Source organism: Lepus europaeus, chromosome 6 (assembly GCF_033115175.1).
Source record: "Lepus europaeus isolate LE1 chromosome 6, mLepTim1.pri, whole genome shotgun sequence".
Taxonomy (NCBI): domain Eukaryota; kingdom Metazoa; phylum Chordata; class Mammalia; order Lagomorpha; family Leporidae; genus Lepus; species Lepus europaeus.
Genome location: NC_084832.1, coordinates 32,812,439 through 32,956,617, shown reverse-complemented (window position 1 = coordinate 32,956,617; position 144,179 = coordinate 32,812,439). Strand labels below are relative to the sequence as shown.

The following is a 144,179-nucleotide window of genomic DNA, read 5'->3' as shown; positions in this document are numbered from 1 at the left end:
CTGAGTGTTAGGTTTTACCCAGTTACTGGACAAAAATCACGAACAATAAAGAAACTGAGGGCAGTCATTCAGTGTGATGCAGTTTGTGAAGCTCAGTTGCTATTCTTCATTTAGATGTCACTCAAAACCAAGGAAACTGGGCAACTATCATGTCTATGAAGAAGCTCGACTGATTTTTGGGCCTACAGACTCTTGTAGCCAAAAAATTAGAAGATAAAATGAAATACAATTGTATCTTCTGGTATTGGTGAGGGCTTAATAATAGGAAAATAATCTTGTTAGAAACCATTCTCCAGTTATTAGTGTCTAATGCCTACTGTAACCTAATCCATTCAAAAATTGTTGTTTCACAGATTTAAACAGGGACAGTCCTGAAGCCCCTTTGAAAAGTAAAATGTCACATCTGATGTTGTTCCTGGTAATGTTCTAAAAGCCTTTTCAAAGCATTAATTTCTCATATTTCTCCAAAGAAGGTTGCCAGCTATCTTTTCCTGACCCAAGTACTGATATCCCGATGAATACAGAGCCTTCTTCAAGATTTGCAACCATAAACAAGAAGGACCAAAACACAATAAAATAAGAAACAAAAAAACACAAAGTAGAGCTCTTAGAAATTAACTCTATGATAGACAAAATAAAAGTTTTGACAGAAGAGATGAAAGATAAAATTAAGAAAATCTCCCAGAAAATCAGAAGAAAAGGACAAAGAAAAGACATTAATAAATACAATAATTCCTGAAGAAAATAATTCCAGAAAAAGACAGAAAATTTTTTGGAACTGAGGCCATGAGTCTTTAGATTGAAAGGAGACCACTCGGTATCAGCAGAATAATTGAAAAAGACCCACACAGAGGCATATCATTGTGAAATTTCAGAATTTCAGGGAAGAAAAACCTGGAAAGTGACTTTAAAATCAGTTCACAGACAAGGAAATAAGAATCCATATGGTGTCAGACTTGTTAGCAGAAAGTTAGCCTCCAAGATGAAAATGAAGCCATGCCTCAAAAGTATGTGAAACAATCATGTCTCCTAGACAAATTAGTGGCCAAATATGAGGGTAATTAAAGACACTTGGAGGTATATAGGATGTAAACATATACTTCTGTAGGAAACTACTGGAGAACGTGCTCCGGCAGATGAGTCAGGGTCCGTGACAGAGCACCTGAGGAACTCAGGAAGGAAGAAAGCAGAGGAAAGTCCCTGGGTAATAGCAAAAGGACATCCTAAATGACAGCTGTATAGCAAACCTAGCAATAAGTCAATCTAGACAAACAGCAGGAGGATGCTGGGGAGCCTCCAGGAAAAAACAGAATCAATAAAATCTCTGATACATTTGAGCACTTCAACTGAAACATATTGGTAAGTATTTGAGAGATGATGTAATATCTAAAAAAAATTTCTCCTGAGAAATGAGGTAGTTATTAATGTTAAGAAATGACAAAATGTAGCATTTTTTAAAACACAAAAATGTTTCATGGGAAAGAACCTGCCTCTGAAGGGTCATCATCTAGGAAAACATTAACACTGAATACTGACCTAACCAAAAATTGTATTATAACTTCTTGGGAGAGTGGGAAATGTAACAAAAGTGGTATTGGTGGTGTGTGAAATGTGAATCCTTACTTACTGGAATAGGATATTGATAAAAAATTTGACATGATAAGCAAATCATACTACTATGAGCAGATTATTCAGAAACATGGGAGTAAATACCAGAAAAAAAGTATATAAAGTGAAAGTGGTTTCATTTGAGGAATGAGATTGAGAGGGGCAAGAGATTAACAGTAAGAATATTATAAATTATTTTATATAATTTAAATTTTTTTTCCTTAAAAGTCAGAGAAATAGAGACACAGACAAACAGAGAGGTCATCCATCTGTGATTTCACTCCCCTAAATACCTGTAACAGCCAGGGCTGGGCTAGGACAAAAGCCAGAAGCCAGGAACTCAATTTGGGTCTCCCAAGAGGGTGGCAGAGATCCAGGTACTTCAGCAATCAGCTGCTTCCTCGCAGGGATTGCATTAGTCAGAAAATAAAGCAAAGCTGAGACCCAACAGAGCTTGTTGGGTTAGGGTTAGGGCAGGCAGGGGTAGGGTTGCTGGGAAGCTTTCAGTTGGAGATCATAAGCCAGGGTGCCTGAAGAATGGAGGAGAAGCAGCTAACCAGCCTTGCCATTTAGTCTACAGAAAACTTTTATTTAATAAATATAAATTTCAAAAGTACAACTTTTGGATTATAGTGGTTTTCCCCCTCCATAACCACCCTCCCTCCCATAACTCTCTCCCCCAACCCATTCTTTATTAAGATTCATTTTTAATTATCTTTATATACAGAAGATCAACTCTATACTAAGTAAAGATTTCAACAGTTTGCACCCACACAGACACACAAAGTATAAAGTACTGTTTGAAAACTAGTTTTTACATTAATTCTCATAGTACAATACTTTAAGGACAGAGATCCTACATGGGGAGCAAGTGCACAATGACTCCTGTTGTTGATTTAACAATTGACACTCTTATTTATGACGTCAGTAATCACCCAAGGCTCTTTGTCATGAGCTGTCAAGGCTTTGGAAGTCTCTTGAGTTCACAAACTCCGACTTTATTTAGACAAGGCCATAATCAAAGTAGAAGTTCTCTCCTTCCTTCAGAGAAAGGTACCTCCTTCTTTAATGGCCCCTTCTTTCCACCAGGATCTCACTCACAGAGATCTTTCATTTAGGTCATTTTTTGCCACAGTGTCTTGGCTTTCTGTGGGGAAATTAGGCACACGTGGCAATTCAAAGATGGCGCCCAAAGGAATTAAGGTGGGCAGTACCCAAAGGCATTTACCACCAAAGCTGATTGGCCATGCAGCATCAGGGGAGGTGACAACAGATGACGAGTGTACAGACATATGGCTGGTCCTGTAAAAAGTCGCCCTGTAAAATGACCTTTTAAGTAATTGGTTGGTCCTTAAGCCTTGCCCCAGTAATCATGTGGTCTTGTGCTTTAAAAGGCTTTGCTATGCACACAATAAACCAAGTTCTTGCTTGCTTGACTTGACTCCCTGCTGTGTCTGACTGTCTCCAGGATCGGGAGGCTGGGGAATGGGTGAGCGGTGCACTTACCTTTCTTCGGACCCAGTCCATCCTTGTTCGGGTGGACTAAGAGCCTGCAGCTTTCCATGTCTGAAATACTCTCATGGGCTTTTTAGCCAGATCTGAATGTCTTAAGGGCTGATTCTGAGGCCAGAGTGCTGTTTGGACATTTGTAATTCTATGGGTCTGCTATGTATCCCTCTTCCCATGTTGGATTGTTTTCTCCTTTTTAATTCTATCAATTATTATTAGCAGACACTGGTCTTATTTATGTGATCCCTTTAACACTTAATCCTATCTTTATTATTAGTTATGAACTTAAACTGATCACTTTAACTAGTAAGATGGCATTGGTAGTTGCCAACTTAATGGGATTTGGAGTCCCATGACAAGTTTTTAGCTTTAGCCTTAGGGGTAAGTCTGAGGGAGCATGTGCCAAACTGTATGTCTCTCTTATTCCCACTCTTATTTTTAAGAGGGATCAATTTTCAGTTGGGTTTAAATACCTAAGAATAATTCTGTGTTCATTAAAGAGTCCAACCAATGGTATTAAGTAGAAAAAGAAAATACTAAAAAGAATAAAATAGTAAGCTGTTCCGCGACAGTCAGGACAAGGGCTGATCAAGTCACTGCTTCTCATAGTGTCAGTTTCACTTCTACAGGTTTCCTTTTAGGTGCTTAGTTAGTTGTCACAGATCAGGGAGAATGTATGATATTTGTCCCTTTGGGACTGGCTTATTTCACTCAGCATGATGTTTTCTAGATTCTTCCATTTTGTTGCAAATGACCGGGTTTCACTTTTTTCTTTTTACCACTGTGTAGTATTCCATAGAGTACATATTCCATAATTTCTTCATCCAGTCTTCTGTTGATGGGCATTTAGGTGGATTCCAGGTCTTAGCTATTATGAATTGAGCTGCAATAAACACTGAGGTGCAGATAGCTCTTTTATTTGCCAATTTAATTTCCTTTGGGTAAATTCCGAGGAGTGGGATCAGCCTTATCATTAATCCAAAGAGTATCTTCATGCTCATTAGAAAAAACAAAATACCCTGTATCATTTTACTACCATCAACCAGAAAATCAGGGTGATGAATACCAAAACTTCCCCCCTAATGAATCCTGCATTGCACAATCTTGGTACAACTGTCCAAAACAGCCCTATAACTAGAGGTACAAAAGGACCAGTGAGAATTGTGAGGGCTATGAAAGAAAACATTCCCTGTATCATAATTTCCTTAGGATTATTAAAGCAGATTCATTGGTAGGTTCATTTGGTAGGCATTATTGATGTAAAAACTATTTCCCAACCATTCTTTTCCCCTAAACCAGGAGTTACATAAATAGGACATGTGTCATACTCATTTCTACCTTATCAGCTTCTATTAACATAAGAAATGCTCAATGACAGTTTCATAACCAATTGATGTTTTAAGCATTTAAAATATCTCCTTTATTCTCTGTCATCGGAAATTTTATTATTTCACTCTGAGTAGTTAAAGGTGCAAAGGTAAACTCTTTGAGTTCAGAAACTAAGACAGGTTGCCAGTCATTTATGTTTTGCCTTTAACTTTGTACACGAATATGTACAGATATCTACATGTATTTTTTCATTCTATATACTCATGAATCACAGGATAATTCCAAATTGGTATTTAAGGGATGAAGTCAGCCTGTATAAAAAGATAAATTCTTTCTTGACCCAATCATTTTAAAACTGCATCACTTATGAGTAACCTAGAAAAAAACCCATGATCTTATAATTCACATACTGTTTCCATGAGAATGTCTTAAGAACAGGTATTTTCTTTGTAAAGTTTTATAATAATAATAATTATTATTTTATATGTGTGGAAGAGAGAGAGAGGGAATTTATGGAGATGATTTTTTGAAGGAAAACAATATAATTTTCCTGTGAGAATTAAAGCTCAATGATGAACATGGACACTGCTGGTTTGAAGGTCTGCACCATAGTCAAGGCAGAGTAGGATAGGAAAGGCTGATTCCTAAGGTCAGATGTGAAGCTGGATGTCTGGGAAATGGGTCAGGAGCCCTTAGGGAAGAAGGAACGCAGCAGTCATGATCTCATCAGTCTTGCTGTGACTGTTGCCATATTATGAGCATGTATCTGTGGCTAAGAATCATGTTTGCTGTAGATTTGGATCTTTGGTCAATCTACAGCCAACTTATATTTGACCAAAGATCCAAATCCAAATCTAATCCCTGGAATAAGGACAGTCTATTCAATAAATGGTGCTGGGAAAATTGGATTTCCATGTGCAGAAGCTTAAAGCAAGACCCATACCTTTCACCTTACACAAAAATTCACTCAACATGGATTAAAGACTTAAATCTACGACCCGAAACCATCAAATTATTAGAGAGCATTGGAGAAACCCTGCAAGATATAGGCACAGGCAAAGACTTCCTGGAAAATACTCCAACAGCACAGGCAGTCAAAACCAAAATTAACATTTGGGATTGCATCAAATTGAGAAGTTTCTGTACTTCAAAAGAAACAGTCAGGAAAGTGAAGAGGCAACCAACAGAATGGGAAAAAATATTCGCAAACTATACTACAGATAAAGGATTGATAACCAGAATCTACAAAGAAATCAAGAAAACCCACAACAACAAAACAAACAACCCACTTAAGAGATGGGCCAAGGACCTCAATAGACATTTTTCGAAAGAGGAAATCCAAATGGCCAACAGACACATGAAAAAATGTTCAAGATCACTAGCCATCAGGGAAATGCAAATCAAAACCACAATGAGGTTCCATCTCACCCCGGTGAGAATGGCTCACATTCAGAAATCTACCAACAACAGATGCTGGAGAGGATGTGGGGAAAAAGGGACACTAACCCACTGTTGGTGGGAATGCAAACTGGTTAAGCCACTATGGAAGTCTGTCTGGAGATTCCTCAGAAACCTGAACATAACCCTACCATACAACCCAGCCATCCCACTCCTTGGAATTTACCCAAAGGAATTTAATTTGGCAAATAAAAAAGCCATCTGCACATTAATGTTTATTGCAGCTCAATTCACAATAGCTAAGACCTGGAACCAACCCAAATGCCCATCAACAGTAGACTGGATAAAGAAATTGTGGGACATGTACTCCATAGAATACTATACAGCAGTAAGAAACAATGAAACCCAGTCATTTGCAACAAGATGGAGCAATCTGGAAAACATCATGCTGAGTGAATTGAGCCAGTCCCAAAGAGAGAAATATCATTTGTTTTCCCTGATCGGTGACAACTGAGCGCCAAAGAGAAAACCTGTTAAGTGAAATGGACACTATAAGCAACAATGAACTGATCAGCTCCTGTCCTGACTTTAGATGTACAATGTAATACTCTATCCTTTTTAGTATTTGTTGTTGTTGTTGTTGTTCTAGTACTATTGGTTGAACTCAGTAATTAACACACAATTATTCTCAGGTGTTTAAATTTTAACTGAAAAGTGATCCCTGTTAAATCTAAGAGTGGAAAAAGAGAGGGAGGAAATGAACAATTAGGAACATGCTCAATCGGACTGGCCGCAAATGGTGGAGTCAGAAATGTGCAGGGGATTCCAACACAATTCCATCAAGATGACATGTACCAATGCCATCGCACTAGTCCAAGTAATCAATTTCAGCTCACAATTGATAGCTCCGATAGGTCTAAGAGTCAAAGAGATCACACAAACAAGACAAGTATCTGCTAATACTAACTGATAGAATCAAAAAGGGAGAGAAAGATCCAACATGGGAAGTGGGATACACAGCAGACTCATAGGATGGCAGATGTCCTAGACAGCACTCCGGCCTCAGAATCAGCCCTCAAGGCATTCAGATCTGGCTGAAGAGCCCATGAGAGTATAGCAGGCATGGAAAGCCAAGATATCATGGAAAAAAAAAAAAAAAAGACCTAAATGAATGATCTCTGTGAGTGAGATCCCAGTGGAAAGAACGGGGCCTTCAAAGAAGGAGGTACCCTTCTCCGAAGGGAGGAGAGAACCTCCACTTTGACTATGACCCTATCGGAACAATATCAAAGTCAGCGAACTCTAAAGGCTTCCATAGCCCTGGCAACTCATGACTAGAGCCCAGGGAGATTACTGACGCCATGAACAGGAGTGTCAAATTGTTAAGTCAGCAACAGGAGTCACTGTGTACTTACACCCCATGCGGGATCTGTCCCTAATGTGTCGTCTAAAGCCAAGTGATGCTAGGACTGGTACTGAAACAGTATTTTTATACTTTGCGTTTCTGTGTGGGCGCAGACTGATGAGGTCTTTGCTAATTATATACTGAAGTGATCTTCTGTATATAAAGAGAATTGGAAATGAAAAAAAAAAAAACAACCTGGTGTTAAAATGGAAATGGCATAGAAAATTAATTATTTTGAAAAAAAAAATTATGTAGGATCTCTGTCTTTAATGTGCTGTACATTGCTATTTAATGCTATAATTAGTAATCCAATGGTAGTTTTTTCACTTGATGTTGCTATATGGGCAAAATGTTGAAATCTTTACCTAGTATATACTAAACTGATCTTCTGTATACAAAGAGAATTGAAAATGAATCTTTACATGAATGGAAGGGGAGAGGGAGCGGGAGGGGGGAGGGTTGCGGGCGGGAGGGAAGTTATGGGAGGGGGGAAGCCATTGTAACCCATAAGCTATACTTTGGAAATTTATATTCATTAAATAAAAGTTTAATAAAAAAAAAAAAGAATCATGTTTGCAAAAAAATAAAATAAAATAACAATTTTCATGGACAACTCTGACCTTAAGTATTAGCTCATAATACTCACATCTGATTTTTCAACTTCTCAAGTAGGTTGGCCAGATGCGGTGGAGGATGGCCCAGGTGCTTGGGCCCCTGCACTCACTCATGTGGGAGACCAGGAAGAAGCACCTGGCTCCTGGCTTCAGAAAGATGTAGCTCTATCCATTGTGGCCATTTGGAAAGTGGACCAGTGGAGGGAGGACCTTTCTTTCTGTCTCTCACTGTCTGTAACTCTACCTGTCAAATAAATAAATAAAATCTTTAAAAAATTAAGTATCAAAAACGTCCCATTGGTAATTATATTGATTTTTATACTTATTATAGAAAAGAAAAATGTGTTTTTCTTGTATTTGATCCTTACCATAGATGACTGATCCTATTGTCAAATGATATTAATCTTAGATCATATTAGAAACAGGTTTTATCTATTTTTTATTTATTGATTTGAAAGTCAGAGTTACAGAGAGAGGGGAAGAGACATAGAGACAGAAAGAGATCTTCCATACACTAGTTCACTCCTCAAATGGCTACAATTGCCAGGGCTAGGCTAGGCCAAAGCCAGGAGTCAGGAGCTTCATCTAGGTCACTCACATGGTTGTAGAGTTGCAAGGACTTGGGTCATCTTCCGCTGCTTTCCCAGGCACATTTGCAGGGAGCTGGATCGGAAGTGGAGCTGCTGGGTGGCAAACTGGTGCCCATATGGGATGCTGGCATCACAGGTAGTATCTTTACCTGCTATGCCACAATGCTGGCCCATAGAAACAGTTTTTAATGACTAAACATTACATAATGAATTGACTAAAATTGGGGCAAAAACACACTACACTTGACACATAATCCAAGCATGCCAGTCTGCCTAGGGACACACTATGTTTCTGTCCAATAGAACATTCTGCAGTGATACAAAATTTCTATATCTGCTCTGCCCATATGGCAGTCACTAGCCACATATGGCTCTTTTGCTAACTGGTGCACCTAAGTGGTTAGTTGAACTATTGAGTGGCTAATGCAACTGGAAAATGGGAATTCAAATTTTATTGACTTTTCCCTTAGATATTTAAGCACTTTTCTTTTTTTTTTAAATTTTTTAATTTTTATTTTTGACAGGCAGAGTGGACAGTGAGAGAGAGACAGAGAGAAAGGTCTTCCTTTTTGCCGTTGGTTCACCCTCCAATGGCCGCCGTGGTAGGCGTGCTGCGGCCGGTGCACCGCGCTGATCCGATGGCAGGAGCTAGGTGCCTATCCTGGTCTCCCATGGGGTGCAGGGCCCAAGCACTTGGGCCATCCTCCACTGCACTCCCTGGCCACAGCAGAGAGCTGGCCTGGAAGAGGGGCAACTGGGACAGGATCGGTGCCCCGACCGGGACTAGAACCCGGTGTGCCGGCCCCGCAAGGCGGAGGATTAGCCTAGTGAGCCACGGCGCCAGCCAGCACTTTTCTTTAGAAGACCTGAAACTAAATTTTTCAATAAAGAGAAACCAATAAGTTTTAAATCTATTGAAAATTGATTTTTGAAAAATTTATTTATTTGAAAAGCAAAATGAAAGCAAGAGAGGGAGAGAGAGATCAATATTCCATCCATGGATCTACATGGATCCATTTCAAATTTCCATTTCCACATTCCCATTTCAAATGGCCACAACAGCCATGGCTGGGCCACGTTGAAGCCAGGAGCCAGGAACTCTAGCTGGGTCTCCCACATAGGTGGTAGGGGCCCAAGTACTTGAACTATCTTCTGCTGATTTCTCAGAGATATTAGCAAAGAGCTTGGGTTGGAAGCAAGCAGGACTTGAACTGTCACTCTGATATGAAATACCAGCCTTGCAGGTATGGTTTACCCTGGTGTGCCACAATGCCAGCCCCATAGTGAGCCCTGATTTTTTAAAAAAATAATTAATTAGCTTAGAAGGCAGAGGGGAGGGGGCAGAAGGAATGAATGAAAGAGCTCCTGTCCCCTGGATCATTTCTCAAATTCCTACAATAGCTGGGATCCAGTCAGGCTAAAGTCAGGAGATAAGAACTCAAATCAGGACTCCCATGAGGGTTGCAGAAACTCAAATTATTTGAGCCATCACTACTCCCACCAAATATTTGCATTGGGAGGAAATCAGAGATAGGAGCCTGAGCTGGGCATCAAACCCAGGTACTTCAGTATGGGACATGGGCATATCAACTGGCCTCTTAAGCACTAGGCTAAACACTCACACTTCAAATGCATTCTTCACTGTTGTGCTATTCCATCTTCTTAAAGTTATTTGCCTAGAGAAGGATTAAGAGAGAATGATTAAGTGCCTGTTAAATTGTGTTCATAAAGTTAAATATAGGGAATTTTTCATTATGTTTAATATTCCTCTTAGAAAACTATGCTTAGAGGGGCTGGTGCTGTGGCATAGCAGGTAAAGCCGCCACCTGCAGTGCCAGCATCCCATATGGGTGAGGGTTTGAGTCCCAGCTGCTCCACTTCTGATACAGCTCTCTGCTATGGCCTGGGAAAGCATGGAAGATGGCCCAAGTCCTTGGGCCCCTGCACCTGCATGGAAGACCTGGAAGAAGCTTCTGGCTCCTGGCTTCAGATTGGTGCAGCTCCAGCCATTGCAGCCAATTCAGGAGTAAACTAGTGGATGGAAGACCTCTCTCTCTCTCTCTGCCTCTCCTCTCTCTATGTAACTGTGACTTTCAAATAAATAAATAAATCTTAAAAAACATTATGCTTAGAAAAAAAGACTAGAAATAAATGTTTTGTCTATCTTTTGTATATTCATAATTTTTTAATCAGAAAAATGTTTATTACAAAATTTCAGCTATTAAAATTTTAAAGTAAATTTAAATGTTCTGTATGGTTTATATTAATATTTTATATTAGAGTATATTTAAATATAGTTTGTTTCAAAATTTCATAAAATTATTCCTGAAGATTTGGAGATTTATTTTACCAATGCCATTCTAAGAATTAGATAAATTTTGGTTGAGTCTTAAGATGCTTTTACTTATAATAAGTTATTGAGTTCATATTCCTTAATGGTATGATTTCAATTACTTGTCAGATAAACAAAGTGAAATATTTTTACTTTAAAGAGACAAATCATTGATACTTCTTAAAACTGTACTTTCTGAATTGCTATTTTTAATCTCTCCAAGCTTGGTAAACAGATTGTGGGTAGAAGAAAAACTACATTTCACAGTGATTCTTGTCTTCCTTCATTGATTTTAGTATTTTAGAAGCCAAAAATATCCTTGGATATGCCACATATACATGACCTAAGATGACTTTTCATAAAGTCAGAGACATATTTGATACACAAGTCTGGATGTCTTTTAAGATGTATGGCATGGATTCCAGAATTGTCTGCCATTAACACGAGTCATTTTTCCCACTGCCAGTTGGTGATACCTACTACATGGCTGAATTCTATGCTAGATTTTTTTTAATCTCATTAAATTTTTATTCCAGTGCAGTGAGGTGGGTATTTTTCACTTCCATATTACACATGAGGAAATTAGAATACAAAGAGAAAATTCATCTCGGCAAGAGTCGGTTGCTATGAAGTGACAGAGCCAGCTTTTTTTTTTTTTTTTTTTTACAGGCAGAGTGGACAGTGAGAGAGAGAGAGAGACAGAGAGAAAGGTCTTCCTTTTGCTGTTGGTTCATCCTCCAATGGCCGCCACGGCCAGCGCGCTGCGGCTGGCGCACTGCGCTGATCCGAAGCCAGGAGCTACGTGCTTCCTCCTGGTCTCCCATGGGGTGCAGGGCCCAAGCACTTGGGCCATCCTCCACTGCACTCCCGGGCCATAGCAGAGAGCTGGCCTGGAAGAGGGGCAACCGGGACAGAATCCGGCGCCCCGACCGGGACTAGAACCCGGTGTGCCGGCGCCGCAAGGCAGAGGATTAGCCTATTGAGCCACGGCGCAGGCCTAGAGCCAGCTTTAAAATTCAGGATTGCCAAGGTGAGTAGTTATGAAGATTAAATAAAATAACCCAGGTGAAAACAACATAATCTCCATTCATGATGAATAGTTTCAGTCTGTGATAATGAAAAAGTTTTGGAAATGAGTATTAACTATATTGTGAATATACTTAATGTCACTAAACTCTACATTTAAAATTATTAAAATGGTAATATTTATGCTATGTAAATTTTTTGTCACCTTAAAAAAAGAAGTCACTCGGCTCTCTGCTCCGCCCGGTTCGACAGGCAGCCGCTTCTTCGTGCAGTGCAAGTGCGTCCCCGAGACACGATGGTGAAGGTCGGAGTGAACGGATTTGGCCGCATTGGGCGCCTGGTCACCAGGGCTGCTTTTAACTCTGGCAAAGTGGATGTTGTCGCCATCAGTGATCCATTCATTGACCTCCACTACATGGTCTACATGTTCCAGTATGATTCCACCCACGGCAAGTTCCACGGCACAGTCAAGGCTGAGAACGGGAAGCTGGTCATCAACGGGAAGGCCATCACCATCTTCCAGGAGCGAGATCCCGCCAACATCAAGTGGGGTGATGCTGGTGCCGAGTACGTTGTGGAGTCCACTGGCGTCTTCACCACCATGGAGAAGGCCGGGGCTCATTTGAAGGGCAGAGCCAAAAGGGTCATTATCTCCGCCCCCTCCGCTGATGCCCCCAAGTTCGTGATGGGCGTGAACCACGAGAAGTATGACAACTCCCTCAAGATTGTCAGCAACGCGTCCTGCACCACCAACTGCTTAGCCCCCCTGGCCAAGGTCATCCACGACCACTTCGGCATCATGGAGGGGCTCACGACCACAGTGCACGCCATCACCGCCACCCAGAAGACCGTGGATGGGCCCTCCGGGAAGCTGTGGCGTGATGGCCGCGGCGCTGCCCAGAACATCATCCCCGCCTCCACTGGCGCTGCCAAGGCCGTGGGCAAGGTCATCCCTGAGCTGAACGGGAAGCTCACTGGCATGGCCTTCCGTGTGCTCACCCCCAACGTGTCGGTCGTGGACCTGACCTGCCGCCTGGAGAAAGCTGCTAAGTATGACGACATCAAGAAGGTGGTGAAGCAGGCATCCGAGGGCCCCCTGAAGGGCATCCTGGGCTACACCGAGGACCAGGTCGTCTCCTGACACCCACTCCTCCACCTTCGATGCTGGGGCTGGCATTGGCCTCAATGACCACTTTGTGAAGCTCATTTCCTGGTACGACAATGAATTTGGCTACAGCAACAGGGTGGTAGACCTCATGGTCCACATGGCCTCCAAGGAGTAAGAGCCCTGAAACCAGTGGCCCCAGCGAGAGCACCGGAGGATGAGAGGCCCTCAGCCGCTGGGGAGTCCCTGCCCCCGCTCAGTCCCCACCACACTGAGAATCTGCCCCTCTTCACGGTTTCCATCCCAGACCCCCTGGAGAAGGGGAGGGGCTTAGGGAGCCCTACCTTGTCATGTCACCATCAATAAAGTCTTCTGCACCCCCCCCCCCAAAAAAAAAAAAGTCACTCATGAAAACTCTTCAGTAGAGTTCTAGCCCATTGAAGAACCAACACATAGTAGAGGATCATGAGACTCTATCTGTAATAATATATGACAATGAAAAGAGGTCATTAAGGAGATGTCATTTAAACAGTGAGACATTTACATTTAGAAAAAATCAGAGGGAAGTTCATGGACAAATATTAGAGGTTTTCTAAACCCTCTATGATACTTTTGATACATATGGTACTTTTGTTAGCTCAAGAAATGCTTCCTTGGGGCCAGGGTGGCATAGTGGGTAAAGCCGCCGCCTGTAGTGCCGGCATCCCATATGGGCACCAATTCAAGTACCGGCTGCTCTATTTCCCATCCAGCTCTCTGCCATGGCCTGGGAAAGCAGTAGAAGATGTCCCAAGTTCTTGGGCCCCTGTACTCATTTGTGAGATCTGGAGGAAGCTCCTGGCTTCTGGCTTCTGATCAGCACAGCTCCAGCCGTTGCAGCTAAATGGGGAGTAAACCAGCAGATGGAAGACCTCTCTCTCTCTCTTTGCCTCTCCTTCTCTCTCTGTGTAACTCTGACTTTAAAGTAAACAAATAATCTTAAAAAAAAAAAGAAATGCTTCCTGTTGACATTAAAAATTCTTAACAAGCAAGACAACATCATATGATTACTTCTACATAGCAACTGAATGGGAACTTAAAATCATTTGTAGTCAACAAATCAATAACAAGTGCCTACTCCACACAGGTCCTGTGTTAAGTATCCAAGAGTGGGTACATCCAAACCTCTGCAAGCAGAGCTGGAAGGCAGGGGAAGTAAGCCCAAATAAAAAGCTGTGAAGTGAACTATTCGTCAAAGTCTTCTAAAGAGAATATCAAAAGGAATAGACAGAGATAGACAATCTAGTGCTCTTGTAGACTAACATCCACGGTTTCATTCCGTTAAATTAAAGGTCAAACAAAACAAAACAACTTCAAATAGACCATTTGTGATGAATAATTCACACCTTTATTCCTCCTGTCTTTATTTATAGTGTAATTTCTTCCCCCTTTTACCCAGGGAATTTTAACCATATGCAAGAAAAATGAGGCAGAAAGTAAGGCAAATCAACCACTTCCGTCCACTTGCCTGCAGTCCGTGTCCTAATGCCAATTGGAATGCAAAATGATATGGATATCTCTATCTCTAGCCCCATTTATACATTTAAGAAAATTCCATTTTCAGGACAATAATAGATTGCTGCAAATCCAAGGGAAGAAGATCAAGTGACTCAACAGAAAAATAGGCAAATTAAAACTCTGCAAAGATTTTCAGGTGGTCGGGGAGCATATGGAAAGGAGTTCCATTTTACTACTTGCCAGTAAATCCAGATTAAAATCATGAGAAATAACTAGAGTTCCATAAGAATGACTAAAATTGAAAAAAAAATAGATAATATACCAAATGTTTTTCAAGCTGTGGCTCACATGGAATTCTCATGCATTGAAGATGGGAGAGAAAATTGGTATCACCGTTTTGGGAAACCATTTTTCAGTATCTACTAAATGTGAATATATCTATATAATACTTTATAAACCCACATAATCATTTATAGGAATATATTCATCATAATTCACCAAAATATGTACAAGAATACTCATAGCAGTATTGTTCATGATTTTAATTGTATTCTCCCAAATCCATATGTTGAATTTATGGCTTGAGAAGGTGACCTTATTTGGAAACAGGGTTGTTGTAGCTGTCACTAGTTAAGATGAAGTCATTCAGGAGTTGTGTGGGCTTCTAATCCACTCTGACTGGTGACCTTATAGAATGGGAAAGTTTGGACACAGACATAAACACAGAGAGAACGTCATGTGAAGATAATGGCAGAGATTGAGATGGTACCTCTATAAGCCAATGAACACTAAAGATTGCCAGCAAGCCACCAAAAGTTATGAGAGAAGAATGCAGCAGATTCTTTCTTCTCACTCTCCAAACAACCAAGTCTGCTGAAACCTTGACCTTGGGCTTTTATCATTCAATACTGTGAGACAATAAATTTCTGTGCTTGTACCACTCAGTTTGTGGTATGTTGTTACAGCAGCCCTAGCAAACTAATGCAAGTATAAACCAGAAACAATGCAGATTCCCATCAACCATATTTATTCATTAAAAGAGGCAAGTAAAGAAAAGGTGTATTTACACAATGGAATACTATGCAATAGTGAGTCAACAAAGTTACTCAATCTTAAAAATGTAAAGCTATGCAAAAGAATGACTCAAGAGTGTACAGCATGATTCCATAAATGTTCATAAAATGGACTTAAAAAGTTTATTTTGGGTAAAAACAATTTTTGGAAATCTACACAGTTTTTTCATAATATACATCTTCTGTGTGCTTCTTGCATATGCCTCATATATGTGGATTTGAAAATTTCTTGCATTAAAGTAAATACCTGGTAATTCTATTTTCCATGAACTATTTTTTTAAAAGATTGATTTATTATTTATTTGAAAGGCAGAGTTTGCAGAGAGAGAAGACACACACACACAAAGAGAAAGAGAGAGAGAGAGAGAGAGAGAGAGAGGGCTTCCATCTGCTGTTTCACTCCCCAAATGGCCACAATGGCCAGAGCTGGGCCAGGCTGAAGCCAGGAGCCAGAAGCTTCTTCTGGGTCTCCCAAATGGGTGCAGGGGCCCAAGGACTTGGGCCATCTTCTACTGCTTTCCCAGGCCATAGCAGAAAGCTGGATTGGAAGAGGAGCAGCCAGGACTCGAACCGGCGCCCATATGGTATGCTGGTGCCGCAGGCGGAGGATTAACCTACTGCACCACAGCACCGGCCCCTGTCCATGAACTTTTACTTAAAGGTTTATTTTTATTTATTTGAAAGGCATCTGTAAGTTCAGTCCCCCAGATGCCCATAACATCCAGGGATGAGCCAGGACAAAGTCAGGAGCCAGGAACTCCATCTGGGTCTCCCACATAGGTGGCAGCAGTCTGAGCACTTGAGCCATCAATCTGTTGCCTTCCAACATGCATTAATTAGCAAAAAAATGAGCAACAGCAGAATTGCTGGGACACAGATTACTGCACCGATATGGAATGTGTGTGTTCTAAGGCCAGTGTCAGCTTAATGAGCTGAGCCACAATGCCTGCCCTCCATGAGAAGCTTTTTCAAGTACTGTCAGACATAAAGTTAAAAAATATTCAAAACTAATCTGTAGTGTTATAAGTCAGGATAACGGTCATCCTTTGTAGAAAAGTAAAAATAGGAAGTAGGTCAAATAGTCTTTTCAGGTTCTAGAAATACTTTATCTCTTAACGTGAACATTGTATCACATAATGGTTGCACAGATTTCTTCAATTCATGAAAACCTCATTGAGGTGCACCCTTATAAATCATATACTTTTCTGTACGCATTGTATATTGCAATAAAAAGTTGTTAAAGTAAAATACTGGGCATGTGTTGTGATGCAGCAGATTAAGCTGCCACTTATAATGCCCGCATCCCACATCTGAGTGCTGGTTTGAGTCTGGGCTACTTTGCTTCCAATCCAACCTCCTGCTAATGTGCATGGGAGGCAGGAGATGACTGCTCAAGTGCTTGGGCCTATATTAATCACGTGAGAGACTTAGATGGAGGTCCTGGCTCCTGGTTTTGGCCTGGCCCTGTCCTTGCTGTTGTGGGCATTCCGGGAGTGAACTATCCATTGGAAGATCACTGTCTTTCTGCCTTTACAGTAGATGAAAATAAATAAAACCTTTTTGTAATAAAAAAAGAGTGAAAACAAAAAAGAACCCAGTATATCTCCCTTTTCTTACTTGCTTTGTGACCTTTGGTAAGTTTCTTTTTTGTTTTTTAAGATGTGTTCATTTGTTTGAAAGAGTTACAAAGAGGCATGGGAGGTGGAGGGGAGAGAGAGAGAGAGAGAGAGAGAGAGAGAGAGATTGACTGATTGATTTTCCATCTGCTGGTTCACTCCCCAAATGGCCATCAGCCAGGTTTAGGCCTGGCTGAAGCCAGGAGTCAGGAGCTTCTTCTGGATCTCCCATGTGGGTGCAGGGGCCCAAGCACTTGGGCCATCTTCTGTTGCTTTCCCAGGCATCAGCAGGGAACTGGATCAGAAATACAGCATCTGGGTCTCAAACTGTTGCCCATATGGGATGCCAGTGTCACAGGCAGTGGCTTTACCTGCTATGCCACAATGTGGCTCCAGTAAAATTCTTCAAACTCTAAGTTGGGGCCACTGTTGTGGCTAGCCAGTAAAGTCCCCAGCTGAGACACCAGCATCCCTTATGGGTGCCAGTTCAATTCCTGCTGGTCCGATCCAGCTCCCCGGTAATGGCCTCTGAAAAACAGCAGAGGATGGCCGAAGTGCTTGGGCTCCTGCCACCCATGTGGGAGACCTGGAAGAAGCTCTTGCCTCCTGGCTTTTGGCCTGGCCCAGCCCTGGCTGGTGTGGCCATCATGGGAGTGAACCAACAGATGGAAGCTCTCTCTTTCTGTGTCTCCCTCTAATTCTGACTTTCAAATAAATAAATTTCTTAATGAAAAAGACACTAAATCACAGTTTATTGATATGTGGAATGGTAATAACAAAGTACTAACTCCATATGTCTGTTGTGAATATATAGTGAGATAGTGCACATGAAGCACTTAGCAAAATTGCTAGCAGCAGTCAATAAATGGCAGCTACTATTATCATAATTATAATGATCATCAAATATACTATGTAAGAGTTTTACTCTAAATAAACAACCAGGAACATATTTTCCCCAGTTACACACACTGGAGTCTATTGCTTATTTTATGACAAGTCAGAACATGCAGTACAAGCCCAGTCATTTAACTTAGAAAATATGAAGTGACCTTGTTGACAGAGTTAATGAGCTTCGGTGTTATTCTAGGTAATTTCTATCCTTTCTAAGTTACAATATTTATTCTACATTTTAAGTGCTAAGGGTTTTACAAAAGATTTTTTTGCTTGCTCATTTAAAAGAATAGAAAAGAGCCTCCAGGAATAATAGTCCTTTATGTTTGTGTGATTACATTTTCACTTGAGCTTTACAACAACCTGTGAGACATATAGGGGAGGGATTATTATTCTGGTATTCTGGTATTAAAGATGAGCAAACCAGTTCAGCAGGTTAAGTGACTTACCCAGGGGCCGTTTTGCTAAGATACACACAGTTGGGACAAGGCTATTACAAAAGTATTTGGATAATTCAGGAAATGAAGGAATGAAGATAATTTAAGAGTCTTTGCTTAGATACTAGAATTTTCTGTGATGATTCAAATGGTCCATAGCTACTGTCACTAGATACTTATGGCATCTAAACACTTGTAATGTGCCTAGTGTGACTGAGAGACTGAATTTTTAGTGTTATTTATTTTTAATATTATTTTATATGACACATGGCAGGGGGCTGCTATATTGGACAGTACAGCTGTACTGTTTCAGGAATCATGGTATAGTTCCTTGGTCAAGGGGTAGAAGCTAAACTAAGAGAGGTAGAGTCCCATTTACTTTGTATTATATCCCAAGTTTATATAAATGAAAATACATATATGGTGTTGGTATTGTTTTGTGTTTAAGCTTGAATGTATGAAACTAATACTAGGTATCTACTGTATTTTTAAAGACTATATTTTTATTTTATTTTTTTGTTTGTTTTGCTTTTTTGTAAGATTTATTTATTTATTTGAAAGAGCTACACAGAGAGAGGAGAGGCAGAGAGAGAGAGAGAGGTCTTCCATCCGCTGGTTCACTCCCCAACTGGCTGCAACGGCCAAAGCTGCGCTGATCCGAAGCCAGGAGCCAGGAGCTTCTTCTGGGTCTCCCATGTGGGTGCAGGAGCCCAAGCACTTGGGCCATCTTCTGCTTTCCCAGGCCACAGCAGAGAGCTGGATCGGAAGTGGAGCAGCTGGTTCTGGAACTGGCACCCATAAGGGATGCCAGCACTTCAGGCCAGGGCATTAACCCACTGCGCCACAGCACCGGCCCCTAGAACATTCTTGACTCAGTTTCTGGCTCCTCCTGGCCATCTTCACCAGGATGTCTTGTAGGCCCTTCAACTTCCACAGATTCAAGGTCAGATTCAGTCCCGGCCATAAGTCCCATCTCAGTTGTTCTGTTTGCCATACAAGGTCTTGGTTAACGGCATCACCTCCCATCTCACAACAAGCCAGGTATCTGGGGGCTGCATTTGACTTCGCACTTTTCTTCATGCCTTTATATCTAACCAGTCGTGAAATCATGTTCATTTAAGTTTCAAAATGATTTTCAGAGGTGGGCATTTGGCCAAGTGGTTAAGATACCCATGTCACATATTGGAGTATCTGGGTTTGATTCTGCTTCTGATTCCAGTTTCCTGATAATGTGCACCTTGGGTTGGGAGGTATCAGGTTAATCATGGCTTAGGTAGTTTAGGTCCCTGACTACATACGCCAAAGATCTGGATTGAGTTCCTGGCTCCTGGCTCTGTCTCTGGGGCATCTCTTTCTGTGTGCATGTCTCTCTATCTCTAAAAAATTTTTTTAAAAGAAAAAAATATTTTCAAATTTCCTTTGTATTTCAGTGAACATGTAATATGCCACAGTTCATATTATGCAAAGATGCATGGCTTCTATGCTTGGGTGGCAGCGCGGGGTGGTGTTGGAGCACATGTTTATTGAAGCTCCGTTCTTCCCAGGTGAACTATTTCAGGTTAACTCTGTCATCTGATTTCTGTCCTCTCCTGACTTCTCTGCACAGCGATATCAGTGGGGAGGAAGTGGATTATCTCCTGCGGTGGAGAAGTGGGGCAAGGTCCGTGCTGTCCTCCGAGTTCCTTCTTGTCTCCAGCGGAGGTGCCAACCTCTGTCTTCATCGGTGATGCCATTAGTCTCCCTTGGGCTCTGTTACGTGTTAGCGTCCACTGCTCTTCACCTTGGACCCCGCCGTGGCTTCAGGTCCACGTGGAATCTGCATTCTGTGGCTTCTGCACTTGACCACGGGCCCCTTCCTTCCACTGGTCCCTTTGGCATGCCCTTGCTTCCCTGGGCAGGTGGCAACTTCTGCACACATGCAGGGTGTGGTCAAGGCCGCCCCTCTGTGTGCTGGATCCCTCTCATGCCAGTGCCATTTCTGTATCTCTGCCATTAGGCCGCATGTTTTTAGATAAAACATTTTATAGTACTTTAAACAGTAGATGTTTTACTTGTTCCAAAGCAGCAACCTAGGTAATGATTCATAACTATCTTAGAATTTTTTGGTGGCGATGCATTTGCCTGTAATATTTCTTTCTTTTTTAAGATTTAATTTATTTATTTGAAAGGCAGAGTTACAGAGAGAGAAGGAAAGACAGAAAGAGGGATCTTCAATCTGTTGGTTCATTCTACAAGTGGCTGCAACAGCCAAGACTGGGACCAGGTTGAAGCCAGCAGCCAGGAGCTTCTTCTGGGTCATGGGTGCAGGGACACAAGCACTTGAGCCATCCACCGCTGCTTTCCCAGGTACATTAGCAGGGGCCTGGATCCTAAGTGCAGCAGCCAGGACTTGAACCAGCGCCCATATGCTATGCTGACGCTACAGGCCACGGCTTTAACCTGCTAAGCCGCAGCACAGGCCGGCCCCTGCCTGTCATATTTCTTCCAAAAGAACTTTTGACATGTTGATATTCATAATGTATTGGGATTATGCTTTTTAACTTTAATTTTTACTGTTTTGGAGGGCTGTCTCTAATTGGATGAGTTGGGAATAATCAGTGGAGTACTTTGAATTGCTTTATGAGTTACCACATTTTAACCAAGGGTAAGTGGATGGCAGTTGCTTCACAGATACAGTCACAGATACAGCTCTAAGGCAGTATTTACCTGTTTAAGCCTCAGTTTTTGTATCTTCAAAATGAAAGTATTGTGATGAATGATCTCAAGTTTTATGGTAAATAACTGTAAAAGTTTTATGATTCTATAAGATACACATTTTTCTCTTTTCTAGACAACTTTTTTTTTTTTTTTTAAACAGGCAGAGTTAGACAGTGAGAGACAGAGAGAAAGGTCTTCCTTCCATTGGTTCACCCCCCAAATGGCCGCCATGGCCAGCGTACCACGCTGATCCGAAGCCAGGAGCCAGGTGCTTCTCCTGGTCTCCCATGCGGGTGCAGGGCCCAAGGACCTGGGCCATCCTCCACTGCCTTCCTGGGCCACATCAGAGAGCTGGACTGGAAGAGGAGCAACCGGGACAGAACCAGAGCCCCAACCGGGACTAGAACCCGGGGTGCTGGCACCACAGGCGGAGGATTAGCCTAGTGAGCCACGGCGCCAGCCATAGCAAGTGGGTTCTAAGAAGCTTCAGGGGCCTGAAGTCAAATCATTTGTCCCATGCAAACAAAAAGAATTAAGCTTCATTTTCTCCATATGTGCTGTATTTGTGTGTGAATATATGCTTTTGTAACATTTATGCTTTTGCTTTTACAAGTCATTATTTAGGAAAGAGGATGATTTGTTTTATGACTAACTTCATTGGGGAAATCATGACAGATTTTTCAGTGATCATTTTTCATGAGCAGAATTTGCAGATATTTTATTGGAAATTTCCATATTATTAACAGGTAAAGTGAGATACATTATAAATTTTTATTTATTCTGGGATAAAGTTGTCAGATGTAAAGGAGTTTCCTTTTTGTCATCACTTTGGCTTATTTTGGCTCTATTGGGCCACTGATTTTTTTTTTCCCCCTGTTTGAATCTTAAGGCTAGTAAATGCGTATAACTTTCTTCTTAATTCTGGAAAGGCAGCATCTGGTATTTCATTTGATCATTTGATGGTACTTCATTTGATGATTATCATCATCATCTTTTTTTAAAAGACTGAGGGATTTGAAAGGAAGAGTGAAAGAGACAGAGGAAGAGAGAGAGAGAAGGAATCTTCTATCTGCTGGATCACTTCCCAGATGGCAGCAACAGCCAGGTGTGGAGAAACTCCACCTGGGTCTTCCATGTGTGTGGCAGGGACTCCAGTATCTGATCCATTATTTGCTTCCTCGCAGGCACATTAGCAAGGAGCTGGATTGAAAGTGGAGTAGTTAGGACTCGAACCTGCTGCGCCCAATGCATGACCCCCATCATCATTTTATCTTTCTATAGTGAACATCCTTTATTCTTGGTACTGAAATCAGGTAATCTTGTTGCTATATGGTGACCTTATTATTGATGTTAAGAGTGAAGCCTAGTTTCTGTTTCAATGAAAGAGATCAAATGCTAATTAACATGTTAAGAAACTTGACATACAGGAGACTGTTTTCTTTTAGTACTTTATACACAGACATACACACACATAGTGTTTGCTTTCTTACATGAAACACATAAGTGAGTCAAGGAAACCTGTCATAAAAGGCCATATACTCAGCGTCAACTCTGTCATCTATGAAAGTGAGTGATTGGCTTGCAGAAAAAAAGGAGACAAATATCAACACGTAAAGTACTACTTTAATATGGTCAAAGAATAGCCTTCCTTACTCAAGGTAAAGCAAAGATCATTTTAATTACTTAGGAATCAGCCTAATTTCAAAGAAGTAATTCCTAAGGCAAAATGGCTGTTGATTTTCTCACACTTGCTGCCCATGAACAAAGGAAAAATGAGAATGCTAATAATAAATATTGTTAGAACTATGGTGCAGCTTTTTAGAATCCAAGTCTTTTCCAATTGTTGCCTAGTGATGCCACCCTATATAATTATATATATATATATATATAAGCTATAGACACACATATTTATATATAAAATAAGGCTGTTAAGAAATACTTAAATTTAGGAGAATTTTTTTTTTTTGACAGGCAGAGTGGATAGTGAGGGAGAGAGACAGAGAGAAAGGTCTTCCTTTTTGCTGTTGGTTCACCCTCCAATGGCCGCTGTGGCCTGTGCATTGTGCTGATCTGAAGCCAGGAGCCAGGTGCTTCTCCTGGTCTCCCATGGGGTACAGGGCCCAAGGACTTGGGCCATCCTCCACTGCCTTCCCGGGCCATAGCAGAGAGCTGGCCTGGAAGAGGGGCAACCGGGATAGAATCTGGTGCCCCGACCGGGACTAGAACCCGGTGTGCTGGCGCCACAAGGTGGAGGATTAGCCCATTAAGCCATGGCGCCGACCAGGAGAATTATTTAATCTCTAAGCTAACTTTCTGGCCCTTCCTCCCTTTCTTCTTCCAATTCCTTCCTCTTTGTACTTAATCCTTTATTTTTATTATATAGAGAACAATTTAGCTTGTGGTATTGAAATAAACATGTGATATTCTCTTTATCAATGTGGCTAGACTATAGCCCTTATTATTCAATCAAAAACTAATCTAGGCATTGTTATAATAGTATTTTAGGGGGCCGGCGTCATGGCGCAGTGGGTTAGTCTTCCACCTGTGGAACCGGTGTCCCATTTAGGCGCTGGTTCTGGTCCCAGCTGCTCCTCTTCCTATCTGGCTCTGTTGTGGCTTGGGAAGGCAGTGGGGGATGGTCCAAGTGCTTGGGCCCTGCACCCAGTGGGAGACCCCTTGCGGCCATTTGGGGAGTGAGCCAGCAGATGGAAGACCTTTCTCTTTGTCTCTCCCTTTCACAGCCTGTAGATCTACCTCTCAAATAAATAAAAAATAAAATATTTTAAAATACAGTATTTTAGAGATGTGATTAAAGTTTAAAATCAGTTGACTTTGGCTGGCGCCGTGGCTTAACAGGCTAATCCTCCGCCTTGCGGCGCCGGCACACAGGGTTCTAGTCCCGGTCGGGGCGCCGGATTCTGTCCCGGTTGCCCCTCTTCCAGGCCAGCTCTCTGCTGTGGCCCGGGAAGGCAGTGGAGGATGGCCCAAGTCCTTGGGCCCTGCACCCCATGGGAGACCAGGAGAAGCACCTGGCTCCTGGCTTCGGATCAGCGAGATGCGCAGGCCACAGCGGCCATTGGAGGGTGAACCAACGGCAAAAGGAAGACCTTTCTCTCTGTCTCTCTCCCTCACTATCCACTCTGCCTGTCAAAAAAAATAAAAATAAAAAATAAAATCAGTTGACTTTAAGAAGATTATTCTCTACATGATGGCAACTTCCTGAATCTATTAAATGTACTGAAAACTAGAATAAGGCTTCCATTAATAAGGAATTCTGCCTGTATCCAGCAGTGGCAACTCCTAAAGGAAGAGTTCCAGTAGTCAGGGCTATGGTTTTCAGACCTGTCCTGTCAGCTTCCACAACTGCATAAACTAATTCCTTACACTAAATCTCTAAAGATACATAATCGACTTACTCCATTTCTCTGGTTGAATTCTGACTGATAAAAAATTAGCTGTATTTTACATTTTTATTTAGATTTCACTTATTTGAAAAGCAGAGAAACACAATCTTTCGTGCATTGATTTACTCCCCAAATGCCTGCAACAGCTGGGGCTGGGCCAGACTGAAGTCAGGAGCTCAGAACTAAATCTGGGTTTCTCACGTAGGTGGCAGGGACCCAAATACTTGAGCCGTCACTTGCTGCCTCTCATGGTGTGTATTGGCAGGAAGCTGGAATCAGCAGCAAAGCTAGGACTTCAATTAGGCGCTCTGATATGGCATAAGGGTGTCCCAAGGGCATTGTAAGCACTTTGCCAAATGCCTACCTCTGTTTTTCAGATTCTACTAGGATACTTGAAGAGAATAAGGAGACCGAAAGGAAGTAGATACTCGATTATCAAAGCATTCACTTTAGGTTTCCTCTCTAAAATTATAGAGATGAACAGATGACAGAAATCTCAGCACCAGTTAAATAAGGAACACTATGTGAAGCTAATTTGAGGTTCAACCTACAAACAGCTTTAAAAATCCATATATATGGTAATAAAGATGAAACTTAGGAGCAATAACTACTTATTTTCATTTACTGAAGTGAAAAGCAACAATTTCTTTAAAACATACAACTTAATGTTCAGAAAATGATAGCTTGTGAATTTTTGAGTGGGGGGGCCAGAGGGGGGTATGGAGAGAGGGAGAAGGAGAAAGGAAGAAGGAGGGAGAAGGAGAAAGGGAGAGGGAGAGGGAGAAGGGGAGAAGGGGAGAAGGGGAGGTGGGAGAGGGAGAGGAAGAGGGAGAGGGAGAGGGAGATCCTGTCAATGCCCAGAGGGCCGGGCAAAAGCCAGGAGGTGGGAACTCAGAGCAGGTCTCTCATGTTGGAAGTGGGAACCCAAACATTTGAACTACCACCAGCTGCCTCCCTAGGTCTATGTTGGGAAGCTGGGGCCACAAACTGAAGTTGGGCATCAAATTCTGATACTCCGATATGGGATGTGAGGGTGGGTATTTACCCACTCTAGCATATAAATTTTTATTAGGCAGATTCAGAAATCTTCAGATAGAGAAAGTAATTTTTACCTCTTTTCAGTCATTCTCTAAATATACAGGAATTATAACACTCCACAATGCAATTAATTATCAAGATCAGTAGTAACATTAAATCCCGTATCTACCCTGAAGAGCAGTTCTATATTATATGTTCTTGGTTATATAGGAAGTTGTAAAAAAGCTAAACATCACTAAAGTAAAGAAAATTTAGAGCATCTGTCTACTTGTGCTTAAGACCTGTGTAGACAGCCCTTGGCAGTCAGTAGCATGTCTACTATTCTTTAAACTGGGGGAATCCCAACAAAGAATCCTGGTGTATGTGTATGAACTTCAACATACCTGGCTATAAGTAAAAAGAGAGAATGGTAGATGCTGAGAAATTAGTTCACCTCTAGAGGGAAGGGCTCTGTTTCTGGGAAGAGAGTGGTTTCTAAGGCTTGGTATGTCCCAGGCAAAGACATATCTGTGACCTGAGGGCATCACTCTACAGACAACATTGAAATCATTCTTAGTGGCAAAGCTATAGAAACATCGCCTCCACATGAAAAAACTGCTATCAATGGATAACACTGAAGGTTGTTCTGGAGATGGAACATCAACCATGTAAAATGACAAGTTGGCCATTTAACACACTCTTGATAAAACTAACATTGTTCTACACTTGACATTCTGGGTACTTCTATAGGATTCTAGGTTGCAGTCTACAGGAAACAGATGCTGGTATAAAGTTATGAGTGCAAAAGATTCATTGGGGATTGACATCTGTGAAAGGAAAAAAGTACTGAGTAGGGGGAACTGTCACAACATGGTATAGAGATGACCATGTCTCTACCAGTTCAAAGGGAGCTATGAATCAGTCAGCCCCAAAGAGAGTTTAGTATTGAATACAATCAGCTTGAGTCTTGCACCATTGCCTTATTCAATGAATGGCCAGGTGCTACTCTAGAAATAACACCATCTCAGGTTGAAAGTTGAAGGCAACCCTGACAAAGCTAACAGCTGGAAGTGTTGGCTAACCCCATTTGTTGAGGCAGAGCGTAAAATGCACTTTCTTGAAAGGGAATCTGGATGCAGATATTTGGTGCAGTGGTTAAGACACCTTTTGGAATGTCTGCATCCCCCAGTGGAGTGCCTGGGTTTGAGTTCCAACTTTGTTTCTCATTTAGTTTCCTGCTAACGCATGCTCTGGGAGGCAGTAGGTGATGGCTGAAGAGACTGGGTCCCTGCCCCTGACATGGGATTGAGTTCTTGGCTCTCCTTTTGGTCTGGCACATCCCTAGCTGTTATAGCCATTTGGGAAATGAACCAGCAGATGGGAGATCTCTCTTTGCCTCTCAAATAAACAAAAATTTTTATTAAAAAACACAAAAAAAGATAAAGGGAGTATGGCAGCTTATTTTCATGTTTACTGCAGTGCAGTGAAACAGAATTTTGAGTGATTGTGTCTTTGGAGATGAAAATTGATTAGATCAGAACAGGAGGCATTAGTGAAGTTCTCTAACATTCTAAAATTCTACTTGAGGTAGCTAATTCACTAGGGAACTAGACTTACCATCAGAACATCAGGATGGAAAATATTATTAGGTGTTGCATAAGGCTTCCAAAATGGTTTAAAAAAACTATTGTTTTTCCATTTCATTACAAGTTAGTTGCTCCTATTGGGATAAATCAACAAATCAGTTCCTCTGCTTGTGATGCCCCACTACAGGTCAGATAGGCTTAGTTGTGAAACAGGCAAAAGGCACTCAGAACAGCCTTTTCAGGGATGAGGAGGAAGAATCATTCTTTCTTTATTTTTTTTTAAAGATATATTTATTTTATTTGAAAAGCAGAGAGAGAGGGATAGGCAGAGAGAGATCTTCCATCTACTGGTTCACTCCCAAAATGGCCACAACACCTGGGACTGGGGTAGCTCAAAGCCAGGAGCCAGAAACTCCATCCTGCTCTCCAGTGCAGGTGGCAGAGGACCAAAGCAGTGGGGCTATCTTCTGCTGCTCTCCCAGGCTCATTAGCAGGGAGCTGGATCAGATGTGGAGCAGCCACTGTCTATATCACACAGTAGAGCTGAGGATGAAATAACATATGTGTAGTCCCTAAGTTAAGGAGTCAATATTTGTAAGCTGCTTCTCTTTCCCCTTTCTGATGCTTCTTCTAACAGGAAATATGCTTCTTGCAGAATTATTTAACCTGCTATGCTAGGTTAGCAAAACATTCACAGAACTTGGGAGGAGGGTATAATTGAAAGAATCTGTTACTCTAACAGGATTCAGAGTGTCTGCGTTTGGTCAGGTCTCTGGTTTTTACCATTATGTTCTCAGTGCTGTGCTGGGTATTAAAAATGGTCTCTTTTCTAAGGAGCAGTCTATTTCAGAAATAAATGAATATATACATGGTCAATGAAAAAACAAGCAAATATAAAATTTGATTTTAGTGGAACCTTACAGAGCATAAGTGATATAGGAATTTAATTTTATTTTGCTAATACTGGCTGTTGTTTTGATATTGAGAGGCAATACTATTTGGCATGAAATTGTGAGGGTAAGTGCTTGCACTAATAAAATTGATAAAATGGCATATGTTTGTTGTCATGGAATTTAAAAGAGGTTAGGTCACAAGAAAACAAGTTTAAAGACATTTAAGTATGATTATATCATTGCCTCTTATTGTTAGCTTAGTAATACATCTACTAGATGTAGTAATGCCTCTTATTGTTAGCTTAGTAATACATCTACTAGATGTATCAAGATGACAAAAATAGGAAGAGCTGAAACATGCTTTGAAAAGATCTATCAGAAAGGCTTATATTTTTAAATTGATGATCTCTCAACAAATTTCTATCTTTATTAAATCCTGCTATTTTAATCAGCTAACCCAGTGTCCTTACTCACCCTGGGAATCTCCTCTGGACACTCATGAGGGAAGTACAGTGGGTAGGACTCCAGATCCTCCCCCTTCCTCCCTTCAGGGGGCTCCTTTGTAAGATCATTTAGGGAAAAAAGAGCTCAACCATCTTAAAAAAGATATCTGGGCCAGATCATGTGGGATCATACTTTGCAGATTTTAGAAAGCAGGTCTTTGGGTTAAAAGGGACTCTTCCCTGCTCTGTCATACTCTTGTACTTGCTAAAGAAACTCATTTTGTGCTCTACCTGAGACACACACAGTAGGTCATGTGTGGCTAGCTAGACACTCAGAGTATTACAGTGCTTCAAAGTGATTCCTTACTAGTAAACCTTTGGAATTATTGGTTTGACTATTATCAAAATATAGTCCTATCTCATTTCATAATGTTCTTCTATCCTTCCAGTTACCCAGAGAGGCCTCTTTCCTCGTAAACAAACACTGTCTGAGGAGCCTGCTGGATTCTTACATGTCTTACTGACAAGAAGGAGAAAAAAAAGATTTAAACTCTTTAAATTATCTCACAGAGGATTTTTTTAAAAATATGTATTTACGAGGCAGAGACACAGGGATGGAGAGCTCTGATATACTGTGCCCTCAATGGCTGGGGCTGGCTCAGAATGAACCCAGGAACCAGGTTTCCCATGTGGGTGGCAGGAATCCCAATTACTTGAGTCATCACTGCTGCCTCCCACAGCTGCATTAGTGAGAAGGTGCAGTCAGGAGCTGGAGCAGGTAACTGAACCCAGGTACTTCCATGTGGGATGTAGGCATCTTAACTGCTAGGCTAAACAACTCCTCACACAGGATTAAAAAAAAGTTTATCATTTTCAACTATTTTAAAGGGAGAGAGAGGATCTTTCACCTTCTAGTTCATTTCTCAAATGGCTCCTCAGCCAGGGCTGGGCCTGGCTGAAGCCAGGAGCCAAGAACTCCATTCCAGTCTCCCACGTGAGTGGCAGGGGCCCAACAGAAGTGCCAAAACTCCAGTAGGCACTGTGAAGTGGAAGGTGGACATCCCAAGCCAGGCTTAACCCATTCTGCCACAACCCCCACCCTCTCACAGAGGATTTTTTTTTGGGTAGTGAATAGAATGTATAATCCTAACATCAACTAGGGCCTTTGGGTGATAAGGATGTGTCCACGTGGGTTCATCATACTGTGCATAATAATGATGTGCATGCGGGGGGGAGTGGGGTGGAGGGGCATAAGGGATCTCGCTGTACCTTCCTTTCAGTTTTGCTGTGAAATCTAAAACTGCTCTAACAGTCTTTGAGAAAAACAATCTCTTACCTCACTAATGATTTTGAATGAGCATTTTAGTAATGCCCTAGAAACGGATCTCCTGGCGATGTCCCAGGCCGCGTAATAATGGAAAGCGTTAGGTAAGAGGGCGACCTGCCCTCTCAGGTGTTCTAAGACCGCGTCCCCTCTCCCTCCGACATCTGTCTCTCCGTGGCGTGACTGCGCACTGGCTCACCCCTGCGCGAAACCTGTGCACACAGAAAAGACCAATCACGAAGGGTGATTTTTTTTTTTCTTCTTCTTCTTCTTCTTCTTCTGCTCCTTTTGCCACCGCCCACTCCCGGCAAGCTGACAACCGAGACAGCTCCCCCGGACTAGCCTGACTTTTCCATCTCCTCCCACCCGGCGACACCCTCCCACTCGCCGCGCGGATGGGACGCCGGAGGACGCAGCGAGCATGCGCGAGCGTTCCGAGCATGCTCAGTAGCGCGCGCCGCTCCCCGGAGCTCCTCCGGCGATCCGCGAGCGACGCGGAGGTCTGTGCGGCTGCTGCGGGAGCGACAGGAAGTGAAGCGGCCCTGCCGGGCTACCGCAGCGGCCGAAGCAGAGGCGGAAGGGGCGCTGCGGCGGCGACGACGTCGTCGACGGGGGCGGCCGAGGGAGCTGAGCGCGGAGGGGACCTTCCGGCTCCGAAGCCGGATCCCGAGCCGGGCGGGATGGATCATCACCAGCTGGCTACTGGCCGCTACCAGGTGGTGAGTTCCCGGCCTCCCGGGGCCCTGGGGCTGCCTCGCGGCTCAGGTTATTCCCGGAGGGGACGTGCTGGCCAATGTTGATGACTGGTGTTTGGCTCCGCTGGCCCGAGCTGCGTACCTCAACGCTCTGAGGTTGCTCCCCCCACCTTTCCTGTCTCCCCCCGAGACCCATTTCTTTGGTCCCAACTCTCCTCCTAGCCCCTCAGCCGGCACCGCGTACCCGCCTGTAAGACACCTTCCCGCACACGCACGTCTTCGAGCTCGCGTGTCTTATTTCTCTCGTATCCCTTTCTGTATTTTCTGGCTCCTTGACTCCGGACACGTTCCGGCCGATCGTGTCCCGGACGCGGGGCTCAGTTCGCGTACCTGCCAGGGAGGTGTCGTCGTCCCCGGTGGGGTGGTGGGAAGAGGTGTGAGCACTGTGTAGGGTGGGATGTGGGGCTGGCGAAAACGTGGGCGAGGAGTTGTGGCATTGTTGAGGGTAGCTGTAGTGCTGATCTTGTGCCTGCTCTCGTTAACCTTGTCGTTTTGTCCTTTTTCCATTATGTTAGTATGAAAAGTGTACATTTTTTTTTTTCCCGTGCCCACCGCCTTTGAGCGGGAGAGGAAACAGAGGAAGTTTTATTAGAAAAAATTCTTGTTTGAAAAATTCCTTTTTAATTAACACAAGATTTTCCATCTTGACTGTGTGCATGAAATGTGTTGTATATTTTCAGTGTCAATTAAAAAACATTTTTCTCTGTACGTTTTAATGCTGGTGGCGTTTGGAGATATCTGTTGTAAACCTTACTTAAACGTGGACTCGAAAATAATTTATTCTTTTGAAGCTGTGTAGCCTAGTATTCTACAAACTTTCAGATGGTAATTTGGTTAAACCTGTTTACTGAGGGAGAGGGGAAAAACAGTATGAACTGCTGATGGTGTAGTTTTTAGTTTATCACCTTTTACAAATGTAGATGTGCTGTCTCAGATTTCACCTTTAAAGTCTTTCTTGCCTGTGACGACTTATTGTGTACTAAGGGTTTCCATTTAATAAGTACGTTTTGACAAATAAGAAGGATATTGAAATCTCAGTGTATGTAATTTTGCACTTTTCTAAGATAAAAGCATGTGATGCCTCCCTTGACATGTGGATTACATGTTGAAGAACCGCCAAATCATCCATGTTGTGAATGCTTTGAAAATTTATAAGTATTTTCTGAACAACCTAGAAAATATTTTTGCTGCCAGTGTGGAAGGCATTTTTAAAGTTGTCAATATATTTACTTTTGGTCGTTTGTTTTTTTTTTTTTTTTTAAAGGTATTCTTATTTTTGTAAATGTTAGCAAAAATAAAATGCTGAAGATAAATCTTGAATAACACTATCAGTGAGACTTGTTTTATTTTTCTTATCTTTCTTTTTCCTGTTTGTTTTCCTTCATGGTGTAATCTGACTTGAATTCTTTCTCTTTGGTTGCTTTTACTTATTGAAGTCAACCATGTTCTCATAAACACAAGTTACTCCTTAAAATATTTTTAACTGATGTAGGTGTGCCTTAAAAATAATTTATTATACAAGTGTCATCACATTTGCTTTTGAAAGTTATGACTAGTTAGACTATTTTTCAAAGTTCCTGTTACCAAAATATTGAAATTTACTCTCTCAGTTTTAGGATACTTTTGTTTTCCTCTAAATCCTTTAAAAATAAATGGATAATGTCATATTTTATTGCTCCTTTTTTTCAAATGGAAGCAGTGTCCTTTGTAGACTTTGGATGGGTGGATGCGTTCCTTGAGAGCAGAGGGCAAAAATCAGTTCTAAAGTACTACTCACCTTAGGTAGGATAGCACTTTGTTTTTTTGTAAGGCAGAATGGTATAGAATCTGAGCACAGTTTAAATTAGGACTTCAATTTCTGTTCCTGTGCATTTCAGTGATTTTTGGCTATATAACATCCTTACTAGTTTTGTTGAGAATGATTTATATCCATATTTACATATATGCCAAAGAAGCAGGTGAATTGAAGTTTCCAGTAGACTTTTTAGCTGGAGCTTAATCCCATCTGTGCCCCATATGATGAACACAAATATTTTGTGGCTCTCTTAACTCTTTTTTTTTTTTTTTTTAAGACTCGAATGATTAATAACTGGAGCAATAAACAACTTTATTTGGTGACTCTGTAGGAGATAGGCAAGTATATTTAGGGGTGAAATGATGTAGCATGTTAATTGATTGCTTATGTAAACAGTTAAAATTAAACTCTCCATTTTGGAAAGTTAGCAGGGATACCCAAAACCATCAGAATGACTTACTGCCATTAACCAGTGGACAAGCTGGAAACTTGTATGTGGAAACTGCTTTCCTGTCCTCCTTTCTTCCTTTTCATTGTTAAAAGGGTCTGGATCTTGTTAAGTGAAGCAGTGGATAACAATGGAGAGCTACAGAAAGTCTTGATTGTTACTCTTCTAATTTAAGAAAAAGCCAGGTATGATGTGGAGTTTCATTGTGTTATGGGAATTTTATGCTTGGTAGGAACAGAGCAATGTTGCCAAACTGTAAAGTAGTCAGATGTGGCCTGCAGCTGTTAACACCACATTCTAACTTTGATGTTCTTTTTTTAAAAGGATTACTTATGTACCTGCACCAAGCTGACTACTAGGATTTAAAAGGTATTCAGTATTAAGTTAAATTGGCAGTGTTGCTTATAGCAGTAGTTTACCAAACTGTATTCCAGAATGCTGATAATAGGTGTTCTGGGAGGATTTATAACATATTAACATATTAAAACAAAGAGAAACTGCCCAGTAAAGACATCGACTTGGATTTGTTTACCCCAGTTCTCCCTGATCTTTGGCCAAAGGTTTTGTTTTTTTTTAATTTTAAGATTATATTAACATTTCTGAAATGCTCGTTTTCTGTGGAACATAATTTGAAGTCCACAATTTTTGCATTATTTTTCATACTCCAAAGATGTGAGTACTTGGCTCTTATCTGGAGAGTTTTTTGGGAATGGAGGCTTGACTATTAATGATTAAAAATAGGCTTGAAAAGTATTTGGGCTTATGTTTAGGTTGTCGTGTTTGCACATTTGTGACATTGGCTTGGTTTGTTAAAGTCTGATTTTTCATATTGGTACCTATCTCACTGGGATTATTGTGAGAGTTAATGTAAAATGTAAAACATAAAGAAACTGATACATAAGAACTTAGTTTGTAAACTAGTAAGTTTGTTAATGTTTCATGTTTGCTGGCAGAAAACAGGGGACTCGCAGGTCACAGACAGTTGACATTACTCACGGCACAGCAAGCAGCCTGAACATCAGCATATCTGTGTAGCTTTTTCTTGCTACTAAGTCCCACCAGTGTGGTGAATGTGCAGATGGACATTTGTAATGGGTTTATGTCACATCTGAGGAACTCAGGAGTCAAAGATGCAGTGCTACTTCTTTTTTTTTTTTTTTTTTTTCAAACAGGCAGCAAATAATGTAGCAAGCAACAAACAAGTGAGTTCACTTCTCCTTGGGAGGGAGGTTACATGTGGTGGTTGCCTTAATCTTTGTTGCATATGTTACTTACTGCAAGAAACAGCTTAGTATCAGGAAATGGCAAGCTTTGTATTCGGCACACTCAGCAAGAATTTTCAAGCACATTCAGCTGCAAAGCAAACTGCCTCACCTAAGAGAATGTGTTTTAGATTAGGGGGTCATCCAAAATTTCACCAAAAATGCAATATATTATTTTTGCACAAAAAGAAGCTTACCTTTTGATTATATTTTCCACAAACAAGTATCCTCATGTATGGTGGTTTTTCAGGGTAGTCATTTCCTTTCATTTTTTCATTGAGTACTGCGGTCTTTTACCCTATACTGGTTATCATCTTTTCTTCGCCGGCTTGATTCCATTGATCTCACTTGTTTATTTCCTTTGAATTTACTTATATACTTTATTTGGTTTGTTTTCCTACCACACCTCTTTTATATAGTTCAGATTACTTAATTACATAATCTAATAGGTACCTTTCAGTTCCTGCTTGATTTCTTTATTATATTGACACTGTGGACATTTCTCCTTGAAACTCCTTCTTTATTCCTGATACCAAGAAACTTTTTTTTTTTTAATCTCCCTTTTAACTTTAAAGATTTATTTATTTATTTGAAAGGCAAAGTGATGGAAGTGAGGGAGGGGGATGAGAGAGAGCGAGAGAGAGATCTTTCGTCTGCTGGTTCACTCCCTAAGATATCTACAACAGCTAAGTCTAGACCAGCCTGAATCTAGGATCCAGGAATTCCATCTTGGTCTCTCACATGGTGTTATGGGCCCAAGTACTTAGGTCAGCTTCTGCTGCCTTCCCAAGTGCATTAGCAGGAAGCTGGATGGGGAGCTGAGCAACTGGGAATCAAACCAACCCTCCAATATGGGATGTTAGCTTCGAAAACATGAGCTTCATCTGCTGCATCAGAATGCTGGCCCCTACTTCTCTTATCCCAGATTTCTCTGTGAACTCTTTATATACTTACTTGACACTTAAAATATTGATTCTTTCCATGGCATGACATATTGTGATAGTCTGCGTAGTTCTTCCTTCATTTTACTGTTATTGACTGTACTGTTTGCATTACATGAGTCACATTTATAGAATATAAATTTGACTTTCATTTCTTTGTTCAAAATCCTTCTACTGAAGAAATCTCTTACTGAATTCCCTTCAACATTTGATATTGTGACTTTCAAAGGAAGAACTGTATAGTTTACCTCCCACCCCCCCACCCCCCATATATCATGTATAAATCGTAGGGGCTACAGTTGTTAGCAGTTTGCTATGTTTATGTTTTTGTATCGGCAATTCATCTTATTTATTGATGTTTACAAAGTAGTTTGTAAATATCAGTATATTTTCCTGCAAATCACATACTAGTCTAATAAGACTAGAGTTTAATATTTGTTGATAATGTTTTTTCTTTGAGTTAAAATTGAAGTCTAGTGAGATGTACAAATTGGTTTTAAAGGTTTTTTTTTTTTTTTTTTTTTTTTTTTTTTTTTTTTTTTTTTAATTTGAAAGAGTTACAGAGAGAGAGGGAGAAACAAAAAGCTCTTCTATCACTGGTTCACTCCCCAGATAGCTACAACAGCTAGAGATGAGTTAGGCCAAAGCCAGGAGCCAGGAGCTTCATCTGGATCTCCCATGTGGGTGGCAGGGATCTAGACACTTGGACCATCTTCCACTGCTTTTCCCATGCCATTAATAGGGAGCTGGATCAGAAGCAGAGAAGCCAGAACACTAACTAGCCCATATGGGATGCCGGTCTTGCAGGCAGTGGCTTTATCTGCTGTGCCACAATGCTGGCCCCAAAATGTACAAATCTTATGTGGCCAATGGGATGAATTTTTTTTTAAAAGATTTAAGGTTTATTTATTTGAAAGAGTTACAGAGAGAGAGAGAGCCAGGGGAAGAGAGAGGTCTTCCATCTGCTGGTTTACTCCCTGATTGACCACAACGGCTCTAGCTGAGCTGATCTGAAGCCTGGAGCCAGCAACTTCTTCTGGGTCTCCCACGTGGGTGCCAGGGCTCAGAGACTCGGGCCGTCTTCTGCTGCTTTAGGGAGCTGGATTGGAACAGGGACTCAAACCAGTGCCTAAATGGGATGCCAGTGCTTCATGCCCAGGGCTTTAACCCACTGTGCCACAATGCTGGCACCTAAAATAGGATTTTAAACTTAAAAACACTGCATTTGTAGAAATTGAAACTCAAATCTGTTGTATACTAAGTTGTATATAGTTTGAATACTTGTATTATGTTAATGTATTTTGCTGGGCTAATTGCTTTTAGAGGGATCCTAGATTAAAGTTTCTCTGGTTATTTTTGTGTACATGTATTAACTGTAAATCTGTCACTGATTTGGTTGAGTGGAATTCATTAAAAATTATGAAAATAAGTAAATACTTTAGCGCACTTGAACAGTGTTAAATCTTGCCCTTCACTTAAGCATGATCCATCATTACTTGATCTATAGATGGTGTAATATATGTGCTGTAACAAGTAAATGCATTAGAATTATAAAAATAGTGTACTATAGATAGTTTATAAATTTATGTTTTTTAAAGATTTATTTATTTATTTGAGAGTCAGAGTTACAGAGAGAGGTCTTCTATCCACTGGTTCACTCCCCAATTGGCCGCAAGGGCTGGAGCTGAGCCAGCCAATCCAAAGCCAGGAGCCAGGAGATTCTTCTGGGTCTCCCCCATGGGTGGAGGGGCCCAAGGGTTTGAGCCATCCTCTGCTGCTTTCCCAGGCACATTAATAGGGAGCTGTATTGGAAGTGGAGCAGCTGGGACACGAACCAGCTATGCCACAATGCCGGCCCCAACAGAGCAGTATTTAGATATCATTCTAGAGTAACTATGATACAAAGGTTCTATAACTCATCTCAATATATAATAATTTATTAAGTACCTCTACCTGCCAAATACAATTTTAGGTGATGGTGAGGAGGACAGTCAGTTTGTTCTCACAGTTCATAGTTTGGTGGAGGGGGAGGCACATAAGTATTCATAATTTTAGGTAATAATAGGTGCTTTGAAGAAAATAAAGTAGGTATATGGAATAAATAATACATTTTATCAATAATTAAATAGTAGTAGAACAATATTGCCTATATTGTATCAGGAATGTGCTGAAGGCTGCTGAATACTTTACATGTGTTAGCACATTTAATCCTTAGAACACTGTGAAATAGATAATGTTATCATTCTGTTGCAAATGAGAAAAATGAATGATGAAGTTAAATAATAGGCCCAACTGTGATGAAGCTGGTATTTAGACTTCGGTGTTTTAGTTTTATATTGTATAAAAAACTACTCCGAACACAATAATTTTATTCTCTTTCAAGACTCTGTGAGTTGACTATGATAATCAGGATAGTTCTCTGTGTGGTTAGGTAGGACTGCTGGCGTTTTGGAGGTTGGTTGGTTGGAATTTCCAATGTGGCTCAGTCTAGGAGCTTAGGTGATACTGTTGATTGGAGTTTTTCTGTTATCCTCTATGTGTCATCTTCATGTTTTCTCTCTCTCTCTCTCTTTTTTTTTTTCAAGATTCATTTATTTATTTGAAAGTCAGAGATACACAGAGAGAGGAGAGGCAGAGAGAGAGAGAGAGAGAGGTCTTCCATCCGATGGTTCACTCCCCAATCGACCGCAATGGCCAGAACTGTTCCGATCCAAAGCCAGGAGCCAGGAGCTTCTTCTGGGTCTCCGACACGGGTGCAGGGGCCCAAGGACTTGGGCCATCTTCCACTGCTTTCCCAGGCCATAGAGGAGAGCTGGATTGGAAGTGGAACAGCCAGGTCTCCAACCTTTGCTCATATGGGATGCCGGTTCTTCAGGCCAGGGCGTTAACCTGCTGCGGCACAGTGCCAGCCCCCATGTTTTGTCTTAATGGCCCCTACCTTGACCTTGATTTTTATATCATAGAGAAGAACCAGCTGTCATTTTTTTTAAAGGACTAGGCTTGCATGTTCAGAATGTTGTTTCCACTGCATCCTATTGGTTAAAGCAGGTTTTTTTTAACAACAAATTTTCTAATTTTTTAAAAAGATTTTATTTATTTATTTAAGAGGTAGAGTTACAGAGAGAGGGAGAGACAGAGAAAGGTCTTCCATCTGCTGGTTCACTCCCAAATGGCTGCAACAGCTGGAGCTGGGCCAATCCAAAGCCAGGAGCTTCTTCCAGGCCTCTCCTGTGGATGCTAGGGCCAGGGGACTTGGGTTACCTTCCACTGCTTTCCTAGGCCATAAGCAGAGAGCTGGATAGGAAGAGGAGCAGCCAGGACATGAACCAGCACCCATCTGGGATGCCAGCACTGCAGGTGGGGTCTTAACCTACTATGCCACAATACCGGCTCTGGTCAAAGCAAGGAAAAGGGAATAAACTCCATCTCTTATTGGGAGAAGTGGCTTGCACATAAATGGAGGGAAGCAATTGATGGTGGCCATCTTTGGAGATGATACTCCATACCAGTCAATTTGATCCTTCAGTAGGAAACTCTACCCACTCTGAAGGTGTGGTATTTAGATTGAGACTTGACTAAAATGTGAAGTTGTAGTTTTAGATGACAAATATTGCAGGTATGATAATGATCTGTGATAGAAATGAATTTTTTATCTTCAGGAATGGAAAGGAAGAGGCTGGCTCTGTAGTGTAGCAGGTTAAGCCACCACCTGCAACGCAGGCATCCCATATATCTCATATGGATGCTGGTTCAGGTCCCAGCTGCTCCACTTCCAATCCAGCTCTCTGTTAATGCTGGAAAATAATGGGGAAAGCAGTGGAAGATGACCCAAGTGCCAGGGCCCTTGGACCCACATGGGAGACCCAGAAGTAGCTGCTGACTCCTGGCATCGGCCTTGCCCCATCCCAAGTCATTGTGGCCATTTGGAGAGTGAACCAGTGGATGGAAGATCTCTGCCTCTCCCTGTCTGTAATTCTGCATTTCAAATAAATAAATAAATCTTAAAAAAAAAAAAAAGGAAAGCCATGTAGCTGTAGCAAAATAAAGGAGATGGCTTAAGAATTGAAATGGATTAAGTAGAAATACATTATATGCTAAATTTGATAGAAGACTGAAAGTCTCATAACTCCAGGTTATAGTTTTTGTTTCATGAAAGCCCAAGTCCCAATGCCCCCCCCCCCCCAAAGGGATACTGTAGCCTGTGGTGAAGTCAGACTCCCTTCCTATAGGCCTACTGTTCCAATTCACTGAAGAAAGATATCCCCCAAGGGATTCAGTCTCCACAGCAAGACATACTCAATACCTGAATTAACCAGGTAATGAGCTAGAGGCTCCTGGTTTGCCATTGTGATGCTAGTCTGGAATGGGGATGGCCACTTAACTTGCCTTGCTCATATGCATGGTATGAGGATGGGGATGTTGAGCCTACTGACAACCCTTCCTGGGGAGTCAGGCTGCTTGTGAGCTGAGGTTCTAAGCCACTGGCACATGTTCTGTCACTCTTATTGGAGTTCACTTACATAGTTCAGATTAAAAAATAAAATTAAGAATTTCATCTCTTGGCTCCTGTCGTCTGCTCTCCTCTCCTCCTCTCATCTCGTCTGCTTTCCTCTCCTCCTCTCGTCTCTCTTCTCTCTGCTCTCTCTTCTCTCCTTGCTAGCTCCTCTTCTCTCTGTCTCTCTCTCTCTTATACCTTCCTTCTCTCTCTTTTTCCTTCTTTGCCCCTTCCCTCCAGCCTGCTGGTTTTCCCCAATAAACCCTTTCCCTTGAAAAAAAAAAAAAAGAATTTCAAGACAGTGACCCCGGAACCCAAGGTTGGGGCCCCCTCCTGAGGCAGGAGGGAAGTTACACGCCTGTGAATATGGCCCTGAAAGCGGGCTCATTGTGGCAGTGGTGATTATGGTGGTGGTGATGATGTAGATCAGGGGTTAATGTTTCCTGTAAAGATGGTAAATATTTTAGGCTTTTGAAGCCATGTGGTCTCCATTACAGCTATTTGGAACTTACCAAGGTGCCAAGTACAGCTGTGAGAATGGTAAAGACAAGCTTCTCAAGTCTAACAGAACCTTCATTCTGTTTGAACTGTCACCTCATTGAGGCCATTCTTGACCACCCTGCTTAAAATCACTGTGCTGTCTTCACGGTACTCCCTATCTGCATTCTCTGTTTCAGTTTCTATTTGTAATACTTATCACTGTCTAATATTTAAACATTTTGCTTATTTGTTTCCTACCTCCTTTCTTCCCTCTAAATGTAAACTTTATGAGGGAGTTTCTTTTGTTTGTTTTTGTTTTTGTTTCCTGTTGTATACTTCCTTATCTGGCATATGGTAGGCCCTCAATAAGTATTTGATAAGAATGGATAAATGAATGTTAGGGGCTGGCATTGTGGCATATTGGGTAAAGCCACTGTGTGTGATGCTGGCATCCCACGTGGGCACGGGTTCATGTCTTGGTTGTTCCTCTTCTGATCTAGCTCCTTGCTAATGGTCTGGGAAAAGCAGTGGAAGATGGCCCAAGTGTTGGTCCCCTGCGCCCATGTGGGAGACTTGGATGAAATTCCTGGCTCCTGGCTATGGCCTGCAACTGCCCTGGCTGTGATGGTCATCTGGGGAGTAAATGAGTGGGTGGAAGATCTGTTTGTCTCTTCTCTGTCTCTGTAACTCTTTCAAAATAAATAAATAAATAAGTGGTAGCAGTGCAAGACCAATATTGGCCCGTTATTCTTATTTTTAATATGTGTTTATTATTATGTTTTTAATTAATTTTAATTATGTGTTTATTAATATGTTTATTATTGCTGCTGAGATTTGTGCTCTCTAAGGTGATAGTGATGTTTGTTCTTTTTTCTTTTTCTTCTTCTTCTTTTTTTTTTTTTTTTTGCATTTTCTTCCAGCATAACATACATGTCTAGTTTCCCTCTCCCTGTTCCTCTGTGAATGGTGTGTCCTAGGGTTGTTGAGTAAGGAAACCTATGAAGCCATAAAGGCAGTGGCCCTGATTAGTATACCTTCATTGACTATGAGTTAGGGACATGGCTTTGATTTTCTTCATCTGTTTTTTTATTGATTATTTAGTAACTCTTTTCATTCTTAATATCTGACCTGCATTCTAAAACATTGTCTAATTGCGTGTGTATCAATAATATCTTAGTTTAGAATTTTATATATACTCTATAGAAGTATTTATAGTTCTGATTTGAGTTTAATAACTGTGGAATACATTCTGCTTTCATTAAATGTAAGTTTACTGACAGGATTGTTTTAAGTAAGTCTAGCCTACTTACCATGTAATTGTAAGTCGTCTAATATCTGTTTTCAGGCTATGTGGTTATGGTTTCTTTCAGAAGAAATTGGAATTAAGGTGTGAGTAAAGTCTTGTTAAAGACATGCCAAATGCAAGTTGGGAAATGCTGTAGTAGTTTAAGGTTTACCTATCAGATTATTTCAAGGTTTCAACTTGCTTACTTTTAAGATGTGTTTTAACATGAACAATTTAATATTTTAAAGGTTCAGGAATGTGCTGTGGTTTAGTTTGTCTGTGAAGTCTTTCCAGAATTACCTAAACGATTATATAAAGATGTTGAGCTGTTTGGTCAGAAGCTTTTGGAGTAAGGAAAATAAACTGGATTCATTATGTCAAAAAACCTTTTAATGTGATGGTGTTGCCCTCTTTACTAATTTTTGGGGTGTTAAGACAGGTAGTCTGTTACATGTTGCACTGAAAAAATCTGATAGTGAAGCCACTTTAGAATATTTGTTCTTGTCTCAGGAAAACTTTATCTGAGATGACAATGTGTTTGATTTTTCCAAAAAGGGAAGGATCTTGAAGTAATGCTTAAGACCTTTTAGGTTTTTGTTTGTAACTTGTAGAGAACAACCTGAGCCCCTACTTACCGCTTCCCTGCTTATATTACTGCATTGCAGACTTGTTTTGAAAGGAAATACTATTGCTCTTACACACGCCACTTTCTAGCCACCACCCCAAACCCTGCTCTCTCTTGCTTTCTGGTATTTTGAACATATTACTCCCTTTTTATCTTCTCCTTTTTCCCTCTGGGACTAATTTATGCTCTTTTATTCATATCCATGTTTATATCTTACTTTCTTTAGAAAAGCTCCCATCTTCACTTGCCTCCTCATTCCCATTTGCCACATTTTTTTTTTTAAAGATTGATTATTTGAAAGCTAGAGTTACAGAAAGAGAGGAGAGAGGGAGAGAGGCAAAAAGGGAGGGAGAGAGAGAAAGAAGAGAGAGATAACAGCTAGGTCTGGGACAGACTGAAGCCAGTAGCTTCTTCTGTGGAAGTCTCCCATGTGGTGGCAGGGGTCTAAACACCCGGGTCATCTTCCACTGCTTTTCTCAGGCCATTAGCAGGGAGGTGGAATGGAAGTTGTAGCAGCCGGGTCTCACAAACCATTGCCCATATGGGATGCCAGAACTGCAGGCGACGGCTCTACCTGCTACACCACAGCGCTGGCCTCACACTCTTCACTTTCAAGTTCTGTGTGTTCTTTTAACACTGTACTTAATTGTCCTTGTCATAACCCTTATTTCATGGCGTATATTTTCCTACAAGATTGTAAACTCAGTGGGAAATAATTGAAGTACTAAATGAGGACCTTTTGGAATGTTTCCAGTTGTATGCATAGGGATAATGATATATTTATAAAATATCTGTGCTATAAAAGTGGTAATATGTTATATTGCTGATACATTGTTGATATATATATACATATATATATATATTTTTTTTGACAGGCAGAGTGGACAGTGAGAGAGAGAGACAGAGAGAAAGGTCTTCCTTTGGCGTGCTGCGGCCGGTGCACCGCGCTGATCCGAAGCCAGGAGCCAGGTGCTTCTCCTGGTCTCCCATGGGGTGCAGGGCCCAAGCACTTAGGCCATCCTCCACTGTACTCCCTGGCCACAGCAGAGAGCTGGCCTGGAAGAGGGGCAACCGGGACAGAATCCAGCGGCCCGACCGGGACTAGAACCCGGTGTGCCGGTGCCGCAAGGCGGAGGATTAGCCTGTTGAGCCATGGCACCGGCCGATATATATTTTTTAAAGATTTATTTATTTATTTGAAAGGCAGAGTTACAGAGAGGTAGAGGCAGAGAGAGAGTGAGGGAGAGAGAGAGGTCTTTCAACCACTGGTTTACTCCCTAGATGGCTGCAGCAGTTAGAACTGTGCCAATCCGAGTCAGGAGCCAGGAGCTTCTTCTGGGTCTCCCACTCGGGTGCAGGGGCCCAGTGACTTGGGCCATCTTCTGCTTTCCCAGGCCATAGCAGAGAACTGGTTTGCAAGAGGAGTAGCTGGGACTGGAACCGGCATCCACATGGGATGCTGGCATTGCAGCCAGTGGCTTTACCCACTACACCACAGTGCTGGCCTCATGTTGATATTCTTGATGTCCATGATTAGTGTATTCACTTTGCTTTTAGAATAGTATTGATGAATCTGTTTAGATGAATGAAATATAGCTGTTCAGATTTATTTTTGTGTAAATTGTCTTCAGACCAGTAGATTGCGTTTGCAGATTAGTAATGTAGTTAAGTTATTTGGTTTGTTCATGGGAAGGATTAAAATAAAGTGTTTCTAGATGTTAAGGAAATAGAGGATTTTTTTTTTTTAATATTATGTTGGTGTGATTTTTATGAATGCTTTTTTTTTAAAATTAATTTATTTACTTGAAAGGCAGAATTACAGAGAGAGGTAGAGACAGAGAGAGACGTCTTCCATCCACTGGTTCACTCCCCAGATGGCCGCAATGGCTAGAGCTCCACTGACCTGAAGCCAGGAACTTCTTCCAGGTCTCCCACATGGGTGCAGGGGCCCAAGGACTTGGGCCATCTTCTACTGCTTTCCCAGGCCATAGCAGAGAGCTGGATCGGAAGAGGAGCAGCCAGGACTAGATCTGGCGCCCATATGGGATGCTGATGCTTCAGGACAGGGCGTTAGCCTACTGCGCCATAGTGCTGGCCCCGGAAGTAGAGGATTCTTAGATCATTTTCTTCAGCCTCTTTTTTTTTTTTAAGATTATTTATTTATTTATTAGAGGCTGAGTTATAGACAAACAAGGAGAGACAGAGAAAGGTCTTCCATTTGCTAGTTCACTCCCCAAATGGCCACAACAGCTGGAGCTGGGCTGATCCAAAGCCAGAAGGCAGGAGCTTCTTCCAGGTCTCCCACGTTGGTGGGAAGAGCGCAAGCACTTGGGCCATCTTCCTCTGCTTTCCCAGGCACATTAGCAGGGAGCTGGATTGGAAGTGGAGCAGCTGGAACTTGAACTGGCACCCATATGGATGCCGATGCTCAAGGTTACCTGCTATGTAACAGTGCCAGCCCCATAAGTTATCTTTTAATTCCATTTTCCATGGGCTTTAAAAAAGTTTACTTATTTGCTTATATTTACTTATTTGAAAGGTAGAATGACAGAAATGGGGAGGTCTGTCTTCTGCTGATTGATTCCCCCAAATGGTTGCAACAGCTAAGAGTGGGCCAGACCAAAGCCAGGTGCTTAGATCTTAGTTTAGGTCTCCCATATGGGTATCAAGAAACCATGTACTTGAGCCATTGTATCTGCTACCTCCCAGGATGCACATTTAGCAGGAAGCTACATCCTAAGTGGAGGCAGGGCTTGATCCTGGGCACTCCAGTATGGGATGCAAGTGTCCATAACTTGCATTATAGATTAACCCACTGCACCACAATGCTGGCCCCTCTTCAGTCTTTTTGTAGAACTGAGGGAGATTCTGTTCAAGGTTAGGCAGCAAAGCTTATTATTTATAAACATATCAACTGAGTTAAAATCCATCAAAGATTCTAGGAAACAGAACTTTCATTTTAATGTTATTTTATTCATAGTGATGCTAGATATAAGGAGTGTATATATATATATATATATATATATATAAATATAAGCATAAGAGTCTGGTTGTTGGGTGGATGTGTGGCACAGTGGTTAAGATTCTAGTTGGGACTCCTTCATCCCATATCTGAGTGCCTGGTTTGACTCCCAGGTACTCCAGTTCTGATCTAGCTTCCATCTAATGCTCATCCTGGTAGGCAGCAGATGACGGCTCAAGTATCTAGGCTCCTGGCTTTGGTCTGGCCTAGCCTTGGCTGTTGTGGGTATTTGGGGAGTGAACCAGTGACAGAAGATCTCTCTTTGTCTCTCTTTTTCTCTGTGCTTTCAAATGAAATATAAATTAATTTTTAAAAGTTTAAAAAAATTTGGTCATTGACTAACTGACCCAACTGGCTTTATAGTACTCACAACTCAGTAATCTGTTATTGAGCTAAATTCAGCTTGTAGGCAAGTTTTCTTTTGTGCTCATATTTTTAAAAAATTAAATAGTGTATATACACAGTTTAAAAAGTTTGAATATTGAAAGACAAATAATGAAACTAGTTGTCTCTTTTATCATCCTTTGTCCTCCAGATTTTTCTCCTCAGAAGAAAACAGACCTGTGATTGATTTAGCTAGTTTGATTAGTTCCACATTTTTTTGAAAGATTTATTTATTTTACTTGAAAGAGTTACACAGAGAGAAGGAGAGGTAGAGAGAGGTTTTCCATCTGATGGTTCACTCCCCTGTTGGCTGCAATGGCCGGAGCTGAGCTGATCTGAAGCCAGTAGTGAGGAGCTTCTTCCAGGTCTCCCATATGGGTGCAGGGGCCCAAGGATTTGGGCCATCTTCTACTGCTTTCCCAAGCCATAGCAGAAAGCTGGATCGGAAGTGGTGCAGGCAGGACTCGAACTGGTGCCTATATAGGATGCGGGCACTGCAGGCCGTGGCTTTATCCCCTATGCCACAGCGCCGGCCCCTAATTCCACATTTTTAAGACATGCATTTTCAACTTCTTTTCTTGCTTTTCTTTTCTTTTGTTTCTCTCCTCTCTCTCTCTCTCTCTCTCTCTCTCTCTCTCTCTTTCCCTCCCTCCCTCCCTTATTTATTTATTAATTTATTTACTTGAAAGAGTCATGCAGAGAGAGGAGAGGCAAAGAGAGAGGTCCTCCATCCTCTGGTTCACTCCCCAATTAGCCGCAACGGCTGGAGCCAGGGGCCAGGAGCTTCTTCCAAGTCTCCCACATGGGTGCACGGACCCAAGGACTTGGGCCATCTTCTGTTGCCTTCCTACGGCATAGCAGAGAGCTGGATGGGAAGTGGAGCAGCCAGGACTCAAAGTGGTGCCCACATGGGATGCTGGCACTGCAAGTGGTGGCTTTACCTGCTTTGCCACAGCACCGACCCCATGCTTTGCTTTCTTATCTGTTCTGTTTCCCCTACCCATACTGTGATCTCTGTGCTTTGGCTTACTGAGTTTAAATCTTGACTCTTCACTTACAAACATTGTAGCTGGCTCCCATGGCTTTATTAATTTTTATTTTTGTGTTATTCTGTTAATTGCTAAACAGGAGGTATTAAAATCTGCTAAAATTGTGGAATTATCTCCCTTTATCTTAATTTCTTGCTTTGTATATTTTGAGGATATCTTATGAAATGTGCCACTCTTATCTCTGATAGTACTGCTTGTATTCAAGACTATCATTTGATATTAATATAGCTATTCTAGCCATCTTATTTTTTTTTTTGCCTGACATCTTTTTCTGTTTGCTTTCATTGTATCTACAAGTATCATTTATCGCTATCTTATCAGTGAGTCCTGCTCTTAACAGCCTGCCTCTGTGTGTTCATTGGAGTATTTGTAGTCAGTGTAATAGGATTGGTTTATGTCTGCCATCATATTGTTCTTTCTCTCCTTTTTTTAAAGGTAGAAAACTTGAATAACAGAACAAATGTGATTTTTGAAGGCAACCAATGAACAATGAATGCTTAAAGCCTGTTTTTCTTAAAACCTGTTTTCTACTTGGGAAAGATGAACCCAAAATGAATCTTCTTATACTAATATAATGAACTTAGTGCTGCTATACCCCATTATATGTTAAACAAAGACCCTCTTGTCCCCAGCCCTGGGCCCCTGGCAAACATAGATAAATTATTGTATTCTGTGTGATGATACCATTAGGTGAGTACTTTGGTTCATGTAGTTGAGTGCTGTAGAGGTTACACCCAAACCTGTGGCTATAGCACTCAAAGACGGTCAGTGATGGTGACTCATGGCATCAGCCATATTCTTTCCACAACATGGGGTCATCCTGTGGTCAGGCATCCTGGTGGCAAAGCCACTCCCCATGTTCCTGTAACCATTCAGTCCATTCAACCAGGATGCTTTACCTGCCAGGAAGCTTGAGCATCTCTTATTTCCTGTACAGGAATCAGTGGCAGAGATCAGTGGCTAATCAGGCTCCTCACCAGTCCAGTTGTCAAACAGGAGGGCAAAGTGATCTCCAAAACCAAGCAAGACCTGCTATTTCAGGGTTCTTGATGACCCTGAGAATATAACTGGCAGAGACGCAAGACCTAGTGCTGCTCTGGCCTCAGAATCAACCCTTAAGGCATTCGGATCTGGCTAAAAGGCCCATGAAAGTTTCGCAGGCGTGGAAAGCCAAGACACTGTGGCAAAAACAACCTGAATGAAAGATCTCTGTGAATGAGATCCCAGTGGAAAGAACAGGCCATCGGAGATGGAGGTACCTTTCTCTGAAGGAAGGAAGGAACTTCCACTTTGATATGACCTCGTCTAAATAAGATCAGAGTTGGTGAACTCAGTAGGCTTCCATAGCCTTGGCAGCTCATGACAAGAGCCTTGGGTGATTACTGACGTCATAAATAAGAGTGTCAATTGTTAAATCAACAACGGGGGTCACTGTGCACCTGCTCCCCATGTAGGATCTCTGTCCTTAATGTGTTGTACTATGATAATTAATGGTAAAACTACTACTTGAACAGTACTCTATATCTTGTGTGGCTGTGTGGTGCGGTCTGTTGAAATCTTTACTTAGTATATACTAAGTTGATCTTCTGTATATAAAGATAATTGAAAATGAATCTTGAGGTGAATGGGATGGGAGAGGGAATGGGAGATAGGATGGTTGCGGGTGGAGGGAGGTTATGGGGGGAAAAAGCCACTATAATCCAGAAGTTGTACATTGTAAATTTATATTTAATAAATAAATTCAAAAAAAAAGACCTAGTCCTGGACTACAGACAATGTATTTGCTGTAAAAATGAAATCTTGACTGAAGACAAATACAGAAGACAATCTCTTGAAGCACTTGCAGTTGATTTCTCAAATTTTGTGAATTCTTGATCATATATATCCTTGCTTCAGAGAATAGTGCTATGCAAGAAAGACTTGACTTGGTATTTTTGCAAAACTACTTTGGTGACCAATTGCATTTGCTTGGTGTTGGTGTTCAGACGTGTCCCAGCAGATAAAGCCCATACTTTCACAGTGAAGTCTGCAGAGCCACTCAGTAAGATATCTGGTTCATCTGTGTAGTTCATGCTAAACACTATCCTCAGGTGTCCCTAGAGGTGCTGGGTTGTGGTTCTGGAACTCTGTTCATAGCAAGTCATCAAAAGAGCCTATCACCACTGTGGCGCAGCGGGTTAACGCCCTGGTCTGAAGCACTGGCATCCCGTATGGGCTCTGGTTCTAGTCCCAGCTGCTCCACTTCCCATCCAGCTCTCTGCTATGGCCTGGGAAAGCAGAAGATGGTCCAAGTCCTTGGGCCCCTGCACCCATGTGGGAGACCAGGAAGAAGCTCCAAGTTCCTGGCTCCTGGCTTCGGATCGGCGCAGTTCCAGCCCTTTGGGCCAACTGGGGCGTGAACCAGTGATGAAAGACCTCTCTTTCTCTCTGCCTCTCCTCTCTCTGTGTAACTCTGACTTGCAAATAAATAAATAATTTTTTTTTTTTAAAAAAAGAGCCTATCACAAACTTCTCATTGAGCTTTGTTGTTGCACAAGTAGATTCCATAAATACATGGACTTGTGCTCACATCTCACAGCTTTAAAGACAACTCATCCTGTACAAAGAAGTCCATCTTTGAGTAAAGTGCGTATCCTGGCACTATGTCCGTCCTGTTAATGATGAGGTCTCAGACATTTCATGGTCAGTTTATTTTCTTTTTCTTTCTTTTTTTTTTTTTTTTTTTTTGACAGGCAGAGTAGACAGAGAGAGACAGAGAGAGAAAGGTCTTCCTTTTCCGTTGGTTCACCCCACAATGACCACTGTGGCCAGCGCGCTGCGGCCAGCGCACCACGCTGATCCAAAGCTAGGAGCTAGGTGCTTCTCCTAGTCTCCTATTTGGGTGCAGGGCCCAGGGACTTGGGCGATCCTTCACTGCCTTCCCAGGCACAGCAGAGAGCTGGACTGGAAGAGGAGCAACTGGGACAGAATCCGGCGTCCCAACTGGGACTAGAACCCGGGGTGCCAGCGCTGCAGGTGGAGGATTAGCCTATTGAGCCGTGGTACCGGCCATGAATTTAAATTTTCTATGTTGCTCTGTCTGGGCCCATGACTCGACATCAGGCTCATACCAACTGGGCATGTTGAGGAAACCAGAACCTTGCAGTAGCTGGATCTGATCTGAATCTGTGGCTGCCATTTTAGGTCTAAAGCCTCACAAAGGAGAAGTTTCCATTGTATTGTTTTCTATTTGTCTTCTCCGTTTGTTGTTGTTCTCTTTTCATCTTTTTTTTTGACAGGCAGAGTTAGACAGTGAGAGAGAGACAGAGAGAAAGGTCTTCCTTCCCTTGGTTCACCTGCCAAATGGCTGCTATGGCCGGCGCACTGAGGTGATTTGAAGCCAGGAGCCAGGTGCTTCCCTCTGGTCTCCCATGCAGGTGCAGGGCCCAAGCACCTGGGCCATCCTCTGTTGACTTCCCAGGCCACAACAGAGAGCTGGACTGGAAGAGGAGCAACCTGGACAGAACCGGCGCCCCGACTGGGACTACAACCCGGGGTGCCGGTGCTGCAGGCGGAGGATTAGCCTAGTGAGCCGCGGTGCCGGCCTCTTTTTATCTTTTTGAATGTTCTTTTGAGTATTAAAAAAAACCAGTTTTTAAATGTCCCTTTCAGTATTTCTCTTGCCTTTTCAACTTTCTGTGGTTTCTCTAAGGTTACAATCAACAGTGAAAGGTTAGATGTATATATTTATTAACAGTGAAAGGTTAGGTATTTATATTTAACATTAATATCATTCACTTCATATAAAATAAAGAATTTTGTAGCCATATAAGTCTCTTAATTCACTACTCCTTTGTTAACCTTGCTATTTATTATTTTGAAGACTCCAACAGTGTTATAATTAAAAAAGAAACTTTTTAGGGTGCTGTGTCACGGCAAGTTACACAGCAGCTAAGGACACTGGAATCCCGTATCAGAATGCTGATTGAAGTCCCTGTTGTTCTACTTCTGATCCAGCTTCCTGCTAATGCCCCTGGGAAGGCAGCAGAAAATGGCCCAAATGCTTGCGCCCCTCCCACCTTGCCTTTTGCTGTCATTTGGGGAGTAAACCAGCAGAAGGAAGATCTTTCTTGCTTTGCCTCTCCAATAAATATATCTTAAATTTTTAAAAAATTCTAAGAGTTTTAGAAGTTTTAAGTGGAAAGCTTATTAAAAGTATACTTATTTAGATGTTTACCCTTCTCTGTTCTCTCTGGTTCAACACCCAAATGCCCACCACTTCCAGGGCTAGAGCAGGTTGAATGTAGGTGCCCAGAATTCCATCCATTTTTCCCACATGAATGGCAGGGACCCAAGTACTTGAGTCATCACCTACCACCTCCTAGGATGCAAATTAGGAGGCAGTTGGATCAGAAGCAAAGGAGCTGGGACTCAAACCAGGCACTGTGATGTGGGATACCAGTGTCTTAACTGCTATACCAAAAAATCACTGCTATGAGCTGTTTTAAAGTTTTTCTATAGCAGTGGTTCAAATCTTAATTTCTTAGATCTTTACTAACCTGTTTTGGATCAGTATTACACAAGCATGTTTTGAGGGTTAATGATTTGCCCCTCACTTTCTGGCCTTCTGGGCTGCATTCTGTGATTCCTCTGGCCAGAAGTAGTAGAGTTTCTATTGGTTTTTTAGCAGCCCACCGATCTGTTCTTTACCACAACTGTGACTCCATCTCAGAGCAAAGCTTCAAAAAAAGAGAAAAAGAAAAAGAAAAAAAAGAAAAAAGGAAAAGAGAACTTCGCTGGTTCTTCTTTAAAGAATTTAAAGAATTTTAAATTTTAACCTCCTTCCTTTTACATCCTGCTTTTTTTCTAATATTTTAATCTGACTTTATAGTTATTCTTAGTGGCAATATTGGTCTATAGTCAGCTACTACCTATAGGAACTAAAACCAGTTACAGTTTTTTGAGATTTTTTTTTCCCTCTTATACCCTACCTTAATTTTTCCTCCTAGTATTTTTATTTTGTTTTCTTTTCATGTTGGAGATTTTCTTCAAATATGGATGTTCCTTCTGTACTTATATCTTACAATCTTTGTTTTTATGTTCTTGACTTGCCAGTATGCAAGTTTCTGTATTGTTTCATTTCTTGTGAGCCAACCTTTCCACTGGGAACTTCCCAAATGTCAGTGAGTGTATTTTAGATAGGAAGCTATGGCAGTAGTTAATGGCTTAGAGGGGGTGGGAACAGATTGGGTAATGTGTTCGAAGTTACAGTCAGGTAGGAGGAATAAATTCTGGTGTTCTGTTGAACAGTAGTTTAACCCAAAAAATTGCCAAAATGATGCTGGGAAAAAAATAGTGGCTTGGATTACAGTGGTGGCATTGAAGAGAAGTGGATGGATAGATTCAAAGATGTGTGTGTATGTGTGTGTTGAAATCATCAGTACAAATATTCATAAAGGTAAGTTTGTGGAGAGAGGAGAGGAACATAGTAGATTACTACCCAGGAATTTTTCTTGGAGTTATCTTGAAATAGAAAGAATCTGAATATTTTATTTCCCCTTTTAAAGATTTATTTCTTTTTGAAAGGTGGAGTGACAGAGAGGGACAGACACACAGAGAGAAATAAATAAGAGTCTGAATATACAGACAGTAAAACCTGAATCTGATTCTTGATGCTGCCCCTCCTGTGTTAGTTAATTCAATTCTTTAAGATTTGTTCCATCACCTATAAAAGGGAAGACAATATCCGCCTTAGAGGATTGTTGTAGGGATTAAAATAAATGATATATGTAAGGTACCTTTTTTAAACCAAAATTTTTATGCCTTTAGTATATCACATTAGTCTGTTTTTACAGTTATTACACTTTGTAATCTTCACAAAACCATATAAAATATTTTCCATTATATGGAAATATTTCCCATTATATAGACCTATCAGGACACAGAGTTAGTAAGTACTGGGACCTGGATTTGAATATAGAAAACTTGATTCCAGAGTTTACATATTTAACAAGTATGCTTCTTATTCTTAACCCAATGTTTGTGATTTGAAGATAAGTTCAGAACTTTCAAATAGTATTTTGTTGTTTTTTAGCCTGTACATTTTTATCTATAGGTAATATATTTTTATAGTGCTTTTCATTGATCTAGTTAAAAAAATTACCATACAATAAAATACTTTCAGATCTTTCTTCATGAGTATTGTAGTTATGAGTAAAGATTTCTCTTTAAAGCAGCATTCAGTCTTTCAAGAAATAAACTTCAAAATTTAAATTACCCGATTTTTTTTCTCTTTCAAAACTGTTGTTAAATACATTTTAGTATGTGTGCTGAGATAGGTTTGTCAGTACTTGGAATGTGAATATCATAAATTCTTACCTACTCAGCTTCTCTCTAGATAGTATTTTTGCTCTGTTTTATTGAAAGGCACAAATTATTCTTTTGTGTATCTTTGTATTGCAAATGTATAAATTTTTACTAGAAAAATGCCAGTCATATCGATCTAAAAACTCTATTAAAATATTTTTATATTGATGAGTGCCTTTAGAAAAGTGGCATTGTAATGGTCATTGTAACTTGAAAATATTATTTATATAAGTATAAAGAAATACGAACTTCTGAAACAGTAGGCATCAAGCCCAGATGGGCTCACTGGTAAATTGTTATCAATATAAGAAAAAAGTTATTCCTAATCTTTATAATCTGTTCCAGAATATTGAACGGAATACTTTTTTTTTTTCAAAGATATATTTATTTATTTGAAAGAGTTACAGAGAGGCAGAGGGAGAGAGAGAAAGAGAGAGAAAGAGAGATCTTCTATTTGCTGGTTCCCTTCTTAAATAGCTGCAATGGCCAAAGATGGGCCAATCCAGAGCCAGGAGCCAGGATCGTCTACTGCATCTCCCATGTGGTTGCAGGGGCCCAAGGACTTGGGCCATCTTCTATTGCTTTCCCAGGCCACAGCAGAGAGCTGGATCAGAAGTGGAGCAACTGGGACTTGAACCGGCCCCCATATGGGATGCTGGCACTGCAGGCTGTGGCTTTACCCACTGTGCCACAGCGCTGGCCCTGGGTACACGTCTTAACTCATTCTTTGAGGCTACTGTTACCCTAATATATAACAAAAATTACATTGGAAGAAATCTACAGACTAATTGTTTATGAATGTAGACTTAACAATCTTCAACAAAATATCAAAAAATAGAATCTAACAGTGTATAAAATGAATTACGTACAACAGTCAAGTTGAATTTTGCATTCCTGGTATGCAAGATTAGTTTAACTTTCAAAAATTAATCAGTACAGTCTATCAGATTAACACGTTTAAAGAAGAAAAATCACATGGTCATATAATAGATGCAGAAAAAAAATTTGACAAAATGTAAAACCCATTCATGATAAAACCCAACAGTCTAAGAATAGAAACTTTACTAAAAACTTCATCAAACATCATACTTAATGTTGAGAAACTCAAAGCTTTCTCATAAGAACAAGAATGAAGCGTGGATATCCCCTTTCATCACTGGTTTTAAACATTATACTGGAAATCCTAGCTGTTACAGTAAGACAAGGCAAAAAATAAAACTTTTTGTTTTTGGAGGATGTGGTTGAATCTGAAAATGGATTCAAGGGCTCTGCACTGTGGCATAGAGGTTAAGTTGCTGCCTGTAGCACCAGCATCCTATTTGTGTACCAGTTTGATTCCTGGCTGTTTGGTTTCTGATCCAGCTACCTGCTAATGCACTGGGGAGAACAGCAGAGGATGGCCCAGGTGCTTGGGCCCCTATACCCACGTGGGAAATCAGGAAGAGGCTCTTGGCTCCTGCTTGAATCTGGCCCAGCTCTAGCCATTGTGGCCATTTGGGGAGTGAACCAGCTGATGGAAAATCTCTCTCTGTCTCTCCCTGTCTTTAAAATAAAATAAATACATCTTTAAAAAAGGACTAAAAAAATAAAAAATCCCAAAACTCATGAAACCTAGTTGCTTTCCTACATACTGTGAATGAACAAGTAGAATTTGAAAATAAAAACACAGCACCATTTATAAGTACTTCTTAAAATAAATACTACTTATATATCTGACAAAATATATACAAGATCTTTATGAAGACAGAAAAAAATGGAAAAATATTTCATCTTCATAGATGGGTAGACTCAATATTGTCAGGATGTCATATTTCTTTGCAACATGTAGGTTCCATGAAATTCCAGTTAAAATCCCAGCATGTTCCTCTGTGAATATTGGCAAAGTGAGTCTAAAGTTTATATAGAGAAGCAAGTGACTCATAATATTCAACACAGAATTGAAGAACAAAGAGAAGACTGACTCACCTCACTTCAAGACTTACTATAAAGCTATGATAATCAAAACAGTGTGGTATTAGTGAAAAAATAAAGAAGTCTACTAGTGGAACAGCACAGAGAAACCAGATACTGACCCACAAAATTATAGTCATTTGGTCTTGACAAGGGAGCAGAGACAATATAACTGAGCAAAGATGGACTTTATAACAAATAGTGCTGAAACAAGTGGACATCCACATGCAGAAGAAGGAAGAAAAAGAGAGAGGAAGGTGGGGGGAGGAGGAGGAGAACCTAGACACAGACTTGTACATTCTAAACAAAAATTAACTCAAGATGGTTCATAGACCTAAATGTAAAAGGAAAAACTATAAAGCTTCTAACAGATGACCTAGGAGAAAATCTGAATGTCTTTGCTTTGGTGATAACTTTTAGACACAGTACCAAAGGTACAGTTCACAAAAGACCTCATTAAAGTTAAAAATGTATGCTCTGCAAAAGACATTGCCAAGAAAATAAAGACAAGCCACATACTGGGAGAAAATATTTGTGATAGACATTCCTGATAAAGACTCTTAGCCAAAATATACAAAGAACTCTTAAAACTCAAGCATAAGAAAGCAGTCTTATTTTTAAAAATAGGGAAAGACTATAACAAACACCTCAGCCAAGAAGGTTATTTCCTCAGAGCTCCTAATTATTAAATGCTGTAAGTTCTACGGATTGATGAGGTAGATTTTTTACCTATCTCCTTCACCCATATTGGGCATTTTGTTAAAGTTAGTTGAACAACTTGATTGAGTAGCTGAACAAAAATGCCTGACTCACAAAGAAAAGAAAGCTCAAAGACTTTAATAATACAGTTAAGGTGATTCAACTCATAGAAGATAGATCAAAATCTTAAATTTAGATATCCTGGCAATAAATAATTTATTTTTAGCTAATTATTATTTTTAAATTTTTATTTATTTATTTTTTTTGACAGGCAGAGTGGACAGTGAGAGAGAGACCGAGAGAAAGGTTTTCCTTTTGCCTTTGATTCACCCTCCAATGGCCGCTGTGGTAGGCGCGCTGCGGCCGGTGCACCACACTGATCCAAAGCCAGGAGCCAGGTGCTTATCCTGGTCTCCCATGGGGTGCAGGGCCCAAGGACTTGGGCCATCCTCCACTGCACTCCCTGGCCACAGCAGAGAGCTGGCCTGGAAGAGGGGCAACCGGGACAGGATCGGTGCCCCGACCGGGACTAGAACCCGGTGTGCCGGCGCTGCAAGGCGGAGGATTAGCCTAGTGAGCCGCAGCGCCGGCTGATATTTTTAGCTAATTATTTAACAACTAACTGAAAGATGTGAAAACAAATGAGACAGTATATCTTGCTTATTTTTAACATGAAAAGTGAATGTTTATAATAATGACTTTTAGCAATATTACTTGGGTTAGTTGCTTCAATATTCTTGCAAATGAAACAACATAAAACTAATTGCATACAAACTAGCTACAATTAAGTCAGCAGATTAGAGACAGTATCCACAGCTACGGATTTTGTTTTAGTTAAGACTCTTTATTAGTAGAAGAAAGTAAGGACATCCTACAAAAGAAAACAAAATGAATACTCAAAAGTAGGAGGAAAACCAGAAGGGAATAGTTCTCAGGAAGCTAACAAAAAAATAATTAGAAGTGTAGTGAAGGAGCTGGCGCCGTGGCTCATTTGGATAATCCTCCACCCGTTCTGTATGGGCGCCGGTTCTAGTCCTGGCTGCTCCTCTTCCAGTCCAGCTCTCTGCTGTGGCCCGGGAAGGCAGTGGAGGATGGCCCAAGTGCTTGGGCGTCTGCACCTGGGTGGGAGACCAGGAAGAAGCTCCTGGCTTCGGATCGGCATAGCTCCGGCCGTAGTGGCCATTTGGGGGGTGAACCAACAGAAGGAAGACCTTTCTCTCTGTCTCTCTCTCTCACTGTCTATCTCTTATCTGTCAAATAAATTAAAAAAAAAAAAGTGTAGTGAAGTCTGCTGAATGCATGAAAGACTTTAGGTAGAATTAGGACTGAAAATATACTTTTGGATTTAACACTTAGAGTTGTTTGAGAGCCAGATGGTAATGGATTGAGGAGGAAGAGAGAATTAGAAGTGCAGAGAATGAGAATAGATATCTTTTTTTTTTTTTTTTAAATCTTTTAGGATGTTTGTCACTCAAGGAAAGGGGAGAGATGGAAACAGTTCAGAAAGCAGGAGAAAAAGTCACTATTTTTATTTTGGGCCAGGTTTTTTTCTTTTTAAAGTATGGTGTGAATAGAACACACATGTGGGTAGAGAGAAAGAAGTTAGTGTTGAAAAGAAGAGAGAGATGATTTAAAAACAAAAGCAATCCTTTGGGAGGCAGGATCTCTGTACAGTTGTTTGGCATTTGGAAGTGAAGAATATAAGTTAGAATCGATGCCATAATTCTAAGTTTAGAGCTGCAGGGGCAAGAAGTTGGAGATTGCTTGAAAGATTGTTTTCCTTTGTGAAGCAGGAAGCAAAAATTTTGACTGTGAATTTTATAGTTGGAAGTAGAGAAAGGAGAATAGCAGAATTGAAACACCTGCCATGGTATTGAATAATTCTGATAGCCGTGCTGGGATTGGATTCTGTTAATGGTGGTACTAGTCTATAAAATCATGTAATTTGTTTCCCTTCCTCCATCAGAAAGCAGATTCAGTCCAAATTGGGTCTCAGGGTAGATGTGGCTGATGCTTAGAGAACTAGGAAGTTGAGACTGCCTGGTGAGTGTCAAGAAAGTTTTTCGTTTTATAGTCCTGTGTACGAAGGCTATAAAGGAAAATGTGGTGACAGCAAATGGAGGGTCCTAAGATTAACTCAGTGGTGGAAGTAAGAGAGTGAGAAGGGTATTGGTCAGGAAGAGGTTATCAGAAGGCAAGATAGGTAAATTTAATGTTTCTAAGAAAAAGCAATTCTAGGTGATGACCAGGTCAGAAAGTCACCAGGGGAGTAGAGAATTGTGATAGTTACTGAACCACTCAATTCCAGATGCCATTACTTGTTTTGTGGCTGAGGTATTAAGAGTGCTTCACTGAGTTGTGTATTAGTAGAACTTAAGGTCAAAAGGATGATATTGGGGGAGATGGGGAAAAGCTTGTTAGTGACTTCCTTATTCTCTGGGAATGATTTGGACCCTTGTAAATATTACTGATAAAAATAGGGTATGTAGGGGGGTCTGGTAGATAGTATGGGCAGCGTGAACTTCAAGAAAGGTCTTTATCTAGAATTGACAGTATCCAAGAAAAATTTCCTTTTCTTCTTGGCTCCAGGTAAGGGTAAGGGATGGGGGATCAACATTCTTCCTTGAGAAGGTTGGAGTGTGCTATGGTACCCAAGTATTGTTGGGTTTCTATTAAATGTGGAGAGATCATTTTGTAAAGTGACTACAGGTATAGATAAGAGATAGAGTGGAAATTGTTGGACACTGAATTGTAGAGTTTTATATTGATGGATTTTTATATAATATATTGTTGGGCATTTCTTACCATATAATAGTTTGGTTGATTTTAACTTTATTTTCAAATGCTTTTAGTTTTACAGGGATGTTTGGTAAAATACTACAAAGAATTCCTAGGCATCATTCATTTAGTTTCCCAAGTATTAGCATGTTACCATATTTGCTTTGTGATTTCCTCTTTATATGTATGCTTATACTCACATACACACATTTTTTTCCTGAAATGTTTGAAAGTAAATGGCAGATATTTACTTGCCCTTTACTTCTAGATATTTCAATGTGTATCCTAAAGCAAAGACATTCTCTTATATAAACATGGTGTGATTGTTAAATTCTGTTGTATTCATACAATATTATAATCTATAAATATTTCACCAGGTTTCTCCTGGGCAAAAGAAAAAATATTTCTTTGAATTGGGATCTGATCTGTGATGCTTAGTTATTGGGTCTCTAAGTCTGTCTTTATCTGGAACAACTCTCCAGTCTTTATCTTTGATGACATTGTTTTGAAAGGTTCAGATCAGTGGTTTTGTAGTATGCCAAACAAATGTCTTCATTTTTAAAAAGTTGTACTTTTCATCAGTTGGTATTAAAGTTTATTGGCTATTCTTACCTGAAATAGTTGTAATTATGCTTACTTCCTAATTCTTCATTTTTCCTAAATTTATTAGAATTCTGTAAGGAAGAGGTTTCCTTTGTTCTTAAACTATTTACGCATTTATATCAGTATGAATTGGTGGATTCATACTTTATTTTATGGGTTATAATATGATGCTATCATTATTTTCAGCCTCAGATCATCCCAGATTTGGCCAGCAGGAGCCTCTTCCATCTGCTCATGTATCCTTGTAATGTGCCATATCATTTTTGCACTTTATTCTCATAAAAATGTAGATAATATCTGATTCCTAGAGTTTACTTTTGATTGAAGAAGCATATGTTTATGCATAAGGAAACCGTCTATTAAAAATGACCAACATAACAGCTTTTGCTCCATAGCTTACTGTTACTGTGCTTGGGTGCCTAATGACATTTTCTCACAGAGTTGTTTGTGGAAAGTTTGTTAGAGTCCTTTGCTTAGCTAAGTTTTATTTATTTATTTATTTATTTATTTGACAGATGGAGTTAGACAGTGAGAGAGAGAGAGAGAGAAAGGTCTTCCTTCCATTGGTTCACCCCCTAAATGGCCACTATGGCCGGAGCTATGCCGATCCGAAGCCAGGAGCTTCTTCCTGGTCTCCCACCCGGGTGCAGACGCCCAAGCACTTGGGCCATCCCCCACTGCCTTCCCGGGCCACAACAGAGAGCTGGACTGGAAGAGGAGCAGCTGGGACTAGAACCGGCACCCATATGGGATGCCGGTGCTGCAGGCGGAGGATTATCCAAGTGAGCCATGGTGCCAGCCCCCCTCCCCCCTTTTGCTAAGATCAGGTGTAGTACCAGTAGTATGTTTGCACATAATGATAATTTTCCATCCTTACATTGGGGTTTAAAAGAATGGATAGTATTACTGAATGCTTTTTAAGATTGTACAAATATTTAATGTAGTTAATAAGTAAATAGTTAAAGCAAAAGAACATCACAAAGTCGTGCTACAGCTAATGAGAAGACAAAAAACCCTCATGAATCATTTTGATTTCAAGGCTGTTTCGTTAGAAAATCATCAGACTAAAACTGATACATGCTGGTGTTAATTTATGTATTAGAGCTGTAAAATGATTGATGGAAAAAGAAACTTGATCATATGTGGAGTTATGTACCTGACTTTCTTTTCTTGTGAAGATGAGTGATTATTAAAGGTTGAGTGGATGTAGAGTTTGTGATGATGTTGCATATCATTAAAAAATTTTACGAAAGTGAATTTTCTAACTTACAGGAACTTCATTCTTTAAGCGTAGGCAGCTATCTTATACCACATTGTGTCCTATATTTACTCTCAAACTGCCTGCAACAGCTAGGGCTGGGCCAGGCTGAAGCCACCAGGGCCAGCTATTTGATCCTGGTTTCCCAGGTGGCAGGGAAACCAGTTTTTGAGCCATCATCCACAGTCTTACCAGACATGTTAGCAGGAAGCTGAATCAGAAGTGGAGCAGCCAGTACTCTTCCAGGCAGCACTATGACATGGAATGCAGCATCACAAGTGGAAGCTGAACTGTTGTGCCACAGTACAGGCCCCTAGGTTTTTTTTTTTTTTTTTTTTTTTTGAGGACCCATAAATGCTATATATTTTTTGTTTTCTTTCATATTTGAACATACATTCTTTGAATTTACCTCAAAGACAACTTGGCTGGCTCAACTATTATTTTTTTCCTTTTAAAGATTGATTTATTTATTTGAAAGGCGGAGTGACAGAGAGAGGGAGAGAGAAGAGAGAGAAATCTTCCCCTGATTTACTGCCCCCAAATAGCCTAATAACTGGGGCTGGTCCAGACTGAAGCCAGGAGCTCAGAATTGTATCTGGGTCTCCACATGGGTGGGCAGGGGCCCAAGCACTTGCGCCATCTTCTGCTGCTTTCCTGGGTGCATTACAAGCTGGGACTCCAACCAGCAATCTGATATGGGATGCAGGCGTCCAACCTCAACCTACCATGCCACAATGATGGCCCCTGTTTTTTTTTTTGACAGGCAGAGTGGACAGTGAGAGAGAGAGACAGAGAGAAAGGTCTTCCTTTTGCCGTTGGTTCACCCTCCAATGGCCGCCGCGGTAGCGCGCTGCGGCCGGCGCACCGCGCTGTTCCGATGGCAGGAGCCAGGTGCTTCTCCTGGTCTCCCATGGGGTGCAGGACCCAAGCACTTGGGCCATCCTCCACTGCACTCCCTAGCCACAGCAGAGAGCTGGCCTGGAAGAGGGGCAACCGGGACAGGATCGGTGCCCCAACCGGGACTAGAACCCGGTGTGCCGGCGCCGCAAGGCGGAGGATTAGCCTGTTGAGCCACGGCGCCGGCCGGCCCCTGTTTTTTACAATTTTAACATTAAAACTATGAAACATTTTAAAGGAAAAATCAGAAAATAATGTTAAAGATAATTGTGTATCCAACATGGATATAATGGATGTGAGCATTTGCTATATTTGTTTCAGATATTAAACATTTTAAGATTTATTTATTTATTTGAAAGGCAGAGTTACAAAAAGGCAGAGTCAGAGAAGATTTCCATCTGCTGGTTTATTCCCCAAATGGCCACAATGGCCAGAACTGAGCTATTCTGAAGCCAGGAGCCAGGAACTTCCTCCAGGTCTCCCACGCAGTTGCAGGAGCCCAACAACTTAGGACATCTTCTCCTGCTTTCCCAGAACATAGCAGAGAGGTGGACTGGAAGTGGACAGCTGGAACTTGAACTGGCACCCATATGAGATGACAGCACTACAGGCGGTGGCTTTACCCACTATGCCACAATGCCAGCCCCTTCTTTCTCTTTTAAGGAAAGATAAGCCAAATACACTCCATGCTTTCCCCTTTCTGCCCTGCCTGTAAAATTATTCTGAAGTTAGTATTTGTCATTTCTGTGAATGTTTTTCTGTTTTACTTTTACTACTTACATGTATGTTTCTATATAGTATATACTTTTCTATGTAGTATGTACTTTTTTGTTTCAGGTTATTTGAAAATGTATTTGTTGTAATATTTTGTTTTGCTCTTTTTGAACTTGATTTACTCAGCTTGTTTTCACTTAGCTTTAGCATCACCTGTGATAATATAGATCAATTTTCATTGTTTAAAAATGTTGAATTGTATTATATAAATCATGAAATAATAATTTTATTCTTTGCCAACGGGCTGGTTTTCAGTTTGTAACTATTAAAACTAGTACTGCCTTGAGCATTTTTATTTGTATCTCTTTATGTTCAAGTTGTGAGCATTTTTTAAAAAAAATATTTTATTTATTTGAGAGGTAGAGTTACAGTGAGAGAGAGACAGAGAGAAAGGTTCCACTGGTTCACTCCCCAAATGGCCTCAATGGCCGGAGCTGTGCTGATTTGAAGCCAGGAGCCAAGAGCTTCTTTCTGGTCTCCCACGTGGGTCCAGGGGCCCAAGGACTTAGGCCATCCTCTACTGCTTTCCCAGGCAAAAGTAGAGAGTTGGATTGGAAGAGGAGCAGCTGGGACTAGAACCTGCGCCCATATGGGATGCCGGCGCCGCAGGCGGATGATTAACCTACTGCGCCACATCTCTGGCATCAAGTTGTGAGCATTTTCTAGTGTTGACACCTGAAAGTAGAATTATTGGATCCTGCACACCTTCAACTGTTACTAGTCACTCTTCAAGGTCTTCAAGGTGGTAATTTATACCACCTTTTACTCTAGCAAAAAGTCACTTCAGCTCCCTCTTTTCCAGCACATAATTTTATTTCTTTAGTTACTAGGAAGATTTTCTTATTTTTACTAATAAATTATATTTCTTCTATGTGCTATTATTTTATGTGTTCAGGCCAATAGAGTTTTTCTCTGTCATTTTTAGTAGCTTGCATAAAAAATTCCCCTTTTGTGTTGTGCTATGCTCTGAGACAAATGATGTTTCTCCCATCAGTATACAGAATGTGTTAGGCAATTTATCTCTAATCTGGTGATCTTACCCTACTCTTTGATTTGGTGGTAAGAGAGAGTGAGCTTCTTAGGAATTTTTTTAAAATTCTCTTTACTATTAGCTGCCTTGTCCAGGTGTGATAAGCATTGCCATCAAAAGTAGTTATTCTAAAGACTTAAGTAGAATTTGTAAATTTGTATTCTTGGAATTTGTATTAGGATATGTGTTCAGTGACCTGTGGTTTTTGGAAAACATTTCACTTTAGTAAACATTTGGGGGTATTTGCTTATTTAAATTACAGTGACTTTCTCCATAACAATGATTAAATATTTCACGTTTTTGCTATGGAAATCATAGAAGTCTGCAAGGATTGCACATAGGCATTCATTGACTGAGTTCCCTTTCAGTTAGAGAAAAACTCTGGAAGGCTTAGAGGACTGTGTATTTAATATGAAGCTTTGTCCATGTAATGTGTACTTTTGTTTCCCATTCTGTGCATTTAACTCTGCTATTCATTTTAGAGGGTAGCAAGGTAAACAAACTATGCTTTCTAAATTTCAGAAGCTTGTGTGCGATCCATTTGGGAAGCCAGAAACATTCCCAAATCTAACAGAGGTTGCCTTGGTCCCTGAAATACTCCTGCATGCCCTCCCTTTCCCCCCATGAAGCAGCACAAACTTGGAAGTAGGTATTTCATGGAAGGAAATGGTTGCAATTAGAATTTACTAGCTCTTATCTTTTGTTCTTGTGCCTAAATGGTTTTGCTTTTAAAACCTTCTGACTATTCTTATTCTAATTGCTGAAAGAAAGTTTATTCCAAGACCCATAATATGTATTTTGATTTTTTAATCATGCTTTAATGTCTGAAATTTCAGTCATTTATTATTCAGTACACTCTTTATGCAGTTTTACTTTTAAATTTTACCTCAACAACCACATTTGCTGATTTATGTTTGGTGCATGAAAATCAGAAACTTTCTAGAGAAGCTATCTAAATATTGTTATTTAATTTGATTAAGGAAGCAGGAGGAATAAAACCTTTTATTACAAATTGCCACTGTTTTTTATTTTATTTATTTTTTGACATGCAGAGTGGACAGTGAGAGAGAGAGAGACAGAGCGAAAGGTCTTCCTTTGGTTCACTCTTCAATGGCCGCCGGGGCTGGCGCGCTGCAGCCGGCGCACCGCGCTGATCCGAAGCCAGGAACCAGGTGCTTCTCCTGGTCTCCCATGGGGTGCAGGGCCCAAGCACTTGGGCCATCCTCCACTGCACTCCCGGGCCATAGCAGAGAGCTGGCCTGGAAGAGGGGCAACTGGGACAGAATCCGGCGCCCCAACCAGGACTAGAACCTGGTGTGCTGGCACCACAAGGTGGAGGATTAGCCAATTGAGCCACGGCGCCGACTGCCACTGTTCTAACAGCACCTTGTTGTATGGAATACCTGTATGTTAGCCTGTAAAAATCAGAGCCTGGAAAAGGTGTGATTGAAGTAGTTTTATAAACAAATATTATCATTTAAAATTTATTCTGCTTTTAAAGAAATGCATTGAAACAGCTTCTCTATCTAGTTTTCTGAATTATGATCACCAGTCCACTTGAGGGAAATCATAAAAGGTACAATAGCTCTATATTGTCATTTCTAGTAAAACATAATTTGAAATATAGTCATCTCTGGGGCTGGCACTGTGGAGCAGTAGGTTAATCCTCCGCCTGCAGTGCTGGCATCCCTTATGGGTGCCGGTTTTAGTCCTGGCTGCTCTTCTTCCAATCCAGCTCTCTCCTGTGGCCTGTAAAGGCAGTAGAGGGCCAGGGTGCCTGGGCTCCTGCACCCACATGGGAGACCGGGAGGAAGCACCTGGCTTCTGGCTTCGGATCAGTGTAGCTCCAGCTGTTGTGGCCATTTGGGGAGTGAACCAGCAGAAAGAAAACCTTTTTCTCTGTCTCTCCCTCTCACTGTCTGTAATTCTACCTTTCAAATAAATAAAATCTTAAAAAAAAAAAAAGAAATATAGTCAGCTCTGTTAGTTGAGGAAAAAGTAGGGCAGGGACACAACACATGACTCTTCTATTCTTCCTCCTTTTTTGTCATCAGTTCTTTGCCATCTATCCCCTACAGTTTTGGAAATCCTCTGATTGGATCATATCTTTTTTTTTTTTCTTTTTTCTTTCTTTTTCTTTTTTTGACAAGAGTGGACAGTGAGAGAGAGAGACAGAGAGAAAAGTTTTCCTTTTGCTGTTGGGTCACCCTCCAATGGCCACCGCGGCTGGCACGCTGCAGCCGGCTGGATCATATCTTATTGCCTACTTTTTCCTGCCCAGGAGATGACCACTTTGGGAGTCAGTTGCTATTTCATGGGATGATCCTGATTGATGTCCATAGCGCCAAGCCCTGGAGTGGGCTGGTTAATTCCCATCCACATTACTGCAGATTTATAATGAAAGAGAGATGAAAAGGACTTTGGGAAGATAATCTGCATGTCTACTCAGTTGCTTAAGACCATAGCATAGTCACTGTATCTCAGAAAAGCTGCTTGCACTGATGAAATCAGCATATTTTACTATGGAAAAATACAAACCCAAGTTAGTGGCCAGACTTTGAAAACTGTCATCTTTTAAAAGTAAACTTAAAATATGTTATATCTAATACATATGAGCGTAATTCAAAAGGTTCGTGGAAAGTGAAATCGGAAGACCACAATGTGCATGTTCCTTAATTCAGGTCTGCTGCAAAGGTGTCAGAGGCACTGTCTCCCAGGGTGCACATTAACATAGGCAGGAAGCTGGATCAGAAGCAAAGCTGCAGCTTGAACCCATGCATTCCAATATGGTATGGCAGCTTCCTAAGCAGCTTTTTGACTGTTGCACCAAACATCTGCCCTCACATTTGGTTTTGTTTTTGTTTTTATTTTTTTATTTTATTTTTTATTTTTTTTATTTTTATTTTTTTTTGACAGGTAGAGTGGACAGTGAGAGAGAGAGGGAGACAGAGAGAAAGGTCTTCCTTTGCCGTTGGTTCACCCTCTAATGGCCGCCGCGGTAGCGCGCTGCAGCCGGCGCACCGCGCTGTTCCGATGGCAGGAGCCAGGTGCTTATCCTGGTCTCCCATGGGGTGCAGAGCCCAAACACTTGGGCCATCCTCCACTGCACTCCCTGGCCACAGCAGAGAGCTGGCCTGGAAGAGGGGCAACCGGGACAGGATCGGTGCCCCGACCGGGATTAGAACCCGGTGTGCCGGCGCCGCGAGGCGGAGGATTAGCCTGTTGAGCCACGGCGCCGGCCTGTTTTTGTTTTTTAAAGATTTCTTTTTTATTTTACTTGAAAGGCAGAGTGACAGGGAGAAGAGGGGTAGAGTGCACAAGAGCACTTCCATTGACTGGTTAACTCATAAATGACCACAAAAGTCAGAAGTGGGCCAAACTGAAGCCAGGAGCCAGGAGCTCCATCCTGGTTGTCGTTATAGGTGGCAGGGGCCCAAGCACTTGGGCCATCTTCTGCTGCCTTCCCAGGTTCTTTATTAGGAAGTTGAAGTGGAAGTGGAGCAGCTGGACCCTGAACTAGCATTCTGATATGGGATACCAGTTTCACAAGCTGGGGCTTAATCTGCTGCACCACAATGCCCCCAAAGTAGGGGGTTAAACTTCGTTTTATAGAGTTGTTGTGCATACTTCAGATGATGGAGCATCTGGAATTTGTGGAACAGCAACAAATGCCGTTATGTTCTGTCATGTTAATAAGAAATGATTTTATTAGCAGAAAATATGCGTGCGTTACATTATGAAATGTAAAACCATAGCAAACTTCAGTGTGCATTCAAAACCTGAAGCTGAAATTTAGGTGTGTGTTGCTGACTTACTGTTTTTTTTTTTTTCATTAATATTCATCTGCTTATTAATTTACTTCCTAATTGTTCACAGTTTTGCTTTGTTATATACCAGCATAAGCAGAAGAGTATCTTAAGACAGTAAAGATTTAGTAGGAAATATATATGGAAAAGAAACCTAAATTTAAGAAAATTCTGTTAATTTGCTTAATGAGGTTTATATATGAAGAAAAACTGCTGTAATTCAACTTTATTGGCAAAATATGTAGCTCCATTTACCGAGCAGCAGTGTATACTGGGATCCTTTCTTCTGAGCTGTTGTTGTAAAACAATTGGACTGTCTATGGAGATCTCGTAGTGCTGATGTTACCCAATCCCTAGGAGCACAGATGAGGTGGCTCACTTTTTTCTTAGGTGACTCAGATGAGTAGCTTGACTCTGTTGTCTGATTTTATTGCAACCTTAATCTGTTCTCTGAATCGGGTGTTATGTAGGGTGATAGAAAATAATAGAGGAGACTGTAGGCTTTTATTGGCATTTTAGCATTTTAAAGTTAGGAGGACCCTTCTTCTGCTGCTCTAAAACCCTCTTGAAGGTAGGAATCCATCATAATAGATTGACCATATAATTTATCAGATGGTAACATTTTCGAGAACTAAAAGAGTGGGAACAATGCCAAATTGGATGAGACCCTAGAACATCAGCTATCAAGTAAGCTGTCAGCCCTGCCAGATCATCACCCAAATTCTGCTTGAAAGTATTTGTTGCCTCACAGAGAGGCAAATGCTATCAGTAGCTCTAAAAATAAAAAGGTTTTATTGTGTTAAAATTTATCTCATTGCAACTATTTACTCTTATTTTCAATTCTGCCCTCTGATGCTAAATGTGTTTGTCATAATGTAGTAGCATATAAAATGTATCAACTCTTTTTTTTAAAGATTTATTTATTTATTTGAAAGAGTAACACAGAGAGAGGAGAGGCAGAGAGAGAGAGAGAGAGAGAGAGAGAGGTCTTCCATCCGATGGTTCATTCCCCAGTTGGCTGCAACGGCCAGAGCTGATGGAGCTGCACCAATCCAAAGCCAGGAGCCAGGAGCTCCTTCCGGGTCTCCTACATGGGTGCAGGATCTCAAGGACTTGGGCCATCTTTTACTGTTTTCTCAGGCCATAGCAGAGAGCTGGATGGGAAGTGGAGCAGCTGGGACTCGAACTGGTGCTCATATGGGGGGCCGGTGCTTCAGGCCAGGGCATTAACCTACTGTGCCACAGTGCTGGCCCCAAAATGTATCAACTCTTTAGATAGCTTTTTCTTCTACAATTTAAAATAATTTTTTTTCTTGAGCAAAATCTTGCAGTTCTTTTATAATTCCAACCTTTGTCCAGAATAAAGCAGGAAGAAATGAGAAGATAGATGAAAAAGAAGGCCAAAGCATTGGCCAGCCCATCAGGCTCTGACTCCAGGGTATCGCTTGCTGAGGAACACACGATAGCGCATCCATAAATTCTCATCTTGTCACTTTTGGAAAACATTCAGTAAGGTCTCTGGCTTCTCAAAGTGAAGCTTCCGGTTTCTAAATTAATGTTTCCTCACCTTAAGATAGAAAGGAGAGCTGTGTTATAGGAGACTCGCCAATTAAAGTAAAAGAAACAATAGTTTATAACTAGAATTCTGGCCTTCCAACTAGAGTTAATCATAATTCTTATAGTTTTCTTATTAGTAAAAAACATTCAGTATATATTATAAAAACTAGCTACAGATGAGCATGGGAGGGCAGTGGGAGATAGCCCAAATGCTTGTGCTCTGCCACCTGCATGGGAGACCCAGATTGAGTTGCTGGCTCCTGCCTGCAGCCTGACCCAGCTCCAGCTATTGTGGCCATATGGGGAATGAACCAATGAATGATTCTCTGTTTCTCCCTGTCTGTAACTCTGCCTTTCAAATAAATGAATCTTTTTTTTTTTTTTTAAGATCAGCTACAGATACTTTTAAGACAGTCTTTTTTTTTTTTTTTTTTTTTTTTTTTGACAGAGTTAGACAGTGAGAGAGAGACAGACACAGAGAAAGGACTTCCTTTTTCTGTTGGTTCACCCCCCAGATGGCCACCACGGCCAGCGCGCTGTGCTGTTCTGAAGCCAGGTGCCAGGTGCTTCCTCCTAGTCTCCCATGCAAGTACAGGGCCCAAGCACTTAGGCCATTCTCCACTGCCTTCCCAGGCCACAGCAGAGAGCTAGACAGAGAGGAGCAACCGGGACAGAATCCGGCGCCCCAACCGGGACTAGAACCCGGGGTGCGGCACTGCAGGTGGAGGATTAGCTAGGTGAGCCAGGGCGCTGGCCTTAAGGCAGTCTTTTTGTCATTTTTTTTCTCAAGCAAAAAAAAAAAAAATCATGGCACATTCAGTATGCAACTTTTTGCTACTGTGGTCAGTATGTTAAAGCCATTTTCATTTTCATGTTCTGTGTTCTGACATTTATTCAGGAGGCTCATAAGTAGGAAGATCTGGAATGACAGCACAGTGGGTTAATGCCCTGGCTTTAAGCACCGGCATCCCATATGGGCACTGGTTCTAGTCCTGGCTGCTCCTCTCCCGATCCACCTCTCTGCTATGGCCTGGGAAAGCAGTAGAAGATGGCCCAAGTCCTTGGGCTCCTGCACCCGTGTTGGAGACCTGAAGAAGCTCCTGGCTCCTGGCTCCTGGCTTTGGATCGGCACAGCTCCGGCCATTTACAGCCATCTGGGGAGTGAACCATCGATTGGAAGACCTCTCTCTCTGTCTCTACCTCTCTCTGTAACTCTTTCAAATAAATAAAATAAATCTTTAAAAAAAAAAGTTGAAATGTGTATGCAGTGGAGTCTGGTTCATCATTGTATACAAGTAGTAGGTCCCTTCTCTCCTTTACTTTTTTTCTGTTTATGTAATTCTTATTATTGATGAGTATAAAATGAAGTTATTAGGCAGCATGATTAAGGAAAATTATTCTCAAATGGCATTGTCTCATTGGTAAATATGTAATTTGATTTAAATCCTTATATGAGTTTACTTATTTATTTTTCTCCGGAAACATTTTATTTAAGGTATACAAACTCCATGCATTTCATAAATACAACTTTAGGAACATAGTGATTCTTCCCACCCTACCTCCCTTCCACCCTCACTCCCGCCCTTTTTACTCTTCCCTCTCCTGTTCCCATTCTTTTTACTAAGATCTATTTTCTTTTCTTTTCTTTTTTTTTTTTTTTTTTGACAGAGTGGACAGTGAGAGAGAGACAGAGAGAAAGGTCTTCCTTTTCTGTTGGTTCAGCCCCCAATGGCCGCTGTGGCTGGCGCGCTGCGGCCGGTGCACCACACTGATCCAAAGCCAGGAGCCAGGTGCTTCTCCTGGTCTCCCATGCGGGTGCAGGGCCCAAGCACTTGGGCCATCCTCCACTGCCTTCCCGGGCCACAACAGAGAGCTGGACTGGAAGAGGAGCAACTGGGACAGAATCCGGCGCCCCAACCGGGATTAGAACCTGGGGTGCCGGCGCTGCAGGCTGATGATTAGCCTATTGAGCCGCGGCGCCGGCCAACTAAGATGTATTTTCAATTAACTTTATATACCTAAGATTAACTCTATACTAAGTAAAGAGTTCAACAAATAGTATGGAAAAAAAACTGTTCCTCAACAATTGAGACAAGGGCTATTCAAAGTCATGACATCTCAAAAGTGTCAATTTCACTTCTATAGATTACCTTTTAGGCACTCTGTTAGTTACCACAGATCAGGAAGAGCATGGTATTTGTCCTTTTGGGACTGGCGTATTTCACTAAGTATAATGTTTTCCAGTTGCGTCCATTTCATATGCTGCAGATTTCATTTCCCTTGGATAAATTCCCAGCAGTGGGATGGCTGGATCATATGGTAGGTCTATATTCAGATTTCTGAGGTATTTCCATACTGTCTTATAGTGGCTATACCCGTTTGCATTCCTACCAAGAGTGGATTAGGGTACCTTTTTCCCCACATCTTCACCAGCATATGTTGTTTATTCATTTCTGTATGAGTCATTCTAAAATGATGGCTAGTGATTTGAAGCATTTTTTTCATGTGTCTGTAGGCCATTTGGATTTCCTCTTTTGAAAACTGCCTGTTTAAGTCCTTTGCCCATATCTTAACCACGTTGTTTGTTTTGTTGATGAATCTCTTGAGCTCTTTATAGATCCTGGATATTAATCCTTTATCAGTTGCATAATTTGCATATAATTTCTCTATTCTGTCAGTTGTCTCTTCACTTTGCTGAATGTTTCTTTTGAATACAGAGGCTTTTCAGTTTGATGTAATCCCATTTGTTACTTTTGGCTTTGATTGCCTGTGCCTTTGGGGTCTTGTATAAGAACTCTGCCTATGCCAGTGTCTTGAAGGGTTTCCCCAATGTTCTCTAATAATTTGATGGTATCAGATTTGGTATCAGATTGTAGATGTAGGTCTTTTATTCATTTTGAGTGGATGTTTGTGTTAGGTGTATGGTTGGTATCTTCGTACTTCTGCATGGGAGATTCAGTTTTTCTAGCACCATTTGTTGAAGAGATTGTCGTTGCTCCAGGGATTGATTTTAGCTCTTTTGTCAAAGATAAGTTGGTGGTAAATGTGTGGATTGATTTCTGGAGTGCCTATTCCTGTTTCTGTTCCATTGGCCTATGTGTCTATTTTTGTGCTAGTACAGGCTGTATTGATTCTAACTACCCTGCAGCATGTCTTGAAATCTTGTGTTATGATGCCTCTGGCTTTGATTTTGTTCTTTAAGATTGCTTTAGCGGCTCAGTGCTGTGGTATAGCATGTAAAGCCACTGCCTATAGTGCCAGCATCCCACAAGGGTGCTAGTTTGAGTCCCAGCTGCCCCACTTCCTATCCATTTCTCTGTAATGACCTGGGAAAGCAGTGGAAGATGGCCCACATCCTTGGGACTCTGCACCCACAGGGACATCAAGAAAAAGCTCCTGGATTCAGGTCAGCCCTGCTCTGGCCTTTGTGGTTGTTTGGGGACTGAACCAGCAGAAGACCTCTTTCTCTCCCTCTCCCACTCATTCATTCATTCATTCATTCTCTCTCTCTCTCTCTCTCACTTTCTCTCTCTGCTTCTGCCTCTCTGTATCTGCCTTTCAAAGAAATAAATAATAAATAATTTTTTTTTTTTGACAGGCAGAGTGGACAGTGAGAGAGAGAGAGAGAGAGAGAAAGGTCTTCCTTTGCCGTTGGTTTACCCTCCAATGGCCGCCTCGGCCGACGTGCTGCGGCCGGCACACTGCGCTGATCCGAAGGCAGGAGCCAGGTGCTTCTCCTGGTCTCCCATGGGGTGCAGGGCCCAAGCACTTGGGCCATCCTCCATTGCACTCCCGGGCCATAGCAGAGAGCTGGACTGGAAGAGGAGCAACCAGGATAGAATCCGGCAGCCCGACTGGGACTAGAACCCGGTGTGCCGGCGCCGCAAGGTGGAGGATTAGCCTATTGAGCCACGGCACCGGCCCCTAAATAAATAATCTTTAAAAATAATAAAGGATTGCTTTAGCTATTCAAGATCTCCTGTGTTTCTATATGAATTTCAGCATTGTTTTTTCTGTATCTAAGAAGATCTTGTCTTTGGTATTTTAATTGAGATCACAGTGAATCTGTAATTGCTCTTGGTAGTATGGACATTTTGATGATATTGATTCTTCCAATCCATGAACATTGAAGATTTTTCCATTATTTTATGTCGTCTTCTATTTCTTTCTTTAATGTTTTGTAATTCTCATCGTAGAGATCTTTGACATCCTTGGTTAAATTTATTACAAGTTATTTGATTTTTTTTTGTAGCTATTGTGAATGGAATTGATCTTAGAAGTTCTTTCTCAACTCTTACATTTTCTGTGTATACAAAGACTGTTGATTTTTTGTGTTGATTTTGCATCCTGCCACTTTACCAAACTCTTATGACTTTCAGTAGCCTCTTAATGGAGTCTTTTGAATCCCCTATATATAGAATCATGTCGTTTCATTCATAAATGAGAGCTTTGCAGGGTACGGTATTCTGGGTTGGCAGTTTTTTTTTCTGTTAAGACTTGCCATTCTCTTCTAGCCTGTAGGGTTTCTGATGAGAAGTCCCCTGTGAGTCCAGTTTGAGATCCTCTAAAAGTAATCTGGTGTTTCATTTGTACACATTATAAAATCTTTTTTTTATGTTTTACTCTAGAGATGTTGTGGTGAAAATTTTTTCTGGTCGTGTCTGTTAGGAGTTCTGTGTGCTTCCTGTAGTTGGATGTCCCTTTCTTTCTCCAAAATAATGGAAATTTTCTGTAATTATTTCACTAAAAAGGCCTTCTAATCCACTCTATCTTTCCACACCTTCAGAAACTCCTAAGATCTGTATGTTGGGTTATTTGATAGTATCCCATAGATCTCCTCCAACCCTGCTTTTTGGTTTTCTAATTTCTTCTTCTTCTTTTTTTTTTTTTTTGGTTTGACTGTAAAATTTTCAGAGTTGTCTTCTAACTCAGATATCTTTTTCTCCTGCCTCACAGAGTCTATTGTTAAGGCTTTCCACCACATTTTTATTTTATCTATTGAATTCTTCATTTCTAATATTTCATTTTAATTTCTCTTTAAAATCTCAGTTTCATGGGAAAATTTTTCATTCATATCATGTATGGATTTTTCTAGTTTGTGGGTGTGCTTCTGATTACTTCTAAGTAATCCTACTGTCAATTTTTGAATTCTGTTTTCGACATTTCTTCAATCTCCTCATCTTCACATTCTGATATTGAAGTGTGGTTGTGTTCCCTTGGGGGTGTCAAACTGTTGTCTTCATTATGCTTGTTTCTCGAATTTCTGTGTTTATTTTTATGCATTTGTAGAGATGCTTGTTGGATCCCCCCCCCCCCCCCCCGTGATGGCTTTTATCTCTGTATAAACTGATCTCTTTTATCTCTTTTTATCTTTCCCACAGTGACTGCCAAAAGACCCAGCCACACCGTGTGCCCTCCAAGGCAGCCACACTGGTTTTACAGTCCCAGCACACAAAGGCTCCTAAAGTCAGGAGCACCCAGCCCCCTGTCAATTCTGCTAGTCAGACTTAGGCATCTCCTTTTGGCTGGTTGCTAGGCGTGGACACAAGCTGGCGCTGCTGTTATGTTTGTCCAAAATGGCACCTGCTTGCTCTCAGCTAGTTACAGGATGTCAGTGCTTGTTGGTCAGGGAGAGAGAAATGTGCTCCCTCCCTTCCCCCCTGCTTCCCCCTCCAAGTTGGCAGGTACACTGTCCCACACAGGGCTCCAAGCTGGACTCACGCCAGGCTCTTCCTGCAGCTTTATTGCCAGTGGCTTGGGCTGCTGCAGTCTGGTCTCACCTCATTTTCCAAAGCTGGTGCTGACACACTCGGCTGCTGGGCTACTGAGCTGTGCATGTCCACACCCTGCACAGAGATCCACAGTGTCCCTCTAATTTGCATGGAGTTTCCACTGCATTTTTTTCTAACTCTTCCCTGAGATTGCACTTCCCACTTTTTTTTTTTTAAACCATCTTCCTCTAGACTACAGCAGAAAGCTCCTTCCCTATTCTGCCCTCTTGGAATCATAGGAGTTTATTCATTTTTATTTTATTTTAAAATATTTATTTATTTACTTGAAAGTCATAGTTACAAAGAGAGAAAAGGCAAGGCAGAGAGAGAGAGGTCTTCCGTCTGCTGGTTTACTCCCAATTGGCAGCAATGGCTGGAGCTATGCCGATCTGAAGCCAAGAGCCAGGAGCTTCTTCTGGGTCTTCCACATGGGTGCAGGGGCCAAGGACTTAGGCCATCTTCTGCTGCTTTGCCAGGCCATAGGAGAGAGTTGGATTTGAAGTGGAGCAGCCAGGACTTGAACCGGTACTTATATGGAAAGCTGGCACTACAGAAGGTGGCTTTACCCTTTATGTGACAGCACCAGTCTCGAGTTTATTTAAAAATCAATCAAAGTAGGTTAATTTATAGAGGCAATCTCACTGCTTTTGAAGATCTCAAAATGACACTGTTGCATTTAAAGTAAATTGGAAGTTAACATGCTTCAGTGAGTAGGGGTTGTTGACCAAGTTACTAAATTTTACTGTTGAGGCATTGCAAATGTTCCCTGTATAATATAATCTTGTAAAAATAAAATTGCAGGTGTTAGGTAGGGAGATAAATAAGAATGTTTTGTCCTATGTTTTACAAACTAAGTTTTACTATGGAAATCTTAAGTTAAAAATCTCTGTAGTTATGCTTTTCATTATGGTGATTGAGTAAATGTTAACACATTTTAAAAATGAATTGGTGGGGCTGGCTCTGTGGCATAGTGAATAAAGCCACCACCTGCAGTGCTGGCATCCCATATGGCGGCTACACATCCATTCGAACTCTGTGCTGTGGCCTGGGAAAGCAGTAGAAGATGGCCCAAGTGCTTGAGCCCCTGTACCCTTGTGGGAGAGCCAGAGGAGGCTCCTGGATCCTGGCTTCGGATTGGCCCAGCTCTGGCCATTGCAGCCGTTTGTGGAGTGAACTGGGAGATGGAAGATCTCTCTATTTCTGCCTTTAAAAAAAAATGAGTTGGTCTTTGTGATGAGCACAAATAGTTGATGTGTTAAGGAATGTTTCATGTGAGAAACTGAAGGAGAGCTGCTTAGTCATAAGATTTTTTTTTTCTTTAGTAACGTTCATTTTATCTATATTTGCATTTTTAGTAAAAGATATGGAAAAGTGGTTTTCTCTTCTTTGATACCTTCATTATTAGTTGTTTAGTTGATATTGCCAAGGATGTATCTGTACTTTAGTTTTACCTTGCTCATCTACATTTTTGTTCTTTGAAGTGTAATCAGTTAAAGAACACTAAATGAGAACTCTCTCTGAGTACCATCCAATGAGAAAGCATAGGAGATGTTTTGTAATATGGGTACAAACTCTTACTAGACAAGAGGGTAATCACTTAGTGTCTTCCTGGAAAAGTGCTCTAAGTACATATAAAGGCCCACACAATGTTCACGTTTTGATTTTTTGGCCTTAGAATCCAATATCTGTGAATTGATTTTTTTTAAATCTAAACTTTGATGTTGTAATGTCTGGGAAGAGTTGTTTTTGTCAATCTGGAAATTATTTTACATATGTTTATGATAGTTACATGCTGTAATATATTTATTAACTCACAAAAATGTTAGTGTGATCATTTACTAAAACATGCAAACAGCAATGTAATATAGTAAATTGACCTCATATTTGGCTTTGCATATATAATTTTTATTTTCTATAGATAAGTAATTGACCACTTATTGGACTGATAGAGGGTACAACATTATTTCTGTTTTGAGTTCATGAGATAAATATACTAAATAAAAGGGAAGAAAGGGGAAACTCGTCCATATTAAATGCCTTCTCCATGTGAGTTATGCTAGATTCCATTACTTAGATTTATTCATTTATTTGTATATTTTTAAATATTTATTTATGAAAGTCCGAGTTACAGAAGAGAAAGGGAGTGACAGAGAGAGATTTTCCATCTGCTGGATTCATTCCCCAAATGGCCACAATGGCCAGAGCTGGGCCAGGCTGAAGCCGAGAGTCTAGAACTCCATCCAGGTCTCCTGCGTGGTTGGTAGGGCCCAAGTCCTTGGCCCCAGAAAAACAAAACTTCTTAAAACATAGCCACAATACCATCTCTAGTACACTTTCTTCTAGTATAACTAGAAATGGAAAAAATTAATGAAATGAAATAACAATGTATAAACATTTTAAAATGTGACTTACTGTATAGATTTTTCCATGAACCAAAAAATAAATTACAAAGCCAAATGAGTCAATATGTATTTCGAATTCTAGAAAATGTTGCTCATCACACTGAATTTATATTGATCTCCGTTAAGTGCTAGCTATATATTGAAATTTGTTACCATTTAACTCATTTAATGCTCACAACAAATCTGACATTCTGTTTTTTATCATCAGGTAGAAGAGACTTAAAGTAACTTGTCAAATACCACAACAACTAAGAACAAAGTCCTCATAGTGGAGCAGGCCACCATTAATGCATAGTGGGTTAAGTCGTTGCTGGGATGCCAGCATCTCCTATGAGCATAGGTTTGGGTCCTGGCTGCTCTACTTTCAATCCAGCTCCCTGCTAATGGCCTGAGAAAAGCAGCAAAAGATGTTGCAAGGGTTTGGGCCCCTCCTACCCATGTGGGAGACCTAAGTGAAGCTCCTGAACCCTGGCTTTGGCATGGCTAAGCCCTAGCTCCTACGGCCATCTGGGGAGTGAACCAGTGGATGGAAGATCTCTTTGTCTCTCCTTCTCTCTGTAACTCTGACTTTGAAATAAATAAATAAATCTTTCAAAAAGAGAATTTTTGCTTTTCTATGCAGTATGTGTAGTTACTGATATGGGAGATACTTAATATCTATTGTAGGGTTGCATAAATTTGAATCTATTTAAATCACAATTTTTTTTTATAAATTCTTAATTTTGAACTTCATCTTTACTTGTAAAGAAACTATCAAAATTCTTAACTTTTTAATGTTTGATTTTTAAGTCCTATTTTACTTTGTTTTTGGCCAAAAAGTGGTCATTTGCCTACAATTTTCTTTAAAAGTTAATTTTAATAAAAAAATAAGTAGCATTGCATTGTTTTCTTCTTTCAGCTTCACAATGAAGAAGATAATTCAGAACCATCTGCTATAGAACAGCCATCCACTTCACACCCAACAGCACAGATCATGCAGACAGCTCCTTCAGCACCAGCACCTGAAACTGATTCTTCTCCTCCACCTTACAGTAGTATTACTGTGGAAGTACCTACAACTTCAGGTATGAAACAGCTAGTAATGTTTTTAATTATTGTTTTGGGGAGAGGATTCTAGCATATTGTAATTATCAGGTTTATTAATGAGCTTCTAAACATGTGCACACACATACATATACATATATATTTACAGACACCAGTATACATATGTACATATATATGTATAGTATTTATGTAGTCGTAAAACAAGGTGTCACTGATAATGAGTGTAGGTGGGAATGTGATGAGAACATGTGACTAGAGGTGAAGGGTATACATAGTGTTAGCTCATTCATATGGTAATAAATCTTGAATACAGGGCAATAATTTTTGCTTCCTACTGTTCATCTGATCTGTTCAGGTTATTCTAAAAGATTAATCTCATCTGTTTTTCTGGCCACAATTTATACTTCCCTAATAATAAGTTAGTCATTATGATGATTTTTGTACATTCTTATGGTTTTGTATACTGTTTAATTTACATTATGGTATAATGTTGTATACTACCATAACTTCTCTAAGTAGCCCAGTAACTTCTAAATATACTCATAGTAACTTCTTTAAATATTTTATGTACTTATTATGAAACATTTATTTTTAAAAAGTTGTTGAAATATATCTTAATGTAAAAATTTTTTGCTAGAATATTTCATCTTTCTTCTTCATTACTCTCTTACTGTTAGGCAGTTCTCTCAGAATTATGCCAACTTTTTCTGGCTACCATTTTTGTGTTTGAGATGTGTTAGAGGAACCAATACTTCTTCCACCAGACTCATTTACTTTTTTTAAGTGCAGTTTCTGCATTTATCTTCATAGAAGTGTTCTTCCATGTGATGGATAGAAGAAGGTTGTATGACAGGTGCTAAACACAGATAAAAGTAACAAGTTCTAGGGTTCCATAGCATAGTGGGGTGACTGTAGTTTACAGTAATGTATTATGTACTGGTATGAAGTCCTAGGAGAGAGAAGCAGGTAGGATCCAAATGCAGAGAAAACGTAAGGAAATGAAAATGTTAGTTGCCGGGTTTATACTGTGTATATATGTTAAAATACCACCCTGTATATAAAGTATAAAAGTGTTATGTGTTAATCAAAAATTTTAAAAATAAAATAACAAAATTAAATGCATCCTTTTATTTGTATGTTATATTTGTTCAGTACTGTTTTATGCAGTTTTTATATTGATTTCCTTTAATTTAATGTATCTGGCTATAAGATTTCACAGCGGATTTCATGCTTGTTGAAATTTATTCTGCACTCAATTTTCTTCAGTATTTTACAAGTTTGCAGAATGTAGTATAATGAATTTGCTCCCCATATTAAAAAAAAAACAGTTTGATAAGTACTTTTTCTGATGATTTCTGCACCTGAGTAAAGAAAGATATTGTTTTTAAGAGTTAAAATGTGGCCAGTGTTGTGGCAAACCAGGTAAGGCCGCCTCCTGCAGTGCTGGCATCTTTTTATTTTATTTTTATTTTTATTTATTTATTTATTTTTTTGTTTTTAAAGGTTGATTATTTATTTGAAAGGCAGAGTTACAGAGAGGCAGAGGCAGAGAAAGAGATCTTCCATCCACTGGTTCACTCCCCAAATGGGCCCAGTGATTGAATCTGGGCTGAGCTGAAGCCAGGAGCCAGGACTTTTCTTCCGGGACTCTCACGCTGGTGCCGGGGCTCAAAGACTTAGGCCATCTTCCACTGCTTTTCTAGGCCATAGAGGAGAGCTGGATCAGAAGTGGAGCAGCCAGGTCCCAAACCAGTGCTCATATGGGATGCTGGCATAGCAGATAGTGGTCTTACCTGCTATGCCACAGCACTGGCCCCAGTGCTGTCATTTTATATGGGCTCCAGTTCAATTCCCAACTGCACCACATCTGATACATCTCCCTGGTAATGGCCTGGGAAAAGCAGTGGAAGATGGCTCAAATGCTTGAGCCCCTGCTACCCATGTCGGAGACCTAGAAGAAGCTCCTGGATCCTGGCTTCTGCCTGGCATACCCCTGACTGTTGTGACTACCTGGGAGAGTGAACCAGTAGATAAAAGACCTCTCTTTATTTCTGTCTCACCCTCTCACTCTCTGTAACTCTCTCAAATAAAAAAATGAATCTTAAAAAAAGAGTGCAATTTGTTGGTGGCAACCATTGCTACTGCTGTGTAACAGACAGCCCCACATTTAATGGAGTAAGATAGAAATTATCGATCCTGTCCTGGTTGCCCCTCTTCCAGCCAGCTAGCTCTCTGCTGTGGCCAGGGAGTGCAGTGGAGGATGGCCCAAGTCCTTGGGCCCTGCACCCCATGGGAGACCAGGATAATAAGCACCTGGCTCCTGCCATCGGATCAGTGCGGTGCGCCGGCTGCAGCGCGCCTACCACGGCGGCCATTGGAGGGTGAACCAACGGCAAAAGGAAGACCTTTCTCTCTGTCTCTCTCTCACTGTCCACTCTGCCTGTCAAAAAAAAAAAAAAAAAAGAAAGAAAGAAATTATTAATAATTTTCATAGTTCTGGGAGCGTATTGGCCTATTCTCTCCCAGGGTCTCATCTGATTGTGTCTACTGATGGCTCAGGTTGGAGTTACCTCAATGGCTTCCTTTTTCATGTTTGGTGATTAATGTTGGTTTCTGCTAGGACTTCAGCTGGGAAAATTGGCCAGAACACCTAAGTGGCCTCTTATTGTGGCCAGTGCTTCTTCACTCAGTAGAACCTGGGTTCTAAGAACAAACGTTTTTAGAGAAAGTTGAATGGAAGCCGTGTTGCTTTAAAGGTCATTTAGTATCACTTTTGCCATAGTAGTTTGTTAGAAGTAAGTCACCGGGGTTGATGCTGTGGTATAGCGGATTAAGCCTCTGCCTGAAGCTCCGATATCCCACATGGGCAATAGTTTGAGTCCTGGCTGCTCCACTTCCCATCCAGCTCCCTGCTTATGTGCCTGGGAAAGCAGTGGAAGATAGCCCAAGTGCTTGGGCCCCTGCACCTGCATGGGAGACCCAAAGAATCTCCTGGCTCCTGGCTTCAGCCTGGTCCAGCCCTGGCTTTTGTGGACATTTGAGGAGTGAATGCAAGATTTCTCTCTCTCTTTTTCTACCTCTCCCTCTCTTTCTGTAACTCTTTCAAATAATAAAATTAAATTAAATTAAATTTTAAAAAAAAGTAAGTCACTAAGTTTAGTCTTTATTCAAGAAGAAAGAAATGGGGGCCGGCGCAGTGGCTCACTAGGTTAATCCTCTGCCTGCGGCACTGGCATCCCATATGGGTGCCGGTTTCTAGTCCTGGTTGCTCCTCTTCCAGTCCAGCTCTCTGCTGTGGCCCAGGAGGGCAGTGGAGGATGGCCCGAGTGCTTGGGCCCCTGCACCTGCGTGGGAGACCAGGAAGAAGCACCTGGCTCCTGGCTTCAGATTGGTGCAGCGTCGGCTGTAGCGGCCATTTGTGGAGTGAACCAATGGAAGGAAGACCTTTCTCTCTGTCTCTCTCTCTCACTGTCTAACTCTATCTGTCAAATAAATAAATAAAATTAAAAAAAGAAGAAAGAAATTAGTTTCTACTTCTTGATGAGAAGTTTCCAAGAACTTGTACAACTTTAGAACAACCTGCAGCTGCATACTTCCTTCCCCCACCAGCTATCAAACCTTCTCTTTTTATAGTTTTCCTCATTTGTATAAATGGCTCCAATATGAGTCATATTTTTGGTAACTGAGCTCAAAAATTGATACAATCATAATTGATACAATGAACTGTTAGTACTAGATTTCTTTAATCCATGCTTGCATTCTGGGTAAAACTGTTAAACTCTAATCATTTCTGGATTCAGATTTGTTAATGTTTACAGTTATTTGCAGCTTTATTAATGGGATATATAACTTTATGTACTGTTTTTGTGGTTATTGAGCAATGTAAAATGAATTGAGAAGCTTCTCTTTTTTTATAATCTGAAATAGTATGGTTAAGCATATCACTTTTAAAGGTTAGATAAATTTCAGCTATAAAACCAGTTGAGCCAGGTACCTAGATATTCATTTATTCTGTAGTCTCTACAAATACTGGTTCTTTTTGACTTTTTACACCTTATGCTAAAAGGTCATTTGTAACTATAATTAATCACAAGAACTGAGTAATTCTAGAATTTTGTTTCTGTTGTATGGAAAACTATTGATATTATTTTTCTTCAATTTCTTAAAAAGTTTTGTTATATTTTAAGCATGGGCTGTACTAATTTTCTATGGAGATTATATCTGCCCTTGCGTCACTGTATGGCTAGTTACAGAGTCCTCTTGAGTAATCTTCTGTTTTGTCTCATAATAGTGGGTAATAGCCTTGCTGGGTCAGTTTTTTATATGGAAAAGTGGAGCTTCATATTGCTTATGTGATTGGCTAGTGGTCACATCCTTCTAAGAGGACTTAGAGTTGGAGCTCTGCAACTAAGTCCTCTGATTGAGAAATCTTTTGGCAGAAGGATACATAAAGTTAAAAATGAAATTTAAAAGTGCTCTTTTCCAACTTTCATCTCTTAGTAGTAGGGATTGTTTTTCTAACTTGGTTTTTAAAACTTTAAAACAATTTATATATTTGTTAATATAAAATAACACATCTTGGGTACTACTATTCTGGATTTTAAAATTTACAATTTTAGTGTTAATGCCTTAATATTGATGACCATTGTTATCACTTATATTTTGCTTCTACTCTGGTCTTAGAACTAAAGAAATCTGTTTACTTGATTGGATATGGTGTTTTTATATCCTGATAATAAGTCTTTTGAAGACTTTGTGTCACTTGTGTTTTTTGGTGGATACATCTTGTATTCAGTGTTATATACTGCTACTGCCATTTCTTTTGTTAGATGGAAGATGACCTGACATCAGATTCTTTGTTCTTACTGATGGGATTAAAGAAATTTTGTAAAAACCTGTACACATAAAAATACAGTAGGAAAAATAATTGGTAGAGTAAAATGTGTCATGTTGTAAATGCAACAAATGTTGATAAAGATAGAGAAAATTATAAGCTAGTATAGAAAATATAAAAATAGTTATATTTTTTCATTGTGGGTAATGGGTGAAATTAAAAAATTGATGCCAAAGTTGTGGTATATTCTACTTTTAGAATCCACCTTTTGCCGGCACCGTGGTTTAACAGGCTAATCCTCCGCCTTGCGGTGCCGGCACACCGGGTTCTAGTCCCGGTTGGGGCGCCGGATTCTATCCCAGTTGCCCCTCTTCCAGGCCAGCTCTCTGCTATGGCCCGGGAAGGCAGTGGAGGATGGCCCAAGTGCTTGGGCCCTGTACCCCATGGGAGACCAGGAGAAGTACCTGGTTCCTGGCTTCGGATCAGCGAGATGCACCGGCCGCAGCGGCCATTGGAGGGTGAACCAACGGCAAAAGGAAGACCTTTCTGTCTCTCTCTCACTATCCACTCTGCCTGTCAAAAAAAAAAAAAAAAAGAATCCACCTTTTTTTTAATGTCAGTGACTAGCATAAGTATTTAGTTGATTGACATGTATCATTTTATATATACTACTTATGTTGTAAATAAATGATGCGATTTTATTTTTAAAATATGCAGATCTGGGGCAAGCATTGTAGTACAGTGTTTTAAGACACTGCTTGGGACATCTGTATCCCGTATCAGTGTGTGTGTGTGTGTGTCTGTGTGTGTCTGTGTGTGTCTGTGTTTGTGTTTGTGTTCAAGTCCCAGGTATTCTGCTTCTATTTCTAGTTTCCTAATAATGGATCCTGGGAGGGAGACAGATGATGCTCCAAGTGCTTGGGCCTCTGCCATCATTGTGGGAGACCTGTATGGAATTCCTTACCCTTAACTTTATCTTGGCCCAGCTCTGGCCATTGTGAACTTTTGGGGAGTGAAACAGTAGATGGAAAATTTCTCCCTGACTTTCTGTGTGCCTTTCAAGTAGGTGCCATTCAAGTTGCTAAAATCAACATGTGAGGAAAAATCACCCATGTATGTTATCAGAGCAAAATATTTGGACTAAGAAACTCCCTGGGTCTGCTACTTATTGTTTTTGCAAGATTAAAGAATATAGAAGTAGTATATGAGGCCAGCGCCGCGGCTCAATAGGCTAATCCTCTGCCTGCGGTGCCGGCACACCGGGTTCTAGTCCCAGTCGGGGCGCCGGTCGCAGTGTCCCCGCCACGGTGGCCATTGGAAGGTGAACCAATGGCAAAGGAAGACCTTTCTCTCTGTCTCTCTCTCTCACTGTCCACTCTGCCTGTCAAAAATTAAAAATAAAAGTAAAAAAAGTAGTATATGAAATGATTAGAGCTATGTAAATGCTTGTTATTTTGAGATAACAAAAACGTGTAAATTGAATTCCTGGTGCATACTAAAAAAGGTGTAGAGGATGCTCATGTATTGTGTGATTTTTATCTCCTTTGTCTGGCATTCATTTTCAAATCTTCTTAGAATTCTCGTTTAGTATATCAGTTATGATATTTATCAGTCTTTCCTCTTTAGAATATAGGACTAAAATAGGATATAAAATTGTAATAGTAATTTATCTGTTATGTGTAGCTTATAACACAGGATTGCAATAGCAATCAATAGTAGTCTCCAGTAGCATATTGTAAATTATTAAATTATATTAGTGGCTATAAAATGATTTTAAATAGTCTGTTTTTAATGGCTACCTTTTTAAAATCCCTTTTCTTCAGATACAGAAGTTTACAATGAGTTTTACCCTGTGCCACCTCCCTACAGTGTTGCTACCTCTCTTCCTACATATGATGAAGCTGAGAAGGCCAAAGCTGCTGCAATGGCAGCTGCAGCAGCAGAAACATCTCAAAGAGTAAGAAAAAATTTCGGTTCTTCTAATATTAGTTTTATAATTGATACGGGCAGTTAATAGTATCAACAGTAGTTCTCTGTGTATGAGAGCATATGTGTAGTTGTAAAAACATTTTTTCTACTGATGATTATGTGTTGTCATTTTTGGGTGAAATTGGCACTCCCCAAGTTAAATTACTCTTCTCCATTTCTTGACCTCATCATTTCTTTTTATCTATCTACTTCATCCCACCAAACTTATAATTATCCTAGACCTTATTTTTACCAATATATTTATCACTTCCTAAATTTTGATTTCAGGTACCTCATATACCAACTTCAGCTGCTGTCTTTCTAAACTCACTAGGGTTGGCAGCACCCTAACAGTCCTCTTTTACCTGAACCTCAAGTCCATTGACCTCCTCACTGTCATACTTGTTTTCCCTTTTCTATAGCTTGGTTTCCTTGGTCTATCGCTGTGAGTCATCTTTTTTTTTTTTCCTATTCATGTTTTATATATTGATATTGGCACAGCTAGTTTAGTGACTGTTAAAGGACCCCCAAGTAGGCTGAAAAACAAAGAGAAATACTCATAAGTTAAAAGGCTTTAGATTTATTTTTCCCAGCTTTTTTTTTCCTTTTACCATAACCCATCCTGGAATTTCAGAATGGTGATCACACGTTTCTCCTGCCCTTTTTCCTTCATCTCACTGTCTTAACAAAGAAAGCCAGTGAGATCTATGTCTGCTACTCTTTGTTCTGGTGAAAAGTGTCTGTCTCAGTAATGGAGAGTCAGTGAGATACATGTATGCTATTCTGCAACCAGGTTAAAAGGTGGAAATTTTTTATATTTTAGTGTGGCTCAAAGCAGGGCTAGAATTTGTTGCCTTTTTCTTTTCTTTCTTTGCTTTACACTTTAAAGGTGTCATTTCAGATCCCTGGATTCATCCCATTTTGTTCAGGAAAAAGACATAAAAAATTCATCTCACATAGGAAAGCCAGAATTAGGTGAGTGGCTTTTTCCTCTTGCTACTCTGTAGCCAGAACCCAGCCAATAGATCTTCAGAGATATGAGCATGTTTCCTGGATGAATGTTTTTCGCAAACTACAACACTTTCCAGACCTGCTCTCGCCTTTAGCTTTTAACATGTAATTTAATGTCAACATAATTACCTTAGATACGAAGTATTATAAGTACCTTGGTTGAAGAGTTGGATCACTGGAAATGGACCTGCCCTGGAGTCGAAGGATGCCCAGGTCAGAGCCACAGATCTTATTGGCTCCAAGCTGAAAAGCCCTTCACTCAGCCCAACTTCCAAAGTGACCACTGCAGCTGAGGGGATGGTCAAGTAGGGTCAGCAACATTGCAGGCAGAACTGTAAATTTCTTGTTAGAGATGCCCCCTGCCTTTACCTGGCCAGCTCTCCTCCCAGGCCAGCCAAGTAATGAAAGTCAACAGAGTGCCTTCCCCTAGGAGGTTCACACCTCCCTTAGGATATACCCCATGTGAAGAGATAGATAGGTCTGGGCCTCTTAACTTACAAGGCCTAAAGCCCAACAGATTATTATCAAGCCCCTTCTGTCAGGTTCTATTTGCCTCTCAATCAGAAAACTTAATGGTAGCTTAGACAGCACCTTGCTTAGCTCCTCTAATAATGACTCTGTCCTTTGTTCTAGACCCTGTCTAGCGTACTTGGGCCTCATTCCTTTGTAATCATAACCTCTACTCTACCACCAATGGCTCTCCTCCCAACCTGTGTGTACTGATGGTCCTCTTCCCCACTTAATGCTGTATAATTGTTCAAACCTGGTTAATGCCACTCTTAGGATCATTGGTTACTATCCTCACTCTGTCTTTTATGACCTTGTCTAAATATGATCAGAGTCGGCAAACTTGGAAGGCTTCCATAGCCTTGGCAACTCATGACGACAGCCTAGGGTGGTTACTGGCGCCATAAACTAGAGTGTCAATTTGTTGGGTCAACAACAGGAGCCACTGTGCACTTGCTCCTCATGTGGGATCTCTGTCCTTAATGTGCTGTACATTTTGATTTGATGCTATAACTAGTACTCAAACAGTATGTTTCACTTTGTGTGTCTATGTGAGTGCAAACTGTTGAAACCTTTATACTAAATTGATCTTCTGTATATAAAGAGAATTGAAAATGAATCTTGATGCAAATGGAAGGGGAGAGGGAGCGGGAGAGGGGAGGGTTGCGGGTGGGAGGGAAGTTATGGGAGGGGGAAGACATTGTAATCCATAAGCTGTACACTGGAAATTTATATTCATTAAATAAAAGTTAAAAAAAAAAAAAAAGAAAAGAAAACTAAAAAAAAAAAAAAAAAAAAAAAAAGTACCTTGGTTGTAGAGTTAAGTAAAGATGGTAAATACCAGATTTACTTTTTTTTAAAAATTTTTAAATTTTTTATTTATTTATTTATTTATTTATTTATTTATTTTTGACAGGCAGAGTGGACAGTGAGAGAGAGACAGAGAGAAAGGTCTTCCTTTGCCGTTGGTTCACCCTCCAATGGCCGCCGCAGCCGGTGCACTGCGGCTGGCGCACCGCGCTGATCCAAAGGCAGGAGCCAGGTGCTTTTCCTGGTCTCCCATGGGGTGCAGGGCCCAAGCACTTGGGCCATCCTCCACTGCACTCCCGGGCCACAGCAGAGAGCTGGCCTGGAAGAGGGGCAACCAGGACAGAATCCGGTGCCCTGACCGGGACTAGAACCCGGTGTGCTGGCGCCGCAGGCGGAGGATTAGCCTGTTGAGCCACGGCGCCGGCCCAAATTTACTTTTTATACATTTTCCCTCTCAGAAGGAAAAGTAACTTTTTTTTTTTTTTTAAAGATTTATTTATTTATTTGAAAGGCAGAATTGGGCGGGGGAGAGGAGGGATCTTCCATCCACTGATTCACTTCCCAAATGGCCACAACAGCCAGGATTGGACCAGGCCAAAGCCAGGAGCCGAGAGTTCAACCAGGTCTCCCATGTGGGTGCAGAGGCCCAAGTACTTGGTCCTTCTTCTGCTGTTTTCCCAGGCCATTAGAAGGGAGCTGGATGAGAAGTGGAGCAGCTGGGAATTGAACCAGTGCTCATATGGGATGTTGGCCTCCCAAATGATGATTTAACCTACTGTGCTGCAATGCTGGCCCCAAGTATGTTTCTTAAGACTATAGCATAAATAATAGCTTGGTTAGTAAAGAATTTTGATGCTGTGCAGGGAGAATCACAGAGTGTGAAGACAAATCTACACAGTAGGAAATTTCTGTCAAAAATCAGCTGAATGTTGCTTGGAACAGGTGTTTGTAAATGCACCTGCACATCTCAGTGAAGTGGATTGACAGAAACTCCTTTTCTCAGGCAGTGTCTGCCTACAGACCATAGCATTGACAAAGGTTATTTCAGTACAGTAGGATAGAATTCTAAAAAGAAAGTAGGAAACATTGTCTTGTTATATATGCTTTGATAAAAGTGACTGTCATTTTTGGAGAGAGGACTCCGAAGTCTTATTATCCATTCCTTTACTGTTATCATTTCTAATGTCTTGGTTTGCAAGAAAATGTGTGAGGCAAGCATTTGGTGCAGTCGTTAAGATGCAGCTTGATGAGGTCCACATCCCGTATCAGAGTGCCTGGGTACAAGTCCCAGATTGATGTGATCCAGCTTCCTGCTAATTATACCCTCGGAGGCAGCAGGTGATAGCTCAAGTACTTGGGTCCCTGCCACCCTTTTAGATTGAGTTTCTGGTTTTAGCCTTGCATAGTTCCAGTTATTGTGGGCATTTAGGGAGTAAACCAGCATTTGGTAGATAATTGTTTCTTTCTGACTTTCAAAAAAAAAAAGTAAATGTGTTCTGCAGCCTGAATTACAACATGTCTATTTAAAAAATTCCCTGTTTTAAATTTCACTGTAACCCCAATTTGTGGGCTTTGTGGAAAATTTCATAGAAAGCAATGTAGAATTGTATACAAGAGACTAACTTAGGTCCTCCTAAAAAAGACTCTTAAAATTTATCAGTGCTTCCTATCCTAGTGCTCCATCACCCTATATCTTCAAAATATGAGTGTGTGTTTATGCATCTCCATACCCGATGCATGTAAAAAACCAATCTGTACTTGAAAACTACCAAGAGAATAGATTTTAAGTATTCTTATTACAATAAATGAGATAATGCATATGTTACTTAACTTGATTTCAGAAATTCCAAAGTGTATACAAATCTCAAAATGTGCTGCACATCATAAATATATTCAATTTTTAGAAAAAGATTTTTATTTATTTGTTTGAAAGGAAGAGTTACAGAAATACAGAAATCTTCCATCCTCTCGTTCACTCCCCAGATGGTCACAACAGCTGGGGCTGTTCTAGGCCTAAGCCAGCAAACCTGGAACACCCACATGGGTATAGAGTCTCAAGCACTTGGGCCATATTCCGTTGCTTTTCCAGGTACATTAGCAGGAGCTTGATTGGAAGTAGAGCAGCCAGGACTCCAGCTGGTACCCATAGGGGATGCCCGCGTCACAGGTGGCATATCCCGCTATACCTCAGTGCCACTAGGGGGACAGAATTGGGGCGATGGAGTAAACGAAGTGGGGATTCAGCCTGCCTGACAGAGAGTAGGGGGTTTGAAACCAGGGTTCATTCTCAATATATAAAATTTTATTGGTCATTTGAAACATTGAAAAAAAAGTGGTCTGATTAACACTTAAGTACATTGAGTTATAAATGAGTCTCAAGTTGAGTGAGCTGAAAGTTTCTTTCCTTTTTAAAACTGTATTTACTTTATGCATTTGAAAGGCAGAGAGAGAGAAAAAAATGTCCATTTCCTGGTTTACTCCTCAAATGCTGTTATTAGCCAGGGCTGAACCAGGCTGAAATCCAGAGCCCATAACTCCATCTGGATCTCTAGGTACTTGAGCCATCACTACTGCCTCTCGAAGCTGGACTCAAAAGTGGAGCTGGGACTTGAACTCAGGCACTTTGATATGGGATGTGGCATCTTAACTACTATACCAAATGTCTGCTCCTAAAAACTTTCTCTTTCTTTCTCTCTTTTTTTTTTTTCTTATTTATTTGAAAGGCAGAGTGATGGAAGATCTGTCTCTCTCTCTATCACTGGTTCACCCTGCAAATGGCCATAACAGCCAGGTCTGGGGTCAGTTTGAAGCTAAGAACTACATTCTGGTCTCCCACCTGGGTGCTGAGGGCCCAAGTACTTGTTCCATCTTCCATTGCCTTTCCAGGAGCATTAGCAGGGAATTGGATTGCAAGTGGAGCAGCTGTGACTTAAGCCTGCCACTCTGATGTGGGATGCTGGGGTGATGGCTTAACTCACTACACCACAATGCAAGCCTCCTTTTTACTTCTTAAATCCATTGTCACTGTGAGAATTTAGTTAGGTAGTTAAGAGTTTGAAACAGGGATTGGCATTATAGTGCTGACTGCCTGTGACACTGGCATCCCATATGAGTGCCAGTTCAAGTCTCAGCTGCTCTACTTCAGATTCGATTACCTGCTGTTGTGCTTGGGGAAGCAATGAAAGATGCCCATGTACTTATGCTCCTGACACCCACCTGGGAGACCAGATGGAGTTCCAGGCTCCTGGCTTTATCCTGGCCCAGCCCCAGCTGTTGCAACCATTTGGAGAGTGAACCAGTAGAGGGACAATCTGTCTCTCTGTGATACCTCCCCTCTCTGTATAACTTTATCTTTCAAATAAGTAAGATAAGTCATTAAAAAAAAAAAAAACAGACTTTGAAACGTTAGTTTTTTGTTCTGTCCTATTTCCAGTGTGTAGGGTTGTATGCAGATTATGGAATGGTTAATTAGACTTATAGAAGTGGACTGGCTCTATGACTCAGCAGGTTAAATCCCCAGGCTGCGATGCCAGCATCCCATTTGGGTGCTGGTTTGAGTCCTGGCTGCTCCACTTCTGATCCAGCTCCCTGCTGATTTACCTAGGAAAGCTGTGGAGGATGGCTCATGCGGTTGGGCCCCTGCACCCACACGGGAGACCTAGAGGAACCTCCTAGATTCTGGCTTTGGCCAGACTCAGTCCTGGCTGTTGGTGCAATTTTAGGCGTGAACCAGCAGATGGAAGATAACTCTCTCTCTCCTTCTCTCTCAAAAAAAAGATTTATGATTTATGGAATTGTATTACTTGTTTTAAATAATTCACTCAAAAACACTTGAATTCTGAATCATTCAGTTCATAAAACATTTAGAACGTGGCCTGTTTATCAAGGAGGCACGTCATGTAAATTTACAATGGACACACATTTGTTTTTTGTAACTTGTTTTAAGAACTAGCACTTGATAAACTGTTAGGACTCCAGGATATATATATATATATTTTTTTTTTTTATTTTTTTTTTTGACAGGCAGAGTGGACAGTGATAGAGAGAAACAGAGAGAAAGGTCTTCCTTTTTCCGTTGGTTCAATGGCCACTGCAGCCGACTTGCTGTGGCCGGCGCACCGCGCTGATCCGAAGGCAGGATCCAGGTGCTTCTCCTGGTCTCCCATGCGGGTGCAGGGCCCAAGCACTTGGGCCATCCTCCACTACACTCCTGGGCCACAGCAGAGAGCTGGACTGGAAGAGGAGCAACCCGGACAGAATCCAGCGCCCCGACCAGGACTAGAACCTGGTGTGCCACAGGTGGAGGAAAGATTTGTTCCATCACCTGTAAAAGGGAAGACGATATCCACCTTAGAGGATTGTTGTAGGGATTAAATAGATGATATATGTAAGGTGCCTTTTTTTTAAACCAATATTTATTATACCTTTAGTATATCACATTAGTCTAAGTTTTTACAGTTATTACACTTTGTAATCTTCACAAAACCATATAAAATATTTTCCATTATATAGAAATATTTCCCATTATATAGACCTATCAGGACGCAGAGTTAGTAAATACTGGGACCTGGATTTGAATATAGAAAGCTTGATTCCAGAGTTTACATATTTAACAAGTATGCTTCTTATTCTTATAGAGGAGAAATTTCTTTTTTTTTTTTTTTTTTTAATTTTTTTGACAGGCAGAGTGGACAGTAAGAGAGAGAGAGACAGAGAGAAAAGTCTTCCTTTTTCCGTTGGTTCACCCCCCAATGGCCAGCGCACTGTGCTGTTCTGAAGCCAGGAGTCAGGTGCCTCTCCTGGTCTCCCATGCGGGTGCAGGGACCAAGGACCTGGGTCATCCTCCACGTACTCCCGGGCCACAGCAGAGAGCTGGACTAGAAGAGGAGCAACCGGGACAGAATCCGGCACCCCAACCGGGACTAGAACCCTGGGTGCTGGCACCGCAGGCAGAGGATTAGCCTGTTGAGTTGCAGTGCCGGCAAGACTCCAGGATATTTCTAGCACCTTGTTATTATCTGGCACATATTTGGTATTTAATAAATTATAATTGAGTTTTTTTATGACCCAGCCATCCCATTCCTGTGAATTTACTCTAATGAAATGAAATCAGCATATGGAACTTATTTGTTATTTCTACTTCCATTATTGCAGTTCAGTTCACAATAGCTAAGACATGTAGATAACCCAGATGCCCATCAGCTGATGACTGGATAAAGAAAATGTGGCGTATATACACTATGGAATACTACTCAGCCATAAAAAAGAATGAAATCCTGTCTTTTGTAGCATATTGGATGCAACTGAAATCCATTATGCTTAGTGAAATAAGCCAGTCTCTAAAAGACAAATAACCTATGTTTTCTGTGATTTGTGGTAGTTAATACAAAATACAAAAAAAGTAATAAAATTAACATCTTGTGATTTGATTGTTTTTTTCCCTTGTTTATACTCCTATGAAACTGCAGTCTTTCTGCTTTTTACTTGTTGAATATTATGGTTAGTAGTGCATTAAGCCTGTGATTATAGAGTGGATTGAAATTATGTTTCTGCAAAAATTAAAGGAAAAAAGGAATGAAGGAAGGACAGAGAGAGAGGGAGTATGGTTATCTTATTAGAATTGTGCCTATGAAATACATGAAACCTATTCTCTTTATGTTAATAAAAATTAAAATATAAAAAGATGAGTTTATTTATTTGAAAGGCAGAGTTAGAGGAAGAAACAAAAATCTTCCATCCACTGATTCACTCCCCAAATGGCCACAATGTCCAGGGCTGGGCCAGGCTGAAATCAGGAGCCAGGTGCTGCTTCTGGGTCTCCCTTGTTGGTGCAGGGGTCCAGCACTTGGGCCATCCTCTGCTGCTTTTCTAGGTGCATTAGCAAAGACCTGGATTAGAACTGGAGCAACCGGGACTCAAACTGGTGCTCATATGGGATGCTGACATCACAGGCAGTGATTTAACCTGTTATGCCACAGTACCGGACCCAACAATTAAGTTTTAATGAATGCTTTCTTTTTTATTTAGCAAAAGAAGGAAATTAGGAAGATGAAATTACTGCCAGTATTCTATTACAACTCTTTGTCTTAAAATGTTTTAGTAGTCTTTTTCTTTACCAATTATAGGATTTATAAATCAATATCTAATGTTGCTCAAATTAGTTCATAGATCTTAATTTCTAAAACATTTTATATAAATATTTCCCTGTTATTTAATGGTTGAGTGAAATTTAATGGAATCAATATACTGTAATAATTTAGTGGCCATTTCTCTCTAGTACACAATGAAATTATTTTCACATGCTTGTGTGAGTGGTTTTTTTTTCAGTGTTAGTATTGTAAAAGATATCTTTGTGCATATGTCTTCTGTCTTAAAAACTGATGTCCTTTGATATATATTTTTGCCATCAAATGGATAGTTTTTTGGGGGAGGTGGGTTATACTTTCATATTTATTTCTTGAATTGTTTTGAAATTACATATACTTCCATTATATACATTTAATCATTATCAATAAATGTATCGGATAGTTTGCCTAGAATATGCATTGCATAGTTTAAGGCATCTTTGTATCCAAATAATAAGTAACATGTCATAGTTTTAAATGTTTATAGATATTTAGTGAGGAAAACATTATACTTAGTGAGACTACCATGATGGGGTGGAAAGACCATCACTGTCTTGGATTCAAACTTTGCCCTTGCCTTCCTAATTATGTGATCTTGTACAGGGCACTAGCTTCTGCAGCTGAGCCTCACAAACCTGAAACTGAGGTTATATGTAATTTAGATTTAATGTGTATGTAAATTAAGTCATGCACTCATCTGATCAAAATTCTGTAAGCTCTCTCATTTCACACAGTAAAGTCCAGGGTCCTTCAGTGGACTCTTCAGACCTCTCCGAACACTTTCCTTCTCATTTCCTTTCATGTTCGCTCTGATCTAGCCATGCTCTTCTGCTTGCTACTTCTCTCGTGTGCTGTGTATGATCCTATCTTGGAGGTTGCTCTGGCTTATTCTTCTGCCTGGAACACTTTTCTATGAGATACCTGCATAGCTAACTCTTTTACTTCTCCTATAAGTTGTTGCTCAAATGTTACCTCAGTGATGATATTTGACCACCATATTGAAAATTATAATCTTTAACCTCATAGCAATCCCAAGCTTCTTTTTTTTTTTTTTTTGGACAGGCAGAGTGGATAGTGAGAGAGAGAGAGACAGAGAGAAAGGTCTTCCTTTTTGCCATTGGTCCACCCTCCAATGGCCGCTGCGGCCGGCACATCTCACTGATCCGAAGCCAGGAGCCAGGTACTTCTCCTGGTCTCCCATGCGGGTGCAGGGCCCAAGCACTTGGGCCATCCTCCACTGCCTTCCCGGGCCATAGCAGAGAGCTGGCCTGGAAGAGGGGCAACCAGGATAGAATCCGGCGCCCCAACCAGGACTAGAACCCGGTGTGCCGGTGCCGCAGGCGGAGGATTAGCCTGTTAAGCCACGGCACTGGCCCCAAGCTTCTTTCTTTTCCCTATTTTTTTTGGAGGGGGAAATAGCATTTATAATACTTAGTAATTATGTAAATAAATTATGTATTATATCTTTGTTTATTAACTGACTCACATCACTAGAATAGAGACTCCAGAAGGTCAAGCATCTTGCTTTGTATACATTGATGTATACCAAGGGCCAGGAAGCAAAGTCATATGTATCATGGTTTTTAATTCATATTTGTTATATTGGATGCAGTTATAACAGATTTTCTGTATTCAGAGAAGTTATTTACAAATAAATACATTAATATGTTATTTTTGGACACAAAAGGTATTATATAAATGATTTTCATTTAATATAGTTTAAAGATTATTATGAAAATATTAAGAATATCAAGAACTTTTTACTTTGGAATTTTAAAAAAGATATTATTTATTTGAAAGGCAGAGGCCGGCACTGTGGCTCAATAGGCTAATCCTCCACCTGCAGCGCTGGCACACCGGGTTCTAGTCCTGGTCAGGGCGCCGGATTCTGTCCCGGTTGCCCCTCTTCCAGGCCAGCTCTCTGCTGAGGCCAGGGAGTGCAGTGGAGGATGGCCCAAGTGTTTGGACCCTGCACCCTATGGGAGACCAGGAGAAGCACCTGGCTCCTGCCTTTGGATCGGTGCGCGCACCGGCCGTGGCAGTGATTGGAGGGTGAACCAACGGCAAAGGAAGACCTTTCGCTCTGTCTCTCTCTCTCTCACTGTCCACTCTGCCTGTCAAAAAAAAAAAAAAAAAAGAGAGAAAAAAAAAAAGAAAAAATGAAAGGCAGATTAGAGAGAGAAGGAGAGGCAGAGAGGAGAGATCCTCCATCATCTGATTCACTCCCCCAAAAGGTCACAGTAGCTAGGGCTGGGGCAGGCCAAAGCCTTGAGCCAGGAACTTCTTCCAGGTCTCTCTTGTATAGTTGACAGTGGCCCAAGGACTTGGACCATCCTCTGCTGCTTTCCCAGGCATATTAGCAGGAGCTGGATCAGAAGTGGAGCAGACAGGACTCAAACCAGCTCCCATGTGGGATGCTGGCTTTGCAGGTGGGATCTTAACCTGCTGTGTCACAGTGTCAGCCCCATACTTTTAAATTTTTATAGTGCTTTTTGAGTTTTGTTGGATAGTTACATGATAATTTATTGCAGCAGTCCATAAAGAGCTGACAACAGTTTCGAGATTTTACCCAACATGAAAGAAGATTGTTTCATGGATTCTGGCAGAAGACATGAGACTGCTGGGTCAGAGACAAAGACTATTATTCACAGTAATCACATTAGCTGAAGTAGTAGCATTTTCTTGTGCCAGTTTTCTGAGCTTTAATTCCCGCATGGTGACACCAAGAGGGCTGAGTGATGACCTCTGCACAAGGTGAGTTGTGTTAATAGGAAAGGAGCTCTGAGTATAGGGAACCCAGATCTTTTCAGTCAATGAGAGTACCCACACAGTGCTCTGAAAGGAGACACACACTCTGTCTCTTGAAAGCTCTCAGTTATATAAACATCCAAAAAGAGTTAGCCAGTGCCTCTGCTTGGAAGATGGGCAGAAACATGAGAGCCCATGGAGAATTATCTTCTAATGCAGTCTACTACTGAGGGGCATTTAGATTGTGTCTAATCTTTTGCTCTTTAAAATATTATAGCAATGAATTATCTTTAATACACTGTTTCTTGTAAGTGGGAATATGTGTATATTATCTGTATATAGAACTAGAGTTTCTGGATCAAAGGGTATGTATATTTTTATTTATGATAAATATCCAAATCCCCAACCATAGAAGTTGTGCCAATTTAATTGCCACACTGAAAATGAAAGTCCCTATTCTCCCTTTGACAGTGGTGCAGCAATGCTGCATCTCTCTTCTTGATAAAATTTTCATGAATCTGCTGCTACTTCACTTTCATTTGTTTGTGTTTACTGTTATAGTTACTTTTTCCAGGGGTACACTTGAAAAAGTAATAATACTCCAATGCCAGTGTTCTCATTACTTCAGTGTCCATACAACAAATTGAGAACATTAGATTTTATCAAAGTTCTTATTTTTACATTTAAGATGAAAAAATTGTGATTATTTTGCTGAACTACTCTGATGTTTATGTATTTTATAGATTCAGGAGGAAGAGTGTCCACCAAGGGATGACTTCAGTGATGCAGACCAGCTGAGAGTGGGTAATGATGGCATTTTCATGCTGGCATTCTTCAGTAAGTGATCTTTCCAAACTCTACTTTTGAATAGATGAGCTTTTGTATATTTAAAGTAACATAGTAAAGCAAGTAGTTTTAATACCTGTCTTGTATAAAATGTAAATTGTTTTTGATAATGAACTAATGAATACTGTTATATATAATAACAGAACAAATCCTAGAATTTATAAAACACTTATTGAATAATTATGCCTTGTAGCTATCATGCCAGATACTGACTATGGGTATGCTGACTTTTAAACAGTATTTAGGCGTGTTTAATTAAGCCAAATAAAAATTTATAAGAGAAATCCTGGAATATTGATGTCCATTCAATGCTGTAGGAATTTATAGAATGAAACTGTAATTATGTTTTTTGAGGTGGAATACTTTGATTTGAATGTCCTTAAGCCAAAATAAAGGGTTGGGAAAGGGAATATTCTGGGCAACTGGATAGTGGGTCTTGGAGACATGAAGGTCTGAACATATAAATCTTAGGGGATTAGTTACAAGATCAAAAACCTAACTTATGTTTTTAATAGCTTGAGGAACTCCTAATAAATATTTGACTTACAAAGTAGATTTAAGCTCTGTGAGAGAAAACTGTCATAATCCTTATTACTTTAATTCCTAACACAGGGTTTGTTATGTAGTAAACTCATGAAATAATATTGAGGCACTCAATAAACTGTAAATTGCTAAAACCAATGGAAAAAACTCAATATTCATTGAAATAAACTTATTAGACCATAGTATAGCTAATTTCTGCTCTCAACCTGTATCAGTGGTTAAGCTTTCGTACTTTGTTGAATACTGACTTAATTCATTTTAACTAAAAGGTTTTATTTGATGATAAAACTGAAGCAGTTAAAGTGTCACATCAAGGATGGACAATTAGCCTAGCAGTTAAGACATATGTATCTGCCTTTGGAGTACCTGGGTTCAGTATCTGACTCCTGCTCCTGGAAGTCAGCTGTGTTGGCTCAAGTAGTTGAGTTCCTGCCACCCACATGGGAGACCTTGATTGTGTTCCTGGCTTCCAACTTTGTCCCAGTCCAGGCCATTGTGGACATCTGTCTGTCTGAATCTGTCTCTCAAAGAGAGAAGGAGAGAGAGAAAGAGGAGAGAGAGAGAGAAAAAAAAATAAAGAAAGAAATACTTGAATTGCTATATTCCACTTTAAAATTAGAAAATAAATACTTGTATATTGAATTACTTTAGAGTCTAGAAGACTATTTAACCTTCATCCTGATATGGTTTCTTCCTTTATTTCATCTGCTGAAGAAAAGCAGTGGAGGCAGGAAAGGAGGAGGGTAGGCAGCTATATATTTTTTCTCAGATTAACTAAATTATATTCAGGTTAACAACTAATTAATGTATATGCAATATTTAGATCTTAAATTGGTTTTAGCCCTTTTTTTTTTTTATTTGACAGATAGAGTTAGACAGTGAGAGAGAGACAGAGAGAAAGGTCTTCCTTCCATTGGTTCACCCCCGCAGTGGCCGCTGTGGCCGGAGCTATGCCGATCCGAAGCCAGGAGCCAGGTGCCTCCTCCTGATCTCCCATGTGGGTGCATAGGCTCAAGCACTTGGGCCATCCTCCACTGCCTTCCTGGGCCACAGCAGAGAGCTGGACTGGAAGAGGAGCAACCAGGGCTAGAACCCAGCGCCCATATGGGATGCCGGTGCTGCAGGCGGAGGATTAACCAAGCGAATCACAGTGCTGGCCCCTGGTTTTAGTCTTAATTTCTACTTAGATATTTTAGGTGCAATGAAAAAAAAAATGGGCTCTGGTTAAAAATGCTGTTAATCTAGTGAACCTTAGTTTTTAATCATAATTTTAGTTAATGAGGTAATCCTTTATATTATCCTTTAAACTACCCACATATTTTGTTTACAATAAAGAATAACTTAACCATTAATTCTTTGAATGGTTATGTCTTTTAAAAGAATTAAATTGATTTTACTACTTTTATTAAAAAAATCTGTTTCTCAGGAATAAAAACATTATTTGACACCATCTAATTATTTGACTTAGAGCTTAGTTCTTTCTCCATTTCTGTCTTTTACTTAATCCCCGTCTTACTTTTTAATTTTATTTTTAGATTTTAAACATTTCACTGATTGAAGTGTTGTGTATGTATAACTTAGACACACTAGATGAATTTATTTTTGACCAATGATAGTATATTAATATTAATATTTGGAAAAGACCCCAGAGGCACAGGCTGTCAAAGGCAAAATTTAAAAATGGAATTACATCAAATTGAGAAGTTTCTGTACGGCAAAAGAAACACTCAGGAAAGTGAAGAGGCAACCGACAGAATGGGAGAAATTATTTGGGAACTATACAACTGATAAAGGATTAATAGCCAGAATCTATAAAGATATCAAGAAACTCCACAACAACAAAACAAACAACCCAGTTAAGAAATGGGCCAAGGACTTAAACAGACATTTTTTTTTCCTTTTTTGTTCTGAAAGCTTTTATTTAATAAATATAAATTTCAAAAGTACAACTTTTGGAATGTAGCAGTTCTTCCCCCCACACCTGCCCTCCTACCCCTACTCCCATCCTACCTCTTACTTCTCCCATCCCATTCTTCATTAAGATTCATTTTTAATTACCTTTATATACAGACTAACTCTATACTAAGTAAAGATTTCAACAGTTTGCACCCACACAGATACACAAAGTATAAAGTACTGTTTGAAGACAAGTTTTACAGTTAATTCTCATAGTATAACTCATTAAGTACAGAGATTCGACATGGGTAGCAAGTGCCCAGGGACTCCTGTGGTTGATTTAACAATTGACACTCTTATTTATGATATCAGTGATCACGCAAGGCTCTTGTCATGAGCTGCCAAGGCTATGGAAGCCTTTTGAGTCCACAATCTCCGTCCGTATTTAGATAGGGCCATAAACAAAGTGGAAGTTCTCTCTTCCCTTCAGAGAAAAGTACCTCCTTCTTTGATGGCCCCTTCTTTCCACTGGGATCTCACTCACAGAGATCCTTCATGTAGGTCATTTTTTGCACAGTGTCTTGGATTTCCACACCTGAAATGCTTTCATGGGGTTTTTAGCCCACTCTGAATGCTTAAAGGGCTGATTCTGAGGCCAGAGTGCTGTTGAGGGCATTTGTCATTCTATGAATCTGCTGTGTGGCCTGCTTCCCATGATGGATCATTCTATTGTTATTATCAGACACTTGGTCTTATTTATGTGATACCCTTGACACTTATTCCTAACTGTATGATCAGTTACACACTTAAAATGATCACTTTAACTAGTTAAGATGGCTTCCACCAAGCTTAATGGGATTTGGAGTCCCATGGCAAATTTTTAGCTTTACCATTAGGGGTAAGTCCATGGGCACATGTGTCGAACTGTACATCTCCACCCTTTCTTATTCCCACTCTTATTTTTCACTAGGATAAATTTTCAATTGGATTTAAGCACCTATGAATAATTCTGTTTTCAGTGAAGAGTTCTACCAATGGTATTAAGTAGAAAAAGAAAATAGTAAAAAAAATAAAATAATAAGCTGTTCCTCAACAGGACAAGGGCTGATCAAGTCATTGCTTCTCATAGTGTCAATTTCACTTCTACAGGTTTCCTTTTAGGTGCTCGGTTAGTTGTTACAGATTAGGGAGAACTTATGGTATTTGTCCCTTTGCGACTGACTTATTTCACTAAGTATGATGTTATTCAGATTCATTCATTTTGTTACGAATGACTGGGTTTCATATTTTTTTTTTTACTGCTGTGTAGTATTCCATAGAGTACATATTCCATAATTTCTTCATCCAGTCTTCTGTTGACGGGCATTTAGGTTGATTCCATGTCTTAACTATTGTGAATTGAGTTGAAGTAAACATGGAGGTACAGATAGCTCTTTTATTTGCCGATTTCATTTCCCTTAGGTAAATTCTGAGGAGTGGGTTGCTGGATCCTATGGTAGGACTAGATTCAGATTTCTGAGGTACCTCCAAACTGTCTTCCATAGTGGCTTTACCAGTTTGCATTCCCACCAGCAGTGGATTAGGGTAACTTTTTCCCCACATCCTTCCCAGCATTTGTTGTTTCTGTATGAAAACCATTCTGACTGGGGTGAAGTGAAACCTCATTGTGGTTTTGATTTGTATTTCCCTGACGGCCAGTGATCCTGAACATCTTTTCATGTGTCTGCTGGCAATTTGGATTTCCTCGTTTGGAATGATCTTTCTAAAGTGTTATTGGATTCAACTGGCTAGAATTTTGTTGTGGATTTTTGCATCTATGTTCATCAGGCAAATTGGTCTGTATTGTCTTTCTCTGTTGCATCTTTTTCAGGTTTAGGAATTAAGGTGATGCTGGCTTCATAGAAAGAATTTGGGAAGATTCCCTTTCTTTCAGTTGTTTTTGAATAACTTGAGAAGAATTGGAGTTCGCTCTTTAAATGTCTGGTAGAATTCAGCAGTGAATCCATCCTGTCCTGGGCTTTTCTTTGTTGGGAGGGTGTTTATTGCTGATTCAGTTTCCATCTTAGTTATGGGTCTGTTTAGGTTTTCCATGTCTTCATGGGTCAATTTAGGTAGGTTATATGTGTCCAGGAATCTATCCATTTCTTCTAGGTTTCCCATTTTTGTTGGTATACAGCTCTTTGTAGTAGTTTCTCATGGTTCTTTTTATTTCTGTGGTGTCGGTTGTTACATTTCCTTTTTCATCTGTAATTTTATTGGTTTGGGTCTTCTCTCTCCTTTTTTTTTGTTGGGCCAATGGGTCAATTTTGTTTATGTTTTTCAAAAAAATCAGCTCTTCATTTTGCTGATTTTTTTTTGTATTTTTTGGATTCAATTTTGTTGATTTCTTCTCTAATTTTAATTATTTCTTTTCTCCTACTAGTTTTGGATGTGGTTTGCTGTTGTTTTTCTAGATCCTTAGATGCATTGAAAGGTCATTTATTTGGTGCTTTTCCAGTTTCTTGATGTAGGCACTAATTGCTGTAAACTTTCCTCTTAACACTGCTTTTGCTGTAACCCATAAGTTTTGATATGTTGTGTTGTCATCTTCATTTGTTTCCAGAAATTTTTTTATTTCTCTTTTGATTTCTTCTATGACCCACTGTTCATTCAGGAGCATGTTGTTCAGTCTCCATGTGTTTGCGTATACTCTAGAAATTCCCGAGTTGCAGATTTCCAGATTCATTCCATTTTGGTCCGAGAAGATGCTTGGTATGATTTATTTATTTTTTTAATTTGCTGAGACTTGCTTTACGGCAATCTTAGGTAAAGTTCCATACACTGGTGAGAAGAATGTGTTATTTTTCAACTGTAGGATGAAAAATTCTCTAAATATCTGTTAGTTTCATTTGGTCTGCAGTGTCAATTAAATCTGCTGTTTCTTTGTTGATTTTCTGTCTGGTTGATCTGTCCATTACTGAAAATGGAGTATTGATGTCCTCCAATACTTTGTATTGCAGTCTAAGTCTCCCTAAAATCCCTTAACATTTCTTTTAAATTGCCAGGTGCCCTGTAATTAGGTGCACATGCTTTTTTTTTTTTTTTTTTTTTAAGAATTTTATAATTTTGAAAGAGTTACAGAGAGAGGTAGAACCAGAGAGAGAGAGGTCTTCCATTCCGCTGGCTCACTCCCCAAATGACCATAATGGCCAGAGCTGAGCTGATCCGAAGCCAGGAGCCAGGAACTTCTTCCAGGTCTCCCATACGTGTGCAGGGGTCCAAGGACTTGGGCCGTCTACTGCTGCTTTCCTAGGCCACAGCAGAGAGCTGGATCAGAAGAGGAGCAGCCAAGACTCGAACTGGCACCCATATGGGATGCCGGCATTGCAGGCTGCAGCTTTAACCCATAGCGCCATAGTGCTGGCCCCACATATACGTTTATAATAGTTAGATCTTCCTGTTGCATTGATCCCTAAATCATTATGTAGTGCCCAGCTTTTTTTTTTTTTTTTAAACTGTTCTTGTGTTAAAATCTATTTTGTCTGATAATAAGATGGCTACACCAGCTCTTTTTTTATTTCTGTTGGCATGGAATATCTTTTACCATTCTTTCACTTTGTGTGCAGTTTTGTTGGTGAGAAGTGTTTCTTGTAGGCAGCAAATAGATGGGTTTTGTTTTTTTAAATCATTCAGCCAGTCTGTGTCTTTTAACTGGGGCGTTGAGGCCATTTACATTCAAGGTGACTATTGATAAGTAATGACGTTGCCCTACCATTTTTCCAAACATATTTCTAATTTATACTTTGACTTTCCTTTGATCTTTTACTGAGAGATTTTCTTCCTTTACCTTCTTTCATAGTGATGACCATGTTTCTGTGTTTCTGTGTGTAACACATCTTTTAGCATCTTTTGTAGGGCTGGAAGGGTGGTGATAAATTCTTTCAATTTCTGTTATGGAAGGTTTTAATTTCACCTTCAGTCATAAATGAGACCTTTGCTGGGTTTAATATTTTGGGATGACAGTTATTTTCTCTTAAGACTTGGACTATATCTCGCCATTCTCTCCTAGCCTTGGGGTTTCTGATAAGTCTGCTGTGAGTCTAATTGGAGAGCCTCTGAAAGTAATCTGTTATCTTGTGCACATTTCAGAGTCTTCTCTATGTTTTACTGTGGTGAATTTGATTACAATGTGTCATGATGAGGGTCTTTTCTGGTCATGTCTATTGGGAGTTCTTTGTGCTTCTTGTACTTGGATGTCCCTTTCTTTCTCCAAACTAGGAAAGTTTTCTGCTTTTATTTCACTGAAAAGACCTTCTAATATTTTTTCTCTCTCCATGCCTTCAGGAACTCCCATATATTTTTTTATAGTATCCTGTAGATTCCCAATAGTGTTTTTTAATTTTCTAATTTCTTCTTGTCTTTGGTTTGTATAGTTTCCTGTGCTTTGTCTTCTAAGTCCAATATTGTTTCTTCTGCTTCACTGATTCTGTTGTTAAGGCTCTCCACTGCATTTTTGTTCTATTGAATTATTCATTTCATTTTGATTTCTCTTTAAGATCTCAATTTCATGGAAGAAATTTTCTTTCATGTCCTATATGGATTTCAGTAGTTCATGCATTTGCTTTTGATTACTTCAATGTAATACTATGATCAGTTTTTTTGAATTCCATTTCCTGCATTTCTTCTACCTCATCATCTTTACAATCTGAAGTGTTGTGTTATTTTGGGGCGTCATGTTTTCTTCCTTATTCTTGTTTTTTGGATTGGTGTGTTTGTTGTTTGGCATTTATGGAGATACTTGTTGGTTTTTTTCTTTTTCTCTTTTTCCTTTTTTTTTTTTTTTTTTAAGCTGTGGTGACTTTTATTGTACTGTGACTCTGTTGATAAGTGGAATGTCTGCTTTCAGTGACTCTCGAGGAGCTTGTAGTGGGTTTGGCCAGAGAGCTCTGTTCAGTTCTCCAGGGCTAAGGGCATGCCTAAGGTGATACAGCCAGGTTTGGCATGGTAAATCTCTTTCTCTCTCTCTTTCTCTCTCTCTCATAATCAGAAAGGAGGTTTATTCTGCTCAGCTGAGCTCTTCTCCTCAATGGAAACCAGTTCCTGAGTGCTAGCCCCAGTGGGTATAATAGTTGTTCACTCTGTCCCAAGGACTACACAAGCATCTGTGCAGTCCTCAGTTTAAGTTCATATTCCCCAGCAATGTGTCTCACCAGGTAACCAGGAAACCCCACGCTTGTGGCATCTCCCACTGAGACTACTCGAAATCCCAGCTGCACTGTGAGCCCTCCCACACACAGTTTTTTTCACAGTCCTGGTTCAGAAGCTTCACACAGTTACAAGCTCCTAGCCCCCTGTTATTTCTCCTCACCAGAGCCAGGAGTCTGTGCTCAGTTGGTTGCTAGGCACAGACATGAGCTGGTGCAGCTGTTACGGATGTCCAAAATGGCACCCGCTCTATCACCTTGTTTTACAGGTCGCCGTTGTAAAGTGATCCAGGAGAGAAATGTGTCTGCCCCATCCTTTTTGTTTGTTTTTTTCTTCTCTTTGGCTGGTACACTTTCCCCTTTGGGGCTGCAAGCTGGGTTTCCTCTAGGCTCTTCCTGCAGCTTTTTCGCCATTGCTTAGGCTGCTGCAGTCTGGTCTTACCTCACCTCACTTTCCCGTGCTGGTGCATAGGCTCTTGGCTGCTGGAGTTCCAATTCATGGGTGCCCACGCCCTACACATAGGTCTGCCATGTCCCTTCATTTCAGTAGAGTTTCTTCTGCTGTTTTCTCCCTAACTGTTGCCTGAGAGTACACTCTCTACACTTTTTTTAAACTATCTTCTTCTGGGATATAGCACTAAGCTCCCGCCCTACTCCATCATCTTGGAACCCAGTAGTCCAGACATTTTTCAAAAGAGGAAATCCAGATGGCCAGCAGACACATGAAAAAATGCTCAGGATCACTAGCTATCAGGGAAATGCAAATCAAAACCACAGTGAGGTTTCACCTCATCCTAGTTAGAATGGCTTTCATACAGAAACAATCAACAACAAATGCTGTCAAGGATGTAGGGAAAAAGTTACCCTAATCCACTGTTGGTGGGAATGTAAAATGGTAAAATCACTATGAAAGACAGTATGGAGATACCTCAAATATCTGAATATAGACCTACCATTTGAGCCAGCCATCCCACTCCTGGGAATTTACCCAAGGGAAATGAAATCAGTAAGCAAAAGAGTTATCTGCACCTCCACGTTTATTGCAGCTGAATTTACAATAGCTATGACATGGAATCGACCTAAATACCCATCAACTAAAGACTGGATAAAGAAATTGGGTTATGGAAATTGTGATATGGGATAAAGAAATGGGATAAGAAATGGGATATGTATTCTATGGAGTGCAGGTTAAAAAAAAAAAAAAAAGCTGGTCATTTGTAACAAAATGGATGAATCTGGAAACATCATACTTAGTGAAATAAGCCAGTCCCAAAGGGACAAATATCATGTGTTCTCCCTGATCTGAGAGAACTAATAGAGCACCTAAAATGAAATCTGTAGAAGTGAAATTGACCCTTCAAGAAGGGATGACTCGAACTGCCCCTGTCTTGACTGTTGAAGAAAAGTTTGGTTTTTGTTTTTGTTTTTTTTTCTTTTTCTCTTCATACTATTTGTTGAACTCTTTACTTAACATAGTGTTAATCATATTAGTATAAAGTCAATTGAAAATAGATCTAAGTAAAAAATAAGAGTGGGAATAAGAGAGGGAGGAAGAAGTTTATAATTATAAAGATGTATAGTTCTGCATACATTCCTTTGGACTTACTTCTAAGGGTACAGTTAAAAACTTGTCATGGGACTCCAAGTCCCATTAAGCTTGATGGTAAAAATGCCATCTTATTTGGTAAAGTGATCGTATTTAGTGTTAAAGTGAACATATAGATAGGATTAAGTGTGAAAGTAGTCATGTAAATAGGACCAAGTGCCTAGTAATAATAATAGATAGAATTAAAAAGGAGAGAATGTTCCAACATGGGAAGCAGTCCACACAGCAGATTCATAGAATGACAATTATTTTAAGTAACACTTTGACCTCAGAATCAGCCCTTAAGGCTTCCTGGTCTGGCTGAAAAGCCCGTGAGAGCATTTCAGGCATGGAAAGCTGAGATACTGTGACGAAAACTGTTCTGTATGAAGGATCTCTGTGAGTGAGACCCCAGTGGAAAAAGTGGACATCAGAGAAGGCTATATTCTTCTCTAAAGGGAGGAGAGAACTTCCACTATGCTTATGGTCTTGTCCAAATAATGACAGAGTTCGTGGACTTTTTCAAAAGGCTTCCATAGCCTAGGCAGCTCATGTCAAGAGCCTCGGGTGGTCACTGACATCATACATAAGAGTGTTAATTGTTAAATTAATGACAGGAATCACTGTACACTTACTTCCCATGCAGGACCTGTGTCCTCAGTGAATTGTATTATGAGAGTTAACTGTAATACTAGTACTGTAACAATTTTTGTGTGTGTGTGTCTCTGTGTGTGTATGTGCCTGTGCATGCAAATTGTTGAATTCTTTACTTAGTACACAGTTGGTCTTCTGTGTACAAAGTTAATTGTAAATGAATCTTAATGGAGAGTGGGACTGGGAATGGGAGAGGGAGGATGAGGAGTCAGGGTGGGAATGTGGGTGGGAGGGCGGGTGTGGTGTGAAGAATAACTATATTCCTAAAGTTGTACTTATTAAATTTGTATTCCTTAAAAACAAATTTAAAAATATTTCAAAATTAATATTATTTATTATATTTTAATGAATTTATACTGCATTGTTTCTATATCTCATATTTTTATGTTTCCTATTCTGCAGATATTCAGCAGTATTATTGTAAAGTTATATTTTCTCCTTTATTTCCTGATAGGACTGTAAGCCTAGAGTTTATTTGCTTTGATAATCCTAGATTTATTTGCAGTTACTACCATCTAGTGGGTATCCTTAAAATTGCAACTCACTCCATTTTCCCATGGTTCTTTGTTTTTGGTTTTGGTTTTCTCTTTAGTAATTTTTATTAATCATACCATAAATTTACTTTCCAAATATTTTTCTTATTTCAAAATCTTATATGCAATATTCATTACTTATTTACTTTCTGTACCTCATTTCTCCAGGTTTTAAATTTCATATACAGTATATCCTTGTTCTTTTTCATCAGGGTAAGAATTAATATTCATGGTAATAAATACATATAGTACCTGTCTTTTAGATGATTACGAGAGGTATATTATGTAAAAAAAACTATGTTTTACTTAATTTTTAAGTTTTATTTAAGTTGTACAGGTTTTATATATTTCATATATACAGATTTAGAAACAAAGTGGGGCTTCCCCTCTTTCCCGCCCATTTTCCCAGGCTTTTTAAATTTATCTAGTAGTTACTATTAATGAAAAAGAGGGGGAGGGCTAGAAATTGACTTCTGGAATGTGATTTGTAACTTAGTTCAGGTATATAATTTGTACAAATAAAAATAAAGTGAATACCAATAAGAATATTCTGATTAAAAATTGTATTGGTTTAAGCTTTTCATTTTTTCAGTATCTCTATTTCATTTTTACCTCAGATAACACTTAAATCAAGTAACATAATTTTGAAGAAAAATATTTTAAAAATAGCTGTATATTCTTGTTTAGAAAATGTAGAATTGTATGTATCCCCTGATAGTATTTTTGTTTTTCATAATTTTCTAAAGTATTACTGCAGAATGTCTCTATATGCCCAACCTGAATATCTTTTATCTTATTCTTAAGAAGTTTTTTTAGAGAGTGAAATATAATCCATTAATTTTTTAGTTATTCACTATAAATTAAATTTTGGTTCACTGGATAATTGACAGTCTATGAAAATGACCTTGAACTCCAGTACTTTAAGATTTAATAGACTCTATCTAAAAATTTTTTTGAAATAGGAGTTTAGCATTTGTATAATGTGTAGATATTCCCCTGAGCAAGCTCTTATAATAATAGTAAGCACTTGCATTATTCTCATTTTATACTTCAGGGAAACATAATTAAGAAGAAATTAATGTATAACCTTAAGATGAATTATAAGAGTGTTTTGAAGCATGAATTGTGATTTGTAAGAAGTTGTCAAGATGTCTTCTAATGTGGCTGTAACCATTTTACATGCCCACTAGCAGGGATTGAGAGAATTCCTCTTGCTCTGTGTCACACCAGCAATCTGTATTGACAGTTTCTGTATTTTTAAACATTTGCATAATTGTGTAATGGTATCTCATTGTGATTTTAAATTGTGTTTCCCTATGATTATGATGTGGAAATTTTTTTTAGTAAATTATTTTGAACACTTAACTGTACGCAAGAAAGAAAAAGTTACGGGTTTTTGATTTTGTTTTAATTTATTTGAAAGGCAGAGTTGTAGAGAGAGGGGGAGAGACAGAGAGATAGAGAGATCTTCCATCCACTGATTCACTCCCCAAATGGCTGCAACAGTCAGGGCAGGACCTTACTGAAGTCAGGAGCCAGGAGCTTCCTCTGGGTCTATCATGCGGGTGCAGGGGCCCAAGCACTTGGACCATCCATTGCTGCCTTCCCAGGCACATTAGCAAGGAGCCGGATTGGAAGTGGAGCAGCCAGGACTTGAACCAGCACCCATACGAGATGCCAGCATCGCAGGTGGCAGCCTCACTGGCTGCACCACAGTGCTGGCCCCAAAGTTATGGTTCTTAAAGGAGTTATCTGGAAATCACACATATTGAAAAATAAGACTTTGATAACTTGTTCTGTAAACTATTTTTTTATATAGTCTGGATGAAGTTCAATACTTTAAGTGAATCAGAAGAGGAACATCTAGGAATTATAACAATACCTTAAGAAGCCTGTAAAATACCTGTGAAGTATTATATTTTATTATTCCGTTTTACCTTTAAAAGCCAGTTTTGTTGGTTAATATCTTACTCTGTACTTTTTTTTTAACTTTTATTTAATGCATATAAATTTCCAAAGTACAGCTTATGGATTACAATGACTTTCCCCCCCATAACTTCCCTCCCACCCGCAACCCTCCCTTTTCCCTCTCCCTCTCCCCTTCCATTCACATCAAGATTCATTTTCAATTCTCTTTATATACAGAAGATCAGTTTAGTATATATTAAGTAAAGATTTCAACAGTTTGCACCCACATAGAAACACAAAGTGAAAAAATACTGTTTGAGTACTAGTTATAGCATTAAATCACAATGTACATCACATTAAGGACAGAGATCCTACATGAGGAGTAAGTACACAGTGACTCCTGTTGTTGACTTAACAAATTGACACTCTTGTTTATGGCATCAGTAATCACCCTAGGCTCTTGTCATGAGTTGCCAAGGCTATGGAAGCCTTTTGAGTTCACTGACTCTTGTCATATTTAGACAAGGTTATAGTCAAAGTGGAGGTTCTCTCCTCCCTTCAGAGAAAGGTACCTCCTTCTTTGATGACTTGTTCTTTCCACTGGGATCTCACTCGTGGACATCTTTCATTTAGGTCATTTTTTTTTTTTTTGCCAGAGTGTGTTGGCTTTCTATGCCTGAAATACTCTCATGGGCTTTTCAGCCAGATTCAAATGCCTTAAGGGCTGGTTCTGAGGCCAGAGTGCTGTTTAGGACATCTGCCATTCTGTGAGTCTGCTGTGTCTCCCACTTCCCATGTTGGATTGTTCTCTCCCTTTTTTGTTCTATTGCTTAGTATTTTCAGACAGTAGTCTTGTTTATGTGATCCCTTTGATTCTTAGTCCTATCATTATGATCAATTGTGAACAGAAATTGATCAAATGGACTAGTGAGATGGCATTGGTACATGCAACCTTGATGGAATTGAATTGGAATCCCCTGGCACATTTCTAACTCTACCGTTTGGGGCAAGTCAGCTTGAGCATGTCCCAAATTGTACATCTCTTCCCTCTCTTATTCCCACTCTTATATTTAACAGGGAAACTTTTCAGTTAAGTTTCAACACTTCAGAATAACTGTGTATTAATTAAGAATTAAACCAATAGCATTAAGTAGAACACACACACAAAAAAATACTAAGAGGGATAACATATTAAGTTGTTCATCAACAGTCAGGGCAAGGGCTGATCAAGTCACTGTTTCTCATAGTGTCCATTTCACTTTAACAGGTTTCCTTTTTGGTGCTCGGTTAGTTGTCACCGATCAGGGAGAACATATGATATTTGTCCCTTTGGGACTGGCTTATTTCACTCAGCATGATGTTTTCCAGATTCCTCCATTTTGTTGCAAATGACTGGATTTCATTGTTTTTTACTGCTGTATAGTATTCCATAGAGTACATAGCCCATAATTTCTTTATCCAGTCTACTGTTGATGGGCATTTAGGTTGATTCCAGGTCTTAACTATTGTGAATTGAGCAGCAGTAAACATTAAGGTGCAGACCGCTTTTTTGTTTGCCAATTTAATTTCCTTTGGGTAAATTCCAAGGAGTGGGATGGCTGGGTTGAATGGTAGGGTTATATTCAGGTTTCTGAGGAATCTCCAGACTGACTTCCATAGTGGCTTTACCAGTTTGAATTCCCACCAACAGTGGGTTAGTGTCCCTTTTCCCCCACATCCTCGCCAGCATCTGTTGTTGGTGGATTTCTGAATGTGAGCCATTCTCACCAGGGTGAGGTGAAACCTCATTGGATGGTTTTGATTTGCATTTCCCTGATGGCTAGTGATCTTGAACATTTTTTCATGTGTCTGTTGGCCATTTGGATTTCCTCTTTCGAAAAATGTCTATTGAGGTCCTTGGCCCATCTCTTAAGTGAGTTGTTTGTTTTGTTGTTGTGGAGTTTCTTGATCTCTTTGTAGATTCTGGTTATTAATCCTTTATCTGTAGCATAGTTTGCAAATATTTTTCCCATTCTGTCGGTTGCCTCTTCACTCTCCTGACTGTTTCTTTTGCAGTATTGCCTGCCTGCACCTCCACGGTCTTTTCCAGGAAGTCTTTGCCGGTGCCAATATCTTGCAGGGTTTCTCCAATGTTCTCTAATAATTTGATGGTGTCGGGTCATAGATTTAGGTCTTTAATCCATGTTGAGTGGATTTTTGTGTAAGGTGTAAGGTAGGGGTCTTGCTTCATGCTTCTGCATGTGGAAATCCAGTTTTCCCAGCACCATTTATTAAATAGACTGTCCTTGTTCCAGGAATTGGTTTTGGATCCTTGATCAAAAATGAGTTGGCTGTAGATGTTTGGATTGATTTCTGCTGTTTTCTATTCTGTTCCATTGGTCTATCCATCTGTTTCTGTACCAGTACCATGCTATTTTGATTACAACTGCCCTATAGTATGTCCTGAAATCTGGTATTGTGATGCCTCTGGCTTTGTTTTTGTTGTACAAAATTGCTTTAGCTATTTGAGGTCTCCTGCATCTCCATATGAATTTCAGCATCATTTTTTCTAGATCTGAGAAGAATGTCTTTGGTATCTTGATTGGTATCACATTGAATCTATAGATTGCAGCAAATAGATGGGTTTTGTCCCTTAATCCATTCATCCAGTCTGTACCTTTTAACTGGAGAGTTAAGTCCATTAACGTTCCACACTTTCACTAGGTCCTAACCTCCTGTTATTTCTCCTCACCAGAGTCAGGTTTTTCTGCTTGGCTGATGGCGGGCGCCGCTTTACGTATGTCCAAAATGGCGCCCGCTCTTTGTCTTGCTCGGCTTTGTAAGACGAGTGGAGAGAGAGGCTAGTGTCCGTGCCGGTTCCCCTTATTTATTCTTTTTTTTTCTCTCCTTCAGTCAGCCTGGTGAACTTTCCCCAGCAGGGCTTCAAGCCTCATTCCCTCTAGGCTCTTTCTGCCTTTCCTTGCCAATGTCTCGGGTTACCGAGGTTTTTGTCTCACCTCCCTTTCCAGCACTGGTGCGCAGACTCTGCGGCTGGTCTTCCATGCCGTTGGCGTCCTTGTTCTCCCTGAAGGTCCTCCGTGTCACATCCACTAGATCTGGAAGAGTTTCCTCTGCAATTTTTTTCCAAGCCTTTTCCTGAGACTACAGTAACTCCACTTTTATTGAACTATCTTTTCCCGGACTATTAGTGCACGCCCTCACTATTCTGCCATCTTGGCTCCGCCCCCATCTGTACTTCTTATTGGATTTACATAGGAACTACTTTGTTACTTGTTTTTAAAATGTTCTAAAAATGCAGTTAAAGCCACTGTATAAGCCTTAAGGGGTTGATTCCTGTTGGCTAAACTGACAAGAAATCATGCTTAACTGTTTTTTTAATACTGTGTCCATGTTAATTTGTTTCTAAATTATAGTCTTTAAAAATAATTGTTTCTGTTGCTTTTAGTGGCATTTATTTTCAACTGGCTTGGATTTTGTTTATCCTTCTGTATCACTAATACCATAGCTGGGAGGTATGGTGCTATCTGTGGATTTGGCCTTTCATTGATCAAATGGATCCTTATTGTCAGGGTAAGTGTCTTGATAGCCTATATCTCTAATTATCTCTAAAATGAAATGGTACGAAATTCCCTGTGTGGATTCATAAATGTATACTTTTAATTAATTAATTCAAGACTTCTGAAAAGTTGCTCACACATTTTAAATGCTATTATATATTTATTGAGTAAAATACATAAGTTACAGAAATATTTCTTTAAACATTGATTTCTAATTTAATGAGCACCAATTTTGTAATCAGTAGAATCACAGGTCTAATATGTCAGCTTTTCTTAAATGCTTCAGACATTTTGGTAATGCACCTATGTTAGTAAATTGATTAAAAAATCCATTACAAAAATATTAATACTTATGCATATCTTCATTATTTTAACATTCACTTTATAGCTTTCCAGGGTTTCAGTAATCTTCCTGGATCCTGTTTTATTTCAGACCAGATTATAGGTTCTGTATTAGTCAATTGATGCTTGGTTGAGACTTGTGAACAAGTTTTTTGTTTTTTTTTAAGATTTACTTATTTTATTTAAAAGGCAAAGTCACAGAGAGGCAGAGAGTGAGAGAGAGAGAGAGAGAGAGGTCTTCCATCGCTGGTAAACTTTCAAATGGCCGCAACGGCTGGAGCGGGCTGATCCAAAGCCAGGAGTCTGGAGCCTCCTCCAGGTCTCCCATGAGGGTGCAGGGTCCCAAGGACTTGAGCCATCTCCCACACTTTCCTAGGCCACAGCAGAAAGCTGGATCAGAATTGGAACAGACGGGACTTGAACAAGCACCCATATGGGATGCTAACACTGCAGGTGGCAGCTTCACCCACTATGCCACAGCACTGGTCTCAAGACAAGTTTCTTTTAAGAGGATTAAAATCTGATTCATTTCTTCTGGCAGTTTCTTATTTTATTTTTATTTTAAAAGATGTCTTGTGTGTTTACCACAAGCATGTATTGTTAGGTGTTACAGAACATACAGAGATAAAGTCACAATCCTTGCCCTTGCTGAAGTTATTACTGGAGAAACCTCAAAAGAGTATGCGCTAGATGTATCTACTCAGTCTTGCTTATGATACTAATAGAATTAATTACTATTATTCAAATAAGATTTCTCATCTAAATCACAGAACACTGACAGTGATTTTAGGGCTATTTTTATCTATTTGTTTTTGAAAATGTATTTATTTGAGAGAGAAATATTCTCCATCTGCTGGTTCCTCCCCATACCCCACCTCTGATGGCCACAATGGCTAGGGCTGGTCCAGGTGGGGACCAGGAGCCAGGAGCTTCATCCAGATATTCCATATGGGTACAGGGGCCCAAGCACTTAGACTATGTTCCACTGGTTTCCCAGGCTATTATTAGAGATCTGGAAGTGGAGCAGCTGGGACATAAACTGGCACTCATATGGGATGCCCATATTGCAGGTGGCGGCTTTACCTGCTACACCACAACATTAGCCCTGAAGATTTTCTTAATTTCCCTGAAGTTTGGTAAAAGTATTGTTCTAGATAGGTAGAAAGGGGTTAATGCATTAAATATAACTTATTCCTTTAAAATATTAGAACCTAATTTTCTCAGTAGAACACCAGGTTGAAAAACTGATAAGATTATCTTCTAATTAGCTCTGGTTAATGAGATAAGATGAGAAATTTAAATTATGACTTGACTTCCTTACAGTTTTGAAGGGTGTACACAGTAGGGTCAAGTTTGATCACCAGAATTGTTTTTTATCCACTTGAAATAACTTTGTTGAGTTGAGGTTGATATTACTAGGTTTAGTGTGTATTGAGAATAAAGAAGAAATTAAAAACCTTTTGTATGAGATAACAAGTGGCTGCCATTCACTTATTATTTCCTGTGTTCTAGACATAATTTGTTACAAACACCAAATTGTTTAACCCTGTCTATGTCTCTGATGCTAGAGATGATCCAGCCATTTCTATTGATGATAAAGCTAAGAATATAAAGAATCTAATAATTTGGCCAAGGTCCCATGGTTTATATGTAGATTAGGATTTGCCTTAGTCTTTTTTTTTTTTTTTTTAATTTGACAGGTAGAGTTAAAGACAGTGAAAAGAGAGACAGAGAGAAAGGGCCTCCTTCTGTTGGTTCACTACCCAAATGGCCGCTATGGCTGGCATTGCGCCGATCTGAAGCCAGGAGCCAGTTGCTTCCTCCTAGTCTCCCATGCGAGTGCAGGGAACCAAGTACTTGGGCTATCCTCCACTGCCCTCCCGGGCCACAGCAGAGCTGGACTGGAAGAGGAGCAGTCAGGACTAGAACCCGGCGCCCATATGGAATGCTGGCGCCACAGGTGGAGGATTAACCAAGTGAGTCTCAACTCAATGCCTGTGCTCACTCTGTACTGCCTCTGTTACACTGTACTTTGACTTTTATTATAATGTACCAAGCAGTAAGTTTCTGTTAGAGTTTAGTGCTGAAAGGTTTTCTCCTAAAAGCCTGGGTTTCCTTTCATTAGACAGTAAGTAATTTATAACATCATGCTGCTGCCTTCCTTTTTTTTTCCCCTGAGCTGCTGTGCACCTCATAGCTTGTATAAATATCTTCAGCGCAGGATTCTGATAATACTTCTATCTAAAGCTTTTGGTGTTTTTATTGTTTGTTAAAAATGCATATGTATTTTATGAAAAACTGATATTCTGTTTGAAAGGAGATAGTAGTAAACTGTAAAACACCACTGTTGTATTAATAAAAATAAAACCAGGTGTTGATGTTGGGTAACTTATTTTCCAAAATTTGATTTCTGTAGCCTGTGATTGACCAATTAACATGACATTTTTACTGATTAATAAAGAAAACAACGTAGCCCTATGATTTTAGTATTTGAAAACATTTTTTGATCATTCAGTAGTGAATCCTTTTTACATAGTGGTTCTTTCTTTGACTTAAAGGTACATAATATATCCTTCATTTGGGACTAAATGATAAAGAGCTTAATGGTTTTGAAGAAGGATATCTCTGTTCTTGATTTTATTTATAGTTATTCATCACTTGATTAAAAACTAGCCCAGTACTTTCCTATTTTATAAGCAATAGTTTCCCAATTTTCAGGTTTTCCCTACATTGAACATATTTTAAAGGTATAGGAATATGAGATTTACCTTTAATAGTACTTCAAAATTTTAAATCTTTGAAATGTCATAGCTGTTAAGCTGAGGATTTAAATTCTGGTTTATTAATAGAAAACATTTCCTTGAAATCGACACTTTGAGATGCGGTGACTTCGAACAGCTCTTTTTTTTTTAATATTGTTAGTTGAACTTTCAGTTTAGTCAATTATGTGAATAAAGTTAATTGAAAGTAGATCTTATTAAAAATAAGAATGGGAATAGGAGAAGGAGGAGAAAGAAAGGTGAGAGTATAGGTAGTAGGGTAGGTATGATGGGAAGAATCACTATGATCCCAAAGTTGTTCTTATGAAATTCATGAAGTTTGTATTCCTTAAATAAAAAGTTTCTGGGGAAAAAAAAAACTTCCTGAGAAAAATTCTTAATAAGTGTTTTTAAAAAAACATATTTAGATATCTGTACTTGATAATAATTCCTAAATGATAACATTATTTACTGTTTTGAAGCATTTTTTATATTACCAAAACTGTAGGGTTTTTAAGCTGTTTTTTAAAAGATTATTTATTTTAAAGTCAGAGTTGAAAGTCAAATTGCACTTTTAAATAATTTCAGATTCGAGGGCAAATCTGTACTTAATAAGATCAGTTTTTGTTAGATTAGTTTGGGGATCATTAAAGACAGAGTAGGTAAAACAAAAGCTGATTTTAAGTAGTTTTAGAGTAGGTTATATTAAATGCTTTTAAAAATAATTATTTGGGGGCATTGTTTAGGAACAAAAGAGTAATAGGGAAAAAATAAGTAACTGAAGAAATCTGATTGATTTTTAAAAATCCTTTGTAAATCATTGAAGTCTGATGCAATCAAGAAAACATACCTGTGTCTGGTGTTATCAAACCCTGCCTTCCATCTCCCTGTTCATGTTCCCACATCACAAAGAATATGAAACTGTCTATCATGGTCACTAATAAGAACTGTTGAAATGCCACTTCAAGGTTCATTTAGCTGTTCTCTGCTCACTGTTGGGAACTGAATGCTAGAGCATTTAGTTTGAAAAATAAAAAGATCGATTAGTTGGGGGTCTTTATATGCCTAGTGTTTTTCAAAGTGATTAACAGTAGGGGGTGTACGGAAGGTCAAAAGCTCTTCTTTCTAGAGGTCAGCAGAACATCCCTATCTGATAAGATTAAACTAATGTGTCTTTTGGTGTTAATATCTGAAGCAGCAGGTTGCTGTAGTGTGTTTGGAATGGTAGTTGTGGCTTTGAGAGATTATGAAAAAAGGACTGACATTTGAACTCCTTAATAAAAACTGATTCAGATATACAGTATTTTCTTGCAGTTTGAAAATGATTTTTTTGTGTCTCAACTATTTTACATGTTTGCTAATTATTGCATAAGGGATATTTTCTTGAATTATATTCGAGAGTACTTCAAAAAGTTCATGGAAAATGGCATTGAAAGATGTTTATTTTGGCACAAATTTTTTTTTAAGTCCATGCATAGTTTTTCCATATATGCATTTTCCATGAGCTTTCTGAAGATTTCCCTTGTATGTATCTCATTACTATATGTCTTTTAAGTATTTATGTTTTGTTTTATTTCTTCCTTTGTGCTGTTTTCAAGGTTTAAAATGTATTTGAGATAAGTCATTCTGAAATTGGGGATGACCTATGATTTTCAAATTTAGATGTCTAAAGTTAATATATTTATGTTCACTCCATAGTTTTCTGATTATTTTACTGGATATTTCAATGGACAATATTGGCTTTGGTGGATATTCCTTGTACTTGGTAAGTTCATATTTTCTTACTGCATTTTAGTTTAATATGCATTTAGTTTAACTTTGATATTTTGTAGAGCTGTGGGATGTAAATAAATTATTTTGTAACTTATGTGGAAATAATTTTTCCATTGTAAAATTCTCTTATTCAAACACTTATTTCAGCTTTTCAAATAATTCTGTATATCACTTTAGATTTTTTACATTGAAAATCCAGAAATTATCTATTTAAACATTCAGTGGTTAATTAAATTTTGAAAATTCCAACATAATTAAGAAAAAAATTGCCTTCAATAGTTATCTGGGAAAATATACCTGCAATATTTATTTCAATTATTTCAGAAAATTTGAGAATAGAACACTTTGGATATTCCATTTATTCTCTTATTTTTAGATCATGGAAACATTGTGCTTTTGAAATGTGCCCTGCCTTAATTATAAATCACTCAGGCATAAGGAAAAGTTTCATACATTATGAGCACCATATTTCTATTGAGTTGTATTCTTATAAAGTATGTCTTTTTACTAATACTGATGAATTTTATTGATTTTTAGTTTCTGTTTCCTTGTGTTTTGCACTTTAGAAGGTTGATAATTAAGTTCACTTTAAAATGACTTTTATCACTTTAGTCCACATTTCAAATGTATTTACTGATACAAAGAATATGTTATGTTTCTACGTAGGTTTAAAGAAAATTTTTGTAAGAAAATAATTGTAACTAGAAAATAACAGCATTTCAGTAGGTGGCAGTCTTCCCCTTAAATTTTTATTTAGTCATGCTGTTGGATCTTTAGGGTCTTTTTGGAAGCAAATTTTTGGTGGTTGGTTAGCTCACAACAATCTTTTTCTAATAACTAGTGAAATTATTCTAGTGAGACTTTGTTGGGGAATCAGATTTAAATAAGGTTAAGCTAGTTTTACCTGAATTTTGTGTTAGTGGCTGAGTTTCTTTCCTAAAAGTGCAGAATTTATAAAGTCTGTTAAGATAGCACGTTAAAGGAGTGTATTTGCTTGAATTTATTATTATTAAGTTAGAAGAATTTTAGGAAGGTAATTGTGGGGCAGGGTAGACTGCAGAAGTCCCGTTCTCTCTCAGAGTGATATCTATCATTGTATGAGAATGTGAAAATTTAATCACTGATAAAAATGTTGTTCTCACACATACACAAAAGAATATTGCACATTGTAAAATGCTGAAACAATAACTCAGTGACTGGTTTTCAGATATAAATTGGTTTATTTTAGAAAATGCCCGAGCAGAACAAAATGTGTCTTAGAAACAGCAGCTTCATAGACAAAAGAGGGGATCTCACAAATAATTTTGGTTTACATTTTTCAAAAATATTTTCACATTTGGATAACAATACCATTATCTTTGAGCAGCATCTGCAAGGGGCATAAGGGTGGAATTCAAAGAGAGGAAATCACAAATGGAGGGAGTTAGGATATGGGAAGCAGATGGAATTGAATTTAGCTGAAATTTATACTCCTTGTATAAGTCATTGTATAGCTCATCTGTCTGTCTTCTCCAATTTATTGCAAATATGCGTTCTTATATGCTTTGATTACTGTTTTGGAGTTGAGGTACAAATTTAGTTTGGGATTTTTTATTTTAAATTCACAGACCTTTTTTCCTCCTGGTAAATAAAGTTGCATATATACATACCTGCTGTATTCGGTTTTGTACTTTTCCCCTACCATTTCCTAAATATGAATTTACTGGAGTTAATGTTTCCCTAAGAATTATATTCTTAAATATTTCAAAGGCTTATCATAATAATGGTAATGTTTCTATACTTCTCTAATATTATTCATCTGAAGCTTTGAAGCGTCTCACAGGTATTGCTTTTTTAATTATTAAAGATATCTGTGATATAAATAGTTATTACTTTAAATTATTATTTTACAAAGGAAAAACCTGAGATAGATTTAAGATGTATCCCAAATCAAAAATCACTGGAGTTATTGCCTCCCAGATCTTCTTTCCTGACTTTTCTTAAGATTTATCATAGTTTTTATTATTACTTGAAAATAAAAACTCATAATTAAAAATATGTATATAATGTGTATATCATCAAATACTGATTTTAGAGATGACAGGCACTTGATATTGCTAGATAGGCTTATTGTTTATTAGCAGCTATATGTATATATTATACTTTATATAACTAAATATGTCTTAGTTTGCACAGTAGTTATATTAATTGAAAAACTTGCTATAAAATGGAACTTTCTATGAGAATTAAAATTTATGAGTAAGTTTACTATTTAAAGAAATAGATAAACTTTTACGTAATTCTGAATTTTCATAGTTGAATTTGCTTTGCATTAATTTTGATACATTTAAGCTTAACACATTGAAAGAATGGGGGTGGCAGTAAAATTTCGTTAAATGTCCTAATGATGGAGCTATTATTACAGAGTAACATTATTATGGAGTATATGGAGTCCTGCAGATTAAAGTCCTTAAAGCCAAAAGGATAATGAGTATAATTGTCTATTTTAAGTTTATCGTGACTCCTTTCTATATAAGAACATAACGTATCTGTATTATTTCAACTTTCTCAGGCCTGCTTCTTTTCTTCAGAGGATTTGTTAATTATCTAAAAGTTAGAAACATGTCTGAAAGTATGGCAGCTGCTCATAGAACAAGATATTTCTTCCTATTATAGAGGTAAGAAATATGAATATATCAGTTGCTTATTTCCTTTACATTTTCAGATTTACCAGTTATTAAATGTTTAATGTGTACTCAAACTTTTCAGTCAACAAATTTAATATATATTTTAAACTGTTAATAGTAAGCTGTAGATCCTTTTAGATGACTTAGATATTTTTGAATTTAATGTCATAAATCTTAATTTTCTTTTAATATGTAACTGGATCCTTAAATCAGACCTTTTAAGCTTGCTTTAAACATTGACTACAGAATGTGTACAACGTAGCGAATAGCATAAAATTTGAAGGTTTGAGAAACAAAACATGACAAAGTACTTACACAGAAGGCCTGGACATTTTGCATAAACAGTGTGAAATCCGTATAGGCATCTGGTGACAAAAGACAACAAAAAGCAAATCTGTGATTGGAAAACAGTTTGTCATGCAGTCATTTTGGAAATCAGGATCAAGGAATAAAAGTGCAAAGAAAAGAGCAGCTCTACTATTTTTTTTTTTTTTTTAAGTTGTGTCAACAATGAAGGCTGCAACTGGAGTAAATAAGAGCACAGAGAGATGTGCAGAGGTTGCCTTACTAGTTTTCAGTGAGCTTACAGAGATTGTATATATACTAACAGCCTTTCTTTATTGTGCAGCCAGTAAATTCTTCACATAAAGAAAACCTCATGTCTGTACTACCTGTCCTATTGTTCAAAACATGTACCCTATACTTCATAGTTATACAGGATTTAAACTTTTAGAGTGTTTGAGCTCCTTAAGCAAAATATCCACTAAAATACTTAACTTCTGAATGTGGGACTACAAGTTAAAGTATTTAAAGGTTACCATAAGCAAATACAGTTGGCTGGCTGTGTTTGTGAATTCTACCTAACCCAGATCGTGTACTAAATAGTTAGGCCTATCCTTGTCGCATCCTCAATTGAACATGTAGATGTTTTTCATGTCATTATTCCTAAGCAATAAGGTATAACAGCTATTTGTATGGCATTTGTATTGTGTTAGGCATTATAAATAATGTAGACATGCTTTTTAAAGTACATGAAAGGGTGTGCCTAGTACTGCACAATTTTATATAAAGGATTTGAACATCCTTAGATTTTGGTGTCAGTTGGGTGGGAGGTAAGGTCCTGAAACCAATCTCTCTTGGGTACTGAGGGACTGTGTTTATTAATATATATATTATATGTATATAAAATTTGCTTAAATCTTACTAATAAATTATGTGAGGTACACATAAGGTTCTATTTCTGCTGAAGAGAACAGTGAGTACAGATGTATTTCAGGATCATATTAAAGTTTCATTTAAAATGTTCTATTAAGGGGCCTGCGCTGTGGCTTAGTAGGCTAAGCCTCTGCCTGAGGCACCAGCATCTCATATGGCCATTGGTTCGTGTCCTGGCTGTCCTACTTCAATCCACCTCTCTGCTTATGGCCTGGGAAAGCAGTGAAAGATGGCCCAAGTGCTTGGGTCCCTGCACTCATGTGGCAGACCAGAAAGAAGCTCCTGGCCTTGGATCAGCTCAGCTTCGGCCATTGTGGCCATTTGGGGAGTGAACCAGTGGATGGAAGACCTTTTTCTCTGTCTCTCTCTTTAACTCTACCCCTCAAATAAATAAATAATATATTTTAAAAAATGTTCCATTAAGATCTCTCTCCCCAGATGTTACATATTCTTCTGACCAGTAAAATATCTTTGCAAACAATGACATGAGAAGTTTGTCAGTCTTAACAATCAGATAAAAGGCAGAGTAATTTTACTAATTTGAATGGTACTCTGTGAGTTGTAAGTCTGGTTATCTAGTATGCAGTTGGGGGAGTCTTAAAAACGTTTTCTAGATAAGTATTTTTTCCAGAAGCTTTACAATTTAGAATGTATTCTGATATGTAGTACTTGTTTGTGTTATCTTTCAAAAGAACATTATACTTGATGTAATGCTGCTATAAAATGGATTTTTATTATACAAAGACTTAGATAAATGCAGTTTAATACATTTTAAAATTAATTCTTTATTTGTTCCTAGACTGCATCAATCTGACATTCCCTTCTCTACCAATGTGAAATTGCAAGATCATCTGTAAACCTACAACTTAAATAGAAGACTATTAAAAGCAGAAGACAAATTAGTGAAGAAAAGATAGAGCTTCAAAATTGAATGGCAGGTGGTTTGTGCTTAAAAGCCAGTTCTGTTCATTCTTTAAATATTTGTATTTCATTTGTTTTGCACATTTGCGTATGTGCCCATATAAAATTTTGCATATACTTGAAAGAAACCATAAAGTTGTAGCAGTAAAATCCAGTCACATTTGGTTAATCAGTGTTTGATACAATTAAAAGAGCTGAGTGATTGACAGTCTTCCAGCATGTAAATGCCATTGACTTCTGACCTGACATTTAGGATAATAAAAATGAAATTATTAACCATGTCATTTGCTTTAGTTTCTGGCTCTTAGATTCATCTAGTAATTCTACACATGAAGCATTCTTTTGTTATACATAAAGTTTATTGAAACCTGCAGTGCTGATTATTAAAAAGAATTTGTCAGATTTTTAAATATGATATTATTTGGGAAATTTTTTTCTGTAAATAACCACACATAAATTACACTCTGCCTTGTTTTCTTAGAAATTGTGTTTAGATATCTTTTTATTAATTTTAAATTAAGTAAACTAGATATATATAGAAACTTTGAGTATTAAAGATAGAATTTCTTTTAGGAAAAATTTTAAGAAAATGTGGCTTTACCAAATGTCCTCTATTAAAAGAATGTTTAAAGGGACATAATAGTTTTAGGAATTTTCAAATAAGAAACTTCATTTTTAGGATTGCCCATCTTAGAGATTCTTTCAGAAAGAGATTGTACTAGATGTTATATTTATTTCCTTTAAGATAATTTTAAAAATTAATTTTCCAAGTAAGATGTTCTCATTTGCTTTTGTCTTTTAAAAAGCCAATAAAATTGTCTTTCAATATCATTGTAATAATTTTTTTAGATATTTAATTTGTTAAGCTTAGCAAAAAAAATCCCATTCTATTAATAGTTTCTTGCTTTATGATTGTAGGATTAATTTGTAAAAACAGTTTCAGTTGAGATATGTGAGATACTCATTTTTAAGTTAGGGAAATATGACTGGAATATTTGGATGTAGGGTGTGTTTGTGTGTGTGCGTGTGTTTGTGATAAGAGTGTGTAACCATTATTACAACTGGAATCTGCTTTACACTTATAAGCTACATTTCACAGCTTGCAAGTCATTTTATGTCTCACCTGTTTTTCTTTTCCATTATATCTTTGCTTTAAAATGCCAGCATTTAAAATGATGGGAATATCACTTTTAAATTAAAAATCATTTGATACAGCTATATAGAACATATTAAATTGATTATTTTTAGACACTGACTACTACTAAAGGGTCTATCTGATTATTCAGGGGCATTTTTCCATTTTTGAAAAAAAATAAAATTTACTATGCTTTATAACCTCTTGTATTTCTGTGTTTTTTTCTAATTTTTTCATTGTCTTAAATAAATAAATCACTCTGTTTTGTTTTGCTAATTGAGCCTCCTATTTTTTGTTTGCCTCATTCAATTTACTACCTGCATAGAATTTTTATTATCAAAGTATCTAGGTTACACCCCTTTAAGTGAAACAATTATATGAGGTAAAGAAAGCAGAGTATTCAATTTAGTTGCCTAATTTAGAAATAATTAGATTGTACTAATATGTATACAAACTCATGCTGGATCTCTTCTGTATCATTTATATCCCATAGTCCTATATAATCTTAATAATTTTTAGATGAAATTAGCCTTCGATACATGATAGTTTTAAATAACCAGGAAGCTCAGCTATCAAATTCATTAAAATTTCATTGTAGTTTATGGTTTTCATACTTTGTTTTTGAATATTGATGAGTCTCCTTTGACCCAGCATCAAAACTTCACCTTTTATTTTGATTGTCTTCTGAAATCTGTAAGGTTCAAGTGTGCATGTTATCCTCTGTAATTATAGTTATATGTTAGCCTTCTATCTCATCACCCAAGTAGGGTAATCAGAACATTATTTTCAAAAATTTAACATTCCCTTTCAGATTCTTCAAATTCTACATACTTCCCTTCATTTTCTATGAGTTTGAATAGCTGCTATTGTGTTTTAGGGACACTTGACCACCTTTGCACTCTGCCTTAAAGACTGAAAATCAAAACCTTAGTTAGAGTCTAAATGTTTTTGAATGATTGTGAATGGGGCTTGGGAGTTAATGCAAAAGTTTCTTAAATTATTTCTATTGTTTGAATAAGCTAGTTATGGCTAGGATAATCCATTTTTACATATTTATGCAAAATACATTTTTCTATTTAGTGTTCAGAACAGATAATTAAAATTCTCTTACACAGTTAAAATGAAAATCTCTGCTTAATAGAAAAACACAGACTCAAGTAAGATATATATCCTATTTTAGACATGCCTTTAAAGTTTGTAAGTTTTAACCTGTTTAAAAAATCGCTAATATTTTTAGTAATACCTCCTATAGTATGAAAACTACAGTCCAGAATATCTAATTGGAGAAAAAATAAGGGTTTCTTAATTTTCTTACAGTTTTTGTTTTTCAACTGATATGTACTATTTCAAAAAGCACAAATGTAATGATAATAATTCCGATACTGTACATAACAAGTGCCATGTATCTTGAGTTTGCTTAGAACACTAATAGTTACTCCTGTTTTCGTAGTTTTCTCTCTCTTTAAAGCCCTTATTTGAGGGATAAGTTATATGATCACCTATATATAATTTTACATTTGTTTTGAGTAATGATTTCCTTAACTCATTGCCCTTGGAAAGAAGGAACTGAGAAGAAGACAAGAACTGATTGTTTTCTAAGCCTTTTCTATCCAGCTATTTGTTTGATCTGTAAAAGAGGCATAATAGCTTTTTTCCTTCTTTCTTTAATAGAAGTTGCTGTATTTGAATGATTCCAGCTTATAGAAAATAGTAAATAATGGCTTTTATATTTTTAACTGCTATTAAATGTTATTTTAATTGTTATTCTTCAAAGAGTCACGAAATATCGGTGTATTATTGTTTTTTAAAACCTTATTCTTGATGAAATTCAGAATGTTCCATTCATTATTACAGGAATGTCCATATATAAAACATGCTGGCATGTATTTTACTTATTAATAAAGTTGTGTAGATGTGGAAGTGTGATCCTGTGATGCATCCTTTTGAAAATCAATTTAAGATTCTCATTATATTACCATCATGTTAGCCTCACTAAAATGTTTATATGGCAGACTTTTTTGAAGATTTGAGATGAAAACAACTATGTCATAGAATTAGGTGGGAATATACATCATTCAACTTGTCACAGTGGTAGGAGATGGATTACAATTTAATTTTAGGAGATGTACAGATCAGCTTTTTAAAAATATTTTGTGTTCATTTCTACATTATAAAAGATTCATAGTCACCATAAGTCACAGCTGCTTATGGACTTGTGTTCCTCTTTGGGATGTATGACTTCAAATGCAAGTATTTCCTTTGTATTACTAAGAAAAAAAATAGCTCATTTTATTTTTAACAATTAAAAGGAAAATAGTTATTTTGCACTCAACATACTTGCTTGTTTTACTTTCTAGATGTTTCCAACTTAGATTTCATGTTTTTGTTTTTGAGAGGTTGAGCTTCCTGCTTTTAAAAAACTCACCTAATTTTAATAAAAACTATTTAATAACACTCAATGCCGGTAACTAAATAAAGAAGCAATTAAGTATTACCCTGTTAACAGCTAAGGTTGTGGCAAGCCAAAATTACACTTGTCGTTCCCAGATTCTTAAGAGGTTTTCTTATCTCTTCATGCTTGCCAAGAGCCACTTTATTGCTTTTCCCACTTCTCATGTGTGCATGTGTGTGTGCTTGTGTGTGCACAGGCATGCACACGTGGGTGCATGTGCACACTGTGCTTAAATCAACACATCATGATCACTGTCAGAGAATAGGAGCATAACTATCCTTCCTTGGAGCATAGTTTCTTCTCTTAACTTTTCCAGAAATGTAGCAAGATCTGCAAATAAACCAGAATTTTTCTCAAAGCTCTAAAGAAATCTGGAGGGCAGGCACTGCCATTAGAATTTGGAAAGCAAATAACCTTATTGGAAAGTATAAACTTTCAGGCGGAGAAAGTTGCAAGAACAATATGTGTGCTCAAATTACTAGTGTGGAAATATTTCTTTTCCATGAAATTTAGTTTTTCAGCCATCTGAATTCCGGCATAGTGATTTGTTTGGCTGTGCAGTCTGGGTGATTTGAGCTGTAAAATTCTAATTCCCATCTTATTCAGAGAGGTGATCTAAAGACTTTAATTGCTAGCAAGCATTTGTGACCATTCATCCTGATATAATAGGTGGTGATAGAATAAGTGTGAAGTATCACTTTCTAAGTTCCAGACTTTAACATGGCAAGCAGACCATGGAAAACATGTAGTTTCAGTTCATTGGAGATTGTGAACTTTTAAAAGACATTTGAATCTTGCATTTTCCTAATCCTATACGATCTTCCAGAATGAATTCTTTTTTTGTTGTTGTTTTTGTTGTTTTGTTTTTTAATTTATTTCTTTATTTGAAAGGCAGTTATTGGCCAAGAGGGGAGAGATGGAGAGAGAGGTCTTCTATCCACTGGTTCACTCCCCAAATGGCTGCAACAGCCAAAGCTGAGCTGATCGGAAGCCAGGAGATAGGAGCTTCCTCCGGGTCTCCCACACGGGTGCAGGAGCCCAAGCACTTGGGTCATCTCCACTGCTTTCCCAGGCCATTAGCAGGAACTGGATCAGAAAAGGAGCAGGGGCCAGCACTGTGGCATAGTGGGTAAAACCACCACCTGCAGTGCTGGCATCTGTATGGTTGCCAGCTGCTCCACTTCTAATCCAACTCTGCTGTGGTCTGGGGAAGCAGTAGAAGATGGCTTAAGTCCTTGGGCCCCTGCACCCGCTTGGGAGACCCAGAAGAAGCTCCTGGCTCATGGCTTCGATCAGCTCAGCTCCAGTTGTTGCAGCCATATGGGGAGTGAATCAGAAGATGAAAGACCTCTCTCCATCTCTCCTCTCTTGGCCTATAACTCTGCCTTTCAAATAAACAAATAAATCTTAAAAAAAAAAAAAAAAAAGGAGCAGCCGGGACATGAACAGGTGCCCAGATGGGATGCCCGTGCTGCCAGTCGAAGCTTAGCCTACTACACCACAGTGCCCACCCCAGGATGAATTCTTAATTGAATAATTTTTAAAGAAGTCCTCACCAAAGCAGATTACTGTTCAGTACGATTCATCATAATCAGCTAGAAGTTTTGGGGAAAATTCACATACCAGTCTCAATTTCCAGAAGTTACAATTCAATAAATACTGCAATGATAGTATCTCTTCCATTCATAGTTTGAGGTGGTGGATTTTGGTCGAGTAGAAGTGTCAATTCCTTTCTTATCATTGTGTCCTCTTTATATCTAGCTCCTTGTATGGATGTGATAGAAAGTTAAATATGTTCGAACTTACATACAAACAGTTTGTGCTAAGTTAACTTTATAATCCTGAAAAATGAGCAGTGTTGGATTACCCTAACATATAGTCAGTTTTTCCTGTTCACTCACCAAACATTGCTTTCCACTAGTAACTTCCTTTCTTCATTCTGAGGAGCCTATTGGTTACTGAGAGGGAAATTTGTGTTTAAGAATGGGTATTAGAGCTCTATTAACTCTAGACTTGAACATCAGCTGTCATACAGGCCCAGGCAGTTTGCTCAGTTGCAGCCTCAGTTTCTTCACCTGTTTATTGGGAAGCAAACTGTGTACCTGAGGATTAGATGAGATTTATGCTCCCGAAAAAGGTAGCCGTTACCACTACTACTCCCTTTGGGTTTCCTGACTTGGCTGCCTGTTAGCCTTTGCAAATGCCTCCAGGCGATGAAGTGGGCACTTACCTGATGTGGGTGTTGTATCTGCCAGCCCCTTTGAAAAAGATACTTAAGAGTTTGCTGCTTATATCCTCTCTACAGCAAGTGGAATTAAAGCAAAAGTTGCCTGGGTGACGTTTGATTTTAAAAGACAATAGGCAAAGGGAAAAGGGAGTTGCCTGTTTTTGAGCACCCATTTATAGTTCTTGAAGAGCTGAGGCTGTTAACCTTGACTTGTAATTCTTTTTATATCCTATCCTTTTCCCCCACTTTGTTTAAAGAACTGATTCTCTCTCCTCCTCTTTGAATTTGGTCCTCCTGGTTTGCAGAGCCCTTTGCTTTATTTCTGTCAAGCTGCTTAGGTGATGATGCTGTAATTCCTGATTTTTGTGTTAACTATCCTCAGTGCTAGATATACTACATCATACTCCATTTTCATGCCTCCCTAACACCTAGCACAAAGCTCAGTAAATTGAATGGATGCATGGGATGGATGCTAGTGCCAGTGTGTGCTAGGGTGTGCACCAGGTACATGAAATGCTTGTTGGCCTTCAACTCACAGGAAGATTTATAATTAGGAAAAAGTACTAATGTTGAAGTAGAAACAAAATCATGGCTTAGAGCAATTGAATTCTGGAAGAAGCAGCACCCTTCACTATAGAAATGATATTGACAATAGTTGTTAAAGAATATATGGAAATGTTTAAACATTTCATAAACATCTTCCTTTTTTCCATCTTTTACACAATTCTCTGCCACCTTTGATCCTCCTCAGAAGGAAGTAATTATCTTTTCAATTCTCATAGCACTTCATTAAGCCTCTATTAAGCCATTTTTCTGCTGTTGTGTCACAGCAATTTGTGTCCAAGCCTCATCACTTATGCTTCAGGCAGGATCTGTGTCTGGTGTAACAGCATAGTCTTCAGTTTGGCACATAATCAACACCTCTAAAAGATCAAGTTGAAGATTTTTTGTGACATTGTGAGTCCCTTACTTTGGCCCTGCCAGTTACCACCAACTAGACATCAACATTGGTGTAGGCATCCTATTCTCCAAATATGCTGCTACAAGAAACAGAGAATAAATTGTGAGCATTCTTTTTGTGCATTTCCCAACTCCATCTCCTTCTCCGGAAGTAACCACTCTTAATTTATTACACACTCTTATACAGGCTTTTTCCCATATAAATGTTTTACTAGGATGATCCTGTGTTCTATGATGTCAGCATAATTTCGGGTTTCATATAGATGAGGGGATCCCAGGTGCGACGTCTGGAAATGTGTACCTTTTTCTTTGTATTCCAGGAGTCAGCACTCAGGGGAGAGCACTATTTCTTTCTGCGAACACAGTTTACTTCTACTGAGAAACTAAGGTTTATTTCTTTGGTCCTTGCTTCTCTGGATGAAGGGTGACTTGTGGATTCAAGTCCTCTGGGAGCTGGACTGTTGGCAGAATCTGACATTTGCAGCATTTAAACGTCCTACTTAATGATCCTCTTATAACTCTATTTGGTGAGGAGTTCTGTGGAACCAGGTCACTGGGAGAACAGGGTCAGGATTGACCAGAAAAATCTGCCTGGGTATATTTAGAAAACCAAAATTATCCTAGGTTTATGTACATGTGTACATGCGTGTTTACATATGTATGTATGCATGCGTCTGTCATCTATCATTTTATTATGGGAGTTGGCTTAGGCAGTTATGGAGGCTGAGAAGCCCCACCATCTGTAGTCTGTAATTGTGTGTGAGTCTTATGATCTGACAAGCATGGGAGCTGATGTGTAACAGACTCCAAAAGCAGATGCTAGGGTAGTACTGGTGTAAGTCTGGAGTTCAAAACTCTGAGAACCAGGAGCTCCAGTGTCAGAGCAAGAAGAAGGATGTCCCGCTCCAAGAAGATAGAGCAAATTTACCCATATATATGTGTGTGTATATATATAAAATTGTTCCATTGAGGCCCTCAATTGTTTGAATGATGTCCATCCTCATTGATTAGGGCAAATCTCCTTTACTAATTTAAATGTTAGTCTTTTCTGAAAACACTCTCACAGATACAATCAGAAATGTTTCATCAGCTATCTGTGCCCAACTTAGCTCAAAGTTAACACATTTGTCACCAGACCCTTTTTTCCTCTCCCCTAATTCTTCCTGCCTGCACTCTCATATGACATCTGAAATCGGAGTAAGACACAAATACAGTCTAGGTTCTGTGTACTGTGTCCTGACATGGTTTGAATTGCTCTTAACTTGTGAGGTTCATAGTGTCTGCACTGGCAAAGTGTGTGGTTACAAGGCTGTGGGAAATTTTTCACTCAATTCTTTAAAGGTGTTTACAGTAACCCTCTTTCTGTAGAAGTGATGGGACCGCTGCTCAGGCCTTCAGAAGGCACCAACATGTAAAGAAGACAAATCTTGTCTTCCCACAGGAGTTACTGAGCATTCAGACTGCTTGCACCTGGTTTATTTTTATATTTATTTTATTAAATTGAAAGAGAGATCCTGGAGCTGCATCCAGGTCTCCCATGTGGAAGGCGGGGACCCAAGTATTTGACCTATCATCTGCTGCCTCCCAGGGTGCATTAGCAGGAAGCTGTGTCAGGAGTAGAGGCGGGACTTGATCCCAGGCATCCCAAGCTGTGGTTTAGCCTACTGGAAACCATGGTAAGCACTGCCAAGAGATTATGGGGCAAGCGTCTATGCAAGGTCCTGTAGGACCCTCCCCGAGCTCCTGGTTTGATTGTTAGTCAACTCACTACAGTGGCAGTGTGTAAGTGGTTGGTTTGCATTTACTTGACTGTTACCCACTTCATTCTCTTTACTCTCCAGTTACAAGTCCCACAGAGTGACTAACTTCCCAGTTGCTTCTACAGATAAGTTTAGTGAAAAGTCAGTGGCCATATTCAACATCTATCTCAAAGACCATTCAGTGCTACCCAAAACTGACCACCAAGTCTTCGCCGAGGAAAGCTGGTGCCATTTTCAAATCTCTGCTTGGTGAAAAGACACATGAGAATGGCTAGGTGAAATAGGCATTCCATTTTACAGTAATCCAACTCTCAAGTGCATGATCTCAGTTTTATTCTCAGAAATGAAAACTTGTGGAGTAGCCCCTGGCTAGGTCCAGACTGTATCTCAATGCAAAAAGTAGGTAATGGTCAGCCGAGAAGCAAGAATTAAAATAAGAGGACACATTCAAGAATGAAGGCATGCAGGTTTGGGAGAAAGTGAGTTACACTTAACAGGGTTTAGGGCCATCTTTTTATGTGATCTAGGGGCATAAGGAGTGGTGTCTAGGGTGAAACTTACTTGGATATTCAAAGAGGGTGGAGTTTGGGGCAGGCTGGAGTACTGCCCATTTCCTTGCCATCTTTGTAGATCTCTGAAGTGTCCTGGCATCAGGTGTGTGATAGGAGTGGGAGTGTTGGTCATGGTAGTTTTATTATAATGACATTATAATGAACTAAAGGTCATTGGTGGGATGCAGCTGGCACCAGATCTTAACGCAGAAAAACCCTGGAAGCTGCGGTTTGCACAGAAGGGGTTGAGGTGTGGGTGGTGCAGGAGCTGGCTATCCATAGCTCTTGCTAGCTACCTCCCTGCCTGCATTGAGACAAAGTCTGATTCTTCTTGTGACCCAAGGATAGTTCTGGCTCAAGACCTTGCTGCTTATGTAGGTCCAAAGAACCCTCACTTCCACCTGCCCTGAGTTCTGCCCTCTGGTCAAGAGCAGCATGATGACCCTTAATCATTGGTGGAGAGTCTTGCATAGACGCTTGCCCCATAATCTCTTGGCAGTGCTTACCATGGTTTCCTGTGCTGTTTCACCCTGCCCCTTAGTACTAATTAGAAATACGCATCTTGGGCGGTGCTGTGGTGTAGTGGGTAAAGCTGCTGCCTGTGGCACCCATCCCCATATGACGCCGGTTCGTGTCTTGGCTGCTCTACTTCTGATCCAGCTCCCTGCTAATGTGCCTGGGAAAGCAATGGAAAATGGCCCAAGTGCTTGGGTCCTTGCACCTGCGTAGGAGACCCGGAAAAATCTCCTGGCTCCTGACTTCAGATTGGCCCAGCTCCGGTGTTTGCAGCTATTTGGGAATGAGCCAGCGATTGGAAGATTCTCTCTCTCTCTCTCTCTCTTTCTCTCTGTGTGTGTGTTTCTGTAATTCTGCCCTTCAAATAAATAAATCTTAAAAAAAATACACTTCTCCCCAGCCCAAACTCTATTTCCCTAGACAAAAATGGTTTCTCCTCGGATGAGTGAAGGAAAGAAAATATAATGAAGTACAGAGATAGATACCGCCTGCCTGTTAAGGGTCTGAAATAGCCTGCTCCCTCTGCTGAAAAAGTCTCAGACTGTCTGCACCTGCTTGTTATCAGTGATCTCTTCTCTTCCTCTTCCTCTCCCTTCTCTTCTTTGTGCTCCTTCCCCTACTGACCATTCTTTCCTGCCTCTCTCACCATCTCCTTGCTCACATAAACCTAGTTTATCACTATCCAAAGTCAAGAGTCGACAACTCACCTGTAAGAAATCTTGGAAAAGAACTGAAAGAGAAATTCCTTGTCATATAAGGGTACTAACTTCAGTCATTCGTACATAGACAAATCTCTGGGTCCTTAAATTTTAGGACATTGTTTCTTATAATGCTAAGAACTTACATGCCTGTGTACTAGAGGTTTTGTTTTTGTTTAGATTTTATGTACTGTAGGAAGGTACATGGGGTGGAGGAAGTGCCTCCCCTACTTCTGATGTTTCTTCCATGTGGAGGGAATGTAATTAGTGTAACTCTTGACCTCTCTCTACCGCTTTACTAGCTCTTCCCAGGGGACTCATTTACTTGATGGGTAAATTTGAAATGTAAATATCTGGGTATGCTCTGCTCAGCTTCTCCTCTTCCTCTGGGGGCTGACAGCTCACAAGAGTTCCAGCTGTGCTCTGTTCTCCAGGTCAGGCTCTGCTCTGCCCTTGCCCAGGGAAGCCAGTTCAGTACTGGGAGTAAATTTAGCTGAGCTATTTCCTCCAATATGGGTTTATCGCTAATAACGTTAATGTTTGGGATCTCCATGTGCTAATGCTTTGTTTCCTTACTTGTTTCTGCGTATCTCAGATGACAAAGGCGCTGGATTCGGTAACCTTAGAAACTCATAATGCACATCCCACTAGACCTGCTGTTGACCACAGAGGTCCCATTAGCCACCTTCTATGTAAATGACTCAAATGCAAGCCTATCTCAACTCTTATATTTCAAAATTTGTGTAAGATCTCTCCGTTTGCAGGAACAACAAGCACACTTCCTGGCATGTACATTTTTGTAGGAGGTACAGAAGAAGGTCAAGGAGTTATCCTCTCAAAAAAACCTGTTCTCCAAATAATTTAACCAACTGGACCAAGACAGTTTCTTGATTGTGCAGTTTCTGCACAGTCATTTGGATTCAGTCTGCCCTATAATCAGTGTGTTCCACCGTGTCATTTCCAGTCTATTGTTACTTTTGTCAAACATGTACTAACAGGTCCTTGTTACAGGCAGGATTGTGATTTCCAGTCTAGTGATGAAGGAGATTCCAGTTAGTATCTCTCTCCTCTGAACTTCCATTCCTGGCTGCTGCACCTTCTTCTATAAATATTTTGCTTTCTACCAGTGTTACAGTGATTTCTAATTTTGGCTTGTCTTCTTTGGAGGCTTTGTGGCAACTTTTGTTCAGTTGTATGTCTTGGATCATTGTATTCTCTTAAACTCACATTTCTCAAATTTCAATAATTATACTGAAGAACAATAGAGAAAATGAGCAAAGGAAGCTGGAAGGAAAACTTGAATGGAGTATGGAAGGAAAGGAGACAAGTGTGTGGGAAGGAAGGAATAGTGTGCCAATAACTCAGGCTATAGAGTGACTCTGGCAGCCAACATGAGAAACAGACTCCATTCAGACAGTGCAGCAGCGGGACCAAAGACCCATGCTCACCTCAAGTCCTGCACAGAGGTTCACTCTGCGAAGGTTGGGAAACGTGCAAAGATTGGAAACCTTAAGCAGGTTACTATCAGGGTTGCTAGGGGTATCTGATATGAAAATTGAGCGCAGGTCATATAGCTTGTAGGCACAAAGATCTGGAACTAGCAACCGAATAGTCGTTGGGAGCCAAGTCAGAAATACAAGCTCTCTCAGGACCTCTGTGTTTTCTCATCTCTTTGCTTCTCTGAGTGGCTGCTTTTGTTTACTTTTTTTTTTTTTTTCCTTCTGAAGATTGATTTCTTCAGTGCTTGGCTCAAGATAGCCATTTTCAAATATCTAGCTCTATTCTACTTGACCTGACTTCATGATTTGCTGGACACTAACTTATGCAGTCTTCCTGAGTCCCATCCTCAGACTCCCAGGAGATAGAATCTGAAATGCTTCTTTCCCAGCTACACATGTACCTGAACTTGTACATAGTGCCACTGGCGCTGGAAAGAAGGGCAGTTCGTATGTGCTGCTTTTTTTTTTTTTTTAAAAGATTATTTATTTATTTATTTATTTGACAGGTAAAGTTACAGACAATGAAAGGGAGAGACAGGAAGAAAGGTCTTCCATCTCCTGGCTCACTCCCCAAATGGCTGCAATGGCCAAAGCTGGGCTGATCCACAGGAGCCAGGAGCCTCCTCTGGCTCTCCCACAGGGGTGCAGGGGCCCAAGCACTAGGGCCATCTTCCACTGCTCTCCCTGGCCACAGCAGAGACCTGGACCAGAAGAGAAGTAGCTGGGACTAGACCCAGTGCCCATATGGGATGCCAGTGCCACAGGCAGAGGATTAACCTACTGCACCACAGCGCCAGCCCCTGTATCTGCTTCTATTTGGAACCATGGTAGGGGAAGATTCTTTAACTTTCATCCAAGCACACCCCTTTCTGAAAGACATGAAAGGATGCACATTGATGGCATTAAGGAATAAACTAAGCTGTAAATCAACAGGACCAATACGCAAAAACGCTTAAATGGTATTGACAGGGAAAGATTCTTGTGTAGAAAGGGGCTTTACTACATTGCATACCCCTAGAAACATTGCCACGCAGGAGGATCCACTTTACCTGGAATGGGCTTTGATATACTTGGTCAGAACTGAGTTTGAGACAAATTATTTGGCCCTGAAATTAAGTAGAGTTTCAGAGTAAAGTATGGTTCTCCCATAATGATACTGCTTTGTCAGCTTTTGTTCTAGATACAATAAAAGGATAAGATGAGAGGATTTAAATTGAGAACTTCTGCTTCAAAGGAGATGGAGTAGATGTACTTTTGTTGCTTTCCACTAAGTATTACTAGACATCCTAGACATTTTACATAAAGTGAACATAGGAAGACGTCAAAAGGTGGGGGGAATGCAGCAGGTTATGGGGGGACTGTGGGATTCAACATGGGGAGCGAAGACCCTAAAATTTTTTTGCCTCATTTATCCCAGACCTCGAACTGAAGAAACCAGCAATCCGGAAACCCAAAGGGCACAGATACAAAAAACAAACAACAACAACAACAACAGCAAAACTATGATGTGAGGCCCAGAAAAGGGGCCCACAAACAACACAGAAAACTGGGACAGTAGCCACTCTACTACAGCTAAACCAGACAGAAAAAACTGCGGTCCACCACTCTCCACCCATGTAACATAATGAGAAGCCTGGACCCCACCCAGCTGGAGTGAAAAGGCCAAGTAGGGAACTGGACTGGGAGTCTGAGGAAGCCAACCGGGGAATCAGCACTTCCACGTCATCAGCTCACCCCTCCAGGGTCACCAGAGACCAGGCAGTGGGCGGAGCTCCCTCCCTTCCATTCCCACCAGAACCAAGAATGCCCCTCTTTGGGCATCAACATAGGCAGAGTAGGAGACTGACTGAAGCAGCGACTTCCTTCCAGCGCTGGAGAAAGTCAGGTCAGGCAGGTCCAGATATCTGATGGCGTCATACAAAATCGCCAGGTTTCTTTCAAAAATCACTCATCACAACAAGGGCTTCAACGGTGCAGTTACTAAAATTTGCAACCAGTGAAGAAATATCAGTAAACGCTCACGTGACTTTTAATTCATTAATCATACAAGCGACTAATTGCTAGTGATGACAGTTACACATTATTTATTCCAATGTCTTTTACGGATGTTAGAGAAGCAGATAAAGCCTTATGATTGTTACACCCTGAGTTTAATGCTGTGCTGAACAGACGAAAGGTGGCGCCTCCGTGGTGTTGGGAGGAGAGTAAAGTGAAGGGAGCAAGATTATCCAGAGATCCATGACGGTAGTGGTTTTGAATTGGGAGACTAAAGCATTGAGATGTACATGGGACTTATATATTTGAAAATTTCTCTACAAAACTTGGGAAAACAAAGCTTGCAATATGTTTGGAGATGTAAGTATTTTCAGCTTTCATTAGAGCAAGTTTTGTTTTTGAAATTTTTTTTCTTCTTTATTTAATAAATGTGAATTTGCAAAGTGCAACTTTTGTATTGTTGTGGCTCCCCCCCCCAAACCTCCCTCCCTCTCGCAGCCCTCCCCTCCCCCACTCCCTCTCCCATCCCACCCTTCATCGAGTTTCATTTTTAATTACCTTCATATACAGAAGATCAACTTAGTATATACTAAACAAGGATTTCAACAGGCTGCCCTTACACAACCGCACAAGGTATAGGGTATTGTTCGACTAGTAGTGTTGTTTTTAAGTTTAATAGTAAAACACATTAAGGACAGAGATCCTACGTGGGGAGCCTGTACCCAGTGATTCCCGTTGTTGATTTAACAATTGACACTCTTATTTATGACGTCAGCAATCACCCGAGGCTCTTGCCATGAGCTATCTAGGCTATGGATGCCCCTTGAGTTCACCAACTCTGAACTTGTTTAGTCAAGGTCATATCACAGTGGAGGTTCCTTCCTCCCTTCGGAGAAAGGCGCCTCCCTCCTTGATGGCCTGTTCCTGGGGTCTTGTTCACCAGGATCTTTCATTTAGATTGTTTTTGCCACCGTGTTGTGGCTTTCCATGCCTGTGAGACTCCCATGGGCCTTTTAGCCAGATCCGAATGCCCCAAGGGTTGATTCTGAGGCCGGAGTGTAGAGCAAGTTTTTATGTTTTCTAAAGTGGATATATTATTTATTAGTTGTTTATGTTAATAAAATTAAGCATACTTGAAAACTCTTAAGTATTTCTTAGAGGTGGTGTTGAAGTGCAAAAGTTGAGCTGCCACTTGAGGTGTCCACATCTCATCCTTGGGATTGAGTTCTGCCTCAGCTTCTGATCAGCTTCCTGCTAATGCACTTGGGAAGCCAGCAGATGATAGTCCAAGTATTTGGGTCCCTGCCACCCATGTGAGAGATCTGGATGGAGTTCCAGGCTCCTGGCTTCAGCCTGGCCCAATCCTAGCTGATGTATGCAATTCGAGAGTGAACCAAGAGATGGGAGATCTCTCTCTCTCTCTCTCTCTGTCACTCTTCCTTTCAAACAACAAATAAGTAAATCTTCCTAAAAAATGTACAGCATTTCCACTTCTAGTAAATTTTTATTGATAAATTCTACAGATATTTTTGGATTAATTACAGTTTTTTTAAATGGAGATATTTTTAAGTGCAGAAAAAAATACTGCTAATTCCTTAAATAATTTATTTTACATCTCTCTCCATTGCCCCTGGGTCTGATGTTCTTTAGCATTCCTCTATCTATAAAAGAGTATATTCAATTATATAACCAAGTTTTCTTTCTTTCATTTATTATTTTTAAAGATTTATTATTTACTTGAGAAGCAGAGTTACAGACAGAGAGAGAGACAGAGAGAGAGGTCTTCCATCTGCTGGTTCACTCCCCAGATAGCCACAATGGCTAGAGTTAGGCTGATCCGAAGCCAGGAGCAAGGAGCATCTTCTGGGTCTCCCACGCAGCTGCAGGGGCCCAAAGAGTTGGGCCATCTTCTACGGTTTTCCAAGGCCATGGCAAAGAGCTGGATCAGAAGTGGAGCAGCTGGGACTCGCACTGGTGCCCATTTGAGATGCCAGCCCTGCAGTGGCGGCTTTACCTGCTACACCGCAGCGCTGGCCGCCAAAGTTTTCTTTTCTTCATTCTTGAGAAGAAGAAAACAAGCTTAAATGCATTTACCTAAAGGTAATTAATAACTGTGTGCCTCTTATGTATCCAGATGAGTACCTGGCAGAGAAATGATTTGTGGGAGACTCTGGGTTCTGCCCGACGCTTGTGCCCAGCCAGAACGCTCCATAAAACCCTCCCTGTTGTTCTTCACAAGGCCAGCTTTGCCTTCTATAAACTTTTACTGAGGGACTTGTTTGCAACATTCCCTTCCAGATGTAAGTCAGTGGGGCATCCCAGTGCCTTTTCTCCTAGTAAGCTCCTTTTCCTTGTATTTCATCCTGTTGATTGTTTTCAAAGTGGGAATCCCCTTCCCTCTCCTGGAATAAATTCATCGGCCAAAAAGGTTTTTTAAAAAGTAAAAAGAAAAGTATTTTGCATTCACAATAACAATCTAAAACATTTTAATATAGTGATTTCAGAATGCAATGGAATAGACAGTTCGGATTTTAAAATATCTGCTTTAGCCTGTGTAGACGTTGTTCAATGTGAAAGCTTCTTATTAAATGCTAGAGGCAACCCAGCTGCTGCAGTAAGGATAAACTGATATATAATGACACTTGGAAACAAGAAGAAGAAAGAATTAATGCCTGTTATATCTTGATTCAAATCAAGCAATTAGAACACATGGATGCCTCTTAGATATCTTTTAAGATCATTTTACAAATAGAGGAAATATTCATTTGTCCACATAAAGCAAAGCCACTTAACTCTCAGTGTTATTTCCTTCCATTGTTTATTTTCTTTCCTCCAGAATTTACATAAAAGGTGTCAGTTAAATCGATATCTGAATGAGTACTCAAATATGAAAATATTAGTATTCATTTGTTTCAGTAGATCATCCATTGTAACACCCCACTGCTCCCCAGTTGTTCATATTTGTGCCAAGAGTAATACAATGAAAATGGGCTGTCTCTTTTGGCTATTGTTCTATAGCTATTTTTCAACTATTAGAACTTCCAGCAGACCAGGAAAATATGGTTCATGCCATTAAAAAGCTGTAATACTCTGAAGAAAAGGTATTCTTTTTCCACATATGCTTTGAAGAATAAGAATTTTCAGTGAGAAACTAATGTACTCCTATAATTAGTAAACTTCAGTTGTCTTTTAAAATTCCAATAAAATGACATTATTATTATTTTTTTTAATTTTTTGACAGGCAGAGTGGACAGTGAGAGAGAGACAGAGAGAAAGGTCTTCCTTTTGCTGTTGGTTCACCCTCCAATGGCCGCTGCGGTAGGCGCGCTGCGGCCGGCGCACCGCGCTGATCCGATGGCAGGAGCCAGGTGCTTCTCCTGGTCTCCCATGGGGTGCAGGGCCCAAGGACTTGGGCCATCCTCCACTGCACTCCCTGGCCACAGCAGAGAGCTGGCCTGGAAGAGGGGCAACCGGGACAGGATTGGTGCCCCAACCGGGACTAGAACCTGGTGTGCCGGCGCTGCAAGGCGGAGGATTAGCCTAGTGAGCCGCGGCGCCGGCCAAATGACATTATTTTATAATTTTCAAAAGGAAAAAGGAAATTACTCAAAATCCCATTGTACTGATACAATTTTCATCTTGACATAATCCAAGCCAGGCAATTGTTTATTCTCTTTTTTTCCTTTTTATATTACCATATTAGTTTTTTTTTCAAAAATTTTATTTATTTTAAAGGTAGAGTTACAGAGAGAGAGAGAGAGAGAGAGAGAGAGGTCTTCCATCTGCTGGTTCACTCCCCAAATGGCCTCAATGGCCAGAGCTGGGCAGATCTGAAGCCAGGAGCCAGGAGCTTCTTCTCAGTCTCCCTCACAGGTGCAGGGGCCCAAGGATTTGAGCCACCCTCTACTGCTTTCCCAGGCCATAGCAGAGAGCTAAATAGGAAGAGGGGAAACCTGGACTGAAACAAGTACCATGTGGGATGCCAGTACTGTAGGTGGAGGCTTAGCCTACTATGCCACAGCACCAGCCCCTCTCTTTTTTCTTAACAGTGTTTAATCCTTTTTTTTTTTTTTTTTTTTCAAGAGAGAGAGAGAGAGGACTTCCATCTGCTTGTTCATTCCCAAATGGTCACAACAGCCAGAGCTGGGCCAGGCTGAAGCTAGGGTTCCCGAGCTTCTTCTGCATCTCTCACATGGGTGCAGGGCCCAAGCACTTGGGCTATCTTCCTCTGTTTTCCCAGGCACATTAACAGGGAGCTGGATCAAAGTGGAGCAGCTGGGTCTCGAACAGGTTCCCATATGGGATGCCAGCATCACAGGTGGAGGCTTAATCTGCTACGCCACAATGCTGGTCCCTTATCCTAACTTTTTATTTGTCATAACTTAAATTTTTTTTTGACAGGCAGAGTTAGACAAAGATAGAGAGAAAGATCTTCCTTCTGTTGTTTCACCCCCCAAATGGCCGCTACGACTGGCATGCTGCGCAGATCCGAAGCCAGGAGCCAGGTGCTTCCTCCTGGTCTCCCATGTGGGTGGGCCATCCTCCACTGCCTTCCCTGGCCACGGCAGAGAGCTGGACTGGAAGAGGAGCAACCGGGACGAGAACCTGGTGTCTATATGGGATACTGGCACCGCAGGCGAAGGATTAACCAAGTGAGCCACGGCGCTGGCCCCATAACTAAAATTTTAATAACCACATTTATGGTCATTTATCAGTTGGAAAAAATTAAGCAGAAAAAAATACTTTCATAAAGATGTAGCCTCGTACATAAAAATGAAATAGTGAATACAGTTATTGTCCAGCAGTGGTAAATCATGGCCTAGAAACTGGATGGAATATGGTGTTGAATACGCTTTCAACAGTAGCCAGAAGAATGAACATTTTAATCATGGCTCTTCGGTCAGCTCAAGGGGTTCCGATAGTCAAGCTCTTTGGAGTAAGTTTGAGTCATCATTCAGTGAGGTCTCTAAAAAAATCTCACTTGACAGTCAGCATGTGAGGTGCAGACTAATAAGCATGGGCGCCTCAGCCCCACCTATGTGCTCCCTAGTCAGGTAGCAGGGAAGGTGGTACCAACAGTTCTGGGTGTGATGATCATAAAAGCACTACAAAGACAAGTAAGGATCTTAACCAACAAAAAGTCAGTGCTCAGTCTCATGTTCTCCAACATACATGTGACATTCATGGCAACAGTGGACAAGAAAAAGGTTTGAGTTGGAAGAAAGTCAGTATCAGAAAACGGAACTCTGGGTGCCGGTGCCATGGCATAGTAGGCTAAGCCTCTGCCTGTGGTGCCGGCATCACATACAAGTTCTGGTCCCGGCTGTCGCTCTTCTGATCCAGCTCCCTGCTAATGGCCTGGGAAGGCAGTGGGAGGTGGTCCAAATGCTTGGCCTCCTGCACCCGTGTGGGAGACCTGGAGGAGGTTTCTGGCTCCTGGCTTTGGATTGGCCCAGCTCTGGCCGTTGCGGCCATTTGGGGAGTGAACCATCGGATGGAAGATCTCTCTGTTTCGCCCTCTCGCTCTTTCTGTAACTCTGCCTATCAAATAAATAAATAAAATATTTTAAAAAACCCAGAACTCTAAAAAATTGAGGTTATGCCACTGAGCGAGGCATAGGAGAATAATGAGTAGATCAGGGTGGCCCTGAGTTGTTATGTTTTCCAAAGTGGATATATTATTTATTAGTTGTTTATGTTAATAAAATTAAGCATACTTGAAAACTCTTAAGTATTTCTTGGAGGTGGTGTTGTAGTGCAAAAGTTGAGCTGCCACTTGAGGTGTCCACATCTCATCCATGGGATTGAGGAAATGGCAGTCTTAGAGTCAATGATTAGGGCAAGAATCATAAAGATACTATATGAATGGTGGAGATTGGGGACCTTGGTATAAGCGATGAAATGAAGTACTGAGATAAGAGAGCCCAAGAAGGGCATGGAGCTTCAGTAATGTGCTAAGAGTTTAGGATACCCACTATAGGGTGGGCAACAGAGTTCTGGGATCATGAAAAGTCTAGGCAGTGGTGTGACCCTAGCTGATGCTGCAGACATGCAATTTTTGTACTCCAGAACATTTGACTTGTAAGCTCTGTCCCAGAAGCTCAGCTGTCTACAAGAAGGATGAAGATGACATGGAATCTGGGGTCAGGTTTTGCTTGGAGAGTCTGAGCAATTGGAGATGTGGGGAACTTGAGGAAATTCCTGAGAAGGTTATCCAAGGAATGAACCATACAGTACAATGCCAGAAAAGAACTGCAGGGAAGGACAGGGAGAGCTATATGCACACCCAGGCTCACTGCAGCATATTCACAATAGCTAAAACATGGAAGTGTCCCACATTTCCATTTAGAGATGAATAGATAAACAACATGTGGTACACGCAAAAATTATTCACTTTTCTCTTGATATCCTTCTCTCTCTTGATCTCTCTCTTACATTTTCCTTCTCCCTCTTTTCCTTCTTCACCCCATCTCTCCAGTCTGTCAGGTTTCCCCCAATAAACCTTTTCCCTTAAAGAAAATTATTCGCTTCTTAAGAAGGAAAGAGCGGCCGGCGCCGTGGCTTAACAGGCTAATCCTCCGCCTAGCGGCGCCGGCACACCAAGTTCTAGTCCCAGTCAGGGCGCCGGATTCTATCCTGGTTGCCCCTCTTCCAGGCCAGCTCTCTGCGGTGGCCCGGGAAGGCAGTGGAGGATGGCCCAAGTCCTTGGGCCCTGCACCCGCATGGGAGACCGGGAGAAGCACCTGGTTCCTGGCTTCGGATCAGCACGATGCGCTGGCCGCAGCGGCCATTGGAGGGTGAACCAACGGCAAAAAGGAAGACCTTTCTCTCTGTCTCTCTCTCTCACTATCCACTCTGCCTGTCCAAAAAAAAAAAAAAAAGGAAAGAGATTCTGATATTCTACAACATCGGTGAACCTTGAAGACTTTATACCAAATGAAATGAGCCACAAGAAAGAACAAATGTGGTATGATTCCACTTATACAAGGTACCCAGAATAGTCAAATCTAAGGAGATAAAAAGACCAGTAGTTACCAGAGCCTGGAAGAAGGAGAAATAGGAAGCTATTGTTAATGCATTGGGAGTTTCAGTTTGGGATATGATACTATCCTGGAGATGGATAGTGGGGATGGTTGCACAGCATACTGAATCTACTTAATGTCCCTGAACAATACAGTTAAAATGGTTAAAAAGGCAAATCTTCTGTTATATATATTTCACCACCATAAAAAAATAGACTTTGAATGTATCAACTCAATGAGAACCAACATGGTAACCACAGAACTTAACTCTGCTTCTCAATCTACTTTCTCAGTTAGACTCAGAATTGGGCCTGTGGTACAAAACGGGTACTCATCTCTGTACTAAATCTCTATTCCCTCTCTCAGGAGCCTCAGCCCACCAAAAACATAACCTCTTTCTCCTTCTTTAGTCCCATTCCTCATTGTCTCTCAGGAGAGAGGCCTAGAGCTCACATGCCAATCAAGTCAATTTGTGTCCACAGGAGCTATTGGCTCAGCCTCAGTTCACGACCCAAATTTGAGCCAGGTGAGACCCACTGGTAAAATGGCTCACATAGATAATTTTATGCTGAAGTTAATTTTCGGCTTACCTCTTGCAGGGAACTAGAGGAGAGGGGCCATGTCTTAATCATGTATATTTCTAGTGCCTAACACTGTGCCAGACACGTAGAAATAGGCTTTTAGAAGCTCTGTCCAGTTGAACAGGGGATAGTTAAGCTAACTAAACTAACATTTAGTGAATATTGGTATTGGTTATCTATTTCTGTGTCACAAATTAAATGTAGTGGTTAAAGTATCCATAATTATATTTTTTACAATTTCTGTGGCCAAGAATTCAGGGAAAGCATACGGCAGCTTATTTCTGTTCACGATGATTGGAATCCCAGTGGGAGACTTGAAGGCTGGGGCCAGATTCCTCTGAAGGTTCATTCATTCACATGCCTAGGGCTTGATGTTGGTGTCACTCCACGTGGCCTCCTCACTGTACCTGGAATTCTTCCCAATATCATGACTGGTTATATAAAATAGAGAGACAGAGATGGACGTAGATATAGGAATACACACACACACACAAGAGCAAAAGCCTTATTGCCTTGTATGGTCTCAAAACTCACACAGCTTTTTTTTTTTTTTTTTAAGCATTCTGGTGATTGGAACATTACCTGTGTAGGTTTAAAGGAAGGGAACCTAGAACCTGGTGGAGGTGTGCTAATGGCACCTTGTAAGAAGAGCATATGGGATGTGATAAATCTTAACTGTGACCACCTTTAGGAAACAGAACTGTCCAATTATGTGTCAACAGTACACTAGTAATAATTTTGCCTAGTCTATGCTTTTCTTTGGAATATCTGTTTGAAATCAACTAACAACAGATGCTGGCAAGGATGTGGGGGAAAAGGGACACTAATCCACTGTTGATGGGAATGCAAACTGGTAAAGCCACTATGGAAGACAGTTTGGAGAATCCTCAGAAACCTGAATATAGCCCTACCACATGACCCAGCCATCCCACTCCTTGGAATTTACCCAAATGGAATTAAAGGGGGAAAAAAAAGAGCTGTTTGCACCTCAATGTTTGTTGCAGCTCAATTCATAATAGCTAAGGCATGGAATCAACCTAAATGCCCATCAACAGATGACTGGGTAAAGAAATTATGGGATATGTACTCTATGGAATACTATACAGCAGTAAAAAACAATGAAATCCGGTCATTTGCAACAAAATGGAGG

The 144,179-nt window shown here is 39.9% G+C and overlaps 1 protein-coding gene and 1 pseudogene across 1 annotated transcript; both read left to right on the top strand.

Annotated features, from left to right (window-relative positions):
* The first annotated feature begins 12,069 nt into the window (after positions 1 to 12,069).
* Positions 12,070 to 13,291, top strand: LOC133762282 (glyceraldehyde-3-phosphate dehydrogenase-like; annotated as a pseudogene).
* A 16,898-nt stretch (positions 13,292 to 30,189) lies between these two features.
* Positions 30,190 to 121,914, top strand: NDFIP2 (Nedd4 family interacting protein 2). The gene is made up of 8 exons (XM_062194040.1): positions 30,190 to 30,513; positions 77,104 to 77,269; positions 83,907 to 84,040; positions 95,996 to 96,089; positions 111,846 to 111,970; positions 116,757 to 116,823; positions 119,383 to 119,488; positions 121,512 to 121,914. The coding sequence occupies exons 1-7, from the start codon at positions 30,190 to 30,192 to the stop codon at positions 119,484 to 119,486; spliced, it is 1,014 nt and encodes a 337-aa protein (XP_062050024.1). The 3' UTR covers positions 119,487 to 119,488; positions 121,512 to 121,914.
* Positions 121,915 to 144,179: the final 22,265 nt, after the last annotated feature.

Coding starts and splice junctions, on each gene's coding strand:
- NDFIP2 (XM_062194040.1), top strand. CDS start 30,190: ATGGGACGCCGGAGGACGCAGCGAGCATGCGCGAGCGTTCCGAGCATG. Junction 30,514..77,103: donor CTACTGGCCGCTACCAGGTG/GTGAGTTCCCGG, acceptor TTCTTCTTTCAG/CTTCACAATGAAGAAGATAA. Junction 116,824..119,382: donor GTGGATATTCCTTGTACTTG/GTAAGTTCATAT, acceptor CAACTTTCTCAG/GCCTGCTTCTTTTCTTCAGA.